The sequence below is a fragment of the Neofelis nebulosa genome, chromosome 6, assembly GCF_028018385.1.
Source record: "Neofelis nebulosa isolate mNeoNeb1 chromosome 6, mNeoNeb1.pri, whole genome shotgun sequence".
Classification (NCBI taxonomy): domain Eukaryota; kingdom Metazoa; phylum Chordata; class Mammalia; order Carnivora; family Felidae; genus Neofelis; species Neofelis nebulosa.
In genome coordinates, this window is record NC_080787.1 from 80,851,479 (window position 1) to 80,995,657 (window position 144,179).

The window sequence follows — 144,179 nt, forward strand, 5'->3', positions numbered from 1 at the left end:
GAATATACATGTGGCTGTGCAACATGTGTTTTTTAGGTAAATATTGATGTTGCCTTTAAATTTAAGTATAAATGTTATTATGCCTCTTATTGCTTTTTCACTTCTCATTTCATTGAATAGAACTTTCAGGAAAATGTTGATGAATTATGATATTCCTGAATCTAATGGTAACACCTACTTTATTTTACCATCAAGTATGATGTCAGCATGTTGATTTAAGATGCAGTTATTTAAGATGTAGTTATTACTTCAAGAAAATATTCGATTCAAGTTTTTTGAAGCCTTTGATTTTATTAAGAATTGGCCTTGGAAATATTACATAACACCGTTTTGGGAAAATGAAGTTGGATTATAATTAGTAAACCTAACATTAAACCATCTGTCAAAGGAGAAATGTCTATAGGGTCTGGCTCAAGTATCACAGAGCAGGACAAAGAAGAGTGGAATTACAGGGAACCAGGCAGAGTTGCAACTGTTTCAATCCACCCCCTTTGTTCCTGAGCACCATGTGCTTACTTCTACACATATTTGAACTTCCACACAACGCACATTTCCACCTTGCAAGATGCAGCCTTCCATCACATAAGAGGTTTTTCCCTCTTCTCAGAATAAGGTGTCACATTATCCCAGTAGTTACTGTGTTAATCAGTGGCTGTATCAATTACTCCATAATTTCAGTCCCAGTCTCACCTAAAGACTAAATTACAAAATTTTCCCCTCACAAACTTGTATAAATAAAAAGGAGAAGAAGTAGATAGAAGGAGAAAGTAGTTAGTACATATAAATAAATATATATGTATAACAGAAAGAGAAAATATGCAAAACTGTTATATATGTTGAAGTACTTATGAGTGGAATAAATTGATGTTTGTGACTATTTTTTAAGCGATTCAGCTACAAATATATAGATTAGAAATATATATATAATATAGAATATATTATAATATATATACTCTATAATATATATAATATATATTATAGAATATATATATTATATAGAATGTATAAATTAGAAAAGTATTATCAATTGCTGGTAATTGCTATATGATTTTTTTATTGTATTTCATTATTTAATGTATGTTTGAGACTTTCATCACAAACTTTAACATTTATATTTGTAGTAAAAATTAAATTGTTCTTATTAATTGATATATTTTGCTTTTTTTCTAATATCTTGAGGCATGCTTTCTGTTTCTCATGTCCTCTCATTTCCTTTGTATGCTCTCTTTTGCATTGTGTAATATGTTTTATCTTTTATCTAGTACCTCATCAGATTTATATCCAATGCCATCTTTTTAATATTTTAAACTATTTAATCTAGTATAAAATCATCAATTAACAAAGTCAAGAGTATTAAGGTATCCACTTAGCTGAACCATTGAATAGCATAGACATGTGGCTGTGCAAGGAGGAGTGGAGATAACGATAAGAGCTTGACTCCTCTAAGTACTGAAGTTCCTACTTACCTTTCCTTTCATTTAATGCTCACTGCATTTAAACATATATTAGGACACTTGCCATTGGTTAGAAATAACAATTTATAGGGGCGCCTGGGTGGCTCAGTCGGTTAAGCGTCCGATGTCGGCTCAGGTCGTGATCTCGCAGTTCGTGAGTTCGAGCCCTGGTCGGGCTCTGTGCTGACAGCTCGGAGCCTGGAGCCTGTTTCAGATTCTGTGTCTCCCTCTCTCTGACCCTCCCCCGTTCATGCTCTGTCTCTCTCTGTATCAAAAAAAAAAAAAAAAAAAAAAAAAGAAATAACGATTTATGTAAGACCCCACTTATTTTCTTTATGGAATTCATGTTACCCTCCTAACTCTATGTCCACTTTCTTCTTGAGGGTCCCTGAGTATTTCACATATAGTGTTAGGGTCTATTGTAGATTTCCTGTAGCAGTGACCATTATTACTGCTCCCAGTTTGCGAAAATATTAACCTGTACTAAATTTACCAATTTTGAGGTGCTCTTAAAGTTGAGGAAATATTTATTTCTAACTAATGTTATGATTTATTGAGCTTCTCCAATATACTTGAGTATTTCAGTTTTTATATTCCTTTTCCTTGAAGAAATTGAGATAAATTCTCAATTGTGGACATATGAAACATTCAATAGAGAACTCATAATACTTTTCCTAACCAACTATGAACCAGTGACCCAAGAAAAGGCCCAGGTGCATTGACTTTCTCTTAACTCAACTCAGGGACAGTTATCAATTATCCTCCTCCTTAAGAGGCTGGGAAACATCATTTCTTTCTTCCTTTCTTTCTTTCTTTCTTTCTTTCTTTCTTTCTTTCTTTCTTTCTTTCTTTCTTTCCTTCTCTTTCTTTCTTTCCTTTTCTTTCTTTCTTTCTTTCTTTCTTTCTTTCTTTCTTTCTTTCTTTCTTTCTTTCTTCCTTTCTTCTTTCTTTCCTTCTTCTTTCTTTCTTTCTTTCTTTTTAATGATTATTTATTTTGAGAGAGAGAGAGAGAGAGTGTGTATGTGTGTGTGTGTGTGTGTGTATGTGTGCATGCACACATACAGGGGTTGGGGCAGAGAGAGTGAGGGGGGGAAAGAATCCCAAGTAGGCTCTGCCCTGATAGTGCAGATGCAGGGCTCCATCTCATGAATGGTGAGATCATGACCTAAGCTGAAATCAAGAGTTGGATGCTCAACTGACTGAGCCACATCATTTCTTGTCTCTTTTTTGTGTGTTTTAACATCAGTTACCTAGTATTGACTCCTAGTCCCAAAACCTTCTTTACTCTTTCTCTGTTAAGACTTGATATGTTCTCGTGTAAATAGTAGGCCTAGATGCTTGCCATGATCCTTTGACACTTCCAAATTGTCACTCAGGTTAGATTACCCTCACTCAGATTGGATTAGATTGGTTTACTGCCTAACCCTACTCCCTCTTCCAACTGCCAAACGATCCCTTACTTCAGGCGGGTGATGTTACAGAGAATATTCTTACCACACTTACTGAGGAGTTGGATAGTTAACAAAAATACCCTCTGCATATTTATCTCAAACTTCTATTAGGATAGGAGATTCACTCTGGTAACTTTTCTCTTCTTTTAAAAATCCTTTTCTGTTGAAGATTTCTCTGCAGAGCAAAATAACATATAAGAATTTTCTGACTACTGAGCAGTTAATTATTTATCCAGTGGATACATAAAAAAAACAACCCACATCATTCCTATTAGTTGATATGTATCCAAGGAATCGAAACTAAGAACAGTAACTAAACAAGTAGTAATAGAAACTTGTTATTCTACTGAAAATTGTATGTGTTCTGCATTCAAATAGAAGTTGTTTTTATATTACCCCCGGTACCCATTCATTAGGTTATTTAGTTTAGTCAATAGTCAATGTCATAGTGAGCAAGAAATTTCTTAAAATTCTCATTTCAAGGTTCATTTTGGAGGATGAGAAAAAGGAAAGCCTAAAGCAGTTTGTATAGGGCTAATTCACAGAATGTTGATATGATCATTTCCCTTGAGAAGAGAAGTAAAGTTTGTGTTTAGGGTTAAATATTGAGCATGGTATGGTCACTGAAACCTGTCTGTAAGAACAAATTGATTGTTAAGTGTTATATTCTGAATCCCTAGGTAAGATAAAGAAATTGAGTCAGTTATAACCCTCACTTCCTGGACTAGGTCTCAGGCAGAAATAAGCCAAGGAAATATTAAATCTTTCTTTCTGATGAAACACTTTGAATTTGGAGAGCAAGTCTGGCCTCAATGAATAAGAGGAGAAAGGAAGTGGCATTGTAAAAGGGCAGAGTGCTAGCTGTAGGATAGGCTTTTACTGGGCATGTTTTGCTAGTTTATCTGATACCTTAAGACTGAATTCTCAAAGAAGACTAAGTGAAAAAACAGGATGCAGAGTAGCTCCAGTGCATCCATCTCATGGTCCAAAGAGATTGGGTCATTAATACTACATTTGTCATCAGCTCCAATTATCCTGGCAGAGAATGCCTGAAAAATGAAAATATACTGCCTGTCACGGAACAAGAGGAAGGAAAATGAGACAGGTGACCACTGCCATTTGTTTTCTTTTATAATGCATGGGATTCAGTTCCTCATTAAACAAGTTGATGGTCAAGCAAAGATTTACATTAAAATATTTCTTGATTCCTCAAGCTTGTCCAGGAGCCATTCTGCAAGCTATTGTCTCCCTGGGGTTTTATATTTAGCCCTCCTGTAAGACTGTAGACTCTGCGAGTACAGCCAGGTCTTGCTGAACTTCTCTAAATCTTCATATGATATATCTACTACATAAGCCAAGTAAAAGGACAACCAGATTTCCATGGTCTTATTTTCAAGTCAGGTGAAATTCGGTCTTATAAGAAACTTAAAGTCTATAGAAATAATCAAATAAACAAAATGTAAAACAAAGCTATTTATATTGATAAGCTTTCATATAACAAATGCAATAAACAGTGATCAATATGTGGTTTGGAGACCTAGAGCAATTGAATCAGTAAGTGGTTATTGCCATTTAGCAGGATGGAAATGTAATGTAAAAGAAATACACAAAGGAAAAAAAAGAAAAGAAAAAATAAAAAAATCCCTAAAACACAAACTCCAAAAAATCCCAAACAAACAAACAAATAAAAAAACAACAAAAAATCCAACAACAAACCAACAGACCACAAAACATCCTCTAAACAAATACATATAATGTAGTTTTGAGGTTGCTATTGGTTTTTTTTCCCTCCTTAACACTATGATAGTGGTAAATAGTTCTTAAAGTTCTGTTTGTGATAGTCTTTCTTTAGGGTTGGGATGAAAAAATTAAGACAGGATTCAGCTAATGTTTGGAGACTTCTCTCTGCAGAGGATTTAGCAACTGTTCAAAAGCAAAAACAAAGCAAATACTGGAAGTTTATTTTATTTTTTAAAGACAAAGACTAATTATTTAATAGTTATTTGTGTTTTTATTTTTTTATTTAACTTTTTAAGTGAATATTTATTGGGCATCCATGAGCCAGACACTGTTTCTTTTTTCTTTTCAAATTTTTATTTAAATTCTAGTTAGTTAACATACGATGTTAGGGGTTCAGACTGTAAGCATGCTTAAACATCAAACTTTGTATTATTCAGTCAGACCCAAGAGAAAAATATCCTGAATTATTAAAGTTGTTTGCCTTGATAGTTGAGTAATTATACTTAGAACTCCTTTTTCTCTGCATTAATTTTAGAAGAGGCAAATCAATGAGAATGATTCTCCTTTTATTATCCCCATCATTTTATTTAGGTAGTTTTAGGTGTGAAGACCTGTGAAAAACAGCTCAGTTTTAATGAACAAAAGTTGGGAGTTTTACTCCATAAGTTAGAAATCTTGACACAGACTAGGGCTACTGCTATGGTCCTTATATCCAGCCTGATGGAACTATACTCTGACTCAGCCTGCTATTTTAATTCTCACCAGGATGAGAAAAATGGGGAATTTTTCAGTTTAGCCATGGTTCAGCAGTAAACTTTAACATCATGCTCCAAGTGGAAATATGTCCAGACCTGTGACAATCTTCCATGAAGGTGGGAGGAGTAGGAATGGAGGTGGAGTTGCCATATTTTTGTTTTGTTTTGTTTTTTCTTTTGGCTTGGCACCCAATGGATGTATCTTCTTTATTTTTCAAATGCATGACATTAAAAAGTTTTGGCATCAGTTGAATCATGTGAACGGCTTAGGTATTGGAATAAGGCTATCAATTATTGGCATTAGAAATCATTGTAATGATTGTAATCATTGATTGTCTGTAGAAATCATTTTGCAAGAGTCAGTGTCAGTATATTACTGTGTACATACTCTTTGCAAGGAGATCAAGTGGTCAAATAGAAAGTCAACCAGACTTCGAGTCATGAAAAACAGATTTCAAAGGTTTTGTGGAAGGGTTTCTGATAAAAGAAAGTATTCGCCACCGCCCCCCCCCCCCCCCCCATGGAACTGTACCAACTGCTGTTCTTGGTCTTGTTAATACTGGGTTTGTAACATGGAAATTTTTTTTCTCTGACTGGAAGAATCATTTTTTACTTTATGATTAAGTTCCAGTTTTGTTCTTCTTTGTTTATTCAGATTTTACATATCTCTTAACATTTTTTTAAGGTTAGCTTTTATTTTAATCAAGTTTAAACAGGCTTATTGTCTAAAGAGTCAAGTATTCTGCAGTGCTTATGAAACAGAGCAGATCTCTGAATGCTTCACCTTCCTGACCCAAAGTTCTTCTTCCAGAGGCAACTACTTCAAACTCTTTTGGCTCATTGTTTTGGTACTATCCATAGCTGCAAAACACATACTCACACTATTGCTTCTTGAATTTTCCATTTCAGGCATTATTCATTGCTTACCTACCAAGAAAGATGAGGATTTAGTTCTTTTCTCTGCCCCAATGTTATCAAATACTCAAGAGAGTTCTGTCACTTGTCTTCCTGTATTAGGACTTACACCTTCCTTTCGATTGGCTAGCGTCTTCTGTAGCTTTGAAGTGTGTGGATGGTTAGTTTTTTGAAATCTTGTAGTTATAAAAATGTTCTATTCTATTCCCACAATAGAATTGTAAAATTGTAAAATATACAATTTTTATGGGTACATAATTTAATACTGAAGATAATCATTTCTCAAAATTTTCTTCAGCCTTTTTTTTTCTCATTCTATTGACTTGTCTTCAAGTTCATTGGTTCACTGGTTTTCTTTCAGTATTTAATTTGCTATTATCCTATAACTTAAAACATTTTGCATATTTTTAAATTAAATTTTAATTAAAAAAAACTCTACATTTATTTGAAATTATTCACTCATATACATTTTTTCTGTCAAATAAAAATATTTATAAAGTTACTTAAAAATCTTTGGCTGTCAGTTCCACTATCCAGGTTATCTAATCATCTCATTGTATTGACTGTGTTACATTGTCCTTCTACACATGTCTATTAATTTATTTTGTATATTGAATATTGTGGATGATAGTGTAGAAACTTGATTATCTCCTGAAGAAGGTTGGTTGATTACCCTGATCCTATAGAGCCTTGGTTCTAAATTTTGTTGGGTTGGCTTTATTTTGGTTTTGTCTTTTGTCTAAAGGTTCAGTCCTTAGTTCTGAGATATGGCCTTTAATTCTAAAGTGTAGATCCTCTGACGTTTTAGTAGGAATGCAGGACCTGATCTTAATTTCTGTGCCGATGCTACTAGGCAGCTGCTGAAGTCTCTACTCAGTTCTAATCCTTGCACAGCTGCTGCTTTCTGCTGAATTCCTTGGAGTCCTGTTCTTTGCATGTTACTTCAGATGTCAGTAACAACTTGAGGACATTGGAACTTTATCCTCTGTAAGTTTTTGTGACTCCTCTATAGCTCTCTTCTTTCTGGGATTCCTCGTCCACCCAATTTTCCACCACTCTGCTAGCCCCAGACATTGACCTCTGACTCCCTAGGGATCTCTCTTTTCTGTTTGGGCTCCATTCCTGTGCACCTGGGAAGTACTGTCAGTGGCAGTTAGAGAGCACTGTAAATAAAAGTCTGTTAAATGTAAGCAGAATTAGTGTTCTTCCCTCTTTCAAGGCTCACATCTCCTTATCTTGCCTGCTTTTCATTGCTCTCCAGTGGCTTCAGAAATTTCTTTCATATTTTGTCCGAAACAATTATGTTTTTATAATTGTTATTGGCAGGAATGTACATCAGACGTAAGCTACATTTTTATAACCTAAAGTTAATGAAGGTTTTGGAGTAATTGAATGGGACATATTCACAAAACAGAAACAACACTACATTGGGTATTAAATATTACTGTCACTAAAAGATCCTTGGCCAACTATGATGGATAGTTCTCACTTTTATTGGTTCTCTCCCACTTTCTCTCTGCAAATCTTACTCTTCTTCTCTGGTTCCAGGCAACCTAACCTCTGCCTCCCAGTTTTCCATGTGTAAATTAAAAATTCCCCCTACTTTACATTTAGCTATTGACTCTGTAGGCCAGGACACAGAACGTGGCCCCTTTACTGATTTCTAGATAAACTCCCAATTATGAGAAGCTTTTTGTGATTTTTTTTGGTTGAATATACTTTATTGAAATTTTTTGGGGGTTATGGGGAGCTGTTATATTCTTCTATGCACAGGATTTCCATTAAAATATCCTCATGTGAAGTTTTCATCTTCCAAAGTGCCTCCTCCCTGTTAGTAGGAATTCTCACTTTCTCTGAATACTCTGTCTTCAGGGCACCTGACTCTCCCTCTCTATTTTTCCTCTTTTCTCTTCTACGTTTATTTTTCATAGCAGATCAGGAAATTTTCTTTGATTGATTGAGGATTCCTCTGGCTTCTTACCCTCAGTACTCAGTGGCTCACCAAGGTATTTCTTCTGAACACATAGGTGCTTATCCTCAGAGATACGGTGAGCTCATATTTCCCTATCTTGTCACCCAGTAGTGTTTTGTTCTCTTTCTATCAATCTTTGCTTTCACAGATTATCCTGTGCCTTGTTTGTATTGTATTGTTGTGTAGTGTAGTGTATTTAATTATTTTTATATGTAAAAGTGTCCCATAACTTTTTCTAAACAAAAAGGTCATTTCTACTCTTTACAAGAGATTTGCAAATATATTTTTGTTGCTTTGGTGTTTGTGAATCAGTGAGTTGATTTTGGTGAATTATCACAGAGCCATTGATAACCCTAAGGTCCCTTTTAGCTCTGGATCATATTATTCTATGACTCACTAGTGTGAAATAGAAGTAAGTAGGCTTCACTTCTATTTTTGGCTATGTACCTGTTAAATAGCAGGTCACAAAATCATGTGCTTTCTAATGACTTATTGCTCATACCAGAGAATAATTATACCGACTTTTTTTTTTTTCATTCTGGTTTCTTGTTACATCGGTGGTTGGTGATTGTTCCATCTTTATGTTTAATAATAAGGCAGACTGTGTGAAACATGGGAGCAAAGAGTTCATGCATTGATGGGAAATCTTTGCCTTGGCTACCAGTAACTAGGAATAGGGGAGAGAACAACAGTCAGGTTGCCATGAGACCAATGGTTGCTTCTCCTGAGATTTAGGTTGTCACTATGGTTTTGTCAGAGTTGTTTAAGGCATTTCTCAATCACCATAAACTTAGACTGTTTTGTCTACTTTGTTAGAAAACAAACACACAATATGGGTTTGGTTGTTTTGTTTTCTTCTTTTGTTTTAGGAGGGAAGCAACCTATTCAGGGAGCTAAAATGTCCATATGGCAAAGAGATGCAACAAAGAGCAGTGCAAGGATGTAGAATGCATTTTGTTATTTCTAAACCTGGTTGGTCATCAGGAACAGTATGGAAGAACCTCTTTAAATTATTGTTGGTGGAGAAGTGGATAAAGTACACCAAAGATGGCTGATTGGACTAAAACAAACTCTGGTCTCTAGCTTAGAGACCCCTCCTCCGGTTTCTTCTTCCTTTGTTTGCTGTGCACACGAAAACCCCCACAGATATGGAGGCTGTTGGCTATAAATTACCCTCCCCACTTGCATTCTGGGCTCAGACCTTTGGAGAAACATTCTCCTCTGAGCCCACCAGTGTAAAATAAATCTCCAATCCACCAAGATCTCTGAGTGCCGCCTTGGTTTTTCTGCCAGCGTTCCAGCCTGGTTCCGTAACATTGTGAATAATGAAGATGAAGGGCATTTACACATTAATCATCTAAGAGATAAGACTTTTGGTTTGTTGGTCATCCAAGAATTAAACTAAAAGTTATTGTGTACTTACCATGTGCCAGTGCATAACGTGTTTTAGATCTCAATTCATTCTCACACTAACCAATGCAGTAAGTAGCTTTATTATCCTTAATTTACAGATGAGAGATAGGCTGAGGGATACATAAAGTGTTCAAAGTGACATGTTTCATAAGTGGTGACACTGGCATTCAAGTCCAGGTGGCTCTACTGTAGGACCTACATAGTAGAGTAAAACGGATACATGTTTAGTTAGTCACATATTAAAAAATGGGTGTGATCAGTTGATTTCTAGATTTCTGCTTCTAACCAAAGGTAATATCATCTAGCACCTTGTGGGCCCGTTTCTCAAGGCTACTTTTTCCAAGTCCAAAAGTCTTCACTGTTTTATATTACCCACAAAGTTCATCCAGACTGGTCTCTCCACCTCCATGCTTTTTGGAGTAGACATCCTATGTTCAGGACTATTTTATCAACTGTCATGGTTCCTTTCTCTCCTCTGTATAAAATATTTGAGATATGAGAAAACAAAGGAAGAATGAATTAGGCAGTGGAAGGAGGTTTAAGTGCAAAAGGGGTTGCTTTGTTTTTTTTTTTTTTTTTAACCTTGGCAAGAATCTTGGAGAAAAATGTAAGATAGACAGAAAGCAGCCAATTGCAACCAAGACCAAATATGTAGAATGACCTGTGATTTCCCAGGGGCTGGAAACATTTTAATTGGGAAGCTGACTCAATGCAAATGGCCTGCAGCACTTAGCTGTGCCTGCACCATTTTGATAAAAGCTTGATTTTGTCAGTTAATGCTTTGCTGTATGTGCAAAGAATTAGCTTTATTCATTACTCCTTTTAATGGCTTAAATTGCTAGAATTTATTATTTTCTATTGTCTTCATTTGTTCTTAACTGTATTTTGATTTAGCTTGGTTATAAGAGCCAAGGAAATATGCTACTCTGCATTTTTAATTAAGATTTAATATGTCCATATTATTTGGCCTATTATGTTTTTGTTTGTAGACTTCAGGTTAGGCTTCTCAGATGATTAACTTTTCTACTAGAAATCTAAAACATTTTTTATCTAGGAAACATGCTAATGAATACAGGAAATAATTGGAAATATCCATCTTTGTTGTCAGAACAGAAATCAACAATTGATGTTTACCATGAAGTTAATGTAGGATTAGTTATAATTCCATCAGGAATATAGGTGTTCCCAAAAGCAAATGACTACTTTGATTCTATCTAGTTTGCTATTCCTCTTAAATGGTAGCAGAAGGAGCAGTGGTGGCTTTGTAGATAAGCAGAGTAAAAAGAAAGTTTATGTACACTCAGTTCTAGTGAGACTGCCTTGGTTTGAAAGCCAGCTCTGGTATGCATTAACTGTACAATCCTGAGCAAGTTATTTAACCTTGATGCTCTCAGTTTCCTTATTTGTAAAATGAGGGTAATAAAAGCAATACGTCATAGGATTGTTGTGATACTTAATACTTAGATAATAAACAAGCATCGCTCTTAAAAGAGTGCTCAGCATATTGTATGCACACAAGAGCTTTTAGGGATATAGTAGTAATCTACAAGTGGAATAGATGAACTGGATTTGTATGTGCCACCTAGAGTGTAACTCTAGGTGGATGGATACATTAAAAAATAAGGATGATAAATTGAATATGCCTCCTTTATTGTGATAATATAAGCTCTAATAGTTAAATGTCTAGCTAACTCTTTGTTATCTGCAGAAAGTTCAGCTACTTGGATTATACTCAGCAAATACTCAGTTAGCAAGTAACTTTTAATTCCTGTTAATTTCTTCTTTAGGGCACTACTAAAGCCAATCATATAAAGTTAGTAAAAAATCTCCTCCTAAAAGGAATCATAATTTTATTGATTCTTAATTCTGGTTATGGATTTGAGATACCTGGGTAGCTTTTAAACATAGTCTCAGAAAATCTGATTTAATTGACCTGGGAATGACTTTAAAGTATGTCCAAGATTGGGAGTCAGTGATAGGATGCATTACAAAGACAAACTTATGTAACTCTCCAGTATTTGTTCATAGGTGAAGACAGCTGAGGGCTTTATCTTAAGGGCTTCTCTTGAGCATTCCTTTTGAGCAGTTTTTACTGAAGTTGGTACAGGTATCATATTAGTACATGGCAGAGATTTTTTAGTTTTCATAATTTTATTTTGTGTATAAAATATATACCATCAATTTTTCAGATATATGATTTAATGGCTATTAATGCTTAGGAGTTGACTTAAAGTGAGCTGATTAAAAAAAGTATTAAGTGACTAATGACATAGATGGTTGTACTGTGCTGGATAGTGTCCCCCAAATTCATGTCCTTCTCAGAATCTCAAAAATATGACTTCATTTGGAAATAGGGCTGTTGCATATGTTATTAGTTAAGATGAGGTCTTACTGGAGTAGGGTGAGCGTTTAATCCAATAAGACTTAATCCAATGTGTCCTTCTAAGAAGAGGTGAAGAGAAATAGATACACGGGAAGGATGCTATGTGATAATGGAGGCAGAGATTGGAATGATGCATCTACAAGCCCAGGAATGCCAGGAATTGACAGCAGCCACCAAATGCTAGGAATAGTCAAAGAAGGATCCTTCATGAGAACCTTCAGAGGGACCATAGCCCTGCCAACAACTTTCTGACTTGTAACCTCCAGAACTACAAGAGGATACATTTCTGTTGTTTTAAGCCACCCAGCTTGGTACTTTGTTAAGGCAGCTCTACAAAACAAATACAAGGACAAGGAAAAATAATGAATTGGGAATATAAATGACTGGAATTGGGGAAACACTGCCTTAGGATAAAGCTCGAAGTGTTCTGTGTGGCTTAAAAGCATCTCTGCCATCTGCTTGTGATGATTTTGAGCTATCCTCTTGCCATTTTCCCTTTTGCAAGTTATGTTTTAGCTGTACTGAGCTTCTCTCAGTTTCTGAGTTTCTTTTACTTCAAGGAGATGATAGGTGGCATTCCCTCTTCCTTTATTACCTACCAGCTCCTGTCATCTGTGTAACTCCTCCTTACCCTGCAGATCTCAACTATATATCCTTTCCCTCCCTGAAAGTCTTCCCCCAAACCTAAACAAGGTGAATTCTTCTGTTTTATTTGTCTATAGCTCTCTCTGCTTCTCCTTTCATTATATTCATTGCCCTTTTATTGTTGACTATTGTTGAATTGCCTATTTTCTTTGCTGGACATAGCTCATGTCTGTCGTAGGCACTATCATTTCTCCAAACCTAATACAGTGTCTGATATACAGGAGACACTCAATAAATATGTCAAATGAATACTTAATATCCCCTGTAAATCCTGGAGAAAGTTGTATTTCTGATTGCCTTCACAGTGTATTGTTTACACATATTTTATGTATAGACAAATCTGACATTGAAATGTTATTGCCATACTCTTTGCTGCTTATCTCTTCAGGTAGACCTGGGAGAGGGGGATGAAAAGAGGACTAGACTGAGTCAGACAATATGGTTCCTCTTTGTGGTTCTGCACTAATTAATTATCTGTGTGGTATTAAGCAGACTATCATGATCTCTGGTTCTCAGTTTGTTAACTGAAGGAGATGGACTGGTAGTTATTAAAATCCCTTCCAGATCTGAGACCATGTTTCAAGATGGGGCCTTATACCACCTGCCTTAGAATTCTAACAACTGTTTTGGCCAGAAAAGAGTCATTATGAATATGTAAAATTGGTGCTTAATAGCCATTCCACCCTCTTTCTGATGTGTCTCCTGACCAGCAGAGAGTGGAAAGCCAGAAGCTACATTACAGAGACTCTCTTGTACTTACTATAATGAATGTTATTTGGGTTTGGCTGGTTAGATGGGATTTGGATGGCAGAAGTGAGGTGGAAGCTCCATCTTCCCTTATGCTTTTAGTATTTCTACTGCCAGACTCAGTTATGAAGGATTATTCCCCCTCCAACCCCTGCCCCCCCACTCAAGGTAGTTTTAACAGAGGTCTCAGTGTCCAGCCACCAGCTGTGTGGGTGTCAAAACATAGGACATGGCATCCTTTGTGCATCTGTGGATCACAGTTAATTCAGGAACTGGCAGTAGTTGCAGTGAATCTTTTGATGACATGATTTTGTGATGATGGCAACTGGGATATGGTTTGGAGCCAGATGCTTCCTGACTATAGAAGAGGTAGCAGCTCTTTGGTGGACCTGTTCTATGGTGGGGCTTGAGGAGTGAATGTTCAATCTAAGGTCTGTTTCTTCAGCCTTCCCAGAGATATGTAAGCTGTTGATTGCTCAGTTTTGAATCCCTTTTTTCTTAAACTGACTTATGTGGATTTTTGTTTTTTGCAACTGAATCCTGATGTAAAGGTGGACACTTATGGAAATCAGTCAAGAACAGAGTAATTTTAATAAGGCTTTATAATTTAATTAGATTATTTTCCATTTTATTCCAACTCCACCATTAAGTTCAGGATAGAGACTTTGCCTGTAAATGGTTTCACCTTAGAGTCATTATGAAATAATTTCCAGTATCTAGCTCCCTCAAAGTGTTTTGCCTTATCACCATGGCACGAATACTCTCAAAGTGAGCTCATTCTTTGTTCTGTTTATATCATAGCTCACTTGACAGATTCAAACATGAATAAATCAAGGTCTGTTACCTGTGCTGAGAGAGACCTTGGGGAATTCTATCCTTACAAATTATAAGTAAGCAAAAAGTCATTTTTAATCTTCTTCCTGAGCTGAGGAAGTCAAGGCTATCAACCCCACTCTAAAGTATCTTTATCTACAGCACTGTCACTGTGTATTTACAGGCCTGAAAACATTGACGAGTTTAGCTTGAGGGTTTGACATACAGGGAAAAGGTCCAAATCTTGCATTTGGGTCAACCCTGGATGATTTCCCAGGTAAATCAGGAAATTATTTGTTAAGAGTTTCAGAGTATCAGGAGAAAAGCTCTTTGAAAATATAGAGAACAACTTGACAGTATGTTTTTGGTTAGAAATTAGGTTTTATAGAAGTTCTCCTGACCCAGCTAATGTGTCCCATTGCTGTGTTTTTGTTTTTATTTTTGTTTTTTGTTTTTGCTTGTTTTTTGTTTTCTCAGGATATGTGTTTGGTTCCAGAGAATAAAAATCCCAGCAAACTAACTATTGGTTCTTTATACAATATAAATATGAGATTAAGTCACTGGACTTTGAAAATACTGTGTTTATTACCCCTAGGTGTTGTTTCCTGATAAAGACAGGTGCTAAGGTTGGGGAATAACTTTGTTTAAAATATTTGGCTACTCTTGGGGTGCCTGGGTGGCTCAGTCAGTTGAGCATCTGACTTTGGCTCAGGTCATGATCTCATGGTTTGTGAGTTTGAGCCCTGCATCATCAGCCTTTCTGCTATTAGCCCAGAGCCTGCTTTGGATCCTTTGTCTCCCTTTCTCTCTGCACCTCCCCCACTCATGCTCTCTCTCTCAAAAATAAATAAACATTAATAAAACATTTAAAAATATTTGACTGCTCTCATACAGTGAGACTCCCCTATGTCTTCACATGGCCTTCCCTCTATGTATACCTATGTACTAATCTCTTTGTGTAAGGACATCAGTCATACTGGACTAGGCCCATTCCTATGACCTCACTTTACCTTAATTATCTCTTTAAAGACCCTATTTCCAAGTATAGTTACATACTGAGAAACGAGTTTAGGACTTAAACATATGAATTTTGAGGAGATACAGTTCAGACCATAGTAGTATGCATTCAGGCTAATGCATTGGGGTTAATATCATTTCCTCATAGATATGAATTGGTATACTTCTTTTCTGTTTTTTAACTTTGGCTTTATTACTAACATGGGAAAAACATGACCTAGGATTTTATTTTGGTTTATTATTTTAAGGCTCTAAATAAAGGTAACAGATTTACACATATGCAAATCTCTTAGAGAGCTGTAAGGTATAAATGGAAAAGGGAAGGCAAATGGTTGGGAAACCTTGGTGATGGACATGACACACCTACATATAACTAGATACTTGAACGTTTCATTATGTGGTAGGAATGAAGAAGTCATTACTTAAAGTGTCCACTTTAAGCCAACAGTGTTAAGGGATCTTCTTATAAAGTGTAAATTTATTTGTTTTTACAAAAAGTTTTATAGCACTTGCAATGTGCTATTCTAATCACTTGGTTCTGTTAGCTAATTTAATCTCTATAATAACTCTGTGCGGAAGGCACTACTATAATTAGCAACCTCATTTTAAATAAATGGAGCATCAGAGGCCACAGAGAGGGTAACTTTTTTATGTGTAGATACAATTGTGCTTACTTTCCCTCTTTTTAAGGGTTTCCTGACGATGGAGGTATGTATATTGGATTAGCAAGGGGTAGTGAGGTATATCGGGGTTTATCGAGAGTACTTGTCCATAGTTACACAAATAGTAGTACTCACATTCTGGATCTAGGGTCTGGGCTTTTGATGACTATGATGTGCTACTAGGAAAGTAGGGAAAATGAAGAGGGTTGTGGCACCAAACAGATGAGAAGAGTGCTGTTCAGGAAGGTCTACCAACGAAGCAGAGCAAAAGACAGAGCAAAACTACATGTTGGGACTGTGCCTTTTGGTCCTGGGTCAGAAGCCATTTGCTTTTTCCCTTCCAGCTCCATGACCTCTTACAGCTACTGGCCCATTTCTCTGTTCTGCTTCACAGCAAACCCACTGGGAAGACTTGTCAGTAGTCACGGTTTCCATGTCCTAACCTCCTATTCTCTCTTCTGCCTGCCCTAATCTCCTGTTCTCTCTTCTGCCTGCTATACTCTGATTTCCATCCCTCTGCCTGTTGAAGGGGATCTTGCCAACATCACCTTTATCTTGCCACATTCAGTGTTCATTTGTTGTTGTTCTTCTTATCCTGGAGCAAATTTTTTAGAAGCATGCCACACAGCACTTCTTTCTTTTCCCCGAACATTTTTTTGTTCTCTTGGTTTCTGTCTCATGACACTCTCCTTCTTGCCTCCTATCTCATCAGCTGTTGCTTCTCAATCTCTGTTTCTGGCTTCCTTTTACGATGTTGGAATGTCCTATAAGGGCTCATTTTGGGCCCTTGTCTCTATTCTACTCATATTCTTTTCTTAGGTGACTGCTATGGACTGAACTGTGTCCCTCCTAAAGTTCATATGTTGAAGTGGTCACAAACGTGGCTGTATCTGGAATAGGGACTTCGGTAGGTAATACTCTGTTTGGTTTCCTCCTTTCTGCACCTATAGGCCAGAAAATCCTCTAGACGAAGGGCGGAATTGTGGGGTATCTCATTTGTTCCCTTCTCTCAGACATCAAAGTCCTTTACTTCCCATTGCTACATTCTGAAGACATTTATTTCAGATAAACAACTTCATGTACAATTGAATGATTTTTATTAAATTTACAAAGTTGTGCAACCACCCCCATAATTCAGTTTTGGAACATTTTCCTCATTCCAGTAAGGTCCCTTATGCTCATTTACAGTTATTTCCCATTCCTGCCACCAACCCTAGGCAACTGTTAATAAATATGCTCTCTGCTTCTGTAGATCTGTGTTTTTTGACATTTTATATATGTGGAATCACATATATGGTCGTTGTGTCTGTCTTCTTTTACTGAGCATAATGCATTTGAGATTCATTCATGTTGCTGCAATACGGGTACTTCATTTTTATTGCTGTAGAGTATTCCTTTGTGTAGATATTCCAATTTTGTTTATCCATTCACTGGGTGAACATTTGAGTTGTTTCCACCTTTTGGCTATTGTGAATAAAGCTGCTATGAACAACAACAACAACAACAACAACAACAACAACAACAACAAAAAGATTCAATGAGGTTATAAGGATGGAGCCTAATCTGATAGGAATGTGGCCTCACGAAGATGAAGAGATTTTTCCCTCTCATTCTCTCTCTTATTCTACCATATGAGGACAGTGAGAAAGCAGCTGTCTGCAAGCCAGGAAGGGAGGCCTCACCAGAATCTGACTGCCAGTACTCTGATCTAGGAAATCCAGCCTTCAAAACTGTGAGAAAGTACATTCCTATTATTTAAGCCATTTAGCCTATGGTATTTTGTTATGGCAGTCTGAATTCACTAATACAATGATCCCATCAAGACTTTGGTTTTAAATGCCGCCTATATGCCAATGATATAAAAATTTATATCTTTAACTGTCTCCACTAAAATCTAAATTCACATATGAAACTGCTGATCTGACATTTCCATTTATTTGGCATGTAATAAAGATGCCAAAGTTAATATCAAGAACTCTTGATTTTTATCTGCAAATCTTCTTCTATCTTTTTCTAAGTAAATAACGTCATTGTCTATCCATTGGGCTGCTCTAACCAAAAATGTAGATGTTAGCCTTGAGTCTTCTTTCCCTCATCCTCTGTGTCTCTTTCATCAGCAATTCCTGTCAGCTCTGCTTTTAGAATATATCTCAAACCCATCTATTTGTCTCCATCTTTACTATACAACCTTAGCCAAAACTGATACAGTTTTTTGATGGATTACTGCATTTCTTCCTAGCTGGACACCCTTCTTCAAGGCTGTTCTTCAGACTTGAAAATCATCTCCTTGGAAAGTAATTTGGACCATGTCACTCACTCACTTAAAATCTTTCAATGACCTTCAGTCACCTTAGAATAAAATCCAAATTCTCTGCCAAAGTCTACAAGGTTCTACTTGTTTGTTATGTATCCCAGAATTTACAACAGTACCTAGCACATAATAGGTACTCAATGAATCATTGTTGGATAGATAATATGTTCTTCATTTGCATCTCTAACCTCATTTCATACTGTTTTCCCCCAACTCATGAACCTTCACCCATACTTGCCTTTTTTCTAGGAGAAATATTAAAACATTTGGAGAATATGAAATATTTCTGCTACAGGGCCTTGGCACTTGCTGTTTATTGCTAAGGAGAACCCTCTTCCCAGGATATTTTCATGGCTGACTCTTATCATTCAGTTTTCATTTTAAGTTCTGCCTTCTTAGAGGGGCCTACCCTGACCACCCTTTATTCATTTCACTCTATCATATTACTTCTACATTTATTTACATATACCCCAAATTAGTATACCTCTATCTCTCCTGGAGTAGACTGTAATTGAGGTAGACATTGTGTGGTATTAGAGACAGAAAGCCATTAAAGAATTTCAATCACCATTTGCCGACAAGTTTGGATTCTTTGATATTCTAGACAAACTATGTAGATTAGCATATTCCTAGGGTGGTTTGCATAGTGACAAATGTGGACACCAGGACACAACTCATATTCAAGGCTCTGTGGGGAAACTCAGCAATGTTCAAGGGAAGAAGGTGGATGTTCTGAGCTATAGGGGATGATGGGATATGTCACTCAGATCTGTCCTCCAATATTGAAGCTTCATTTCCCCAAAATCATGACCAATACTCAGATCCTTCTGTCCCAGGAGCATCCTACCTATGACACACCCTTTCATTTTTTATCCCAAGACAGAAGTTACAGGTCTGTGGGAACATCCAATTTCCACTTTCCTTTGCTTTGTTGGGGTTACTGAGATAAAAGTTTCCTTATAATTAGACATATATATCAAAAGAACAACAACAATAACAACAACAAAACAAGACTTTTGGATCTCCTTGGTGGCTCAGTCAGTAAAGCCTCTGACTCTTGATTTCAGCTCAGGTTATAATCTCATGGTTGTGGGATTGAGCCCCACATTGGGCTCTGTGCTGACATCGTGGAACCTGCTTGGGATTCTTTCCCTCTCTCTCTGCCCCCCCTCTTCCTCAAATAAATAAACATTTTAAAAAAGCAAAACTTCTAAACTAAAAAAGTATAGGCTGGGGCTTCCTTTGGGGGAAGATATGCAGCCTATTTTAGCCTTCTTTGTTTAAGAATAACAGAAAATAGTTTCAGTCTGTTAATCCCATCAATTTCCCAGGATTTACAAACAGATTAATACTGGCATGAAGATGTTAAGATTTTAGGCATGTATAGATAATTTGGTTCAGTTTTGGGGTTTATTTACCTTTCTCCTCTCACTAAAATATAAACTCCCTGAAAGCAGGGAGCATTTCTTTCTTGTCTCCTGCTATAGCCCCAGCTTACAGCTTCTTGCCCAGCATGCAGTAGGTCTTGCTAAATAACCGTTAAATGAATGCGGCTTGGTGCACTTTTTTCCTATTTTCTGGCATGTAGGTGGATAGTCAAGGGACTTTAGTGTGATATGGAAAGCCAGTGAGAACTCTGAGCCCAGCAGAGGCTGATTAAAGTAGAGACAGAGGCTAGTGCTAGTTCTCCTAAAGGTTTTTATAAATTGCCAGGAAGAGAGCTAGAACAGGCAAGATTTAGAGCTAATCTTGTGGGATGTTGCTAGACAAAGAAGTCAGGACAGGATGTGGATCACAACACCCAGAGGCAAATCCAGAAGCTAGAGGACAGGTCAGTATAGAATGTGCTTGTGAGGGTAGGCTTCTGAGCTGGGACTGAATCTCAACTCTGCCATGGACTGTGTGACCTTGGGCAAGTCACTCAGTGCACCTAAGAAGTCCAATAAGGTTATCTTATCTACCAAATAAAGTTAGTAATAACACCCACAAAGTCTAATTGTGAAGACTTAGCAAAGTAAATCTCCCACGTGGAACACACAATAAATGTTAGTTTTTAGTAGTAAGCCAGACAGTTGGTCAGAAGAGAAACAACAAGGCAGGACTAGTTGGAGAAGCAAATCTTGTGATTTGTGCACTTAAAGAATGAATAACCCAAAGCTATATCTCTCCTTGTTGATAGTTGCAGGCCTTGCCATTTTAACCTTGGCATAGAGTCTGAAACAAGGTAGGGTGAGGCAGACAGTCTTGCCACTGTGACAGGATCCTCTGAGCTTCACCTCTGAGCTCAGGGAAGTAAGAAAGTCTCACACAAGAGGAGTATACAACCCATGCTCACAAAGGGGAATAACTGAGAAGTTCAGGAGCAAAAAAGCAGAAGCCCAAGAAACAGCACTTCTCTGAGATCCCTTTAATTAGAGGGGAAGAAAGATTTTCAGGGCACAGAGCACAGTCTGTCCAATGGAGAGTGTATAATTTTCCTTCCACAGAGAGAGAGGTGGGCACTTTGTTTTAGGAATCTCTGGGATTTGGAGAAGCATTTATCCAGTACTGGGCTTCCAATATGGTAGACACCAGCTAGCTACATGTGGCTCTTGAGACCTACAGATGTAGCTGGTCCAAACTGAGATGTGATATAATTTTTTTTTAAATTTCTTAATGTTTATTCATTTTTGAGAGCAAGAGAGACAGAATGTGAGCAGGGAGAGGGACAGAGAGAGAGAGAGGGAGGAGACACAGAATCTGAAGCAGACTCCAGGCTCCAAGCCATCAGCACAGAGCCTGATGCGGGGCTTGAACCCATGAACTGTTGAGATCATGACCTAAACCGAAGTAGGATGCTTAACTGACTGAGCCACCCAGGCATCCCAAGATGTGATATAATTTTAAAATACACACCAGATTTTAAAAACTTAGTACAAAAAAGGATGTAATATGGCTCATTAATAATTTTTATATGGATAATACACTAAAATGATAATATTTTGGATATATTAGGTTAAATTAAATATATTGTTAGAATTAAGTTCATTTCTTTTTAAAAAATAATCTCTACACCCAATGTGGGGCTTGAATTTACAACGCTGAGATCAATGGAGCCGCTAGAAAATTTAATATTAAGTATGTGACTTGAATGTGTGACTCAGCACTATATTCCCATTGGACAAGGTTGGCCTAGCATCTCTGCCCTACAGAGTCAATCCAGTAGTCCACATATCTGAGAGATAAAAAGGCTCTCCTCTTCACCACTTAGTCTTCAGTACTGACTCTCCAGCTACGAGGCTCCTCTTAACAGATGAGGTCGGCTCTATACTGATAAGTTACAGGTTTGGATTTGTGAGCCTGCAACAAGCGCAGGTTGTTAAGTCCAATCTCTGACCATTTTATCTAAGAGTCTATTTAAGTAAATGTTAGCTGTTCTTTTCTCTAGAGCGAGCAAAAATTGATCCTGTTAAATTTAATGGCAATGCATTAAATCACTGAGTCATCATTCCACTGATGTGAGCCAACTGTAATATGTCACTAGACATTTCTAGTAGCATACATTCAGAACGGCAGAACTGGTCTCTAATGTCTAAAATATCTGTAGGGTTTGTGCCTATGGATTAAGGTGGTGGAATAGATTGAACAGCCTCGGAGGGGTGCTTAAGACTTAGAGGGATCACAATGCTCTTACTGGCGTTCCTTTCCTTTAGGAAAAGTTGCAAGTTTTTCCAAAATTTTAGAAATGTTCCTATAGGTTATATAATTAAAAGTAAATTAGGGATAGCAAAGTTTGCCTTGAAAGAGCTAGACAATCCCATAGAATAAAAGGGTGGTAATTGGAATGGAGTATGGAATCATCAATTGATGAAAACAAAAGAGGTTTTTAGATTTGGAGCCAGGTTATAAAACTTGGGTTCTAGTCACTGTTTTACTGATAACTGACCACCTAACTGTGAATAAATAATTCCTCCCTCCAGAGTGTTATTTTTCTGGAAAATTATAAACGGTTAGTACTAGAACTGACAATTGCCAATTTTGGATTTGAGATAGAAATTTGCAAGTTGGGAGTATGACAATGACATTTAAGCCTGTGGTAATTGATGTGCTCACCTAGGGAGAAAGCTTAGAGAACAAAAGGTGAAGTTCCAAAGGAGGAACTCCAGGCATATTTTAAATAATGGAACAGTGAGGAAGTGTATGTATCTTAACCTGTTATTATAGGATGTCAGCCATTTGGATGTTTGGTATATTTGCTAAAAGAATTCATCAACTTCCTTTCTCTATTGTTAAGCCTGGTGTTAATACAAATCCAGTTCTTTTAAAAAAATGTTTATTTATACACTTTGAAAGAGAGGGAGTCTGAATAGGGAAGGGGAAGGGAGAGAAGGAGAGAGAAAGAATCCCAAGCAGGCTTCACACTGCCAGCATCTGTGATGTGGGGCTTGAACTCATGAACCGTGAGATCGTGACCTGAGCTGAAACTGAGTCGAACACTTAACTGACTGAGACACCCAGGTGCTCCAGTACAAATCCAGTTCTTAATAATACTCTCATTCACATGGAATTAGGTGTGTTTGTGTAAAATGAAGGCAGACATGTTTTCTGTTGGATGCCTACAAGGGTCCATTCTCCTCTCCTCTATCATTACAGAACCCCATTCTTTGTTGTTCAAGTACTTATCCTTCTGCTTCAGGTAGTGATGCAACCTCTAGCTTAAGTTCTTGGCTTGATTAGTCTGAGTCACCTCATGTCCTTTGCCTGTGACTGGTTCAGGGATTGTTGTGTGACCAGTTCAGGCCAATGGAATAAATGGAGAGATTTTCTGGTATCGTTTTTCTGGCTCTTCTGGGAAAGTTTTGAGAAGTAGCCTCTTTTTCTCCAAAGCTGTTGTTCATGAATATGAGAACTAGAGGTGTGAGGGTAAAGTTCATTAGGAGGAGGACAAATCTCAGAAAATAGCAAGGAAAAAGGGAAGAGGACCCTGGATAAAGCAAATCCTGAAGATTACTTTGTGTCTAGACTTTTAGAACTGGTAGCCAGTAAATTTTCCTTTTAGTATAAGCAACTTTGAATTTTTAGGACTTGTGGTTGAAAGTAGCCTTCATGATACATAATCTTGCTACATTATAGTCTCCATAGCTAGAAGTTTGTAGTGCACAAAATGTTTGGCTCAGTATGTCTAGTTTCCAGACATTTCATTCATTTTAAAAATAAAAGTTGGATCTACTGCAGAAGTGAAGAGAAGACACTATCTTTTCAAGGATCTTATATTAAAAGTTCTCTCTTCTGTATTTAGCTGTCACTGGCAGACCTCTTTGATGGCTGAGACGTTCAGATTCAGTCTTCTTTGATCTCACTGGGAATGCTAACTCTGCCTGTCAGATCACAAGCCCTGAGCTAGAGGTGTGCTAGGAGGGAGGGGGTGGAGGTGAGAATGAGGAACAAGGATGAAGAGCACAGGTACTTGTGAGGGTCAACAACCCAGTGAAATGAATCCTGAGGAGTTTGCTCCTGTGAAAGAAATGAGAATAGGTTCATAGTTTTAATCTTCCTTATCAATAATGGTTGCAAAAAAAAAAGAAAGAAAAAGAAAAGGAAAAGGAAAGCAATATTTATTAAGTGGCTACTATTTTAAAGGCATTCTGCTGGGAACTAGGAGTTTTCATGCATATGGGGTGGAGAACGGTTAGTGAAGGAAGGAATAGCAACAGGGATAGGACACCCTCTCTTGCTGGCATGTTGGAAGGCATATGTGTATTATTTAATTCTCAGGTAAGTTCTTTGCAGTGTGATTATTCCTATTTTTATAGAATGAATAGAGGGACAGAGAAGTTGAGTAGCTGACTTAAATTCACACAGAATTGAATCAAATCAGATCTCTCACTTCTCAGCAGCCATTCTTCACTACATTATTCACACTTCTCCACCATTCTCTTCCTCACTCCTTCTCATTCCCACCCTTAACAGTTCTCCTTGGCAAAGTGTCCAAAGTCAGCCTGCTTCAAAATGAGGATAAGGAGTACTTCTGGGTTACACTGGGCAGGCCACAACAATAGGCACCAAATCTGGAAGCAGTGGTTAATAAATAATTTATTTTTCCAGATTCATTTGCCCAGCTTCACTGGTGGTCTTGCTCATCAATTCATTTCTCAGAAAATGTTTGTTATGTTTATTTGCTTCTAGTCTTACTCTTAGTTTATGTGTTTCCATTGTAGACGCGCTTGTAGACATGGATTTATAATAGAATCATTCTCAAACCCAAACAAATTTTATCAGTTCAGGCACAGGGGGGCCTCAGAGAAGTCCATGGCCATGGGGCACAGGGATGGCTGTAATTTGAATTGAAAAGTCTTGGGTCCCTTTGGGGTAAGATAATGAAGCCAACGCTTAAATACAAATATTTGGTATGGGAACATAATTGAATTATTGGATCCTTGCTAGAGGACTTGTCCCCGAGTCAAGGGGCACAGGGCCAGGAGTTAGGGATCAAAAAGCAATGAACAGGGGCTTCAAGGTGAAGAAAAGAGATGTGAGTCTGAGTAAATGGAAGTAAAAGGTTTCAAAGAAGGGCCCCTGATTGAGGGTAAGCTATTTAGTAGATCCCTAGTGGGATAATGTCTTGCTGTAATAAATTTTGCAGAGTGGTAACATTGGGTGAAGGTCTTTCTAGTATATAGAGAATAGGCAGGCTTTCAGACTAGAAACCTCATCTGAGACTTAAGTAGCCTTAGGCAGATAGTAGAGTAGTGTGATGGTTGATTTTATGTACCAACCTGACTTGGCCTTGGGGTACACACACATTTTGCCAAAAAATATTCTGGATATGTCTGTGAGGATGTTTCTGGATGAGATTAATTTTTTTTTTGAGTATAGTTGACACACAATGTTACATTAGTTTCAGGTGTACCACAGTGATTCAACAACTATAGATTATTCTGTGCTCACTACAAGTGTAGTATTATCACCATGAAATTCTATTATAACACCATTGACTATATCGCCTTTGCTGTACCTTTTATTCCCATGACTTATTCATTCCATAAGTAGAAGCCTGCATCTCTACTCCCCTTCACCCATTTTACCCAACCCCCCACTCCCTTCCCCTCTGGCAGCCATTAGTTTTTTCTTTTTATAGGTCTGATTCTGTTTTTTTTATTTTTTATTTTTTAATGTTTATTTATTTTTGAGAGAGAGACGGAGCATGAGCTGGGGAGGGGTAGAGAGAGCAGGAAGACATAGAATTTGAAGCAAGCTCCAGGCTCTGAGCTATCAGCACAGAACCTGATGCTGGGCTCAAACTGGTGAACTGTGAGATCATGACCTGAGCTGAAGTCAGACACTCAACCGACACAGCCACCCAGGCTTCCCTCATTTTAACCATGTTAAAGTGTACAATTCAGTAGCAGTAGGTACATTTACAATGTTGTGCAGCCATCACCACTCTGTATAGTTCCAGACCTTTTTCATTACCCCAGATGGAATCCCTGTATGTACTAAGCAACAGGAGGAAAAAGAATGAATCAACAGAATTTACAGCATCTGCAGCCTCACCTCTTTTGCCTGTGCAGAGAAAAATATCTTACCTGTTCCACATCACCCCAAGTGATGCTTAAAACTCCTTCAGCCCTCTGGGGCAAGAATTTCACTGATAATCTCAGATGATGTTTAGATGTATTCAGTTTCAGAGGGCTCTTTGAATCTGGAATCTCAAATGGAGGCATTTAAAAAAAATCACATTCCTTTCCCATAAACCCACAGTCAGTCCTGGAGCTGATAAATCTCTGGTTTCTTGACTAGGATCAGAGCACATCTGACATCATACCTATTTACACTGAGTATCCAACTAAAGGTCTGTTTGGCAGGAGGCAGGCCTTTACCAAGCACAATGGCTGCCTTCTCCTATACTAAGTCCTTGCTTTAAACCAGTGTCCATTATGTTGAAGGTGCAGCACTGCTGTGAGGCTACCCAGGGAGGTGATAACATTTTGGTGTTCACAAAAAGCTGCTGGACTTGGTTACTTTGAAATTAATTTTCCACGGCTGGGATTGGAAAGCTCCAGAAGAGAAATCCTTTAAAACTATTTGGAAGTACAGTGGTAAGCTTTTTGGACCTTTCCCTATAAAATGATAGAAATAAATTATTTACCCAGTATGGTGATTTCAATGTAATCAGGATTTAATTAAAACAAACAGAAAGGCAACATTAATATAAAAAGAAATGACTCACACTAACATCTTAAATGGAGAAAGAGGATATACAATGACTTGCTACAGGTTCTGCACCTGTTCCCAACGTTGTGTGTTGAGTGCTATACCCCATACCACCAGGCAATTCTTGGCTTTAGCTGGGTGTCTTACAAATCAGCTTTGTTCTGGCATCTACCTCCACAGACTGAGGGCTCAGTCCCACAAGACTGCCTCCTACTTCAGATGCCAATCACGAGCCCAAGTTGTTATCTCTGCTCCTGACAAACTGGCTGTAAATATGAGGTTCCCAGGACTGCTTCCTAGGGTTCCATTAGTTTGCTAGATTGGCTCACAGAACTCAGAAAACCAATTTACTCACTAGTTTACTATACTCCATGTCCTCTCTGAGCACACAACTCTCCTCGAATCTCCACATGGTCACCAACCTGGAAGATCTCCAGAGCTCCTTCTTTTGAGTTTTTACAGAGGCATGACTGATTAAATCATTGGCCATCAATGATTGAGCTCAATTTTCAGCCCCTCTCCACTCCCCAGAGGAGAGAACTGACAGTTGCAAACCTGTAGTCAGACAGTTGCTTTCTCTGGTGACCAGATCCCATCCTAAGGTGCTTTCTGGAAGTCGCCTCATTAACACAAACAAAAACACCTTTATTGCTATCCACACTTGTAAATTCCAAGGGTTTAGCTACTCTGTGCCATGTGTGGGCTCAAGACTAAAAATATATTTCTTAACTATAAATCACAATGGGCATTTTTCATATGCCTATGCATTAAAAATTTTTTTTAATGTTTATTTTTGAGAGAGAGAGAGAGACAGAGCATGAGCAGGGGAGGGGCAGAGAGAGAAGGAGGCACAGAATCTGAAGCAGGCTGCAGGCTCTGAGCTGTCATCACAGAGCCTGGCACGTGGCTTAAACCCACAAGCTGTGAGATCATGACCTGAGCCAGTCTGATGCTTAACCGACTGAGCCACCCAGGCACCCCTGCCTATGCACTTTTTAAGTAAAGTGTGATTTCTTTCTATAAATCTAATAATATTCTCATTTCCATCATGTTCAGGAAGTAAATTTCTAGAAACTAAAATTTTCTTTTAAGTACATAAACTTGCTTCCTAACTATTTTGTTGGATTGGTTTTTCCCTGCCTGCCAAAACACAGACTGTTAATGGATATGAGACATTCTCAGTGACTCAGTCCCACTTGATAAGAAGCTGCTCTTCAACGAAGCCCTTAGGAGATAATGGGATGTACAGGATTGTCCATGGTTACATGAAGCTGCTCACTGATATTCTGCTTTTAAAGTTCTAGATGCTTGTGCATGTCCCTCCCATCTTTTTTTTTGTCTCCCTTGTTATTATGTACTGAACACTTGTTATTATGTACTGAACACTTTCACACTTTTTGCCTTTGGGAGATCTGTCTCCAGCAAACTCCCCATTTCCTCCTTCCCTTTGCTGTTGCTATCAGAGAAGTATGCGTGTTAAGTCAAGATGCTGAATGTCAGTAGTCTACAAGCAAGGACCAAAGGTTCTTGCCTTTGGAATAATATGTATAAACTTCAGTGTATTTAGATTTTGTTTCCATTTCATTTTCAGATTCATACCTACCTGTGTGTTATGTGACTAAACCAAAGAGATATAGTACAGTGTAAAGCATCTAGGGGCGTCTAGGTGGCTCAGTTGGTGAAGAGTCTGATTTCAGCTAGGGTTATGATCTGGTGATTCATGAGTTTGAGCCTCACATCAGGCTCTGTGCTGACACTTCAGAGCCTGCTTGGGATTCTCTCTCTCTCTCTGCCCTTCTGTGCTCTCTCTCTCAAAAATAAATAAATAAGCTAAAAAAAATGTAAGTTCTAGAGTTTGACTGTCAAGGCTTAAATCCCAGTCTTGTCACTGAGCTGTGTGATCTTGGGCAAGTTACTCAATCTCCTGTGTGCAGTTTCCCTGTCTCTGAAAAGGGGATCTAATAGTAATGTTATGTCATGTTATGTTGTAATGTTATGGTGTGATTTCAATATGTTAAAACATATAAAGTACATAGAAGAGTGCCTGCAAATAGTAAGTCTTAAATCAAAATTAGCTTTTTAAATGAAATATGCTTTATATATAGATATGAGAAAAAGGTGAAATGTTTTTAAATAAAGTTCTCCCTGTTTTCAAAAATTTGATTCACACATATTTTTGAACACCAACTCTGTGTGATACATTGTTCTAGGTGCTTTAGAGCATGTATGCCCAGAACTATCTGTGGAGTTTCCTAAATAATGGTGTGGTTACCAATCTTAGGTGTAAAGGATATGAAAGCAAGCAAGTATAAGCATGCTTAGAAATGGGAAGAACATTCACAGAGACAGCGAGAAATACAGGAATCATGGTGGTTTAATTGTTCATGTTATTTAAATTTTGTGTCCCTGAGCAAGAGACTATAGCCAAACCTATAACAAGTATGTAGCCACTGTTCTGAGTAGGTCTTGGGAGGAAATAGGTCAATGCTGGCTAAGCTGTTGCTTTAGGCAGCCCATCCTTGGGATTTTGCAACAGTGGGGGTCCTGCTGTAAGGTCAGGAGGAAGAGAGGGATGAGTGGAGAGAGGAAGAGAGTGGGTGGGGGAGGAAATCATTACAGGGAGTGGATGGCTAAGGGTCATAACATACTTGCTCAGCTGATGCTATAAGACCCATATTGACTCTTTTGACTTTTTAAAAATAAACCACTTAAGAAAAGCACTCACAGTTCTCAAGTTAAAGAGGTATTACTAAAATCATAACCATTGCTAGCTACATCCATACCAAGGGAAAACACTGGGCACCTTAGGCAGGCTACCTCAGGACTAGGGTTGTTGAAACGGGTTGGGAGAGAAGATTGTGCCACTTCCTGCTTTGTTTTCCTTGTGTACTATGCCCAGGAAACAAGCCTCTTGTCAGTTTGTAGTGCATAGCGTTGAAATGGTCAATTTGATGACCTTACATAAATGAGTGAGAGTAGGATGAACCATTATTTCCATACTAATTATTCTAGCTAGCGAACAGAAGACATCTGCAAACAAAGTACACACATCTTATTTGATTACATAGAGTTATATATTATTTGTTTTTTGATTTTTGTTTGAATATAGATTACATTTATTCAGTGTATTAGTCTTCTCAGGCTGCTATAACGGAATACCACAGACTGGGTAGCTCAAACAACAGACATTTATTTTCTCAAAGTTCTGGAGGCTGGAAATTCAGGAATCAGGTGCCACCAGGTTGGTTTCTCCTGAGGCCTCTCTCCTTGGCTTACAGATGATTGCCTTGTTACTCTGTCCTCACATGGCCTTTTTTCTATGTGTATATACCCCCCAGTGTCTCTTTTTCTTCTTATATAAACACCAATTGTGTTGGATTAGGGCTCCACTCCAACAGTCTCATTTAACCTTAATTACCTCCTTGAAGGCCCTATCTGCAAATACAGTCACATTGGGGGTTAGGGCTCCAATGTACCAATTATAAAGAGAGGGGCATAATTCATTCCATATACTTGATAAGATTACAAACTGCATGAAAGAAGAGATCCTTCCTTTGCAACCACACCAGGAAAGCTGGTAGAATCTATAATAAAGAGTATTATCACTGAACACAACTTACTGGGGATGGGGGGTATTGGGGTTGGAAGATAGTATTGTTTCCTAAAGAGAAATAATTCTTGCCCCATATATTGAAATTCTTTGAGAGAATGAGCATATAGATAAAAATATGCATAAATAATAGAGCTTAGTGAGTATATAGATAAAAATATGCATAAAAAATAGAGCTGTAGGGTACCTTGGAGACCGTCTAGTTCAGTCCTCTTATTTTACCAGTGAGTAAATTGAGTGCCAGGAGGTCATGAGCTTTGCATGAGGTCACACAGGTAGTTAGTGGCAGAGCTGAGGGGACACTGCAACATTTTAGTTTTCTATAAAATGCTATCTCCAAATATATCTATGCATAAGGAGGACCAATGGATATAATATATTAAGTTACAAAAAGTTGGATAATTTTTAATCCTAAAGGTTGTAAAGCATAAAGCTTAAGGGAATTGGTCTTATTTTGGTATGAAACTGATTAAGTACAGGAAATAAAAGATCTGAAAGAGATGAGATTTGTCTTACTAGATATTCACATTACTCAGCAAACATTAAATACCCAGTAGGCCGTGCTGAAGCTTGGATTTTTTAATAGAGATATTTTTATAAATGATTTTGGAAGGACCATGATTTCACTAAGTCAGTATTTTCAAATAGGGAAGTATTAAGAGAAAAAGTTTGCAGGCATAAATATGTTTGGAAATAGTTAAAATGATTTCTTTTTTTTAAATTCTTTTTTTAATGTTTATTTATTATTTTGAGAAAGAGAGAGAGAGAGAGAGAGAGAGCAAGTGAGTGGGGGGAGGGGCAGAGAGAGAGGGAGACACAGAATGTGAAGCAGGCTCCAGGCTCTGAGCTGTCAGCACAGAGCCCAAAGCAGGGCTCAAACTCACAGACTGCAAGATCATGACCTGAGCTGAAGTCAGATGCTTAACTGACTGAGCTACTCAGGCACCCCAAAGGTGATTTCTTTAGTGTAGAACTTCTCTGGGCTATTGCTACAATAATTAATTGTGATGGGTCAGTATCTTCCAGGAACATAAACTTTTTTGACCAGAGAAGCTCCCTTTCACAGAATACCTTGTAGGAAATAAAGTGAAGTCTGCCAGGTAAAATACCATGTCAGTGAGGATAGGAAGGATCTGAGTGTCCAGGAACACTTATTATTTGCAGACTATACTTTAGCAAGCTACATAGTGTTATCTTCTTTTTCCTCATAAGTAATCTCACTTGTAATTTTCATATATATTAATTCCTGAGAAAGATATTTTCTAATTCTTTTGTATTATTTACAGTTCCTTGTTATAATGCTTTATGCATAATAGGTGCTTAGTAGATACTTGGTAATTGTCAGTTTGATTGTAGTAAATGAGTTGCAATGGTGAGGACTAAGAGGTAATGCAATTAGGGAAGAAAATGAAAACTATATATTGTAGGCACAACAATTATAAGCAAGAACTGTCACATTTGTAATTTTTCTTTATCTCAACAAAATTCTGACTGTACTCACATTTTTGTTATTAATGTGGCTTCCTTCCCCTTTGAGTATTGTACCAGAATTCCAAGACTCGCAAGTGTATGGGCATGGGCAAAGGGCCCTGAATCTCTAGTTCACCATGACAACTCTGATGCATTCATATACAAGCCTGGATTATCCAGATGGGCCCAGTGTAATCACAAGTGTCCTTACAAGAGGGAGGCAAGAGGATCAGAGTTAGAGGATAAGATGTTGACAAAGGAAACAGAAGTCAGAGAGGACCAAAGATGCTATGCAAAGCAAAGCATATGCTTTGCTATGCAAAGATGCTAACTTTGAAGACAGAAGAAGGGGCCATGAGCCTAAGAAAGAAGGTGGCCTTTGCAAGTTAGAAAAGGCAAGGAAATGGATTTTCTCTTAGAACCTCCAAAAAGAATGCAGCCTTTCCCTGTTGACACTTTGATTTCAGCCCAGTGAAATCCATCTGTAACTTCTGACCTCCAAAATTATAAGACAGTGATTTTGTGTTTTAGCCACCAAGTTTGTGGTAATTTGTTATAGCAGCAACAGAAAACTAATACAGATTTGTACTATCTTAAAGCTTTGGGTTCTTCCACTTTCTTACTAAAGAGGGCCTGGGGTGGGACTGTGGATGTGGGCTGGGGTTGTACCATGGTGACATTCCCCTATGCCACATTGCTGGTATTGCTTGGAGCAGGGGCTATTCTGTGGCTCTTTAACGATATTTTCCATTTTTTCCCTCTCCAATTCTATCTACTCCCTTAATTCCCATTCCAGGAGAAAATCTATTGAGCTCAAAGTTGTGAAAAGAGAGGACTTCTTGAATGGAATAAGGAAAATACTATGCAAACAAATCACATATTTATAGTTAAATAAATCATCTTACCAAATGTACTTATAGAATAACATTCTGAGCAGTGGGTTTTGATCCAGGCAAGGGTCTTAGATACCCCAACCTTTAAATCAATCTCTTTTCCTTGGCTCACTTGCCTTTCTTTTGCTCTCAGTGAACTAAAACTCCTCCTTCTCTTCTATGTTTTATATATGTGTGCATGTATATGTATATATACAGATATAAAATTACTACATATATCACTGTGTATAAAAATTTAAATACAACATTTTTATGCATAATCTTAGTTCATAAAAGGAATAAATAGTTAAAATTCTCTAATTTAGAATTATCTGGAAAAGACTAGTTAGAATTTTTTCTTTGATTGCTTTGTGAGAAGAGATGGAGAAAATGTTTAATAAAAAAGATGCCTGAGGGTTATTCTATGAATTTTTTTGGAAAAAGTAGGTTTATGTATTCTAAACATTATGACAGACAACAGAATTTCTATGCTTAATGTGCACCCTAATGAGACTCTTGGCTCCTTTCAAAGCCATTAATGTTATGCTGCTATTTTTCCTCTGACAATAGTTAATACATATATATTTTTTTCTTTTGGGCCATAGCTGATAAAATAAATAGTTGAAAATAGTAACTTGAATCAAACATTAAATTGAAATGAACCATACTAATTTGCTAAATCTTGAACTCAACCCAAATATTTCTTTTGTATTAAATCATAAATGTATCAGTTTTGGGTTTTTTTTCCCCATAAGTGAACTGGCTTGAAGCAGAACTGAGCCTGCATATTTTTTTCCCCCAAATCATTGCATTGGAAGAAAGCTGAAATGTCAGAATGTCTCCTGAACAAAATTTGAGCTAAACTATTTCATTTGGTTTGATTCCCTGATGAAAAAGGGAATTGTATCTCAATATGTTTGTTTTCATCTCTGTCTTTCCTTTACTTTTGGGTGCAACAAGCATGAAGAACTCTTGTTATGTTCCAGAAGCTTTGGCAACTATAATTAGTCATACCAAAAATGATGTTGAGAGGTCCAAGCAATATTATCAAAAGGACTCACTTTTATATGGGCACACATAGAAGCTGAGAAGTGGAGGCCTGGCTGTGACTGGAAAAGTATGTAGAAGTATTCGTAATACAAATTGGCCCTTCAGCATTTTTTTTTTCTTAAGAGAAATCCATTCATCTTGACTTTCTGCTGGTGTTCCATTGCATTGAGGCCCTTTTTCATAGACCTTTAAGATAATTTTGAATTGTTGCTGTCTTCTAACTATTTCTCTGAACTTAAAATAGACAGCATGACTCCAGGAGGCACAGTTTGGGAGAGGTGTCTCCATAGGGCATCACCATCACCAGGGCCAAAGCTTCTGTGGAGGCTTAGGTCTACATCCAGACAGATAGTAGGTCCTTGCATTCTTCCAAGTTGGAAACCTAAAAATTCAGAAAATGCTATGGGTTTTTGAATTAGAGACAGGAATAGGGGTGCAGATGGAGGTTGGCTTTGTAGATAACGACAGGGAACTTGTCAGTATTAGTTTTCTTCTGAATCAGCTCTTCTTCTAAGTCAGGCTCTGGACAGAACACATCTTTCTACATTATAAATTATGCTTTATTGTAAAATCTACAACAGAAAGTAAAGACTTAAAATCAGGTAATCTGCTCCTCTGATAGTGAAAGCTAGTTCTTCATAATGCTGTCTTTGGTATTTTGTAGAACCTTCAAAGATAAGAAACCCAATCCACTGGCATGTAGAGTAATTCTCAAGAGGGATTATTCTCTAACCCATAGACTTCCTAATCAAATAAGTTGCTACTATTAAGTTTCTTGATTCTACCCATTAGTGTGTTTGACCATTTTGCTAGGTTACCACCTTCCTTTTTTACCTTTGAACATTTATAGTCAAATATGTCTTTCCTCAGTCTTGTTATTTGCTTTACCAAGACCTCATTCTTTTTTTTAATTAAATTAAAAAAAAATTTAATATTTATTTATTTTTGAGAGAGAGAGACAGACAGACAGACAGAGCACAAGCAGGGGAGGGACACAGAGAAAGGAAGACACAGAATCTGAAGCAGGCTCCAGGCTCTGAGCTGTCAGCACAGAGCCTGATGTGGGGCTCAAACCCACGAACCCCGAGATCATGACCTGAGCCGAAGTAGGATGCTTAACCGACTGAGCCAACCAGGTGCCCCTTAATTAAAATTTTTAATGTTTATTTATTTTTGAGAGTGAAAGAGACAGAGTGTGAGCTGGGGCAGGAGGGGCAGAGAGAGAGGGGCACACAGAATCCAAAGCAGACTCCTGACCTGAGCTGAAGTCAGAAGCTTAACTGACTGAGCCACTCAGGTGGCCCCCAAGACCTCATCCTGAAATGAAATTTTTCAATATCAATTTATTACTCTTTAATTATCCTTAATAGCTTTTTTAAAAATTATAATAGCTGACTACATTTTGCATTTTGTAAATACCTTCCTAAAAGTATGTTTTGTATTTCTAATCCCCGATGATCATGCTGTTCTTGTAATTGCTGAAGTAAAGAAAACATTGGAAATTTAGTTTAGGTACATTCTTATAGCAAACAATAATTATGGAAACAGAGTAACAATCTATCAAATTATCTGTGTTCATATGTGCTCTCTGAGGAGCATATACGCTACAATAGATTTTAGTGGATATTTAAAGACTAAAGTAGAAGAATTATTACTGATCATTTGAAGATGATAATTTTCTCTTGCATATTGATTTTCAACTTGCAAATCACTTGTATACATAATATCACGCTGCCCTGATCACAGTCCTAGAAATGAGGCAGAGAAGGAATTTATGTGTAGATTTGGACAGGATAATTAGCTGTTCTAAGGACAAGAGCTCAGAGTGGACAAGTACAACTGGTTCTTATTTCTTTCAACAATTAGTCTCTGCTACTCATCACCCGTTGATGCTTCCTGAAGTTTTTGCAAACATTTTTTTATTTCATTTTTATTTAGTTTTTCAAAAGCTATATTTTTTCTTTGCTTTCATCTGAATGATCCTCTAGGTTCAAACAGTTTGAAAAAGTCTGAGAAACAGTATTCAGACCCAATTTATCTCATCTTTGGAGTAAAAATTATCTCCATTAGGATCATGTAAACCAACCTAATTCCCACTGAAATTCTGACCAAAGGATCTTATTTGTCTTCTAATTGAATGTCATTTTATTTCCTGTATCTACTAAAAGTTATACGTAAAAAGAATTTTAAAAGTCCTGTTTTTTTTTTTCCATTAGCCTATAGCAAGTTTACAACTTCAGGAAGAATTAAGGCAGAGAGGCATATCACAGATAGCCCTGGACTGAGTAGGAGGAGACCAGTGTTTTAGTCCTATACCAGTCACTGATCCTTATGCCCATCTGAGCCTCAGCTCATTATTAATTAGCTTATCATTAATCTGTGATATGAGATAGCTGAACTATCTGATTACTAACTATAAGATTAGTTTAGTTCTTCTGCTAACTATAAGATTTCAAGATCCTAGACTTAAAATTGTTGGTTTCCAATTATGTCAGATCTCCTAGCCTATCTTCTAAGATAATAAGATCTATATACTAATTATATGATAGGAGCAATATTAGAGTTGCCTGAGGCAAGAACTGCTACGTGTGTGCCAAAATTCATCTCCTCTAGCTTTTGGTACATAATAAATGACTGAGTTCCAGCATCTGGAATGTGGGTAGAATGTGAGCACATTTGAGTCTGATTGCAAAGCATTCCAGTACAACCATCTCTTTATCCCTTATCTCTGGCCAGAAGCTCAGGACTTTCTGGTCACAAGTGATAGTGGAGATACAAAATAGAAGGAGTCTGAGTCCTTGAATCTCTGCATGAAGGTTGCCTGTTCAACACATGATTATACCACATGTGAGTGAGAAATAAACTTTTATGGGTCCACTGAGATTATCTTTTCCTGCAGCTAATGCTAGAGTATGATGCTGATTAACACAACAAATTAAAATATCCATCATTGGTTTGAGGGTCAGTTGGTGGGAAGCAAAGAAGAGATATAGTTACTTGGAAGGCTGAGGAGCTCTTTTGTACCATGGCAAAATATTTTAGTAAAAATATCATCTGTGATGACTTGGAAGGTATAAATTTGCTTAAGACCCTGTAGCTCTGGGGCGCCTGGGTGGCTCAGTCGATTGAGCATCCGACTTCGGCTCAGGTCATGATCTCACGGTCTGTGAGTTCGAGCCCCGCGTCGGGCTCTGGGCTGATGGCTCAGAGCCTGGAGCCTGCTTCCAGTTCTGTGTCTCCCTCTCTCTGCCCCTCCCCCGTTCATGCTCTGTCTCTCTCTGTCTCAAAAATAAATAAACGTTAAAAAAAAATTAAAAAAAAAAAGACCCTGTAGCTCTATCACAAATGAGGGGTCTGTGATTGTATTAACTATTATTGACAGTTTTGAGAAAAGATGATAAGAAATAAAGCAAGTGTCAGCTAGTTCTCAAGCAGAGAATCAAGGGCCTTACAGGCTGGAAACACCAATTGCTTTTCATAACATTTAGGATTAAAAGGGCTTTAATTTTTTTTTAATTCAGGATCTTTTTTTTAATATATGAAATTTATTGTCAAGTTGGTTTCCATACAACACCCAGTGCTCATCCCAAAAGATGCCGTCTTCAATGCCCATCACCTCCCCTCCCTCCCCCCACCATCCATCAACCCTCAATTTGTTCTCAGTTTTTAAGAGTCTCTTATGCTTTGGCTCTAATTAAAAAGACCAGAAAGACTTCTCAGTTAAACACAATAACTCAGAGTAGTAGTGTTACCTTCCCACCAAACTGTATATTTTGGATAGCCTCAATGTAATTATCTTAAATTGTGTGTGTGTGTGTGTGTGTGTGTGTGTGTGTGTGTGATAGAGATAGAGATGGAGATAGAGATAGAGATAGAGATAGAGATAGAGATAGAGATAGAGATAGAAAGAGAGAGAACAGAGAAAGGGAAAAAGAAAGAAAGGCCTGGGTGAAGAAGGTAAGAAATCAGACAGGTGGGAGAATTATGTCTGAGAAAGAATTTTGAAATTTTTTTTTTTTCAACATTTTTTATTTATTTTTGGGACAGAGAGAGACAGAGCATGAACGGGGGAGGGGCAGAGAGAGAGGGAGACACAGAATCGGAAACAGGCTCCAGGCTCCGAGCCATCAGCCCAGAGCCTGACGCGGGGCTCGAACTCACGGACCGCGAGATCGTGACCTGGCTGAAGTCGGACGCTTAACCGACTGCGCCACCCAGGCGCCCCTGAGAAAGAATTTTGGATGTGATTATTTGGCATTCAGAACTGACTGGAAGTGGATTCTGGCCTATAATATTTTTTTGAGTATCTACTACCAAAGAAAGCATGAACCTGTTCTAAGTTTGGGACTGATTTGAGACCTTAACCTTGGGCAGGAAGTGGGCTGCAAAAGATGCACAGCTACAGATATCCATTTCATTTTTTTTTTCTAAGTGCAGTTTTTTTTTTTTAATGAAATTTATTGTCAAATTGGTTTCCATACAACACCCAGTGCTCATCCCAACAGGGGCCCTCCTCAATGCCCATCACCCACTTTCCCCTCCCTCCTACCCCCCATCAACCCTCAGTTTATTCTCAGTTTTTTTTATTTATTTTATTTTTTTATTTTTGGGACAGAGAGAGACAGAGCATGAACAGGGGAGGGGCAGAGAGAGAGGGAGACACAGAATCGGAAACAGGCTCCAGGCTCCGAGCCATCAGCCCAGAGCCTGTCGCGGGGCTCGAACTCACTGACCGGACCGCGAGATCGTGACCTGGCTGAAGTCGGACGCTTAACCGACTGCGCCACCCAGGCGCCCTATTCTCAGTTTTTAAGAGTCTCTTATGGTTTGGCTCCCTCCCTCTCTAACTTTTTTTTCTTCCCCTCCCCCATGGTCTTCTGTTAAGTTTCTCAGGATCCACATAAGAGTGAAAACATATGGTATACAGATATCCATTTCAGATATGGCCTTAGAGGTTAATAGACAAAGAGGAATTTGTAATGTCTGTGGCCATGAACTAATGAACAAAGGAGTACCTTCCAGAGAGCAGAAGTAAAGAAGGAAGGAACTTCCCTGAATTCCAGGGTTGAGGGCCTTCACTATGGCTGCCCAGCAGGATTTTTTTTTCCCACTCACCGGGAACTATGACACATATGTAAACTATGTGTCTTACATTCTTTCTTATTTTGAATGGGAGATTTTATTATAATTATTATGTCCCTATTTCACCATTGTAAATTGAATGTTTGTACAAAGAGTGGATAGAGAACTTGATATTTAGTTCTTAAATCACTATTTTTTGCTTAATGTCCTAGCTGCCAGGCTACAAGGAGCCACCTGATAGAGCTGACAGTGAGCTTGTGCATCAAAGTGAGAACCTACCTTCTGAACTGGCTACAATGACTGCATGTGGCTTTGGAGGTACCTTTTGAGGGGTGGTTTGGGAGTCTGGTAAATATGTTCTATAGATAGGAGAAACTGTAAAGTTAATATTTTGCAGTAAGAACACCCTGGCAGAATTCTGTGTGTTAGCAATGTCATTTTAAAAAAAATGTTTACTTATATTTTGAGAGAGAGAGACAGAGAGACAGAGAGATAGAGACAGGGCGCAAGCGCGGAAGGGACAGAGAGAGAGGGAGACACAGACTATGAAGCAAGACTCTCACTGTTTTCCAAGAGATATAAGAAATGACATTGTAGGGGCACCTGGGTGGCCCAGTCTGTTAAGCATCATAGTCTTGTTTTGTGTGATTCTATGATTGAGGTTTGGCCAATGCAATGCAAACTGAAGTTTTGTCTGCCTCTTTCAGGCCTGGTCCACCAAAACCTCTAGCACAATCACCTATGCTTTCTCTTTCTTTGTCAGCTGGCTAGAAGCAAAACACTGAAGTTCCAGGGCAGGGGTTGTAAAACTATAGCCTGGGGGTCAAATCCAATCCAACACCTATTTTTGTAAACTAAGTTTTACTGGAACATAGTGATGCTCATTTGTTTAGGTATTGTCTTTGGTTGTTTTCACACTACAACAGCAGACTTGAGTGATTGCAATAAAGACTAACTGTTTTGGCCCACAAAGGCTAAAATATTTACTAGCTCCTCTTTGCAGGAAGAGTTTGCTGACTCTTGTTTTAGGGAATGGTGGATGGAAAGATTCTGGATCACTATATTACTTAATGGGAGACTACTCACTACATAGACTATTAGATTTTACTAGAATAAATTCTTTTGTGTTTAGGAATTGAGATTTTTGGGATTACCTATGCAGCATCTAGAATTACTTTAGCTAATATGCTGACTGAGATTTAAATATGGAAGGACCTATTCTGCCTTATGACCAAGGTCTCAGTATGAGATTCATGTCTATAAACAGTAAAAATGGACCAAACTTTTCAAAAGGATACTTTGAAAGGAAATTAGGCTCTAATAAGGAAGACGGATTAATGCATTCTTCTGATAAAATTCTGCTTACACCTATATTTTTAAGGATGAACTTGTTAAAGGTGCAGAATGGCTTACATTAAGTTCATTTGTTGTCACAAGAAATTAATGCATGAAAGGCATTCTCCAGTTGTATTCTAAATGTTTGTTCTTACAGAGTGTATAGTTCCAGACTCTCAAGCTAAGGTTATTTTGCCATTAAATGGCCCCAGCAGAGCATCTGTGTGTCTGATAGCTTTTAATTGAGCTACCCTTGCTTTCTTCTGAAAGTGGGCATTAATAGAAAATGTTAAAAAATATAACCATGATCTCTAATAAATCAACTCTAAATTAATTGTTAGCCTTGGAAAAAATTCCAATAAAGTCAAATACCTAAAGCATATCTTTAAGAAGTTTTATATCAGGCCCCTCTCTCACCATGGCACATGCTGGCTCCAGTGGTCCCAGGTTCCCAATCAGTCTTTGCAAACCTAAGCTCCAGGCACTCATAAACCCAGGTTTTAAGATGCCAAAATTCTCAACAAAATACTAGCAAACCAAACTTAATTGCCTGTTAAAAGGATCATAAGCCATGATCAAGTGGGTTTCATCCCTGGGGTACAAGGATGTTTCAACATACATAAATCAATAAATGTGATATACCACCTTAACAGAATAAAAGATACAGATCATATAATCATCTCAATAGATGCAGAAAAAAGCATCTGACAAAATTAGGCATTCTTTCATAATTAAAACTTTCAATAAACTGGGTATAAAAGGAACATATCTCAACATAAATAAAGGCCATATATGACAAACCCACAGTTAACATCATACTCAGTGATGGAAGTTTGAAAGATTTCCACTAAGATCAGGAACAAGACAGGGAGCTTATTCTTACCATTCCTATTTAACATAATATTGGAAGTCCTAGCCAGAACAATTAGGCAATAAAAGGAAATAAAAGTTATCTGGATCAGAAAGAAAGAAGTACAATTTGTTTTGTTCATGTATTATATTATCTTATATATAGAAAATCCTAAAGACTTTACCAAAAAACTGTTAGAATTAGTAAATGAATTCAGTAAAGTTGCAGGATACAACAAAATCAATATACAAAAATCAATTAGATTTCTATACACTAACAGTGAACTATCTGAAAAAGAAATAAAGAAAAAAATCTCATTTGTGATAGAATTAAAAGTAATAAATATGAATAAACTTAACCAAGGAGCTGAACAACTTGCACACTGAAAATTATAAGATACTGATGAAAATACTTGACAAAGAAACAAATAAATAGATATCTTGTGTTCATGGTTTGGAAGAATTAATATTGTTAAAATGTCTATACTACCCCCAAATGTTAAATGTTAAAATATACACTACTGTAATCTTGCAGACATAATTAAATCATTATCAAAATGCAATGGCATTTTTCACAGGGATAAAAAATCCCACAGTTTGTATAGAACCACAAAAGACCCCAAATAGTCAAAGCAATCCTGAGAAAGAAGAATGAAGCTGGAGGCATCACACTTCCTCATTTCAAACTTAGTCACAAAGCCATAGTAGTCATATGGTACTGGCATAAAAACAGACACATAGACCAATGAAACAGAATAGAGATCCCAGAAATAAACCCACCTATGGTCAACTAATATTTGACAAGGGAGTCAAGAATACCCAATGAAGAAAGGATAGTCTTTTAAAAAATGGTTTTGGGAAAAGTAGATATTCACATGTAAAAGAATGAAATTACACCCTGATCTTACACTACTCACAAAAATTAACTTGAAATAGATTGCAGATTTAAATGTAAGAACTAAAAATGTACTTTACTAGAAGAAAACATTAGGGAAAAAGCTTTTTGACATTGGTTGAGGCAATGGTTTTTGTATATGACCGCAAAAATTTAAGCAACAAAACCAAAAATAAACAAATGGGACTACATCAAACTAAAGAACTTCTGTACAGCAAAAGAAACAATGAACAAAATGAAAAAGCAACCTACACATGGAGAAAATATTTGTAAATCTTATATCTGATAAGGGAGTAATATCCAAAATATGGATATAAGGATCTCCTGCAATGCAATAGAAACAAAACAAAACAAAACAAAACAAAATTCTGATTAACAAATGGGCAGAGGACTTGAATATGCTCTAATAAGGAAGAGGGATTAATTCATTCTTCTGATAAAATTCTGCTTACACCTATATTTTTAAGGATGAAACTTTTTTAAGGTGCAGAATAGCTTACATTAAGTTCATTGGTTGTCACAAGAAATTAATGCATAAAAGGCATATTCCAGTTATGTTTTAAGTGTTTATCCTTACAGAGTGCTTAGTTCCAGACTCTCAGGCTACCAAATGATTTTTCCAAATGATACCTAGAGATGGCCAGTGGCCTGAAAAAATGCTCAACATTGCTAATCATCAGGGAAATGTAAATCAAAATCACAATGAAATATTGCCTCAAACCTGTTAGAGTGACTACTATAAAAAAGACAAGAGATAAGTGTTGGTGAGATGGTGAAGAAAAGGGAACAATTGTGTACTGTTGGTAGGACTATTAATTGGTGCAGTCACAAATGGAAAACAGTATGGAAATTGTTCAAGAAATTAAAAACAGAGTTACAATATGAACCAGCAATCCCACTTCTGAGGATATATTTGGAGGAAATGAAATCCCTATCTGAAGGAGATATCTGTACACCAGTGTTCTTTGGGCATTATTTAAATAGCCAAAATGTAGAAATAACCTGAACATTCTTTGACAGATGAATAGATAAAGAACATGTTGTGCACACAAACAATAGAATATATACAATGGAATATTACTTAACCGTGTGAAAGAAGGGAATCCTGCCATTTGCAACAACATAGATAGACCTCAAGGGCATTATAGTAAGTGGAAAAGTCAGACAGTGTTAAATACTGTATGTCCTCACTTATATGTGGAATTTTTAAACAGCCAAGCTCAGAAATAGAGAGTAGAAAATGGTGGTTTCCTGAGGCTGAAGGATGGAAAAAATGGGGAGATAGTGGTCAAAGGGTAGAAACTTCTAGCTGTAAGATGAATAAGTTCAGGGATCAAATGTACAGCATGGCAACTATAATTAACAATATTGTATTATATACTTGAAAGTTTTTAAGAGTTTTAAATATTATCACCACATACACAAAATATATTTATGTGAGGATATGGGAGTGTTTAACTAACCTTACTGTGGTAATCATTTTGCAATATACACATGTATAAAACCATTACACTGTACACCTTAAACTTAGATATACTATATGTTAGTACTGTCTCAAGTTGAAAAAAAAAGGTTCATAACTCAAAAAAGGAACCTTATGCACTCTGACTCCTCTAGAAACCCCTGAGATTATTAGATAATATAATCAACAGAGGTTTGCTGGGGTTTTCGAAGCCCAGGGCTGGAAGTCAAGGAGTGAAGTTTCAAGCTGTTCCTAATTAGCAAGGTGAACTTTGACAGCCATTAACTTTTCTGTGCCCAGTTTCCTCATTGAAACATAGACACCAAAGTTCCTTTCACCTCTGTGTTGAGTGGAATCACTTGGATCTAGTGTCTTTGTTTCTTAGTGTTCCTAAACTTCCCAGCCTAAATCAAAAGTGAAATTCACTAAGAACCTTGATAAAACTATACTTTTTCAGTTGTGTCTTTAAACATGCTGTTCCTGCCATACCTGGAGATGAAAGGCAGCTGACTTCTACCTGTTTTCTCAAGTTTTTTGAACAGAGAAATAGAAAGTTGAGAATCCAGCCAATTTTACTTGCTTTTCCTGCACCTTGTTTTCTGGACCAATTAGGGAAGTTTTTAGAACTCTGTCTTTTCTGGCTGATAAATATTATTTCTTTTTTTTTCCTTTTTAATTTTTTTTAATTAATGTTTTTTATTTATTTTTGAAAAAGAGAGAGAGAGAGTGTGAGCGGAGGAAGGGCAGAGAGAGAGGGAGACACAGAATCTGAAGCAGGCTCCAGGCTCCAAGCTGACAGCACAGAGCCCCATGCGGGGGACTCGAACTCATGAACCATGAGATCATGACCTGAGCCAAAGTCGATGCTTAACCGACTGAGCCACCCAGGTGCTCCTGCTAAACATTATTTCTTAAGTCATGCTTCAGCTTATCAGAACTACTATAGGGCAAATGTCAGTTATTGTTTTTGCCAGTCCTGCCTTGAAAACAATAGGTTGGTGTCTGTTTATTGGCCCCTAGGTTGTTTTCTCACTGTAGGCTAAGACCTCTGAGCTCAAAAGCCCACCAGCACCAAATTTTTACACTTCCAATTATTTTAAAAATAGGTCAAAGAGGGGTTCCTGGGTGGCTCAGTAGGTTAAATGACTGACTCTTGGTTTCAGCTCAGGTCATGATCTTACATTTGGTGGGTTTGAGCCCTGTGTAGGGCTCTGCATTAACAGTACATATCCTGCTTGGGATTCTCTTTTTCCCTCTCTCTCTGCCCCTACCACACTCTCACTCTCATTCTCTCTGTGCTCTGCCCCCTCCCCCACCGCCCAAATAAATAAATAAACATTAAAAAAATGAGTGAAAGAAGCACACTTTGGCCATTTGAGACTGGTTGCTTTGCATACACTGTGAAATCTCATTCAGAGCTGTTATCAATTTATATGACAGGTGCTATGGGCCTTCAGAGCTGCCTGACCCAGAGACTCCCTGCCACGCTGAGTAACATCACCCAGATGCTAAACTCTCCTCCTTTTCTGACTAGCATCTCCTCTACCTGAACTATAGCCTCTGTACAGTTTCTTGCTGTCATGCAACCCTATCCAAGCACTGCTCAGTAAATCTTGTGTGCTCACTGCCCTTTGGGATCATGTCCTTTTTCTTGATCAGCACCAAATACCCTGGCGATTGGGTTTATCAATTATTGGTCTGCTGTGAAATGGCAGCCCTTTGGATTGACTGCCACCTCACTGGATTTTTATGCTCCTACATCCGTCTCAATTTCCCCTGACAAACTCATTCAAAGATAACACTCCAGTTGCTCTTTGCATAATCATTCTAGGTTTTCATCTTTGGTGTTAGTAATTATATTTATAAATTTGTGAATTTTCTCTCTGCCCCACTAGAATGTCAGCTCCATAAAGAAGGGAATTTACTTGTCTTTTGTCTCCAGAGTCAAGCACGGCTTTGACCTAGAACATGTCAGTTAAATGTGTGTTGAATGAATGAATGTATAAATGATTACCTCATGTGTTTCCCCCTGAAAGGTAGTGATAGTACCTAGCTAACACTTTTATGGGTGTGAATTTATAATCCAGAGTTTATAACCCAAACTAATAAATGATTATCTCAAAAGAATTATTGACCATGGACTTATTAATTGTTCTTTTTTGGGAAGTCTGTGTTAGATTTTAAAATATATACATATAAATAAGGAAAGCATAGTGTATTAGTAATATACTTTCAGCTACAACTAGTGGAATACCTGACTAAAAGTGCCTTACACAATTGAGGTTTTTTTTTCCCATAATAAGGAGCTAAGAGGCAGCCCATTTTAGGGCTAGATCGGTATTCAATATGGTTAGAACATTTGGATAAATTTTTGCCTTATGGTCATAAAATTGTGGCAGCAACATCAAACCTGGACTTAAAATGGCATCTTCCTAAGCAGGAAGGAAGTGAGAGAGCAGAGAACTTCTCAGTTTTCATTAACAGAGGACAGTCCTTTCCAGAAGCCCCCAGAAAACTTCATGTCAGATCCTGTTGGCCAGCATCGAGACACAAGCCTATCTATCCTTGAAACACTCACTGACAGAGGAGGATGCAGTTTCTGTGTCTGGATTAATATGATTTATCCTCTGCAATGAGACAGAATTCCTGAAGAGCAAAGGGTCTGTACCAAATCCTGAATTAACCTGGGATTTTTCAGTTAAGAAGAAGGGAGGATGCATTTGTGTGGACAATTGATATTACTGTATATAAGGCTTGTCTCCAGTTTCCCAATGTTTATTTTTTTCTCATTTTTCTTATCTTTCTTTACTCCTTAAAACTTTTGGGAAATCTAAGTTTAAAAAGCCTTAAATTTTAAAAGTATCTGAATATCAATTAATCAATTTTCAAGTATTTACTGAATACTTCAATGAGCTCTGCATTTTGCTAAATGCTGTTTCCTAATCTGATGAAGGAAATGGTAGAAAAACATAAAATAAGGAATAAAGAATGTAATTATGAAGATTCTGTTCCTTTCTCTCAGTTGAGAATTGCTTTGTTTTTCCTGAGACTGTGATTACTGCTTACTTAATTGCTCAAATAATGATTAGCTTTGTGTGCAAGGTGTCTCTATACCACAGAACCATACTTGTCAGGAGACTGTTTTCACACATGTTTGTGATTTGGGATTTATAAAAGGAAGGGAGGGATCCATATGTGACAGAAAGCTTGTCCTCCTTTTGTGCTTCTCTAGAATAATTGCATGTTCATTTACAGGAGCAACAAACAACTGTAGGAATCATGGAGCTGGGATAAGTCATGTGGCTGTGACCTAAAGAGATGACAGGTCTTTATTACCTTATGAACAGGCATAAAACTCTGTGACATGAAGTCTTTGGGGGAAAATGTACTCAATGGCCTGTTTTAGTTTTAGTTTTAGTTTTATAGTTTTAGTTTTAGTTTTAGTTTTAGTTTTAGTGGCATATAGGTCATCAATGACACTATTTTGCCCTGTCCACTGCTTGCATGAATCACTTTCCAGTGATACCTGACTGCCTTTATAAGTTTTAGTACTATTTTCAGAAGCCAGTACTCTGCATATTTACCTTTTGAGATGCTGAATATTTAAGGAGTTTGAAATAAACTCTTCTCTTTTCTCCTTAGTTAGCCAGTTTAAAAAGTCTAGTGCCTTGCTACTTGAATTGTCATCCATTGACCAGCAATGTTGGCATCATTTGGGAACTTGCTAGACATGTAAAACCTCAGGTCCCATCCCAGATGCACTGAGTCAGAATTTTCATTTTAACAGGATCCCTAGGTAATTCTTATGTGCATTCAAGTTTGAGAAGCACTGGTTTAGTAGATTTTGTCCATGATTATTGTTATCCTTGTCATCATGGCTGTCATAATCATTATCATCAATTGTGTAAGGTGACCAGTCACAGGGGGTATGGTTAACTAAAAACAGACAAACAGGCCACAATATGAATATGGAAACTTCTTTTGGGTATCTTACATATTTCCTAGCTGGACCTATCTGAGAAAATTCTACTGAGAACTTGAAGGAAGGGTCCTTTAATAGAAGGTCAGTGTGAAAAGGGTCTCAAAGAATCTGAACATGACTGCATCAGATAGAAGTGCCCAGGAGCTTTGTTCTACATCACACAGGTTTATGACCCCTGCCCTAAATCTCCTGTATCAGAATCTCTTCTGTAGGACTTTGGGATCTGGACTTTTCAGTAATTCTAGGAATTCTTGTGTAGCCATATTGGTACCAGTTAACATAATAACATTGGGAACAGCAGTTCTGGCCCCACTTCTTCCATTTGATGGTGGATTTTTCAATTCCATACTTATGACTCATTGTTAACTTCAGATGAAACATTTCTACTATTAGGAAAATTACTAGAAATACAAATATAACTTGGGTGTTCATGTGGCCTACTTAACTCTTATAACCCTGGCCAGGTCTGACATTCTTCTTTTTTCCCTTTTGTATCCTGTGTGGAATGGTGAGAAGAACCCCAGACAGGTCCTGCTTCCAGCTGTACCATTGTTTGAATTAATTTTGGGCCAAAAGTATTATTTCACAGATGAGATATAAGGTCAAAAAAGGTGCTGGTGATTGTGGGTAAGTTGCTACACCTTTCTGGTTTCCTCAACCAGAATAATATTACTGAACTTTAGTTCCCTGTCCTAAAACCCACTGTTTGATTCTAGGAAGACACAGGTCCATTTTCTTATCTTTCAACAATTTAATTGGCCTCTAAGTCCAGCACTGACATTACCGCTATATGAATAACCACATCAGCAAGCTGAAACAGATCTTTAGTGCCTCTGCAGAGACCCACGTACATTAATATTTACTTGGTAAGGATGACATTTAGAATGCATTTTGATTAATGTTCCTGAAAATAAACAAATTTCTTATACCAGCTGGGCTCTTGAAGCCTGCATTTGTTTGGGGATGTAAAAAGGCAAGACATGTAATTTTTCAGTCTTGTTACTGAGAAATAGTTTTCTTTCCAGGGTTTTCAAAATCTCTATTTATTTAGAAATTCCAACAAATTCCTTTAACATTTAGGAAACATCACCAATCATCATATAGGACATATTTTAGGAGTCGAAATGGTATTACTTTAGCTGTACATATTTTTAAAACTGAGAGAGCCCCTGTGAGATGTGAACATAACTTTTCAAGGAGGGACTTGAATCATCAAGAAAGTTCAAAATCCAAGTCATATGGACTCCACAGCTTGTATAGAAATGCCTAGGGGCACCTGACTGGCTCAGTCGGTAGAACATGTGACTATTGATCTTGAGATTGTGAGTTTGAGCTCCACATTGGGCATAGAGACTATTTAAAAAAGAAAAAGAAATAAATGCCAAGGGCCACTTGGAAGAGAGCCTTTGGCTAATATCAGGTCTAAACTACAAACTACATAGGAAGCCACAGTAGAGTGAGAAGGAAGACCAGGTATTGTCAGTTGCTAATGTGCCTTGGCTAAAGGAGACTAGGGTGGGAAAACTGCCAGGGAATGCCCATTCCCACAGATGTCACTCTTACTGTGCATGGTGTTTTCTTTCCCACTCCTTGAATCTTGCACAGCCATCTGGTTGGGCCTAGAAGTTTTATCATTTCACAGATAAGGTGGGAGGAACCAAAAAGGTGCTTGTGCCCCACAGTGAGGTCAGGACATAGATACACAGATGCCTAACTCTCACAAGAGAATATTCACAGAGAAGTGTTTATGGTTTGCCATAGTACTGTGTTTAAAAGACCAAGGATGAATTTTCCAATACTATGCTTTTCAGATCTTTTCGAAAATCATCAAAATATTTTTTATGTTTTTCTAGAAGGTTTTTTTATGGTGGAACCCCAATATGTACAACCGAGCTGCTCTGGGTGAATTAGGAAGGGATTCTACCTTTTTGGTCATCTCTTTTACTTCCTCCTCAAATCCTTATCAATTCATGTAGTTCCAGTGATACAAATACAACCTCTAAACCCCTGCTTTATTATATCATCTTTGGAAAATTTCTAGTTCTTATTCAAAGTCTGAACCCTCACCAATGTCTTTCATTAAAAATAAAAAAAAATTTTGTTTATTTCATATTCTAGTGAAAGCATATTCCTAGTTTTCAAAACTCAGCTCGTAATTCTTTTCTTGGGGAATAATTTGCTGGTTTTACAAGACTGATCTAAATGCTTACTTCTCTGTCCTCCTTTACATGAGCCTGACTGTGTCCTCATGTACCCACCTGATATTGGGAATTGTGTGGTTAGTCATTTCAGCCCCAAGTTCTTGTTTCCAGGGAGATGGTTAAGGCTATGCAATGAGAGATTGTTTTCAGATCAGATTCCAGGAAGAATGTGCCCTTTCCCAACAGAAAAGGGGTTTACACATTTCTTATCATTTCCACAGAAGAATAAAGCTTATTTTGGCAGAGACTCCTCACCTGCTAAATGGGAAGTCATGCTGAAAAGGCAGAGAGCTGCAGCATCATACAGCCAGTCTTGGGTTGCCAAGTAGAGAAGGCAGCTATGGGGAAAGAGAACTGAAATTTTTCAAAGGAGCAATTTGATAATAATTCAGTATTTAAAGATTATACTTAGGGAAAATTCATTAGCAAAGGCAGAGCTTTTTTTGGCATCCCCCCCTCCCCCCGCTCACTATTATGAAAAGAGGTTCTATTCTTAGCCCCAGCCCTCCTAAACTGATGTAACTTATAAATGTATCTGAACAATTGTTCTTATAGCATTATTTTCTGCCTCCTCATTGTCTTTAATGAATCATCAGATGTAAACCTATTGACTTAGGACACCTTTCTTATTTCTAGGTCTCTCTTTGGGAATGGCCATTTTTTGCCTTCAATGCAGGACAGGTAGAGAGGACAATTATGTAGACAGTACTAATGAAAATCATTTATTATTGACTATGTCAGGCATCCAACAAGAAAGGTATTAGAAGACTTATTTTGAAGATGAGGAAATGGAAAATTTAAGTTGGCCAGATTCACATATTCAGTGAGAGTTTGAACTGAAATTTGAACCTTGTTCTGAGCTATGTAAACCTTCTGTTTTTTCCACTCTGCCCAATGGAATGTTTCTGTAGGACCTTCGACTTTTCCAGGAAATGCCACATCCATGATTTCATTAAGTGCTCAGAAAACACTTTTGATGACCCATGAGTTACATGAGGAAGGACAACTGGAAAATGTTTTCTACCCATGTGAATGACTGGGTCAATGGAATTGCTTTGACCCATCTTAGAGCAGAGGCTCCATGCATGTGAAAGACAGTTTGTTGGAGAATTTCTCTGAGCATCATAACTACTGCTATGATGTCTTTCCTGTACTAAAAAAAAGGAATATCTTGTAATGGGTTTGCCTTTGATATAACCACAAAATCTTTATTACTCCTTTCTGCAGCAATCTGAAATTGCTGAAATATACACGTGATATGTAGGCGAGAAGGCATTTTAGGACCAGGCATCTGTGCCATATTGGATACAAGCTTGTGTTTGTGTTTGCTTTTAAATAGACTTCCTCATTAAATAGGGTTGTACCTTGCAAACCATGAATTCACAAGGTAGACCACTCACTGCAGTTGTTATTAAAATTTTGGGATTATTAACATTTTGGAGGGTCTAATTAACCTTATACTTTCTCTCTGGGAAATATGTAAACATATCAAATCTTCCTACATTTAGAAAGTGTTCTTTGACTCCAGTTAAGAACCTGGCTCTAAGAGGAGCAAGGGCTTCAGACTCTGGGTCTCCCTCTCTCTCTGCCTCTTCCCAGTTTTCTCTCTCTCTCACTCTCTCTCAAAAATAAATAAAGCATTAAAAAGTTTTTTAAGAGGATCACGGACTAGGGCATTTGAACTTGAAAGAAGTATTTAATCTTCTCTTCTCTCACTATCCCACCTCCACCCCCAAATATCCCACAATAAAGGTGCTTTATGAAAGAGTGTGGCAGGAGTCTCTTTGTAAAATCTTGCTCACAATCTTTAATTTAAAGGTAATGATTTCTACTATTTCATAGAGAAGTCAGTAAAATTATAAAAGCCATTGGTATTCTCAAATACTGTCAACCAGCTGAGTGCTGCATCATTCCAATGGTCATCTACCACATGTAGCTGGCACCATGTAGTCTGTCATGGTGCTCCAGCAGCTCCCAGTGATGCTGTGTCCAACTGATCTAGAAAGGCTGTGTCCAACTGATCTAGAGAGGCTGTGTCCAACTGATCTAGAGAGCACTCAAGGCAGTGAGTGCTTCTCTCTTGAAAATTCTATCACACATATGGCCCAAGGTGAATTAAACTTCCATGGTGTCAGATTTTTAAAAGGTGAATCTCAGTTTTCCTAGAATTATGAAACTTTCATGTGATTGCCAGCATTTCCTTAAAACTCTAGAGAGTATGTTTTTATTTTTACAAAATAAACTGGTTTAAAATTAATTTTATTCTGAAAATCTATGAGATTTTGAAAACATCTGTTTTGGTAATTAGAGACAACTGAGATATACTAAAACATGTTTCTGGTTTGCAGGACCAGTAAGAGTTCTGTTATATGTGGGAAAATACGGAGGCACCATTATGCAGAACCCTAGTGAGTTACTGCATCTATTCCATCAGGCAAATGTTTCAATGAATTAGATATTAGCATTAAGTTTGTAAATAGAGGGGCACCTGGGTGGCTCAGTTGGTTAAATGTCTGACTCTTGATTTCGGCTCAGGTCATGATCTCATGCTTTGTGAGATAGAGCCCCACGCTGGGTTCTGCACTACAGCGCAAAGCCTGCTTGGGATCCTCTCTTCCTCTCTCTCTGCCTCTCCCCTGCTCACTCCGTCCCTCTCAAGATAAATAAATAAACTTAGAAAAAAGTTTGTAAACAGAGCTTTTGGTGCACCAGGGGCCATTATAAACTACTGATTGTTTTAGCAGTGTAATTAAATAGATTGTTGATTCCCCTTTTGTAAAAGTGTCAAGGTCATCTACTAATTCACCTAGAAGTGTGATTTTTTTAAAAGAAAAACTTTCTTGGGGCGCCTGGGTGGCTCAGTCAGTTGAGCGTCCGACTTCAGCTCAGGTCATAATCTCACAGCTCGTGAGTTCAAGCCCCACGTCGGTCTCTGTGCTGAGAGCTTGGAGCCTGGAGCCTGCTTCCGATTTGGTCTCCCTCTCTCTCTGCTCCTAACCCACTCGCATTCTGTCTCTGTCTCAAAAATAAACATTAAAAAAATTTTTTTTAAGATTAAAAAAAAAAGAAAGGAAAACTTTCTTTAGTCATGGTCTGAAATGTTCTTCCTGAGGTTTTGGACAGTGTGATTGATACTATACTAAATTTATATTAACTTGTGTATTGAGTCAGAAGTTAAAATTTTGGAAAGCATTATTGCTTCAAGTGTTCTGCCTTCTTTTTTTGTTCCTAGTGTGTTCATCAGAGTCTTGATATACCCAGTCTGGATAGTTGCTTATCAAATCTTTCTGGCACGATTCTTTAGCATTTTGAAAACAATAGAAAAGATTTGTGAAGGATGACCATATCCTCAACAAGGACATTTTTTTTTTAATGTGACAAAGTTGACACATTACGTTTTCTAAATTTAAGGTGTGAAGCATATTACTTTGATATATTTATGTATTGTAATATGATTGCCATTGAAACAGTATTTATCACTTATCTTTATAGCACAATATTATTGTCTATATTCATTATTCTGTTCATTAAATCTCTGTGGCTTATTTACTACTTGTTACAAGTTTGTACCCTTACACACCATCGACCTTATCCCCATCCACTGGTAACCACCATTTTACTTTCTGCTGTCTTTTTTTTTCTTTAACAGATTTGACTTTTTTAGATTCCACATATAACTGATATCATACAGTACTTGTCATTCTCTGACTTCTCTTGCCTCGCATAATGTGCTCAAGGTCTATCCATTTTGTTGCAAGTGCCAGGATATCCTTTCTCATGGATAAATATATTCCATTGTGTATCTGTACCACATCATTTTTATCCAGTCATCCATCTATAGGCTTTTGGTTTGTTTACGGATTTTTGCTATTGAGAATAATAGTGTGATAAACATGGATGTGCATATATCTTGTCAAAATCCTGTTTTCATTTCCTTTGGTATATACTCAGAAGTGAAATTGCTGGATAGTATGGTAGATCTCTTTTTAATTTTTGAGGAAACTTCATAATGTTTTTTATACTGGTTAGACTAATTTACTTTCCCACCAAGAGTGTATAAAGATTCCCTCTTCACCACATCCTCGACAGCATCTTTTGCCTCTTCTTGATGATAGCCATTCTAACAGGTGTAAGGTGATATACTCATTGTAGTTTTTATTTGCATCTCCCTGATGATTAGTGATGTTGAACATGTTTTCATGTGCGTGGTAGCCATTGTGATGTCCTTTTGGGAAAAATGTCTACTTAGTTCTTTTGCCCATTTTTTCTTTTTTTTTTTTTCCTATTATGAAATTTATTGTCAAATTGGTTTCCATAGAACACCCAGTGCTCATCCCAACAGGTGCCCTACTCAATACCCATCACCCACCCTTCCTCCCCCCATAAACCTTCAGTTTGTTCTCAGTTTTTAGGAGTCTCTTATGCTTTGGCTCCCTCCCTCTCTAACCATTTTTTTTTCTTCCCCTCCCCCATGGTCTTCTGTTAAGTTTCTCAGGATCCACATAGGAGTGAAAACATATGGAATCTGTCCTTCTCTGTATGACTTATTTCACTTAGCATCACACTCTCCAGTTCCATCCATGTGGCCACAAAGGGCCATATTTCATTCTTTCTCATTGCCACGTAGTACTCCATTGTGTATATAAACCACAATTTCTTTATCCATTCGTCAGTTGATGGACATTTAGGCTCGTTCCATAATTTGGCTACTGTTGAGAGTGCTGCTATAAACATTGGGATACAAGTGCCCCTATGCATCAGTACTCCTATATCCCTTGGGTAAATTCCTAGCAGTGCTATTGCTGGGTCATAGGGTAGGTCTATTTTTAATTTTCTGAGGAACCTCCACACTGTTTTCCAGAGTGGCTGCACCAGTTTGCATTCCCACCAACAGTGCAAGAGGGTTCCCGTTTCTCCGCATCCTCTCCAGCATCTATAGTCACCTGTTTTGTTCATTGTGCCACTCTGACTGGCGTGAGGGGATATCTGAGTGTGGTTTTGATTTGTATTTCCCTGATGAGGAGTGACGTTGACCATCTTTTCATGTGCCTGTTGGCCATCTGGATGTCTTCTTTAGAGAAGTGTCTATTCATGTTTTCTACCCATTACTTCACTGTATTATTTGTTTTTCGGGTGTGGAGTTTGGTGAGCTCTTTATAGATTTTGGATACTAGCCCTTTGTCCAATATGTCATTTGCAAATATCTTTTCCCATTCCATTGGTTGCCTTTTAGTTTTGTTGGTTGTTTCCTTTGTGGTGCAGAACTTTTTATCTTCATAAGGTCCCAGTAGTTCATTTTTGCTTTTAATTCCCTTGCCTTTGGGGATGTGTCAAGGAAGAAATTGCTACGGCTGAGGTCAGAGAGGTTTTTCCCTTTGACCTCTAGGGTTTTGATGGTTTCCTGTCTCACATTCAGGCCCTTTATCCATTTTGAGTTTGTTTTTGTGAATGGTGTTAGAAAGTGGCCTAGTTTCATCCTTCTGCATGTTGCTGTCCAGATCTCCCAGCACCACTTGTTAAAGAGACTGTCTTTTTTCCATTGGATGTTCTTTCCTGCTTTGTCAAAAATTAGTTGGCCATACGTTTGTGGGTCTAGTTCTGGGGTTTCTAGTCTATTCCATCGGTCGATGTGTCTGTTTTTGTGCCAATACCATGCTGTCTTGATGATTACAGCTTTGTAGTAGAGGCTAAAGTCTGGGATTGTGATGCCTCCTGCTTTGGTCTTCTTCTTCAAAATTACTTTGGCTCTTTGGGGCCTTTTGTGGTTCCATACAAATTTTAGGATTGCTTGTTCTAGCTTCGAGAAGAATGCTGGTGCAACTTTGATTGGGATTTCATTGAATGGGTAGATAGCTTTGGGTAATACTGACATTTTAACAATATTTATTTTTCCAATCCATGAGCACGGAATGTTTTTCCATTTCTTTATATCTTCTTCAATTTCCTTCATAAGCTTTCTATAGTCTTCAGCATACAGATCTTTTACATCTTTGGTCAGGCTTATTCCTAGGTATTTTATGCTTCTTGGTGCAATTGTGAATGGGATCAGTTTCTTTATTTGTCTTTCTGTTGCTTCATTATTAGTGTATAAGAATGCAACTGATTTCTGTACATTGATTTTGTAGCCTGCGACTTTGCTGAATTCATGTATCAGTTCCAGCAGACTTTTGGTGGAGTCTATCGGGTTTTCCATGTATAATATCATGTCATCTGCAAAAAGTGACAGCTTGACTTCATCTTTGCCAATTTTGATGCCTTTGATTTCCTTTTGTTGTCCGATTGCTGATGCTAGAACTTCCAACACTATGTTAAACAATAGCGGTGAGAGTGGACTTCCCTGTTATGTTCCTGATCTCAGGGGGAAAGCTCTCAGTTTTTCCCCATTGAGGCTGATATTAGCTGTGGGCTTTTCCTAAGTGGCTTTTATGATGTTTAAGTATGTTTCTTCTATCCTGACTTTCTCGAGCGTTTTTATTAAGAAAGGATGCTGAATTTTGTCAAATGCTTTTTTCTGCATCGATTGACAGGATCATATGGTTCTTATCTTTTATTTTATTAATGTGATGTATCAAATTGATTGATTTGCAAATTTTGAACCAGCCCTGCATCCCAGGAATGAATCCTACTTGATCATGGTGAATAATTCTTTTTATATGCTTTTGAATTCGATTTGCTAGTATCTTAATGAGAATTTTTGCATCCATATTCATCAGGGATATTGGCCTGTAGTTCTCTTTTTTTACTGGGTCTCTGTCTGGTTTAGGAATCAAAGTAATACTGGCTTTATAGAATGAGTCTGGAAGTTTTCCTTCCCTTTCGATTTTTTGGAATAGCTTGAGAAAGACAGGTATTATCTCTGCTTTAAATGTCTGGTAGAATTCCCCAGGGAAGCCATCTGGTCCTGGACTCTTATTTTTTGGGAGATTTTTGATGACTGATTCAATTTATTTGCTGGTAATGGGTCTGTTAAAGCTTTCTATTTCTTGAGTTTTGGAAGTGTGTGGGTGTTTAGGAATTTGTCCATTTCTTCCAGGTTGTCCAGTTTGTTGGCATATAATTTTTCATAGTATTCCCTGATACTTGCTTGTATTTCTGAAGGATTGGTTGTAATAATTCCATTTTCATTCATCATTTTATCTATTTGGGTCATCTCTCTTTTCTTTTTGAGAAGCCTGGCTAGAGGTTTATCAATTTTGTTTATTTTTTCAAAAAACCAACTCTTGGTTTCATTGATCTGCTCTACACTTGTTTTAGATTCTATATTGTTTATTTCTGCTCTGATCTTTATTATTTCTCTTCTTCTGTTGGATTTGGGCTGTCTTTGCTGTTCTGCTTCTATTTCCTTTAGGTGTGTTGTTAGATTTTGTATTTTGGATTTTTCTTGTTTCTTGAGATAGGCCTGGATTGCAATGTGTTTTCCTCTCAGGACTGCCTTCGCTGCATCCCAAAGCATTTGGATTGTTGTATTTTCATTTTCATTCATTTCCATATATTTTTAAATTTCTTCTTTAATTGCCTGGTTGGCCCATTCATTCTTTAGTAGGGTGTTCTTTAATCTCCATGCTTTTGGAGGTTTTCCAGACTTTTTCTTGTGGTTGATTTCAAGCTTTATCGCATTGTGGTCTGAAAGTATGCATGGTATGATCTCAATTCTTGTATACTTATGAAAGGCTGTTTTGTGACCCAGTATGTGATCTATCTGGGAGAATGTTCCATGTGCACTTGATAAGAAAGTATATTCTGTTGCTTTGGGATACAGAGTTCTAAATATATCTATCAAGTCCATCTGATCCAGTGTATTATTCAGGGCCCTTGTTTCTTTATTGATCCTGTGTCTAGCTGATCTATCCAATGTTGTAAGTAGAGTATTAAAGTCCCCTGCAATTACCACATTCTTATCAATAAGGTTGCTTATGTTTGTGAGTAATTGTTTTATATATTTGGGGGCTCCAGTATTCGGCGCATAGACATTTATAATTGTTAGCTCTTCCTGATGGAGAGACCGTGTGATTATTATATAATGCCCTTCTTCATCTCTTGTTACAGCCTTTAATTTAAAGTCTAGTTTGTCTGATATAAGTGTGGCTACTCCAGTTTTCTTTTGACTTCCAGTAGCATGATAGATAGTTCTCCATCCCCTCACTTTCAATCTAAAGGTGTCCTCAGATCTAAAATGAGTCTCTTGTAGACAGCAAATAGATGGGTCTTGTGTTTTTATCCATTCTGATAGCCTATGTCTTTTGTTTGGAGCATTTAGTCCATTTACATTCAGTGTTATTATTGAAAGATACGGGTTTAGAGTCATTGTGATGTCTGTAGGTTTCATGCTTGCAGTGATGTCTCTGGAACTTTGTCTCACAGGATCCCCCTTAGAATCTCTTGTAGGGCTGGTTTAGTGGTGACGAATTCCTTCAGTTTTTGTTTGTTTGGGAACACCTTTATCTCTCCTTCTATTCTAAATGACAGACTTGCTGGATAAAGGATTCTTGGCTGCACATTTTTTCTGTTCATCACATTGAAGATTTCCTGCCATTCCTTTCTGGCCTGCCAAGTTTCAATAGACAGATACATCACCTGTCTTATCAGTCTCCCTTTATATGTTAGGGCATGTTTATCCCTAGCTGCTTTCAGAATTCTCTCTTTATCCTTGTATTTTGCCAGTTTCGCTATGATATGTCGTGCAGAAGATCGATTCAAGTTACGTCTGAAGGGAGTTCTCTGTGCCTCTTGGATTTCAATGCCTTTTTCCTTCCCCAGTTCAGGGAAGTTCTCAGCTATGTATTGTTCAAGTACACCTTCAGCACCTTTCCCTCTCTCTTCCTCCTCTGGAATCCCAATTATGCGTACATTATTTCGTTTAATTGTGTCAGTTAATTCTCTAATTCTCCCCTCGTACTCCTGGATTTTTTTTATCTCTCTTTTTCTCAGCTTCTTCTTTTTCCATAAGTTTATCTTCTAATTCACCTATTCTCTCCTCTGCCTCTTCAATCTGAGCTGTGGTCGCCTCCATTTTATTTTGCAGCTCATTTATAGCATTTTTAGCTCCTCTGGACTGTTTCTTAGTCCCTAGATTTCTGTAGTGATAGATTCTCTGCTGTCCTCTATTGTTTTTTCAAGACCAGCGATTAATTTTATGACTATTGTTTTAAATTCATTTTCTGCTATATTGCTTAAATCGTTTTTGATCAGTTCGTTAGCTGTCACTACTTCCTGGAGTTTCTTTTGAAGAGAATTCCTCCATTTCATCATTTTGAATAGTCCCTGGTTGGCGGGGAACTGCAGGGCTCTTCCTCTGTGCTGTCTGGCATAACTTGCGTTGGTGGGTGGGGCCACAGTCAGACCTGATGTCTGCCGCCAGCTCACTGCTGGAGCCACAGTTAGACTGGTGTGTACCTTATCTTCCCCTCTCCCAGGGGAAGGATTCACTGTGGAGTGGTGTGGCCTCTGTCTGGGCTACTTGCACACTGCCAGTCTTGTAGTATTGCTTCGATGGTATCTGGTGTATTAGTCGGGGTGGATCTGCAAGGTGCACATGGGTGGGAGGGGCAGGCTTAACTTTCTTTGCCTTTGGTGGTCCGCTTCGGGAGGGGCCCTGTGGCACTGGGAGGGAGGCAGACCCATCGGGCTGATGGATCCACAGAAGCACAGCATTGGGTGTTTGTGTGGTGCAAGTAAGTTCCGTGAGGGAACTGGCTCCATTTGGGATATTGGCTGGGAGATGGGCGAGGGAGACAGTGCTTCCCAGTGCCTTTGTTCCCCACCACACTGAGCTCTGTCCTCCAGGGCTCAACAACTCTCCCTCCCACTCTCTGAGCAGAGCTGTTGACTTCTAACATTCCAGATGTTAAGTCCTACTGGCTGTCAGAACACACTCTTTCTGGCCCCTCCGCTTTTGCAAGCCAGACTCGGGGGCTCTGCCTTGCTGGGTGGGCTGGCTGCCCCTCCACCACCCTGGCTCCCTCCTGCCAGTCCATGTAGCACGCACTGCCTCTGCCTCTCCGCCCTTCCTACCCTCTTCCGTGGACCTCTTGTCTATACTTGGCTCCAGAGAGTCTGTCTGCTAGTCTTCTGGTGGTTATCAGGGTAAATTAAGCAGATGTGGGTGGAATCTAAGTGATCAGCAGCATGCGGTGAGCTCAGTGTCCTCCTATGCTGCCATCTTCTCCGAATCTCCTCTGTTGCCCATTTTTTTAATAGAATTTTTTGTTGCTATTAAGTTGTGTTAGATCTTTATGTGTTATGGATATTGACCCCTTATCTGACAAATGGTCTGCAAAAGTTTTCTCTCATTCTGTAGGCTGACATTTCATTTTGTTAATTTTGACTTTTGCTATGCAGAATCTGTTGAGTTTGATATAGTCCCATTTTTTGATTTTTGCTTTTGTTGTTGGTGCTTTAGGTATCATGTCCAAAAAGTTGCCAGGAGAAATATTGAGTTTCTCTTCCCTATGTTTTATTTTAGGAGTTTTATGGTATCAGGCCTTAAGTTTAAGTCTTTAATTGATGTAGAGTTAATATTTGTGAGTAGTGTGAGGTAGGTGTCCAATTTCATTATTCTGCATGTGTTTCTCCAGTTTTCCTTGCACCATTTGTTGAAAAGACTATATTTCTCCTATTGGTGTTCTTGGCTCCCTTGTCAAATGTTAGTTGACCATATATAATGGGATTTAATTCTGGGCTGTTTATTCTGTTCCATTGGTCTATGTGTCTGTTTTTGTGCCAGTACCATACTGTTTTTATAAGTATGGTTTTGTAGTGTAGTTTGAAATCAGGAAATGTGCTATCTTTGGCTTTGTTCTTTTTTCCCCCCTCAGGATTGCTTTGGCTATTTGGGTTCTTTTGTGGTTCCACACAAATTTTAGGGTTGTTTCTTCTATTTCCATGAAGAATGGCTTTGGTATTTTGATGGGGATTATGTTGAATCTGTAGATGGCTTTGGGTGGTATTGCCATTTTAACAGTATTTGTTCTTCTCATCCATGAACATGACATGTCTTTCCATTTGTTTGAAGGACCAAAAGTTTTGTTTTAATAAAGCATTTGCTTCAGTAGACTTTAAATTCATCAGCCATCAGGGAGCCAGGGTGGCTAGGTTGGTTAAGCACTCAGCTTTGGCTCCAGTCATGATCTCATGGTTTGTGAGTTCAAGCCCTGTTTTGGGCTCTGTGCTGACAGCTCAGAGCCTGGATCATGCTTCAGATTCTGTGTCTCCCTCTCTCTCTGACTCTCCCCCTCTCATGCTCTGTCTCTGTCTGTCTCTCTCTCTCAAATATAAATAAATATTAAAACATTTTTAAAAATAAATTCATCAGCCATCATTAATTTCCAGTTTATCTCCACTGAAAAATTAGTGGAAACACTCATCTAGTTACCTCTGCACAACTTGGCATGTATATCTCTTGCTGTACAGGAGATCAGTACAGACTGCTGATTTTCTTCTTTACTCCCTATCATTCTTGTCACAGGCATTTGGGCAGGAATATTGCTTTTATATTTCATGTTCTTTCTACTAATGACCAATAATTTTGTCTCTAATCTGCAAATGTTCAAAGCTCATGTAATGAAAAATCAACATTCTGTATTGCCATTGAAAATTATTTTCTTCCATATTCTGTGTAAAATGTCTGCCACCAATTCTTTATTAATGGGAATGAAATCTCTCTCTGGCTGCCTTTAGAGTGGCTTTCTATCTCCTACTGGCTCTTAGGTGCAGCCTCTCCATTCTTTGTGCACAGGAGAGGGAAGAGTTAGAAAAGGCTGGATTTTATTACTTCCCAAGATAAATCTTGCTGTTAATGAAAGTTTTATTTATTAGAAACTTTAGCCTTACACTGGTCCCAGATCATCTTCTGGAACTTTCACTAGTCCCTGTTCTAACCTTTGAATCACTGACATCATCTAACTCCCACATAGCCCTATAGCTAGCTTACTGATGCAAATAATGACTGTGAAACATGAAGAAGTGTACCATGAAACATGAAAAAATAATGGTTGTGAAAAATTTCCTTTGAAGTTATTGTAAAATAAGTATACTTATTGTTTAACATTTGGAAAATATAGATATATAAATGAGAAACTAAAATAAATCTATTATTTTACCACCACAAAATATTCATTTTTGTTTAGTAGATTTTCACTTCTATGTCTATTTTCCAACATTGATTATATTTTATATATAGTTTTAAGTCATGTTTTCTAAATTGAAATGAGTTTACAAATTCAGTCTCTTCATTGAGAAAATCAGATGACACACCGATTCCACACCTTACTGATTAGTTAGTGATTACTGCCCACAATTGGAATGTTAAAATTTCCTCACCATGCCCCCATATCATATTCTTCCTGTAAACTACATAGTGGGGAATTTGAAGAATTATTTTGCTATAGAGCTCTGCTGAATGTTAGTCTGTCTTAGAATAAAACCTTGTGCTATGCTCCTCCTGAGATAGGCATGGAATTCTTGACATTGATTCTTCATGCTTGAATGGAGAGGCAAAATTGAGGAGTGATTATTCCCAAGCACAGAAAAGAAAATTTTCATTTATTTACTTTTCTCTTTTACAATAACGTATCTCTGAAAAATCCCAGGACCTCTCTCCCTGGCCAGTGCATGACCAGGCATGCCGATTCTGGATTAATTGTAGTTGGGGTTGTTTGCAGGTAGACATGGCCAAGGCTTTAAGTGACTGTTGTACCTTGGCCAGTATCTTCCTTGGCAGCAGTGGGTGAGGTCAGGTATTATTCTCTCCTCTCCATACTCATTTATAAAGGCTTTACTCAAACTAAGACCTCTGAGACTTTGAGCTCAACCCCAAATAATGTTTTGTGGGATTTCTATGCAAGCTTTAGGCCTTTCCTAATTGTCTATAGCTATTGGAAAGATTTGAGAGTATGGAGGAATGAAGTTAGTTGAACTTCAGATCAACTTTCAGTGCAGACTGAAAGCCCCATGTTATAGTTACAGAGCCCTCAAACATTAAGGAGTTGGCTAACTTTAGTTCCCAAGAAGATGCTGGGAAAAAAAACAGTAGATTTGCAATTACTCAGAGCAACTGTAATTTGAATTGCTCAGATTATGCTTAGAGAGCAGCATTCAATTTTTATTTCAACACTTGAAAAATGATGTGGAATAGGTCCAGAGAAGAAAAACCTGACATTTTCTGGCATTTTAAATTGTTACTTGTACTATTTCAGTTTTTAAAAAAAAATTCCCCCAAAGCAACTAACCAACAAAGAATGTGATTTTTTGTTCTGACACATTGCACTTTGAATATAAGCAGTGTCTCCTTTAGCTATTTGGTCTTAGGAATTAAAAAAATGCAGATACTAAATATGTTAGAATATTTACAGTTAACATATACAATGGCATAAAGTATAATATTAAAATAACATTTTTAGTGTACTGAGAACATTTTAATTTTGCCATAGGAGGGTTGGGCTTCAGATTACCTATCTGCTATCCTATCAAAAGTGGAAGTTGGGTTATAAAAAAATTATCTGAATTTCTTTTTTCGTATCTATAAAATAAGGATAATGATCCCCAATTCACAGGATTGTTGTGAAGGTTAGATGAGATAGACCATGTGAAAAAAACAAGTAGAACACCTGCTTAGGTGTGGTCCCATCCACTGCCTGAATTCTTACAGCTAGCACACCCTGGCCTCTGCCCAGCCAACTCCAGAACCAAAGCTCATCAAGAGCAGTGATAGAGCCTCTTGGTTACCAAAATTGATTTCAGGACAACCTTTGTCTCTTTTCTCCACTCTTACCTTCTTGAAGCCATTTTTTGTGCAAAGCTTCTTGCTTTTAGTTTTCCTCCTGTTCTGACCTGTCCTGCTCACTCTCCTCTCAAATTTCTCCTTTGACTATATCTTAAATGCCAATGTCTCTCCAGGCATCAGTCCTTAGCCCATTTTTTCTTTTCTCTATAGTCTTTCTGGATTATTTACTCACTCAATGTTTAAATTACGATTTTAGGCTAGTAATACAAATCTCTGGTGTCAGTCAACAGATATTTTTTGAGCTCCAAATTCATCAATCAATCCTACTGGTCTTTTCCACTTAAATAATCCACAACATCTTTAAAACAAAGTTGTCATCATGCATTAATTCCTTATATGTTGATTAGGTTTCTGCTATGTGCCAAGCCTTCTTATATCTCCAACCCCATGTCTAGTCTACTCCTCAGCTGGTACCTTGCCTCACAGTATATAGTAATATGGAATTCCTCAAATCTGTCATGCTGCCTTATGTCTCCACGTACAGGAAGGAGAGACAAGAGACTAAATAGTTTTGGAAAATAGAGAAAATTACCTAGGGTCCTGTTTTTACAGATCCTGATCCCAGTTCTTCTGGGACCCAGCTGTTCTGCCTACTCTTGAGTTCTGTGAAACAAATACCTCTGTTATTCTCCAATAAATTTCCCTTTAAGATTGGGTTAGTTTGGATGGATTTATTCTTTAAGATCAAGGAGATTTAAACAAAATAGGCCTTTGCATGGAAGGAGCTGTTGGAAATGTTGGGTTGCAATGAGCTAATATGCTTCCTTAGTAAACGAAACCAACAGCATGTGCAGACTGCTGTGGCTACAGACTGTTTTCCTTTAGGCTAATTAATTTTCTAAGTACAACTTATTTCTATTTCATTTTCCTAACAGGAACTAACACAAAACACAATATTTTCATTCATTATTAAGAAACTAGTAATGAAGATATACTGGGGATAAAAGGCAAGAGTACACACTAAATTTTACTTGAATACCCTTAAGAGATAATCTCTTCTCCTTCCAAATTTCTCTTTTTAGAGGCTAGCTACACAGACTCACCTCTCCAAATATTTCCTGTGTCCTTAACGTTTTCCATGTCCTCTCCCATTTTTCTGGGTCTCTCAGCCTCTTGCCCTTTTCTTAGGCAGGGTATTGTACCCTTTCCAAGGAGTAGAAAGACATGTTGAAATAACCAATGAGAATTTTCATGATTTTCCTTCCCTTCCCCCACCATTTGTGTGTGTGAGGGATGGGCTTGGGCTTTGCACACTTACTCAGGGTAGAGTTGGTATAGCAGGCATACAAGAGAAAAAGTACAACAGCTTTTTGAGTTTCTAAGTAGACTTTCGAACAACCCATCCCAGAAGTAGAAAGAAAATGTTTTAAGCTTCAAAAGTCAAAGTTTATGTTATAAACAATATATTTGGGAAGAATATATGATGATTTCAGAGCCAGTTTTGTGCTCTAAATTTGTTCAAGAGTTAGGGACTGCTGAAAAGGGAGAGATGAAGAAGAGATCAAGAAGTATGAACTGCGGGTGAATACTCTGTGCCTTCCCTTCCTCCCCCCCCCCCCCCCGCCCTGCCCTTCAGCCCTCAGCCAATCCTATGTAAGTTTGGTCATCTGAAATCAGAGGGAGCAGTATTTGATTTCTGGATGTGGCCCTGAAAAACAAAAGAGGTTCTAGAGATATCTTCATGATATCAGCAGAAAGAGGTGCTGCCTGGAGTGTCTAGACGCAGAGGGCCTGAGGCATCACCACTCTGCCATAGCTTCCAAATGGCTGGAAATCAGTTAAAAGGACACAGAAATGCATGAGCAAGGTCTGACAGAACTAAGATGACTTTGCAGTTCATGTGAGATAAAATGGATGGTGAGGAATAAAGACACAAACTGTGATCATTAGCCAGTGTGGAGGGGGTAGATGGCTGAGAACCAGGTGCTTCTCCTGTGCCATAAGATAGTACATGGCACTGGGGGAGAAGGAAAGGAGAGAATGAAAGACCTAAGTAGGAGGATGCTGGACTCTTGATGGTGATCCTTTCAAGTAGCAGTTATAAGATGCTTTTTTTGTTGTTGTTCTCCTGTAAGCCCAAATTATCATCAAAATTGTGTTGAAAATTTTGGGCGGAGAAAATAAAAACTGATGGAGGGCACCTAGGTGGCTCAGTCAGTTAAGTGTCTGACTCTTGATTTCAGCTCAGGTCATGATCTCATGGTAGTGAGATCAAGCCCCACAACTGGCTCCATGCTGAATGTGGAGGCTGCTTGAGATTCGCTCTTTCACTCTCTCTCTCCTCATCCCCTGCTTATGTGCACACGTGCATGAACACTTGCATGTGCTCTCTCTCTCTCCCTCTTACTCTCTCTCTCTCTCAAAAAGAAAAGAAAAGAAAATCTGAGGTCATGTTGGGAAAGGGGGATCTTTTGAAAACAATAGGAGTTACTTGGACAGGACCAAACTGTGAGTGACCTGTAGGAGGGGCAGGACAAGCAAATGGAACCAAATGCCTGGCTGAGGTGAAGAGGGAGTTGAGGAATGTATGAATAGGGAAGATGTTCACATTATCTGAGGATTTCCAGAAATATCAGGTTTGGTAAATTAAACTTCAGATTGCATAGGTCATCCAAAAATTACTAGAATTTGCATATTAAAGTAAGGTGACCTCCTCCTAACACTTAAAATGAAGGAATGAAATTAGCTTTTCTCTAAGTCCCCTTTCTATTCCTGAAACTCTGTGGTTTTACGATTACACTTGTTAGCCCCTCTCTATCACTTATTTTTTTAAATTTAAGTATAAACAATTGTGACCAATCAGGGTCTTATGAGATTGTTACTTTATTTATACCACAGGAATACGGTGGTTCCAAGTCTACCTACACAGATTAGTGCTGGGGGAGCTTACAAAAATACTAATGCCCTGGCCCCACTCCCAGAGATTTTTGATTCAGTTGGCTTGGGACATTGTTTTCAAAAACTCCCCAGGGGCGCCTGAGTGGCTCAGTCAGTTAAGTAGTTAAGCATCTGACTTCAGCTCAGGTCATGATCTCACAGCCCCGTGAGTTTGAGCCCTGAGTCAGGCTCTGTGCTGACAGTTCAGAGCCTGGAGGAGCCTGCATCAGATTCTGGGCTTCCCTCTCTCTCTGGCCCTCCCCCACTTGTGCTCTGTCTCTTTCTCTCAAAAATAAATAAACATTAAAAAAAAATCAAAAGCTCCCAGGTGATTCCAATGCATGATCAAGTCTCTGAACTTCTGAAGTGATGACTTTAAGTCATTATACATGTAGTTTTCAGGAAATTATCTTTTATAATATTTGTCTTTTTAAGTGGAGCAAAGTCTATTGAGCAAGATTCCAAAGTCATCAATAATCAAAGAAAGAGAAAAGGGGATGTAAGAGAATGCTAAGGTTGATCTGACCTCTCAGTCTCTCCTAAGTTTGATCATTCAGCTTGTGAATGACCCAAGCCCTTTCTTGTCTCTTTCCCATTGGTGATCTGCCTTCATTTTCTTCAGCTCCTTTAAGAGAAGATGAATGAAGAATCTATTTGCTGCTTGCATGGTTAAAAAATTTGGATGGACAAAAGTTGAAAACTACTGACTTACTTGAGATAAGGGATAGGGTATGAATTGTATTAATCTATACTATGAACAAACACGAAGGATATGAAAACTTGGTTATGCTTCCTTATTGTCCACATTTTCCAACGTAATTTAGAAATGGAGGCACAAAATGGCAATTCTTAGTCTTTTTAGAGTTAAAAATTCCCAATAAGTGCCTGGGTGGCTCAGTCAGTTAAGTGTCCAACTCTTGATTTCGGCTCAGGACATGATCTAATGGTCCGTGAGATTGAGCTCTGTGTCAGGCTTTGTGTTCCCCTACTCACACTCTCTCACTGTCAAAAATGAATATACATTTAATTTTTTTTTATTTTAAAAATGCCCACTAAATGTTCGTGTAAAATCATTACCTTTACTACCAGCCTTGGCCTCAAAGATACTGCATGGCATAGATTTTATTTAAGTTACATGATTTAAGAGAAGCTCTCTTTGAGAGGTCACTGAAAATTGTTTACATCAGTGGCTGAGACTTTTGGCTGTTGTTCATGTCTGGTACCATCTTCATTATTTGGGTAGGAAACTTGGGTCTGCTCTTTTTGATTTTTCCTTTAATATGCAGCTCTTTTCCACCTGACTACTTTGTGTAGAAAAAGTTCTGATGTTGTTTGAGTATTGTCATTGTGGGGAGGAGGATTTAGCAATGAGAAATACCCTAAAATTAAAGGCATTTTTATTACTCATTCATGGTAATTAACTTCCAACTAGGCTCAGGTCTTTCTTATGGAAAAAATTAGAAATTATCTATATTCCATTAGAGATAAAGAATAATGTGGCAATGTTCCTTAACTGTTTTCAGTTACTTCAGGTACTTCATATGTTATTGTGCAAAGCAGCAGAACTTCTTAATGGCCTTACAGATGTAACCTTGAAAGCATTATATTTGGGTCAAAGTAAATGTTACTGCACATAATCTTATGAGTATCCAATTGTATGAACCAATTTTTCATCAGGCTCCACTGCAGAAAAAAAAAATGGTAAGAGATTATAAAGCATTAGTGTTCATTGAGGGTAATATGGTCATTTTTCTTGGACCACTTGTTATTTTAAGTCGTAGATATATTTTTAATAGCTTTCCACCTGGAGAAGTTAGAATTATATTCGTAACAATGAATCACATTCAGATTTACTATTATTTGTATAATCTAATTTTAGCTTATTAAGATTAGCATTTTTACAAATGAAAACAAAATCTGAAGTTTGTGTTTTTTATATTCTTTTGGTTTTTCCATTCTACTCACAGGAAAATATAATATTATGGACTACCAAAGCTGGTGAGGGCAAGAAGCAGGTACAGGCACACTATGAAGGTGATAGTGTAACTTTGTATAAGTCTTTTAGAAAGCAATGTATTTTGATAAATTTAAGTTACTCATACTATTTGATGTAGGGATTCTACTTTTGAGAGTTTATATAAAAGAAATCACCCTAAGTAGTAATTTTTAAATGCTTCATGTGCAGTTATATTCATCATAATGCTATTTACAACATAAGAAAGTTACAAGCAACCTTAATATGGATCTATATGGAAAAGGATAAACCATAGGACAATACTGGATGAAGTATTATACTGTCCTTTAGAAGAGAATATAGAAATATAGAAAAATGTTTATGATGCTATATAAAAACACTCAACTCAAGTTGTATAAGATGTGCAAGCACAATTCAGTTAAAAAAATAAAACCAAAATACAAATCAAAGCCACACCGAGATACCACCTAACACTGGTCAGAGTGGCTAAAATGAACAAATCAGGAAACTACAAATACTGGTGAGGATGTGGAGAAACGGGAACCCTCTTGCACTGTTGGTGGGAATGCAAACTGGTGCAGCCACTCTGGAAAACAGTGTAGAGGTTCCTCAAGAAATTAAAAATAGAGCTACCCTATGACCCAGCAATAGCACTAGTAGGAATTTACCCACGGGATACAGGAGTACTGATGCATAGGGGCATGTGAACCCCAGTGTTTATAGCAGTGCTTTCAACAATAGCCAAATTATGGAAGAGCCTAAATGTCATCAACTGATGAATGGATAAAAAATATGTGGTTTATATATTCAATGGCTTACTACTTGGCAAAGAGAAAGAATGAAATCTGGCTTTGCAGCAATGTGGATGGAACTGGAAGGTATTATGCTGAGTGAAATAAGTCAGTCAGAGAAGGACAGATATCGTATGTTTTCACTCAAATGTGAATCTTGAGAAACTTAACAGAAGACCATGGGGGAAGGGAAGGAGAAAAAATAGTAAAAGAGAGGGAGGAAGGCAAACCACAAGAGACTCTTAAATACAGAGAACAAATTGAGGGTAGATGGGGGGGGGGGCTGAGGGAGAGGGGAAAATGGGTGATAGGCATTGAGGAGGGCACTTGTTGGGATGAGCACTGGGTGTTGTATGTAAGCCAATTTGACAATAAATTATATTCATAAAAAATAAGTAAATAAAATAAAACAAAAATTTATGCATAAATCCCTGTAAAAACTCATTACATTGGTCTGGATGGTGAGATCAGGAATGATCTTGTTTTTCTATTTTTATATATTTTCAAATATTCTAGGAAAAATATAAGTTTAAAATAGTAAATATAAATAAATAAAGTGAACTGCATTATGGAGTCTGGGCTTAACAATTACATAGGAATTGGGGAAGAAGGGAGCCATGCTTTCCTTAATGGGTAAAAGGCTGTCAGAAGACATCACCAGGATGAATGGATGGACTATTTTACAAATAATGATAAAGCCCCAGATATTTCTTGGGTTCTCAGTCTTTTCAAGTCATTGGATTATTCAATTGTGATTTTCAAATTTGTTTAACCAAAGAGTCTTATTGATTAGAAGAAATTTCTAATAAATGAGGGGCACCTAGGTGGCTCAGTCAGTTAAGCATCCAACATCGGCTCAGGTCATGATTTCACAGTTCATGGGTTCTAGCCCCGCATTGGGCCCTGCACTGACAGCTCAGAGACTGGAGCCTGCTTCAGATACTGTGTCTCCCTCTCTCTCTGCCCCAAGCCCACTTGTGCTCTGTCTCTCTCAAAAATAAATAAACATAAAAAATTTTTTTTAATTAAAAAAAATACCATACAGAAGCAGAATAGACAGAAGCAGAGCTGCTTTGATTTAACGTGGGAGCAGGAGGACTGGGCTGCTTATCCTACATCCTCTCCAGATCTCTTGCTGACTGGAGAGAGGAGCTCCTAAAAGTACTCACAGTATTTTGAAGAAACCATAATAAGTATTTTTGAGTGACTTTAAGTATAAACCTCTTATTTATGTTCTATTACTTACAAAAATACTATAAGTTAGGCATTATATACCTTAATACCTAAAATTTGAGCCAGTTCCTATCTGACTCCAAAACCTATGTTTTTCACCACCATGTCGTGTTGCCTCTCCTGGCTTATAAAACAATACAATCTACTCTGTTTTCACAATATAACCACCCTCATAAATAGCGGAAAACAGAAAGGAATTTGACAACTGACTAGATGTGCCTGATTTTCTTCCTTGTCTTCCTATTGCAACACTCTTGAAATGGGGAGAGAGATGGAAAAATCTAATTCTGGTTGAAACAGAGTATGTGATTGATAGTCTGTCAGGCTTTAAGAAGTATTTCTACCACTTGAAGCAGATGCAGAGTGGAGTAGAAGTCAGGAAGATGGCAGGGTGTTTTTGATATCTGTGCCTCAAAGATATAGTGTCTTTGTAAAGTTAATGGAAGGAAGTTACCCCTTCCTATAGAGGAAGTTACCCCTTAAGTTGCTTTTTAAGGTGGCCAGGACCATTCCACCTTTTGTTCTCCCTGCCTTCCTTGGTTCTTTATTTCTTTGGAGACATTAGTCTAATAATTCAGTATACTTAATGGGGAAGCAGAAAACATAGCAGTTGTGATGAAAGGCCAGAATCAGACAAAGACGAGGGGGATTCTTAATTGTCCTGCACTGTGTGTGCAAGAAGAAAATGAAAGGCTGCTTCTGGGATTCTACCAACAAGCCCATGACACAGGGCACCAAGAAGCTTCCTGCATCAGGCCTTGGTAGTTCTCTCCTTGTTTAAGGGTGAAAAAAACTACATCTCTCCTCACCCCCCACCACCTCCCCACAAAACCTAGTAGAAGTGAAAACAATATCATCTATATTTTAAATCACTTGAAGACAAAAAAATGAACAAAGAAATTGTGGTTCATATGGCAAAAGGCAATAAAAATAAGATCAGAAAACTAAGTTGGAAGACATGAAATAAGTCCATATAATTAATATCAGGTTATTAATTTTGGTTATTGATATGAATGAGTTAAAACCCCACAAATAATACAAAAGCTTTCAGATTTGGTCAAAATACAAAATTATACTCTGTGGAAATTTGAAAAGAAATTAAAGGTAGGGGCTTCCAAGAAGACCCTATTCATTGGGTTCTCAGAACACCTCAAACATGCAGGCTCAGAAACTCCCAGTTAGCTGTCTCCTGTATCCCAGCTATAATGACAAGAATCTACCTCTTGTGTTCATGCAGTTTGTTAATTTACAATGTGAAATATCAACCAAGTATCTGTCTGGACTTTATCATATAAGTCTAACCCACACCTCTCTCTTCAATAGCTAACATTTACTACTACTATGAGAGGCTACTATAGTCAGATTTTATATATATTTACTCCATTTGATCCTCAAACAACCCCATGAAGTTGGTCTGATAAGTATCTCTATTTTACAGATGGGGAACTGAAGGAATACAATGTTTATATGAGTTACCCAGAGTCACACAGTGAGCAGGTGGTGAGGCAGGTAGTTTGGTAATGACAGAATCAGAACAGGTGGAGTTTGTCAAATGGTCCCAACATTTAATGGCATGAAGCTCTCAAAGCCCAGTGTTGTCCATCTTCAAAGTAAACATTCTGTGATTGATCTGGCTGGATGTGATCTTCAATACTGTCTTACTTTTCCCCAATACACTTCTGACAGATATGTTCTTAAGATGAGTTGGTACCTTTGATCAGGTTTTGGGCACATCATATAGGCCCAGGTACATTCCTTCTTTTTAAGCTGATTTGGCTATCCCTACTTTGTTTGTAGGTGTTGATTTGTGATTTGACTCTCAAGGAGAAATCTCATTTCTCTCATTTCAGTCTGCTATTTAATGGGTCTACATTGACCAGGAGGAAGGTCTATCAAAATGTACGTGAGGGCTCTGTTTTTGACCAAATACTGGTGGAGTTTTTTATTAATGACTTGAATGAGAATGTAGAGTATATCGATCAGATTTGCAGATGACATAATTCAGAAGCCAAAGATAATACATTAGCGACTAAAACCAAAATCTAGGTAAAGACCTTAGTAGCCTGGAACATTGGGACAGATTTATTTATTTAAACACTTATTTGAAAAAAAATGTATTTGGTGCTTATTATATGCCAGAAATTAGGGTAATTCAGTAGTAAACCAGGTGAACAAGGACCCTGACTTTATGGAGGTATGGTATTTCAGAAAATATAAAATTTAATAGATAAATATAAAGGCTTTTACTTAGGTTTAAGAAAAAACAAAGTGAAATAAACCCATGCCTCACCTGTCTCCAGTAGCACAAAAGCATAATGGTGGAGCTGTGACTTAAAAGCAGTGCCTAGAAAAAGATTTTTAGTTGACTTTTAGTTTAAGCTTTATACAAGTCAATAGTGGGAAGGGGTATAAAAAAGCAAACATACTCTAGTTACATTAATAGAAATCTGATGTTTCAAACACAGGTTTTATTGTCATTGTAGCACATGATGACCAGATCATGCCTGAAGCATTGTCTTAACTTCCTTTGTAGCACACTTTGACACTGACAAATTTAATGAGGTCTTGAAGCCAGCTATAAAGAGGTGAAGGAAGACTTACAGAAAACTCTGAGAAAAGGTGAAAAGAAACTGGGATGTTCATCCAGAGGAGAGAAATTTACAGGTACACGATGGTGATTTTCAAATATGTGAAAGCCTGTAAAGAGAAAGTAGATTTCTCTGAATGACAGTCTGGTTCTCTGTGGAGAAGGATTAGGTTTCTGGGCCACCAAAGGCCAATATCTACACCACTGAACAGGGTAAAGACTAGGGAGTGACTGAATCCCTTCTCTTTTCATACTTGTATAGTGAAAAGAAATACAAACCTTATGAAACCATTATGTACTGGCATTTTTTGGAGGAGTACATCCAAGAGAATGGATTCAGTGTTCCATCTTACTTCTAGACTGACACATCACATACCATAGAGTTCAGGTTTACTGTGGAGCAGCTGGGTTCTTGCATGACAAACCACTATATAACATACAGATTTTCATTTTGGTTGGCTGACTTGAACAATTTACATTTCCCTCTGGGGTAATGACAAGTCAGGCTTCTTAACAATTCTCTTCACTCAGTATGTCACAAAAATTGGGCACTAGGTACTTTAATTTTGGCTTTCATAAGTGAGATTCACATTGTGGAAGAATGGCTTGAGAGAACATTTTGTGCTTTCAACTTAGAATTAAATGCCAATTAGGTTGATCTCAGAAGAACTACAATACTAACTGTGGAAGTAAAATGATCCTAAAGGAATAGAGTAATTAATTGTTCAACATTTGGCTCTATATGCTCGGCATTCTCTACCAAATCAGACTCTAATCTGGTAAAAATAAATACTATGAGTGACAGACAAAAACTGTCTCCCATTTTATCTTTCCTGTAAAATATTCTCTTAAGGCCAGGCTGTAGCTAGGAGAGACTACCTCTTACATAAAATAAACTTGAATATATGAAAAGACAATTATGCCATGCCCATCTTCTATATAGAAAGTCAGTTGTATGAACCCTAAGATATACTGGACTTTATAAAAACAATTTCTTTAAATGTCACACAGTTCTTCAATTGGGTAAGGTTTAAGAACTAAGAATTATAAATTAATTATTTAGAGTGTGTTGGCCAACATGAAACTTTTATAGGCTTACTGTTATTTTCATTTCTAATAATTAATATTTCTAGATGCAACAGTTACATTTTAGAAATGTGATCTGGCCAGGAGTGTTCTTAAATCTGGCAATACTGAATAATATTTTTAAAAATTCAATTGCAATAATAGCAATAACAATTATTAATGCTATTCAGGGCTAGGTAATGATGACTTATATTTATATGGTGCTCCTTACTTTCCAAAACTTATGATCTCATCTGATCCTATAAGGATTACCCCTTGAGATTTGTTTTTTATTATCATTATCTATGCTTTATTCATGAGAAAAGTAAGATTCAGCAAGATTATGCAATGTGTTCAAGGGGCACTTAGAAATCTGCACAGGTGGAATTTAATTCAGAACTCCAAATTCCAGATTCTATGTTTATTCTATTTTGTCAAGCCACAAGAGAACACATCTTGAAGGAGGAGTTCAGATTGTCGAGGCACCTAAGAGGAGCGTTGCCAGCATCAGCTCTCACTGGGACAAATTCCACCTAAAGCAAGCAAAGACACAAACTCTTTGCCCTGGAGTATAGAACCAGCTAACAATAGTGGTTTTTGTAAGAATTGGAAGAATTTGTTTTTATCACTAATGATGGAAGGAAGACTGCATTCTCTTGTTGTGAATATTATAAACTGTGCTTTTAAGGGAGGGTTTGAGATTACAGATCTTGAAACTATGAAAAATATTGGGATAGGAACTCAGTTATATTGTTGAATTCAGTATGACTCCAAACAATATAGGAGGGGGTGTGTCTTTAATTCCTGAGTTTGGAAGGAAAAACTGGATGAGTGCAATTCAACCTTCCTCTCTTTTCCTCATCTTGGGAGCTGGCCCTTGTCTTGGTCTGCTTCTCCAGACTGTAAGTTTTATAGATGTGGACACCAGGCATGGAGGTTTACAAATGCCTGCATTATACGTGGGCTTTACAGATGCAGGCTCTATGCATGAAGACTCCCAGGAACAGGTATTTAATCCTTTCTAATTCTGAGACTTGCCCTATGGATGGAAGCTACATTTTTCAATATCACCTATACCAATTAATAAAAGTAATACCTTTCCTCTGCTTCCATATGCCTTACAATTTCATTTTATATTTCAGTTGGTGAAAAACTTAGGGAATGGAGGTGATATGTATTGGGGTCCCTCAAATTCTAACACTTAGGTCAAATATTTGTGGGAGGGGGTCACTGAGCTTTGCTCTATTCTATATTATAGATGTTCTCAAACATAGCAATTATTTTATGCAATGCTATATTTTAGTGTTTAAAGCGTGGACTCTTGAGTCAAAGTACATATTTCCAATGATCTGTAACATGGAAATGATAAGAATGACTATTTCCTAGGGTCAAAATGTGAAACTTGGTGCATGTAAAGCACTTAAAACAACACCTGGAACATTGTAAGCACTGAAAAAAATGTTAATAGTCATTTGATAAATCCATAACAGTGCCAGGCAATAGACTGGATAGAAGTAATGGGATTGGATTTTTCATTCTTGAAGAAACACCCCAAATGGTAGAGCAATATTAGTGCCTTTGGATATAATAGGCAACTTATTATTTAATGCTGTGGTTAAGGGAAATCATGGTTCAAATCAATCTTTGTTATTCACATGGTTCATGTTCTTCAAAGTTTTTCTTTGCTTCTAAACCAAATATTTCTTACTTTCAAATATTAGCTCTATACATGCACAAATGCTATGTCTTGTTTTTTCAAAACACTTCTTTTCTAAATGTTTATTTATTTTGAGAGAGAAAGAGAGAGAGGGGGGAGAGAGAGAGAGAATGCACATGTAAGCAGGAGAAGAGCAGAGAGAGAGAGACAGAGGGAGAGAGAGAACCAACCCCAAGTAGGCTCTGCACTGTCAGCATAGAGCCCTACACAGGTCTTGATCTCAGGAACCATGAGATCATGGCCTGAGCTGAAATCAAGAATTGGATGCTTAACTGACTGAGCCACTCAGGTGCCCCTCAAAACACTTCTAACCACACCTCACATGTACTAGAAGGGTAACCTACATTCATCTGCAGATAAAGCTTCTTGTGGAATTATACGGGTAAAATGACAGATTAAGGAACTGTTCATATGCTGTTCAAGGGATTTAGGAAATTTTATTGACAGAAATTAAAGATTTTGAGGAAAAAGATGTTCATTATTATTATCCAGTTACAAAAGAATAATGGAATGAAAAACTGCATAATTTAACATAATTTAGGAGGACATTTTTTTTCCTCTTTAAAATACATGACAGCTGACAGGACACAAATCCTTTCTAAAATATCTAAAAGGAGAGAAACTAAGTAGTTAAATATGCTTCTTAAGGGCACATACAACCACAGTGGTGGAATATGGGATGACAAATTTCAGTGGGAACCTAGACCAGGCACTGACTCCAGAGAAAGAAAAAATTGTTTTCTTTAAGAAGTCAGACCTCAGATCATTCTCCAGAGTAGCTAATGAGTACAGCTGATATAGAAACTAAAAAGCTGCTATAGGAAACTTGAATTCTTCAGTGTTTCCTGCCTCACAAAAACAAATTGAAGAATTGGCAAACAGTATAATCATCCAAAGAGTGAAAGCAGTGTTTTGGCCTTACCTTTGACCTTGTCTGTTTGAAATTTCTCCCTTAAAGCAGAAACCGTCATATGGTCTAGAAAAACCTATAGGCAGCTCAAGTTAACTAACCTACCCACCATCACTCATTCCTAATCTTGAAGTTGAACCAGTAGCAAGAAGATAGTTCCTAGGAATTATGCCTGTTTCTTTTACCTGTCCCTGTTGATCCACATTCCATTCTTTTTTGTTGCATCTTCTATTCATAATAGAATCTATGTGAGTAGAATAAATTAAGACTGTTGAAAACTCACCAAATAGTTCAGCATACTGAAGAATTAAGTAGTCTAAATAGTTTGCATGACTGTATGAGGAGATCTATAGATCTGCTCTCCAGTGAAACTGGTGAAATGATTTTTAAAAACCTACCCATCTAAAGTCTATGTAAATGTCCTTAAGGGAATACAGCAAATATTTATTCAAGATATATTAAAACTTGGTAAGAATAGTGAAGGTCTATGGTACTTAAATGAAGACTTACACCCACATCCCCTCTTCTGCTCAGCAAGACAGAAACTACTCCTCAGACTGGTGCAGCCAAGAACACAGGGCCCCTTCCCCTTAACACCTGGTCAGAGGGCTATCTTCTTGGAGGGTAAGGATTTCATCGTTTCTCATCCTGCCCCTAGCTAACTATTGCTGAGACTAAGTTCTGGGTGAATATTGCTAAGATTGCCAAATCCTTTCTTCCCATCCCACTCATGAGATACAGGTTCTATTTTGAGCAAGACACTGTTAAGAAAAGTGGGGCTCTGATTGCGTTTGGTTAGACAGTTGTGGGGCACTTTATGCCCCAGGAAATTATTAAAACAACAGAGCTATAAACCAGCAATTAATAGAAAGAGACAGTCAAAGAGAGCCACACTGAAAGCAGTATTATCCCAGGGTGACTGAACATACCCAAGGCTGTCCCCTATTAGAATCAACATCAGAATTTTCATGCTGTGGGATGAAATGGACTTCACTAAAATAATCCAGCTAGTCACTAAACAGGCGAACAAGAAAATAACAATAAGTCTTGGAAGGCAGGGGCAGTACCCAGAGTTGCTATAATATATTATCTCAAATGACTGGTTTCCAACAAAAATCATGAGACATGCAAGGAAACTGGTAAGTCTGACCCATACTCTGAAAAAAAAAACAACAAGCAATAGAAACTGCTTGTGAAAGTGACCAGATATTGAATTTAATAAAGAATTCAAAGTAGCTGCTATAAATATGTTCCAGGAACATTAAAGGAAACCATAATTGAAGATGTAGAGGAAGGTAAGAAGATAGATCAATAACAGATACAATTAGAAGAAAGAGCCAAATGGAAAAGCTGCATTTAAAAAATACAACTAAAATGAGAAATTCATTAGAGGGGTCCAAAAGTAGATTTAAACTGGCAGAAGAAACTTTGCAAACTTGAAAACAGGTCAATCGAGATGATGCAGTCTGAAGAAGAGAGACAAAAAAGAATGAAGACAAACCAACAGAGCTTCAGAAATGTGGGACATCATTAAGTGCATCAATATACGTATAATGCCAGTACCAGGAGGAAAGGATTGAAAGGAACAGAAAAAATATTTGAGGAAACAATGGCTGAAAACCTCCAAAATTTATTAAAAAACATTAACCTACACATTTTGGAAGCTCAATGAACTCCAATGGAGACCAGAAGGCAGTGGAATAACATACTCAAAGTGCTCAAAAAATGAAACTGCTAACCAAGAATTCTATATCCAGTGAAGCTATCTTTCAAAAATGAAGGTGAAATAAAGACATGTAAATAGAGACAGGTGAGCAAAAACTGAGAGAATTTGTTGCTAGGAGACCCACCTTACAAAAAATGCTAAAGGATGTTATTCTTCAGGCTGAAAGCAAGTAACCCCAGATGGTAATTTGAATACATATAAAAAGACAATGAGCACTCACAAATGCAATTATGTAATTATGTAGCTAAAAGAGAATATAAATACATATTTATCATTTCTTCCCAACTAATTTAAAAAGCATTATATAAACAATATGTATATAATATATTGTTGGACCTGTAGCACATCGGAATGTAATATATTTGCCACTAATATTACAAAGAAGCTAGGTGGGAACAAAGCTGTACTGAGCTAAGGAAATAACCCCAGATGGTTATTTGAATCTACAAAAACAAAAGATGAGATACAGAAAAGATAAAGAAGAAGATTAATAGAACAAAATCTATAAGTATATACTTGCTCTCTTCTTTCTCTCAGATTATTTAGAATATTATACAAAACAATAATTAAGAATTTAGTTTTGGGCTTATAAAATTATAGATGTAATATTTATAACAGTAAAATTATAAGAGAAAGAAAAGACTATATATATATATATATATATATATATATATATATATACCCACCCCCACAAACACACATATATATAACTACCTGTATCTATCTATCTATCTATCTCACTGGAATTAAATTTGTGTAAATCTGATAAGTTAACATATAAGAGCAAACACTAGATATGACTAAAAAATACAGTAAAATCATTAAAATGATAAAATGATACACTAGAGGATATTTACTACTACAAAAATAAACATTAAAGAATGGACAACAAAATGAACAAATAAATATAACTAAGGAGGTACAAGACTTGTATATTGTTGCTGACATAAATAACAGAAAACCTGAATAAATGAAAAGATGTATCCCATGTTCATGGAATGGAAGACTTAATATTGTTAAGATGTCAGTACTACCCAAACTGATGCAGAGGTTCAGTTCATTTGTTTCAGAGGTTTGTTTGTTTGTTTCAAGTTTTTATTTAAATTACAGTTAGTTAACATACAGTGTAATATTTGTTCAGTGTGTTTCAGAGGTTTGTTTGATTCAAGTTTTAAATTACAGTGAGTTAACATACAGTGTAATATTTGTTTCAGGAGTTGAAATTAATGACTTATCATTTACATATAACACCCAGTGCTCATCCCAGCAAATGCCTTCTTTAATACTCATCACCAATTTAGCCCACCACCCCCTGCCCACTTCCCTTCCAGCAACCTTCAGTTTGTTCTGTATAGTTAGGGGTCTGTTTTATGGTTTTCTCTCCTTTATTTTCCTCCATATTCATGTATTTTGTTTGTTAAATTCCTCATATAAATGATATCATATGGTATTTCTCTTTCTGTAACTGACTTATTTCATTTAGCATGATATACTCTAGCTCCATCCATGTTGTTATAAATGGCAAGACTTCAATCTTTTTGATGGCTGAGTAATATTCTGTTGTATATATACAATACAATATATACATACATTGTATATACATAATACTATATCTATCTATATCTATATATCTATCTATATCTATCTATCTATATATATATCTATCTATATCTATATCTATATATCTATATCTATATCTATATATCTATATCTATCTATCTATCTATCTATATATATATATCTATATATATATATAGATAGATAGATAGATAGATAGATAGATAGATATATCTCCATTCATCAGTTGATGGACATTTGGGCTCTCTCCATAGTTTGGCTATTGTTGATAATGTTGCTATAAACTTTGGGAAGTGGAATTTTTCCTTCCAGTTCTATCTTTTGGAATAGTTTGAGAAGAATAGTCAATAACTGTTTTTTAGATGTTTGGTAGAATTTGCCTGGGAAGCCATCTGGCCTTGGATATTTGTTTGTTGAGAGGTTTTTGATTATTGATTCAATTTCTTTGCTGGTTATCAGTCTGTTTAAGTTTCTAATTCTTCCTGTTTCAGTTTTGGTAGTTTATATGTTTCTAGGAACTTGTCTGTTTCTTCCAGATTGCCCAATTTGTTGGCACACAATTTTTCATTATATTCTTTTATAATTGTTTGTATTTTTGAGGTGTTGGTTGTGATCTGTCTCCTCTTTCATTTTATTTATTTGGGTCTCTTTTCTTTTTGATAAGTCTGTCTAGGGATTTATCAAATTTATTAATTATTTCAAAGAAGCAGCTCTGAGTTTCATTGATCTGTTCTGTTTTTTTTTTGCTTCTTTGTTTTTTTAACATTTATTTCTTCTCTAGTATTTATTATTCCCTTTATTCTCCTGGCTTTAGGCTTCATTTGCTGTTCTTTTCCTACCTCCTTTAGGTGTAAGTTCAGGTTATTTATTTGAAATTTTTCTTGCTTCTTGAGGTAGGCCTATATTGCTATATACTTCCCTCTTATGACTGCTTTTGCTGCATACCAATGTTCTGGGCTGTCATCTTTTCATTTTCATTTGTGCCCCATGTATTTTTTAATTTCTTCTTTAATTCCCTGGATAGCCTGTTCATTCTTTAGTAGGATGTTGTTTAACCTCTATGTGTTTGTGGTCTTTCCAAATTTTTTCTTGTGCTTAACTTCTAGTTTCATAGCATTGTGATCTGAAATTTGCATGGTATGATATCAGTCTTTTTGTACTTAATGTGGTCTGATTTGTGACCCCGTATGTGATCAACTCTGGAGAATGTCCCATATGCACTCAAAAAGAATGTGTATGCTGCTGCTTTAGGGTGGAATGTTCGGGATGTTATGTGTTCAGTCCATCTGATCCAGTGTGTCATTTAAAGCCATTGTTTCCATGTTGGTTTTATGCTCGGTTGATCTGTCCATTGAGGTAAGTGAGGAATTAAAGTTCCCTACTATTATTGTATTGTATTATTTATTTATTTATTTATTTATTTATTTATTTATTCTTCTTTCTTTCTTTCTTTCTTTCTTTCTTTCTTTCTTTCTTTCTTTCTTTCTTTCTTTCTTTCTTTTTAATTTATATCGAAGTTAGTTAGCATATAGTGCAACAATGATTTCAGGAGTAGATCCCTTAGTGCCTCTTACCCATTTACACCATCGCTCCTCCCACAACCCCTCCCATAACCCTCAGTCTGTTCTCCATATTTATAAGTCTCCCCTGTTTTGTCCCCCTCCATGTTTTTATAATATCTTTGTTTCCCTTCCCTTATGTTCATCTGTTTTGTCTCTTAAAGACCTCATATGAGGGAAGTCATATGATTTTTGTCTTTCTCTGACTAACTAATTTCACTTAGCTTAATACCCTCCAGTTCCATCCATGTCATTGCAAATGGCAAGAATTCATTCTTTTTGATTGCTGAGTAATACTCCATTGTGTGTGTGTGTGTGTGTGTGTGTGTGTGTGTGTGTGTGTGTATATATATATATATATATATATATATATATATATATATATATACCACATCTTTATCCATTCATCCATCAATGGACATTTGGGCTCTTTCCATATTTTGGCTATTGTTGATAGTGCTGCTATAAACATGGGGGTGCATGTGTCCCTTCAAAACAGCACACCTGTATCCCTTGGATAAATGCCTAGTAGTGCAATTGCTGGGTAGTAGGTAGTTCTATTTTCAGTTTTTTGAGGAATCTCCATCTGTTCTCCAGAGTGGCTGCACCAGCTTGCATTGCCACCAACAATGCAAAAGAGATCCTCTTTCTCCACATCCTCGCCAACATCTGTTGTTGCCTGAGTTGTTAATGTTGGCCATTCCGACAGGTGTGAGGTGGTATCTCATTGTGGTTTTGATTTGTATTTCCCTGATGATGAGTGAAGTTGAGCATTTTTTCATGTGTCGGTTGGCCATCTGGATGTCTTCTTTGGAGAAGTGTCTATTCATGTCTTTTGCCCTTTTCTTCACTGGATTATTTGTTTTTCAGGTGTGGAGTTTGGTGAGTTCTTTATAGATTTTGGATACTAACCCTTTATCTGATATGTCATTTGCTAATATCTTCTCCCATTCTGTCTGGTGCCTTTTAGTTTTGCTGATTGTTTCCTTTGCTGTGCAGAAGCTTTTTATTTTAATGAGGTCCCAGTAGTTCATTTTTGCTTTTGTTTCCCTTGCCTCCGGAGATGTGTTGAGTAAGAAGTTGCTGTGGCCAAGATCAAAGAGGTTTTTGCCTGCTTTCTCCTTGAGGATTTTGATGGCTTCCTGTCTTACATTGAGGTCTTTCATCTATTTTGAGTTCATTTTTGTGTCTGGTGTAAGAAAGTGGTCCAGGTTCATTCTTCTGCATGTCACTGTCCAGTTTTCCCAGTACCACTTGCTGAAGAGACTGTCTTTATTCCATTGGATATTCTTTCCTGCTTTGTCAAAGATGAGTTGACCATACGTTTGTGGATCCATTTCTGGGTTCTCTATTCTGTTACATTGACCTGAGTGTCTGTTCTTGTGCCGTTACCATACTGTCTTGATGATTACAACTTTGTAGTATAGCTTGAAGTCTGGGATTGTGATGACTCCTGCTTTGGTTTTCTTTTTCAAGATCGCTTTGGCTATTTGGCGTCTTTTCTGGTCCCATACAAATTTTTTTTTTAATTTTTTTTTCAACGTTTTTAATTTATTTTTGGGACAGAGAGAGACAGAGCATGAACGGGGGAGGGGCAGAGAGAGAGAGAGAGAGGGAGACACAGAATCGGAAACAGGCTCCAGGCTCCGAGCCATCAGCCCAGAGCCTGATGCGGGGCTCGAACTCACGGACCACGAGATCGTGACCTGGCTGAAGTCGGACGCTTAACCGACTGCACCACCCAGGCGCCCCTGGTCCCATACAAATTTTAGGATTATTTGTTCCAGCTGCTGTGAAGCTGTGAAGACTGCTGGTGTTACTTTGATAGGGATTGCATTGAATATGTAGATTGCTTTGGGTAGTATCGACATTTTAACAATATTTGTTCTTCCTATCCAGGAGCCTGGAATCTTTTTCCATTTTTTTGTGTCTTCTTCAATTTCTTCAATAAGCTTTCTATAGTTTTCAGTGTACGTTTTTTCACCTCTTTGGTTAGATTTATTCTTAGGTATTTTATGATTTTTGGGGCAACTGTAAATGGGATCAATTCCTTGATTTCTCTTTCTGTCAGTTCATTGTTGGTGTATAGGAATGCAACCGATTTCTGTGCATTGATTTTATATCCTGAAACTTTGCTGAATTCATGAATCAATTCTAGCAGTTTTTTGGTGGAATATTTTAGGTTTTCCACATAGAGTATCATGTCATCTGCAAAGAGTGAAAGTTTGACCTCCCCCTGTCCGATTTGGATGCCTTTTATTTCTTTGTCTTGTCGGATTGTAGAGGCTAAGACTTCCAATACTATGTGGAATAACAGTGGTGAGAGTGGACATTCCTGTCTTGTTCCTGACCTTAGGGGGAAAGCTCTGTTTTTCCCCATTGAGGATGATATTAGTATTGGGTCGTTCATATATGGATTTTATGATCTCAAGGTATGCTCCTTCTATCCCTACTTTCCTGAGGCTTTTTATCATGAAAGGATGCTATATTTTGTCAAATGCTTTCTCTGCATCTATTGTGAGAATCATGTGGTTCTTGTCCTTTCTTTTACTGATGTGATATATCACGTTAATTGTTTTGTGGATATTAAAGCAGCCCTGTATCCCAGGTATAAATCCTGCTTGGTTGTGGTGAATAATTTTTTTAATGTGTTGTTGGATCCAGTTGGGTAATATCTTGTTCAGGATTTTTGCATCCATGTTCATCAGGGAAATTGGCCTATAGTTCTCCTTTTTAGTGTGGTCTCTGTCTAGTTTGGGAATCAAGGTAATGCTGGCTTCATAGAAAGAGTTTGGAAGTTTTTCTTCCATTTCTATTTTTTGGAACAACTTCAAGAGAATAGGTGTTAACTCTTCCTTAAATGTTTGGTAGAATTGCCCTGGAAAGCCATCTGGCCCTGGACTCTTGTTTTTTGGCAGATTTTTGATTACTAGTTCAATTTCCTTACCGATTGTGGGTCTATTCAAGTTTTCTATTTCTTCCTGTTTATGTTTTGGTAGTGTATGTGTTTCTAGGAATTTGTCCATTTCTTCCAGATTGCCCATTTTATTGGCATATAATTGCTCATAATATTCTCTTATTATTGTTTTTATTTCTTTTGTGTTGGTTGTGATCTCTCCTCTTTCATTCTTGATTTTATTTATTTGGGTCTTTGCCTTTTTCTTCTTGATCAAGCTGGCTAGTGGTTTATCATTTTGTTAATTCTTTCAAAGAAGAAGCTTCTGGTTTCATTGATCTGTTCTACTGTTTTTGTTTTTGTTTTTTTGGTTTCAATAGCATTAATTTCTGCTCTAATCTTTATTTTCCTGTCTTCTGCTGGTTTGGGTTTTTTTTTTTTTTTTCTGTTCTTTTTCCAGCTCCTTAAGGTATAAGGTTAGGTTGTGTATCTGAGATCTTTTTCCTTCTTTAGGAAGGCCTGGATTGCTATATACTTTCCTCTTACGACCGCCTTTGCTACATCCCAGAGGTTTTGGGTTGTGGTGCTATCATTTTCATTGGTTTCCATATACTTTTCAATTTCCTCTTTACCTTCTTGGTTAGCCTATTCATTCCTTAGTAGGATGTGCTTCAGTCTCCAAGTATTTGTTACCTTTCCAAATTTTTTCTTGTGGTTGATTTTGAGTTTCAAAGCAATGTGGTCTGAAAATATGCACGGTACAATCTTGATCTTTTTGTACTTATTTAGGGTTGATTTGTGTCCCAGTATATGGTCTATTCTGGAGAATGTTCCATGTGCACTGGAGAAGAATGTATATTATGGTGCTTTAGGATGAAATGTTCTGATATATCTGTTAAGTCCATCTGCTCCAGTGTGCCATTCAAAGCCATTGTTTCCTTGTTGATTTTTTGATTAGATGATCTGTCCATTGGTGTGAGTGGGGTGTTGAAGTCTCCTACTATTATGTATGGTATTACTATTGATGAGTTTCTTTATGTTTGTGATTGATTTATATATTTGGGTGCTTGCACATTTGGTGCATAAGTGTTTACAATTGTTAGGTGTTCTTGGTGGATAGACCCCTTGATTATGACATAATGCCCTTCTGCATCTCTTGCTGCAGTCTTTATTTTAAAGTCTAGATTGTCTAATATATGTATGGGTACTCTGGCTTTCTTTTGTTGACCATTAGCATGATAGATGGTTCTCTATCCCCTTATTTTCAATCTGAAGGTGTCTTTAGGTCTAAAGTGGGTCTCTTGTAAACAGCATATAGATGGATCTTGTTTTCTGATCCATTCTGTACCTATGTCTTTTGATTGGAGTATTGAGTTTATTGCCGTTTAGAATGAGTACTGAAAGATACGAATTTATTGCCATTATGATGCTTGTAGAGTTGGAGTTTCTGGTGGTGTTCTCTGGTCCTTTCTAATCTTTGTTGCTTTTGGTGTTTATATATATATATATATATATATATATATATATATATATATATATGTATTTTCTTTTCTTCCATCTTTAACCCCTCAGAGAGTCCCCCTTAAAAGTTCTTGCAGGGCTGATTTAGTGGTCACCAGCTCCTTTAATTTTTGTTTGGGAAACTTTTTATCTCTCCTTCTATTCTGAATGACAGCCTTGCTGGATAAAGAATTCTTGGCTGCATATTTTTCTGATTCAGCACACTGAATATACCCTGCCACTCCTTTCTGGCCTGCCCAGTTTCTGTGGATAGGTCTGCTGCAAACCTGATCTATCTTCCCTTGTAGGTTAGGAACTTTTTTCCCTTGCTGCTTTCATGATTCTCTCCTTGCCTGAGTATTTTGTGAACTTGAGTATGATATGCCTTGTTGATGGTAGGTTTTTGTTGAATCTAATGGGGGTCCTCTGTGCCTCCTGGATTTTGATATCTGTGTTTTTCCCCAGGTTAGGAAAGTTTTCTGCTGTGATTTGCTCACATAACCCTTCTACCCGTATTTCTCTCTCTTCCTCTTCTGAGACCGCTATGATTCTGATGTTGTTACTTTTTAATGAGTCAATGATTTCTGTAATTCTTAAATTGTGCTTTTTTACCTTAATCTCCCTCTTTTTTTCTGCTTCGTTATTCTCTATAAGTTTGTCCTTTATATCACTGATTCTCTGTTCTACCTCATCCCTCCTTGCTGCTGCTGCATCCATCTGTGATTGCAGCTCAACTATAGCATTTTTAATTTCATTCTGGCTAGTTTTTACTTCTTTCATCTCTGCAGAAAAGGATTCTCATCTATTTTCAACTCCAGCTAGTATTCTTATTATTGTGATTCTAAATTCTGGTTCAGACATTTTGCTTGTATTTGTGTTGATTAAATCCCTGGCTGTCATTTCTTCATGCTCTTTCTTTTGGGGTGAATTCCTTCATTTTGTCATTTTGAAGGGAAAAAGAAATTAATGAGGTAGAAAAATTAAAATTAAAATATATTAAAATTAAAAAAATAAACACACACACACAAATTGAATAGATGATGCTAGATCATAGGTGTGTTTTGGTCTGAGTGTTGAAAGTGATTTGACAGATTAGAGAACAAAAAGGTGGGGGGGGAGAAAAAAAAAGGAAATTGTTTGAGGATTTGAAAAAATGAATACACTGAATTAGACTAATATAAGATGATAGGAGTTAAACAGAGTTTGAAAAAATATACACAAATGTAAAGAATATAGTAAAAAAATAAAGAAAATATCTTTAATAAAAGTTGAAAATAAAAATGAAGTTTTTCTCTTTACACATTCAAGACAAAGAAAAGAAATGAAAAAGAAAAGAAAAAGAAAAAAAGGAAATCATTTGAAAATTTGAAAAGGTGAATACACTGAAGTAGACTAAAATAAAATGATGGAAGTAAAATAGAATTTGAAAAAATTTACATAAAATAAAAAATATAGTAAAAAATTAAAAAAATATTTTTAATAAAAATTGAAACTAAAAATGAATGTTTTCTCTTTCTGTATTCAAGAAGAAGAAATGAAGTGTAAAAGAGAAAAAGAAAAAAATAAAGAAAGAAGCAAAATTAAATAGATGAACTTGCTAACAGATTGAAGTAGGACTGAAATTACTTCTTTTTCCCCTAGAAGTCAGCCTATATTGTGCTTTACAGTGCATAAACTAAACCGGCGGTGAGACTTGTGTTCTTGAAGAGCAAATTTGCCCAGTTGGGTGGGGCTCAGTGTAACAGCTCCACTCTCCACTAGATGGCGCTGCTAGCCTACTGGGGTGGATTGTTGCAGGGCTCATAGGTGTGTGTGTGCATGTGCAGGAGCAGTGAAAATGGCGTCACCCAACTACCCAGTCTGTTCTCCCAGATCAGCAATTGCGCACCCGTCCTCTGTCTTTGGCGTCCATCCACTCCCTGCTTTTTCACTGTCTGTGACCAAGCCCCAGGCAGTACCTGTCTCCCGAGTTTTGTCTCAGATGTGGCTGTTTTCCCCAGCCCCTTTCTTCTGAAGGACTGTGGCTTTGACCTGTTCCACCCCTCTGCGGGAGGGTCTTACTGAGCAATGGCTGAATGAGCAATGGCCAAATGTCGGTTGCACCCAGGAACGCTTGCTCGACCCTGCTGCTGCTGGTGCCCCGAGACTGTGGCCAGGTGCCAGCCCACCTCACAAAAAGTTTGCGAGATAGTGTAGCAGTGGCAATTCAGGGATTATGGAAAATCACAGCACACATCTGGCACCAGTCTTCACCCTTAACGTCCTTGTTCCAGTACCAGCGAATGTAGCCGTTTTCTGGGGTCTGCTGGGACCAGGTGGCTTCAACAGTCTCTACCAAATGTCCTTCCAGCAGTGGAACTGCTTTTCCCCATATGGCCCGAGAACTTCCTGGACCCCACTCAGGTCCCAGGGATTCACCCTTCCCACCAGAGCACCTCCAGGTATTGAGCTGCAGAGTTGCAGACTTTGGGCTCCCCTTGTTTATAGTCTTAATGGAATTTAAACCCTATCCTTTATCCTTTCTCCCTTTTTAGTTTAGTCCCTGCAGCTGTTTCCAATTTTCAACTTTCTCTCCAGATGCTTTTGGGGAAGGGTGCTTTTCCTGTATTCTCCCCCCCTCCCCAGTCCTCTCTCTGCCCACAAAAGCAGTTCCCTACCCTCAGGGGCTTCTCGTTCCCCAAGTTCACCTCTCTGCAAGCATACCTGCTGAATTCTGTGGTTCAGGTTGTGCAGATTGTTGTGTTAATCCTCCAATCAGTTTTCTACGTGTGTAGGATGGTTTAGTGTTGGTCTGACTGTATTTCATGGATGCGAGATACACAAAAAACTTCCATGCTGTTATGCCATCTTGGCTTCTCCTATTATTGTATAATTATTAATGAATTCCTTGTTGTGTGTTATTAATTGATTTATATATTTGGGTGTATCAAGTTGGGGTCATAATAATTTACAAGTGTCAGGTCTTCTTGTTGGATAGTCCCCTTTATTATGATGTAGTGCCTTTCTTCATCTCTTGTTACAATCTTTGGTTTAAAATCTAGTTTTTCTGACATAAGTATAAGTATTCAAGCTTTCTTTTGACATCCACTAGCATCATAGATAGTTCTCCATCCCCACTTTCAACTTGCAGGTGTCTTTAGGTCTAAAATGAGTCATTTGTGGGCAGAATATCTTTTTTTTTTTTAAATACATTTGATACGCTATGTCTTTTGATTGAAATATTTAGTCCATTTATATTCAGAGTGATATTGATAGATAGATATGAATTTAGTGCCATTTTATTACTTGTTAAGTCATTGTCTCTGGAGATTTTCTCTGTTCTTTTCTAGGCTTTGTTGCTTTTGGTCTTTCTTTCCCACTCAAAGAGTCCCTCTTAATATTTTTTGCAGGGCTGGTTTAGTGGTCACAAACTCCTTTAGTTTTTGTCTGTGAAACTCTTTATCTCTCCTTCAGTTTTGAATGATAGCCTTTCTGGATGTAGAATTCTTGGCTGCATATTTTTCCCCTCAGCACATTGAATATATCATGGCACTCTCTTCTGGACTGCAAAGTTTCTGTGGAAAGGTCTGCTGTTAACCTTATTTGTCTTCCCTTTAAGTTCAGGATTTCTTTTTGCTTGCTGCTTTTAGGGTTGTTTTTTTTCCTTATCTCTATATTTTTGCTAATTTTACTACAGTATGTCTTGGTTTTGGCCTGTTTTTGTTGATTTTGATGGGAGGTCTCTGTGTCTCCTGGATTTGGATGTTTAGTTACTTCCCTAGGTTAGGGAAGTTTTCAGCTATAATTTCCTCAAATAAACCTCCTGTCCCCTTTTCCCTCTCTTCTTCTTCTGGACTCCTATGATATAAATGCTATTACATTTTATGGAGTTGCTGAGTTCCCTAAGTCTATATTTTTGAAATAATACTTTTCTTTCCCTCTTCTTTCAGCTTCGTTATTTCCCATAATTTTATCTTCTATATCACTTATTTATCCTTCTGCTTCTTCCACCCTTGTGGTCATTACATCCAGTCAGCCCTCACCTTCGGCAACTTCTTAACATGTCCCCAGAGGCAAGAGAAAGAAAAACAAACATGACTATTGGAACCTCATCAAGATAAGAAGCTTCTGCATGGAGAAGAAAACAATGGGAGAAGATATCTGCAAATGACATATCAAATAAAGGGTTAGTATCCAAAATCTATAAAGAACATATCAAACTCAACACCCAAATAACAAATAATCCAGTGAAGAAAATGACAAAAGACAGGAATAGACACTTCTTCAAAGAAGACATTCATATGACTAATAGACACATGAAAAGATGCTCAACATCACTCATCAGCAAGGAAATACAACTCAAAACCACAATGAGATACCATCTCATACCACTCGGAATGACTAAAATGAACAATTCAGGCAACCACAGATGTTGGTGAGGATGTGGAGAGAAAGGAACCCTTTTGCACTGCTGGTGTGAATGCAAACTGGTGCAGCCACCCCTGAAAACATTATGGAGGTTCCTCAAAAAATCTAAAATAGAACTACCCTACAACCCAGCAAGTGCACTACTATGTATTTATCCAAAGGATACAGATGTGGTCTTTCAAAGGGGCACATGCACCCCAATGTTTATAGCAGCACTATCGACAATAGCCAAAGTATGGAAAGAGCCCAAATGTCCATCAATGGATGAATGGATGAAGAAGATGTATATTTATATATGACAGACAAAATATATATTTATATACAATCTTCTTCATATATATATAGATGTGTATATATATGTATACACACACACGCACACACACACACACACACACACACACACACCATGCAGTATCACTCAGCAATAAAAAAAAATGAAATCTTGCCATTTGCAACAACGTGGATGGAACTAGAGCATATTATGCTAAGCAAAATTAGTCAGAGAAAGACAAATATCATATGACTTCACTCATATGTGGAATTTAACATACAAAACAAATGAACATATGGGAAGGGAAGCAAAAATAATATAATAACAAGGAGAGAGACAAAGCATAAGAGACTCTTAAATACAGAGAACAAACTGAGAGTTGCTGGAGGTGTTGTGGGTGGAGGGATGGGCTAAATGGGTAAAGGGCATTGAGGAGGACACTTACTGGGATGAGCACTGGGTATTATTATATGTAGGGAATGAATCATTGGATTCTACTCTTGAAATCATTATTGCACTATATGGTAACTAACTTGGAGGCAAATAAAAAAAAAGACATTTAAGAGATATAGTAACCAATCGACATTTGGTTAGTGGAAACAAGTTTTGTTTCCATCTTGATTCAAAGGAATTCTAAAGACAAAATCAAGAAGAAAAAAAACCCTATTAGAGACAACTGAGGGACTGTGAATAGTGACAAAATTTAATGATGTTAGGTATTTTTAATTTGGGCAATATGATGATGATGGTGGTTATGTGTAGTTGGGGTATACAAACTAAAGTACAGGTGAAATGATATAATGTCTAGAATTTGCTTCAAAATAATCTAAGTAGGGGAAGTTGGGGCATATGGAGAAAGAAGCACGATTGGTCATGGTTTGGTAATTATTGAAGCTGGGTGATGAGGTTTTGGAAGTTCACTGTACTATTCTCCCTACTTTTGTGTATTTGGTGTTTCCATAATAAAAATGTAGAAGAAAGCAGCATTCAATTTTTTGTTTTTAAGTTACACAGCTAGCTAAGGGCAGGAAAAAATGCTTTGTTAAAGTTTGGCATTCAGCATTTATTGATTATTCCAGGAATTTTCTAAGAGCCCCCAAATGCTAAACTTATGATTTCTTCTAGGTTTTAAAAATATTTTTATTAAAATGATGCAATCCCTATTTGTACCAATATCACAATGAAAATTTATTTTTGAATTTCTTATGTGAGCCTTTGGAATCATTAATCTACAGATTAACACACGAAAGGAAAATAAGGTATATTATTTCCATAAGTTTCTATATTTAGAAAATAATTTTAGTGAGAGAACCTTTCCAAAATATTTTGGACTGATTGTTGAACATGGAACGTCGTTTACCTTCTCCCAGAAAATCTGAGTCTTTCACATTATTTAGGTTCTTAATACCTATTTGTTAAAATGATTTGAACCCATATGCCTTGCATTCCCAACTGAATAGTAAATTCTTTGAAGACGGAGGTGGTTTTGTAGAAATTTTAATATAGTCCACTCTGATTTTGCCATTGTGGTTTGCAGATAACGAGAGATCAATGTGAATAATGAATTTATCCATTGTTTTGCTAATGCATACACTCTGATCACCAAAATTCATGTGTGTGACTTCTCTTAGAAAAACTTTGGCTTAGCAATGGTGATGCCTGCCTCAGATACAACTAACTGCAAACAATATTTTACCTGTGATTATGCCTATTGGTACCAGGCATTATTAACTAAACTACATGCCTGACAGATATCATATGTTCAATAACAGCTTAATCTGTTCCTTTCTCCTTCCCTCTTAATGAAGACTAAAAAGACACTAACAGCTTTTTTGCATAATCTTGAAAAATAGTCAACAAATAATATACACTTATTGTAGAAAAATCAGAAAAATGAGAGCTTTCAGATTTTGGTAAGGTGGGTTTCTGGCTCCCTTTCACCAAAATGTGTGCAAGAGAAATTATGGAAGTGAGAAGGAAGCTGAGATCAGTGGAGCTAAGCAGAACAGAGTGAAACCTTGTGCTGCAGAGTGGGGCCATTCTGGGGGTGAGGGCAGCTCAGCAATAGAGGGAGCAGGTGGAAGATACCTCATGCTTCTGCCAGGAGAGGGACCACATCGTCCCATTGCCACTGCAGCCAGAGTTGGCAGGAACAACCTAGGCCACTCAGTGACTATTGATAATCCAAGCACCAAAAGGACTTGCTAAGGGCAAGGAGATGATGGACATGGTGTGGGTATTTGACCATCCTGGGTATCAGTCTTTTACCCACTTGGCCTCCAAACCTGGTGGGAGGGCTGGTGGGTAATAGAATGAGAAGCCTATGTATGCTCTCCCAGTGGGGCTTCTTTCAGAAAATTAAGGTAAATTCCTGGCCTGAGGAGCTATCTGGGGGGGAAGGGATACAAGTAAGAGGCTCCACTCCTCCTTTGTCTTTTCACTTACCAGAAGGGACGAAACTAACACCTGGTCTTTGCCTCTCCCTAAATCTCATTATCAGAAGAGGTGATACCCTTCATGAACCAGAAGCTCACTAGTCAAAATAACTGAATTTGAGGAGTATGATCACATAAAAGTAAGACTACAAATAGATCAATCTATGCCTCATAGACATAGGGTCCAAACAATTAAAATAAGCCTAATATCCTCAAAGATATGGGACTATATTATTAATCCGAGATAGGATTCAGGAATAAGAAGTCATAGAAAAGGCCTAGTAGGTATGAAAAATAGAAGAGTTAAAATAAAGAACACATGAATGAGGTAAATAGCAGGATAGATATGAGAAAGGAATAAACCTGGAAGGTCAAATTGTAGAATTCATTCTAAATGAAGAAGGAAAAAATGAAGAGATAAAACATGATAAATATTAATAACAAGAGATATGTAGGAAAGCAATAGAAATGACGACATCTGGGAAATGGGAGTGTCAGAAGAAAAAATATATAGAAGAGAGAAAATATTTGAGGAAATATTGGCAATCAGCTTCCCCTAATTAAAGAAAAATACTTCAGATTGTAAATGCCTAAAGAATGAGCAACAGGATAGGTAAGGGAAAACCCATACCTAGATATGTTAAAGTGAAGTGAAGTCTAATAAAGTCTAATAAAGTCTAAACAGATTAAAGGAGAATTCTGTTTCCAGATAGAAAGAGCAGAGTAGCTATTCAGGAACAGATAAGACAATAACTGATCTCACAGAGAGAGAGAGAGGGAAATAAAGAAGTAACTGGTAGAGATAAAAGGGAATATATTCCAAGCTCTATGCTGTGTGAGGCTGGAGGTCCCATGCTGCAGCTACTGGGAATATTCTCAGGAATATCACAATTGATATTGGGCAATTTTATGCTTTGTTAGCCTGGGAATTGTACCTACCACTTACATAGCCCTTTAGAGTTTACAACGTACTTCTACATCCTTAATCACATGATGAGACTGGTCTACTTTAAGTACAACAAGGCACATGCAGCTGAAAAAACACCACACTCTTGTGCAGATATTATTACCTAATTTGTTTTAGGTTTCAATTACTTTTCCATTAAAAGAAATACACTGCTATACTTAATAAGAACTAAATTCTGGCATGTAAATTTCATACAGTTTATTTTTGTAGTTTAGGAAGTAGGTCACAGCAGATTATTGGAACACACAGAGCAATGCAGCGAATGTTGAAAATATATTAATTGCTGTTTTGGGCTGGCTTTCAGCATTTTATAAGCTTTAACTCCATTTCCCTAATCCCTTCTGCCTGGTTGAGAAAGACTAGATTATAGGCAAGTTTTCTTCTAACTAATTAAAAAAAATGTCCCCAAATGTAAACTTTTCTCAAGAAACTGGTACACTGTTTTCTAAAATGATTGTACCATTTTACATTTTACATAGTATATTAGTCTGAGTTCTCCAGAGAAACAGAACAGATAGGATGTACATACATGTAGGAAGAGACTTGTAAGTGATTGATTCACATGATTATGGAGGCTGAGAAGTCCCAAGATAGACAGTTGATGAGTTGGAGCCCCAGGAGAACAGTTGGTATAACTCTAGTCTGAAAGCCAGCAGGCTCGAGACACCAAAGAGTTTCAGTTTGAGTCTGAAGGTGGGAAAGACTTATCTCCCTGGTCAAAGGAGTCAGACAGGAGGAGTTCCCTCTTGCTCTCATAAAAGGTCAGCCTTTTTGTTCTACTTGGTCCTTCAGCTGGTGGACGAGACCCACTCACCTTAGGGAGGGCAATTTGTTTTACTCAGTCTACCTATTTAAATGTTAATTTCATCTAAAAATATCTTCAGGAATATATCCAGAATAATGTCTGACCAAATATCTAGGCATCCTGTGGCCCCAGTCAAGTTGATGCATAAAATTAACCATCACATATAGTATCAACAATATATGACCATTCCAGTTGCTTTACATTCTAACACTTGGTAACTTGGCAATGTCAAAGGTCTTATTTTTAACCATTCTGGTGGGTATATAGTAGTATCTCATCGTAGTTTTAATTTGCAGTTCCCTGGTGACAAATGATATTGAGCATCTTTTTCATGTACTTATTGGCTACTTATATGCTTTTGTGGAGAATCTGTTCAAATCTCTTGTCCATTTTTATTGGGCTGTTTTATTTTTATTGAGTTATAAGAGTTACATTCTGGATACAAGACTTTTGTCAAACATGTATATTTGAATATTTTTCCTAGTCTGTTACTTTCTATACCTATATATGTGTCTCTGGATTTATATACTTCTAAAATCAAATATATACATGTATCTGAATACATGTATACATGTGTATGTGTGTTTTACAGTTCTTTTACTATCATCTTAGTGGTATATTTTGTGGATGTGGCAGGGAATAAATGCATATGTTTAATTTGACATATTTTATTCAAGTCTATGTGTGAATTTTCATCCTTGCTTTCTAAATGCTTTTTACACCCTGTTTAGAGCAGATGTTACATTACTTTATTGTGATTTGTTAACACATTTGCTGGACTCTGGGCTGTTTGATAGTAAGATCATGTCTTCATCTGTATATTCCCAGTGACTAGCATGGACCTTGACAATTATCTTGCACTTCATTACATTGGGAAAGGGATACTACTTACGGTGGGAAAAGTTGAGGTTGTGATGGTTTTCTCCAGGATTCTTTTCTCTCTGTCATTGTGTTAGTGTGTGACTCTTGAAAACTTCAGCTGGAAGTGCAAAGTGTGGAAAGCAGTGTATTTTACAAAGTCTTCTCTAATTAAATTACAACGAACTTTAAACTAGAGTAGTAGTCTGCAAACTTTCTGTAAAGGGATGGAGAATAAATATTTTCAGCTTTGCAGACCATACATATGGTCTCTGTCACAACTCTGAAACTGAACTGTAGTGTGAAAGCAGCCGTACATAATAATAAATAGGTGTGCCTGTGTTCAAACAGAATGGTGTTTACAAAACAGGCAACATGCTGAATTTGGCTCACAGGCTGTAGTTTATTGACCCCTAAACCAGAGCACAGATGCTATTTTAAGCACAAATGCTATTTTAGATGTTTTTACCTCCAGCAGATACTGGTTTTAACTACTTCTGCAATACTATGTGCGGTCACAGGAATGTATTTTCCTATGTTCTTCAATGTTTCAGCTGTGTGGTGGTCATAAGAATGTGCCTTTCAGATCTCCAACTGCAGAAAGCATTACTGGCCAAGATGCTAGATGCTACACTGTGAAATCCACCCCCATATTGCTTTCAATGGGCTGATCCCAGACAGTGACAGAATGGCAGGAATGGCAAGGTGGGTCTATGCCTTAGAGATGTGGAACTCTACTGACTAGTGAGCTTGCCTTAAGAACCACCCCCTGCCCTGACAGCCTTGTTGAACTTATCTTACAACTGCACTGCATCCTAAGATGCTTCCACTCAAACTTTCTTCCTTCCATCTCTCCTTCACCTTCATTGCAGTTTGATGGCTCTCCCATACTCTCCAAGCTCCCACCCCATTTCTTTCATAGATATGTGTCTGAGCCTACTTTTTGGAGTGCCTAGACTAACATAAAATGATTATTTTGTGCATTGCAGACTCAATTGTTAAGGAATAGGTTGACACCTGCTATAATTTTGTAAACAGGATGTGAAGGAAAACAACAGATGAAATGTCTAAAAAGTTTCTGAAGATGAAAAGTAGACAGCAGGATAGCCATTTACTTGGTAGGGCAGAGGAGGTTTCCACCTGAATCTGCAAACAGGATTTATGAAGCAAGACATGGAACCTAGAAATGTGTGATAATCAGAGGTAAGCAAAAGACCAAGGTCAAAGTTCAAATCTGAGGAAGTAATATCCAAAAGTCTCTGGTTACGGGAAATTCCAGGTAGAGGGTTGGGGTGAAGTGATGGACTCAAGGGAATTAAGGGAGAATTTGCACACTGAATGATGAGACTTCTAGTCCCTGCTCTTTATTTTGCTCCCAGATTAGTGACTGCCAACCATCAACCTGAAGACTAGATAAAGCTAGAGAAGTGTGTTGGCCCTAAAGGGTTACTGATATTTGAGGCTTATTCAATTGAAATCTGGTTTTGTGCCATTAAATATGTAGATGTTCAAAAGCCCTACCCATGTACCTTGAGTTTCCAATCAGTTTTCCCATGTATAAATGAAATATAAATTGAAAATAAGACCTGACAGACAAATGTCATCCTACATTTTGGGAAAGCTTCCACATGAAAGTCAGACAAAAGCAACTAACCATATAACTAAACAAAGGAAATCATTGGTCATCAAAATGTTGGGAATCAGTATGGCACTGAATTTTGCAACAGCAACTCTGATGCTAGAAGACAATTGAGTAGTGTTCTATCAAGGCATCATGCCAACATAATCTTCCTAATACTTAAAATTGGTCATGACAGCCTTGCTTACAATTTTTTGGTCGTTTCCCATTATGTGAGGTTAAGGTCTAGGATCCTTGGAATGATGTATCAGATTATTCACAGACTGAATCAAGTATTTTTCTCATCACTTGTTGAACACATAAAAAACAGATTATTGTAGTAAGCAAGTTATTTGTCCAATGTTTCCCTGAACATCTTCTACAGGTCCATACCTTCATCCTTAAATTAATCCTGAGAGAAAGTCCCAGAGCCTTACAGACCTTTTCTCATTATGCAACGCCCACTTCAAATGTCACCTCTTCCTTGAAGTTTTCAAAGTTAGGAATGTTCCATGTTTAGTAAGAGAACAAGGATATAAGAATGAGATCAGTTAAACTGAAAACAGGGTCGGTTTGAGGAATTTGTGCTCTTCTCCCTATCCAAATCAGGCACAATTAATCACTCTGTCATGCCCCCATAATGTTAAAATAAAATAAGACAGTCTTTCCTATCTAATATCACCACATTACAATATAGTAACATGAACATGATTTTTATCCCCTTCTACAATTTTGAGCTCCTTGAGAATGTGGTTTGTGTTTGTCTTTTGTCATTATATCCCAGTACCTAGATTTGTGTTTGTACCCCCTTACCTGGATTTGTGCCCGTATAAATTGATACTAAGTATCTATTAAATGGAAAGGAATTAATAAACATTCTAAAGTAATAAAACAAAATAAAACCACTGCAGTAGGGCTTATAGGGAGTGTCTGATATCTTTCTCAGCCTGACCACTAGTGGTTGCTTGGTAGTTTGATATTAAAATTCAGGTTTTCTCTGCTCTGTGAACAGTATTATTTTTCCCTTATCCATTAGCCGGATGTGCTACATTAGCTAACTGGGATGAAGTGAAGTGTTGTACATCCCTTCTGATAGATGTACATGTATTCCCTTCAATATAGGGAGCCAGAGATGTGATCATATTCTCCCCTTGTGTTTCTTTTTTTTGAAAAAATTTTTATTGTCTAACTTTGAGAGACAGAGAGACAGAGCATGAGTGGGGGAGGAACAGAGAGAGAGGAAGACACAGAATCCAGAGCAAGTTCCAGGCTCTGAGCTGTCAGCACAGAGCCCAATGCAGGGCTTGAACCCATGAACCACAAGATCATGACCTGAACTGAAGTCGGTTCAGGTGCTCCGCCGACTGAGCCACCCAGGTGCCCCTCCCTTTGTGTTTCTTATTCTCCCAGGAAAGTTGCTGTAAGAAGGAAAAGAAAAGCATATAAGGATGAGGTTGCTTTGTGGAATTTTATAAAAATGATATATCTTTATAAAAACAATGTAATTTTCTTCTGCTTGGTATAGTTATAATTCTAACATCACAGGCATTATAGAATTTATAAAAGGACAGGTACATTTATTTTGGGGCAGTGCTCTGAAATTTCAAATGATAGGAAACATGCCAATTTCTAAAATGAATAACTTTTATAAAAATGCAAATGAAAAATGATTTCAGCTTCCTAAATCCAGAATAAAAAAAATAAGGGCTATTTTCTTCAAATGTTGAACAGCATCATGTTTGAGAGAAGACAGTTAATTTAAAACATTAAGGAAAAATTGATGGAGTTGTTAATGGAGAATGGAAGATTACAGCTTTTAGTGACATGTTAGACAAGCACATTTAAACAATTTAAAAGTACTTTCCCCCTTCAAGATCGTTTATGGCTTGTTTCTGAGTTGTCAGTGTCTTTAATTCTATCCAGATGCTTCTGATTAGTTCATCTTTTTGAAGCAATGTAGTTTTATTGCAATGAGTGAAATATATCTTTTCTAATGCACATGAAAAACAGCTCTCAGTATCACCCATAAAGAGTCCTTATGATGATGTCTACCCCATTTTATTAATCTAAGCTACATTTCAGATGATGAGTCTGACCAAGTAATGAGGACAACAGGGATGAGATTTTCAAATGACTAAGTGTGTGTGTGTGTGTGTGTGTGTGTGTGTGTGTGTGTGAAAGCAAGGAATATATGTGCCATATCCTGGTTTATACATGTCACCCCAAACAATGGAAGAATGGTGCCAAGAAGCTGGAATAGACCCACCCAAGGAGTGATGGTGGCAGCAATGCCTCCTCAGCTGGCACAAAACATGCTGGAGGCAGTGAGAATCTCACTCTCAAGTGTCCAAGTGTTGTAATGTGGGAGCTCTAGGACTAACTTTTACTGGGTGTTTATCACTATTGTCCTTATGGGACCCTTCCTGAAGGAAATATCAGGTGGCTTCCAGAAAATGATTGTATTCCTGCACAATCTGACCTGAAGTTTTGGACAAAAGTTGGATTACCTTTGAAGAAGAAATATATACATGAGTGATTGTTTTTAAATGTTTTTTCATCTTTATTTTTATTTTTTTAAATGTTTTTATTTATTTTTGAGACAGAGAGAGACAGAGCATGAGCAGGGGAGGGGCAGAGAGAGGGGGAGACACAGAATCTGAAGCAGGCTCCAGGCTCCGAGCTGTCAGCACAGAGCCCAACATGGGGCTTGAACTCACGGACCGTGAGATCATGACCTGAGCTGAAGTTGGACACTCAACCGACTGAGCCACCCAGGCGCCCCTATACATGAGTGATTTTTTTTTTTTTTTTTTTTTTTTTTTTAAATTTTTTTTTTTCAACGTTTTTTATTTATTTTTGGGACAGAGAGAGACAGAGCATGAACGGGGAGGGGCAGAGAGAGAGGGAGACACAGAATCAGAAACAGGCTCCAGGCTCCGAGCCATCAGCCCAGAGCCTGACGCGGGGCTCGAACTCACGGACCGCGAGATCGTGACCTGGCTGAAGTCGGACGCTTAACCGACTGCGCCACCCAGGCGCCCCTACATGAGTGATTTTTAAAGGCAGTAGGAGTACCAAAAGCAACAAAATATATCCAAATCATTGTCCTGTTCTGTCAATCTTTAGTGCTTCTATTGTACCTGAATAGAGGCAAACAATCTCTCAACATTTCAATACTTTTTTTCTTGCTTCCTTACAATCTACTCTTCCCATAGCAATCAGAGGGATATTCTTAAAAACAAAATTACATTACCTTCCTGCTTAAAATCCTTCATTGTCTTCTCATTTTACTTAGAATAAAACCCAAATTTCTTGTGATAGCCATTAAGGCCCCATGTGGCCTTACCCATACCTCTCCAACATCATCTGCTACAGTCTTCACTGGCCACATGACTTTCTTGTAGTTCCTGCCTAGGGCTTTAGAATTTTCTGTTACCTCTGCCTGAAACATGCTTCTTGCAATCTTTCCTGTATCTGAGTCCCTCCTCCTTCTTGTCATTTAGGTCTTAACTCAAATACCTTAAAGAAATCTAAATTACACATCCCCATTTCCTCAATCACATTATCCTCTTAATTCTTTTTCATAGTGTATATAATATTTGCTGTTATACTTATCTATGTATCTATCAGTCATCTATCTATGTATGACCTATCATTCTAGCATCTGTCTCCATCTGTAGTCTACTAGAATGTAAATTTTATTGAGTTGGTGGACTTGTCTGTCACTGTCCTTAGCTCCCAAACACTGCCAACTTCATAGTGACACTCAATAAAAATCATTAACTTGATTGTATGGGACAGTTTCATAGGATAATATATGTATCCTGTGGAGGCTTGTCCATTCCCAAAATACTTAACAGAAAAAAACTCCCAGAAAACAATCAACAAACAAACAAAAAAAGTACTTAACATCACTGTCTCTGTCTCTGTTTCTGTATCAGTCTGTTTCTAACTCTAACTCTCTTTCTTGTCTAAACTATGGTTATCACACCACCTACACTCTGTGAATGGAAATCCTGCTCTTCCTTTGATCCGATGAGGCTGACTCAATGCTTTTGGTGACCTAAAGCTACTAGACCAAGCCCACCTGTCTGTCCTCTGTCACACTAATGAATGATTCCTGCCCTCAATGAACTAGAGGAAAATGTGGACAAATGAATAGAAGGTTCAGGTAGAGGCAATTATAATCACTCCTGAGTCTCATAATCACTCCTGAGTGGAGTGAGCAAATGACCCAGGGAATGAAAGGAAGCCAGTAAAGAAAGCTGTCCTAACTAGGCTATTACTGTGGGCAACTGGGACTTAAGCCCAATGGGATTCTGGAAGACAGTGTAAAACAGGTCTCAGAGTTGTCTCCTGAGGGGTGAGGAAATAGGTATTTTTACGCCAACTCTCACTTGTCATTGCTTGAGGGCTATGCACAGGGTTTAACTGCCTGGTACCTGTGGCTACCAGGAGCCCTCAGGCAGCAGGGGGCAGATGCTAGCAGAAAGAAACTCTCATGCCAGGTGAGTAGAGAGATGAACCCTAAGGGCATCATTGACAGGATCTGAGGCACCAAACTTCTGTTGCCTGGCTTTTCTTCTTGCTTCCATTTTTCTCCCTCCCTGATACTGAAAATATGTTTGTTGCAACCAACACAGGAATCCATTTAACCACAAATGTCAGTGCAACTTAAGAGCTGAAGGCTTAATACCCAGATGCTACCTATGCAATGTCTCATGCATCCACACCCTTGTACCTTCCCTTCTCAATTCAAACCTCATGGCCTCTCACTGGACTATAGTAGCAGCCTCCTAATTATTCTCCCTGCTCCCAGTCTCTCTACTCCCAGTGCTCCACTTCCCTTACTTACTGTTGCCAGAGTAATGTTCCTAACACAGAGCTCACACTTGTGTTCACCTTGCACTCATTCACAAAACCTTTTGAAAGTATGGAATTGCTACTCAGTTTAGCATTTCAAATTCTTTAAAATACGGACCATATCTATATTTATAGCTTTGTTTTTCCACTGTTTCCCTAAAGGCTATACACATTCCCTACTAGTCCTAGTCCCTGAACTTGCCCTGTATTTCCTTATCTGCTTGTCTTTGTCCCATCTGAATTGCCAGCCTCACCTTACCCCTCCCACCATCTGTTTGTTGAAATTTTCACAATTTCTCTCAAACAGCAATTCTTCCATGAAGCTCTCTCTTCTTTGCCTCGGATGGTATTTTGTCTTCCCCCCCCATGGCCCTTGTCAAATTTTACCATGTATTATTGTCATTCCCCTGCTATGTGATAAGGCCCTAGTGGAAGAAAGAAACTAACACACAGCACTTTGCACATAGAACATATTTGTTGAATTGAATTATATACATAATAAAAATTTTTGCCAGAGGTGTATTTTCAAGTATATATTCGGCTTATCAGTAAATTTTTAAAAATATTTATTTATTTTTGAGAGAGAGAGAGAGTGAGCAAGTAAGTGGGGAGGGGCAGAGAGAGAGGGACAGGATCTGATGTGGACTCTGCACTGACAGCAGCAGGCCTCATGTGAGGTTCAAACTCACAAACTGTGTACTCAGATGTAAATGAGATGATCTGACTTGTCTCACTTAGGTGATAGACATTTACACAATGGTGTTATTGTAAAGCACTAAGCAGAAGTCATAACATCATTAAATATGCTACAGATTCCAGATGCTATTTCAAATGTGTCATAGAAATGATTAGCTCATGGATAGGTAAAGGCTAATTTACTTCTTCTGAATTTAATCACAGGAATTAAAATACAGAACATCAGCTACACACAAACCCTTCTCCCCTACTCAGAGTGACCACAACCTTTAGCTGCCAACTGTAATCATATCAAGAAAGAGCAATCTCTGCCTCAAAGGCCTAGCCAGGGACAACTCTGGATATGAGTAGGGCCTGTCTTGGGCACCTAAGACCACTCTTTCATTATCTTATTTTGGAGTCACCCTCTGCCTCCGTGCCTGGTTTCTGGTGTCCCATTGATTGGTGCTCTGTATCCCCCCAACAGTTTGACCACCCAGGTACTCATCACCCACAAGCCACCCTACCTCTATAGGAATGTTAAATCAAGAAGGTGTGTTGTTGCCATTTAGGAAAAACGAGGTACCTTCTGTCTAACATCCCTTGCATGGGAGTTTCTGAAAGTGTAGTGTGCACCAAAATAATTTTTTTTGTAGGAATACTCACAAAAAAATTCAGATTCTCAGCCTCTACTGACGACATGACTACAAAATCAAAATCTTTGATGGTAGAAGCCAGGGAATCTTTATTTGCAGAATATCCCTAGTGGTTTTTGCACACTAAAACTAGAAAACCACTTCTTTAAAGGTGTCTGACTTTGGGAATGAGACCACTATATATATATGTATATACATATGTATATATATATACACATATATATATGTATATGTATATATATATATACACACACACATATATGTGTACACATATATATGTATACATATATACGTGTGTGTGTATATATATATACATATACATATACATACATATACATATATAAGTATATGTATATATATATGTGTGTGTGTGTGTGTGTGTGTATATATATATATATATATATATATATATATATATATATATATTCTTACCTGACTGAGTTCCTACATATGACTATGAGCAAGGTCTGTAATAAGCATATTTTCATTTTAAGAAAATCTCACAAAAATCTTTAAAGGAGTTTTTTTTTATTATTGAAATCCAAGTTAGTTAACATACAGTGTAATAATGGAGCGCCTGGGTGGCTCAGTCGGTTAAGTGTCCCACTTGGGCTCAGGTCATGATCTCACAGTTGGTGAGTTCAAGCCCCATGTCGGGCTCTATGCTAACAGCTCAGAGCCTGGAGCTTGCTTCGGATTCTGTGTCTCCTCCTTTCTCTGCCCCTCCCATGCTCATGCTCTGTCTCTCCCTGTCTCTCAATAATAAATAAATGTTAAAAAAAAATTTAAACCATACAGTGTAATAATGATTTTAGTGTAGTGATTCATCATTTACATATAACACCCAGTGCTCGTCCCAACAAATGGCCTCCTTAATTCCCATCATTCATTTAGCCCAACCTCCCACCCAAAATCCCTCCATCAGCCCTCAGTTTGTTATATTTAAGAGTCTCTTATGGTTTGTCTCCCTCTCTGTTTTTATATGATTTTTACTTCCCTTCCCATATGTTCATCTGTTTTGTTTCTTAAATTCCATGTATGAGTGACATCATATTATATTTGTGTTTTTCTGACTAATTTCGTTTAGCATAATATACTCTAGTTCCATCCACTTTGTTGCAAATGGCAAAATTTCATCCTTTTTGATTGCCAAGTAATATTCCATTGTATATATATATATATATACCATGTCTTTTTCATCCATCCATCAGTCAATGACATTTGGGCTTTTTCTGTACTTTGGCAATTGTCAATCGTTGTTATAAACATTGCAGTACATGTGCCCCTTTGAATCAGCTTTTTTGTATCCTTTGGATGAATACCTAGTAGAACACTTGCTGGGTTGTAGGGTAGTTCTATTTTTAATTTTTTGAAGAACATTCGTACTATTTTCCAGAGTGGCTGCACCAGTTTGCATTCCCACCAGCAGTGCAAAAGAGATCCTCTTTCCCCACATCCTTGCCAACATCTGTGGTTGCTTGAGTTGTTCATTTTAGCCATTCTGACTGGTATGAGATGGTATCTCATTGTGGTTTTGATTTTTACTTCCTTGCTGATGAGTGATGTTGAGCATCTTTTCATGTGTCTATTAGTCATATGAATGTCTTCTTTATCCATTCATCAGTTGATAGACATTTGTGCTCTCTCCATAGTTTGGCTGTTGCTGATAATGCTGCTATAAACATTAGGGTGCATGTACCCCTTTGAATCTGTATTTTTTTATCCTTTGGGTAAATACCTAACAGTACAATTGCTGGATTGTAGAGTAATTCTATTTTTAGTTTCTTGAGGAATTACCATACTATTCTCCAGAGTGGCTGCACCAGTTTGCATTTCTATCAACAGTGCAAGATGGTTCCCCCGTCTCTGCATCCTCGCCAACATCTGTTGTTTATTGCATTGTTAATGTTAGCCATTCTGCCAAGTGTGAGGTGGTATCTAATTGTGGTTTGATTTGTATTTCCCTGATGAGGAGTGATGTTGAGCATCTTTTCATGTGTTAACCATCTGGATGTCTTCTTTGTAAAAGTGTCTATTCATGTCTTCTTCCCATTTCTTAACTGGGTTGTTTGTTTTTTGGGTGTTTAGTTTGATAAATTCTTTATAGATTTTGGATACTAACCCTTTATCAGATATGTGGTTTCTGAATCTCTTCTCCCATTCCATAGGATGCCTTTTAGTTTTGTTGATTATTTACTTTGCTATGCAGGAGCTTTTTATCTTGATGAAGTTCCAATAGTTTATGTTTGTTTAACAGGACACCTTTGTAAAAGAGAAAAGAAGGAAACCTGAGTGCTAGTTATGACCCTTTCTAACTAGCTGTGTGAACTTAACCTTTCTTTTCCTCAGTATTTCTTACCAGTAAGATTCTTTGATTTAATTGTGAGTTATCTATTGTTTCCAGTATTTCATGGTACAAAGATAGTCATTATATTTGCTACTCAATCCACCCAGCATATGGTAGGCACTTAGATATATGTCAAACACATGAATGAATGAATGAATGAATGCTATCAATGACATAGAAGGCATTTTTCCTTTGGGTACATAATTTAATTACGGGCAAACAGGTATCTGAAGGGTGAGATATAGTCATTATATAATTAAGATAGTGTCCTCAGATCTATGATAACCCTCATGCTTTCCTCCCTAACAGGAAGGATGGAATTGCTATGACTGAAAATGAAGTGCTGTTGGCTTTATTATTATTCTATTTTAAAATTTTCTCTTTAGTTCATATGTAGAAGTATAAATTCTACATAAATAGTAGTATAATTAGTATTTCTTATAAGGTATGTCTAGAGGTGATGAATTTCCTCAGTCTTTCTTGACCTCTGGTCTCTTGTCTAAAAAAATTAAGAAATGGATGAGTGAATAAGCTATTTTAAGATCTGGGTTGCAGCCAGGAATATATGGTTTCTGTTGAGAAGCAAAAACCACCAAACAGTAGTCACTGCTGCCTGTGATTTCAAAGCCTTCCGTCTCTGCCAGAGTGAAGCTGGTACAGCCCCTGCTGCTGTGGCTTCTGAATGCCAACTACCAGTAGAGCAAGTTTCAGTGTCCTTTGGAGCTGCTTAATGGTCTCCATATGTCTCCTTCTATTAACCCCTTCTTACTCTACTCCAGTAAATCTCTAGCAGGTCTTTCATTAGATCCTCCATAACTCAAAAAACCTAACTAAGACTTTCTTTTCAGGAAGGAAGAATCAAGCCTAGGATGTAACATTTTCTGAGCTGGGTTTAAACCAGGTTGGTAAATGAATTACAGAAAAGACTTCTGAGAAGCTAGTTATTCTCCAGGAAAGTAACCCCTTCTCTAAAGTAAACTCTTAAAAAAATCAATTAGAGAGACTGAATATAGTTCCTGTTTCTTAGGTGCCTTATGTTTTATAGGAGCAATGTCTTTTGTAGGTATCATTTTGTTTTCTTACATTATATTCTAGATAGAGCCGTCAGGACCAAAAAGACTTCAGTTGTTCAATAGAACAGTTTTTTCTCATCAACATCTTGCATCCACTTAGTATAAATGGAGGGAAAAGATAATTCATTAGATTCTTACTCTATGGCTTCAATGTATGATTCATAAAAGAGCTTGAAAATTATTACAGTTTTCATAGCTCAGGTCTGTCCGGAGGGATGTACAGGCTAAACAGTAGGCAGTTAGAATATAATCTCCAAGAGTTTTTGAGCTCTGACCTTGAAAGCATCTATGCTCTATGACACCTTAAGCTTTTTTGGGTGTTAGGTGTAGGAGAAACCTTCCCATGCTCAGACACACTTAGACACAAATCCACAGCACCAGTTTGTTTGGTTGCTAAAACACTTTTGGTTATGTAGGCAAAAAATGTAGAACATAAGATGCAGAAACCTGAGACTCTCAGAACACCAGATTTGATTCTTCTTTCCTTTTTGTTGGTGAGGAAAGTTTTAGAAGCTGGAGGGCATGGAGTCTCTGATGGGGAATGGGGCAGGGAGAGCAAAGGGATGCCCCTGTAAAAGAAAAGAGAAAAGTGGAGACCTCACAGTTCTGACTCTACCTGCTGGCTTATCCTCTGTGCCAAATGAGCTGCATAGCTGGAGAGGGGATAGATTGATTCCATCATTTAGGGCGTCTAAATGAGACTGGGCCTGGCTACAATTGGCTCTAAATGAGAGCCCTTAAAGTCCAGTTTTGTAGCCCTGTCCTTTACTAAGTTATTTCTGAGGTAGATTTGGAGCTTAAAGTTTCTGTCAGTTAAGCAATACATCAAGCACTTACTCCTTTTCTAAAATATTATTATACAAACTTTCAAACATATATCAACTTTGGAAGGACTTTAGAGTGAATATCACTATATCCATCTCCTGGATTTCACCATGAACACTTTGTACCATCTCGTTCTAACCCATAAGTGTTATTCCTGGTTGCTAGAACCTGAGACCTATTAGCCAACCAACCTTGTTTCCTTTCCTTTCTGCAGAGGTTTCTCTTCTCACATGTGTCTGAAAGTGTATAGGACATGCAGGGAATCAGAACACAGAGTGAGAGGGCGGACAGCTCACCAAGTTCACGCTACTGGAGCCCAACCTTAAAAAAGATAGAGATATTTGAACGCACAGAAAGGAGCCAGTCTGACTTTTATGAAGGCGAGAGCACTGTCCAGTTCCTCAACAGGAGGAAAAAGATGAGATGCAAAAAAAAGGTCTTCCTATATTTCAGAACCTTTTGGTTTTTCTAATTGAACCTGTTTAGCTCCTCAAGATAAAACCTTAATAAGAACTTGTTTTCAGAGGAAAAAGTGGGGTTTTTTTTAATGTTTATTTATTTTTGAGAGAGAGAGACAGACAGAGCACAAGCAGCAGAGAGGCAGAGAGAGAAGGAGACACAAAATCCAAAGCAGGCTCCAGGCTCCAAGCCATCAACACAGAGCTGTGAGTTCATGACCTGAGCTGAAGTCTGAGGCTTAACCGACTGAGCCACCCAGGCACCCCTCAGAGGAAAAAGTTTTAAAATTGGAATAAAAATCTAAAGCAAATTAGCTAGATATCTCAAGTAAAGCACTGCTTCCATTTCTTAGTTTGTATTAAGACAATTCAGAAGTAAAAAATTCTCACTGGAATGTAATCTTGCCTATAAATTACAGGAGGAGTTAGTGATGTGATATTTGCCATGTGTGCATGATCAGGTGTAACATCGCTACCTGTGTGAATGTTCTTTGCCCTTTGAGAGCCTGCCTGTTGAGTCAGCCACCTCCTGCACACATGGCTTAGGAAAGATCAGCACAGGACCCAATAGTGGTCCTTCCACAGTATGCCCAAGAATGTCCCAGTGTGCCAGAGTTTGGAGGAAAATGACAGAGGAAAGCGATGACCACTTCAGGGGTAACAAAGCATGTGCTGAGTTTATTTACTTGCTAGGTGAGGAAACAGAGTCCACTGAAACAATTCTCTGAGTTGTTCACTGAGTGGGAAAAAGTCAGGATGGTTTATGTGTTGGAAAATGATCGAAAAGTTTATACTCTGGAGAGGGCAGGATGGGTCCTAGAGTCTGTACATGGCTGATTCATCAAGTCCCATTGTACACTGGCTCTTCAGTTGGATCCAGGAGGATTCTGGCATATTCAGGGTATTATTTAAAGTCTTTAATCACTTGTCAACTTTGGTGGCTGGCTCAAATTTCATGGTGTTTAACAGCTTCAGTTGTGGTGAAACAAAGCATTCTGTTTTGTTACTGCCTAGATAACTGCTGTCATAAGTGCAATTTTTTCTTTCAAAGTGTAGGGATCTCCTAATTCAGAAGTTTTCTTTTTTTTATTTTTATTTTTAAAAATTTTAATGTTTATTTTATGCTTGAGACAGAGAGAGACAGATCATGAGCGGGGGAGGGGCAGAGAGAGAGGGAGACACAGAATCTGAAGCAGGCTCCAGGCTCCAAGCCGTCAGCACAGAGCCCGACACAGGGCTTGAATTCATGAGCTGTGAGTTCATGGCCCAAGCCGAAGTCCGACGCTTAACCCACTGAGCTACTCAGGTGCCGCGCCCCCCACTTATTTATTTATTTATTTATTTATTTATTTATTTATTTATTTTTTAGAAGTTTTCAAGCACTATATCTACTTTTCTTTCTTTCTTTTCTTCTTTCTCTTTCTTCTCTCTCTCTCTCTCTCTCTTTCTTTCTTAGCAGTGGAAACTTTTCTCCAAATATATTCTTACACAGAAGTCCAGCATATAAGACAGAAAACAAAGCTATCATGGTTGTGGTGTAGACAGAGGTTTCTAAATCCCCTCCACGCAGCATCCAGCCTGGTCCCCTGCCCCCGCACCTTGAAGGAGACTGCTGGGTTGCGTGTAGTAGTGGCAGAACTAAGGAAACCAAGAAGTTAACGGACTTGCTGCCAAAAAACCTTGCCATTTTTATCATCATCACCATCATCACCCTCAGAATCAAGTGGTTAAACAAGTTCAGGCTTAAAGGGAGCCTTGAAGGTTCTTTATTCTCTCTCCCTTCAACCTTCCAGCTGAGCACAGATACAGCCTCTGCTTACATTCCCAGTGACAGGGTCCCCTTCTCTGAGGGTCCCTTGTCCTCAGTCAGCTCCGAGCATTAGCACTGTGAACAGGCAGTGCGTGTCAGTGGCAGCAGATGTCACCTGTCCCCCCTCATATTTAGTTCTTAAGGATCACACAGAATGAAATTCATTCTGCTTCCGTAGGAAATCTTGGTATTATCGTTATCCTCCTCCTCCTCCTCCTCCTCCTCCTCATCATCATCATCATCATCGCCACCATCATCATTATCACCAGATATGTCCTGTGTCAGAATTTAGTGGAAAGAGATGTATTTTGCAGTGAGAGAAATCCTAGTTTTGAATTCTGGTTCTCCGCTTAGAAGCTGTGTGACCTGGGGTTAGGTACTTAAGTTTTCTACTCTTTGCTTTGTTTTCTATAAAACGGGTAAGAAAGCCTGTGTCAGAGGATTGTCAGAGGATTATATGAGATGACACTTATAAGGCATCAGCCACAGTGCCTACATGGAATGGACCCTTGGTCAGACGCAGCTGTTATTGGTTAAAGGGTTTAGACTGTGGTAGCTACACATCTGTGTCTAATTTGGTGACTATGTGCTGTCCCCAGGACTGAAGTGATTATGGTTTTCCTTTATTTTCACTGTGACATAATAAGGTATGAACATTAGAAATGATAATTCAATGGATTTTAGAAAACAAAGATATATACCTCTATGAAAATTTCCTTTTTCTTATCAGAGGGAATAGAATCTAAAATTTTAAATCTCTGGTTTTTCTCCTTTGGCTATGTTGTATGCACTGATAAGTCCTGCACTGAAGCAGTGTGCTGGAGTAGGAGCTTATGCTAGAGAAGCCAATGATAACAAAGGGGAGCCGCTTTTCAGTCTTGTCTGCATGCTAAGCATTGGGATTGAGGCTGCTTCTTCCCTGACTTTTCTGCAAATCAGTACCTCTGCCAGGAATTCACAAATACTAGGCACTGCTCACATTCTTAGCTGAACAGTTATAGGAAAGCCCTTTGAAAGTGTGGTCAGGACTTGCTGTGACACTTTAGCCCATAGTGGGGCAAACACTGATTCTATTTTGTATTATGCTGGGTGCTGGTTTCCCATTTGAACTACATGTTCCTTCTACTAGCACTCCTGAAACTCTGGTTAAATGATTATGTTTAATAATAATACAAATATGCATATTTACATGTATTTTTTGTGTATATATATGTATATATATATAATTATGTACTTTATGATTATACTTCACTTTGATGGTGAGATGTTATTATAACAATATTATTCCAATTTTTAATGATTCCATTCGCTCTTCTATTATTTAGGGATATATAGGCTTTTACACAGTTGCAATTAGAATGTTCGTGCAATTTTATGTGCTGATTTGCTTACATAAATATTTGCTATGTTGACTGTGTTGCTTTCATGATGGTACTTTTAATAGAAGCATAATTTTGCAACATCTTTTACTTAACATCTCTCCCACTGACATCTATTTAAGTTATTTTTTAATGCATTTCCTTTATAAAAATTCAAGCTTTAATAATTGGGGATCTGTGAGCTGTGATCGGCAGGAATTTTTCTTGAAATGGGTTGACTTCATGAATTGGATCCTGAGGCAATTCATGAAATTCAACAGGATTTTAGTAACCAAATCTTAAAAAAAGGACAAAGATGAGGCTGAGTTTTAGAACCATTGCAGGAGTTTGAGGTTTCTTTTCCCATTTCTGCATGTGCCTCTCTCTGTGCATCTGTCTAATTTTCCTCTCCTGCTTCAGCCAGATTTCCTAGTTGTTTTCAGCCAAATAACAGAGAACATGCCTGCCAACAAATTCCAGAATTTACACATTGCAGTTTGAGTCACTGACGAGAAACCACCTTTTTCTAGTTTTTAGTTGCAAACACCCAGTAAGGAAGGATGAAGGTGGCCATGGTGAAAGCACATATTTATCTTTGACGAACCCGTGTGAGCATAACCTGGTGTCTGGGTAAGGGTCAGGTACCCCCCTTGGCCATATTAGGGGCAGAGTCAGGTCTACATCTACACAAATATTGCTCCAATGGAAGGTTTATAAATGTGGGGGGGCAGCTCCCAGAAAGCAGAGGTATTGGAAAAGTAAATTTATATGCTTAATATAGCAACAAAAATCTTAGTATTTATATTTTTTATTCTTTTGGTTAATTCATTTAGCAAAATAGAAGTTAAAAATTAATGGACTGAAGAGTATGACCCATCCAATGATTCTTTTTTTTTAATTCTTTTTTTTTTAACATTTATTTGTTTTTTGAGAGACAGAGAGAGATAGAACATGAATGGGGGAGGAGGAGAGAGGGAGGGAGATACAGAATCTGGAGCAGGCTCCAGGCTCTGAGCTGTCAGCACAGAGCCCAACACCTGGCTCGAACCCGCGAACTGCGAGATCATGACCTGAGCTGAAGTTGGACGCTTAACTGAGTGAGCCCAGCCCTTCCAATGATTCTTGAAATGATTTACCAGTTTAGTTTCCCCAGACTCCCAATCAATCCAAGGGGTTCTTTCCTTTCAGTGCCACTCCTTCCCTGTCCTTCCTACTGACACAGAACACATGGGTGCAGCTAATGTTTTTTATGTTAGGAAGAGCAGTTAAGGTCAGAGTTTGAGTTTCTCTGTCCATTATTTGAGCCCAAATACAGTTTGTGTGTGACTATTTGGGAAATACACAAGGGCTGCCCCTCTTCCTCCGCCCAACCTGCTGCCGCCAACCTGCCTGCCTTCTTTTCTGCTGCCATTACCTCATTTTACTTTCCGAACTTCCTTCTCTATCCAGCCTTGATACAAAAGTGAACGCTTTTCACTCCTCCCTGCTGTTTCTGAAATAAGCAAAGAAATCTCACTTTGGCGATAAGCGTTCTTACTGCTGTGGTCACATCAAGGAAGCCAGCAGGGTTGGCCAAAATGACAAACACTGGTGAGGGCTTGGGAATAGTTTACAAATTCTGAAATTGTTTGAGGACTCCTCTGAAATGTTAAAGAACCTTAAAAGGAACAGTTTTATCCTCTTCCATAGATAATCTGATTCCCTTTCTTAGGTCACCTAACCAGTTCTATACTTTTAATTACATTTTAAAAGGCATTTAAAATATGCATGTATATGCTAATTGTAGAGAATTTAGAAAATATGAAAAGGAGTATAAAAATATCTCTATAACACCATTCAGAGTCTTTGCCTTGAAAATTAGCCCACTTGATCCTGTCTGGTGTATGCTGGTCTAAGGGACTGTCCTTAGACTGGGGTAGATTTGGTGCCGTAACCAAATCTTTCTCTGTGTGTGTATGTGGGTGTGTGTGCTGTGGATCGCTTTCAGAATCTACCTCCTAAGAGCCTGGAAAGACACCTTGACTATGAGAAGTGCTCATCTGCCTTCCCAGGGTCTTTTCCAGGCTGTCAGATCCCAGTATCCACCTCACAGTCCTCTGTGCACATTGTGGCTATTTTTGTCCATATGTCCCTCTTCCTCTGTTCCCATGAAGGGGACAGTACCTTCCGAGTTTCAGGCTGATCTGTAATGACCTAGCATTGCTTTCTTTCTCATTCCTAATGGTTTTCATGAGAAGTTGCTTGGTCCTTATTGCTAATTTATTGTTGACACTTTTTAAAAAGTTTTTATTTAAATTCCAGTTAGTTGACATATGGTGTAATATTAGTTCAAGTGTATGATTAGTGATTCAACACTTCCATACAACATCCTGTGCTCATCACAGCACATACACCCTTTAATACCCATCACTTATTTAACCCATCCCCCTGCCCACCTCCCCTCAAAACCTCAGTTCTCTATAGTTAAGAGTCTGTTTCTTGGTTTGTCTCCCTCTCTTTTTTCTTTCCCTTTGCTCTTTTGTTTTGTTTCTTAAATTGCACATATGAGTGAAATCATATGGTATTTGCCTTTCTCTGATTGATTTATTTCACTTAACATAATACTCTCATGTTCCATCCATGTCGTGGAAATGTCAAGATTTCATTCTTTTTTTATGGCTCAGCAATATTCCATAGTGTATATATACCACATCTTTATCCATTCATCAGTTGATGGACAGTTGGACTCTTTCCATAATTTGGCTATTGTTGATAATGCTGCTATAAAAATCGGAGTACATGTATCCCTTCAAATCAGTATTTTTGCATCGTTTGAGAAGATAACTAATCATGCAATTGTTGGATCATAGGGTAATTCTATTTTCAACTTGTTGAGGAACCTTCATATGGTTCTCCAGTGTGGCTGCATCAGTTTGCATTCCTACCAAAGGTGCAAGGTCCTTTTTCTCCACATCCTTTCCAACACCTGTTGTTTCCTGTGTTGTTAATTTTAGCCATTCTGAAAGGTGTGAGGTGATATCTCATTGTAGTTTTGATTTGTATTTCCCTGATGATGACTGATGTTAAGCATATTTTCATGTGTCTGTTATTAGCCATCTGTATGTCCTCTTTGGGAAAATGTCTATTTATGTCTTCCACCCAACTTTAAACTGCATTATTTGTTTTATTAGGTGTTGAATTTGATAAGTTCTTTACAGATTTTGGATACTAATCATTTACCAAATGTGTCACTTGCAAATATCTTCTCCTGTTCCATACGTTTCCTTTTACTTTTGTTGATTGTTTCCTTTGCTGTACAGAAGTTTTTATCTTGATGAGGTCCCAACAGTTTATTTTTGCTTTTGTTTCCCTTGCCTCAGTAGATATCTAGAAAGAAGTTACTATGGCTGATGTCAAAGTGGTTATTGTCTTTGCTCTCCTCTAGGATTCTGAAGGTTTCTTGTCTCACATTTAGGTCTTTCAACCATTTTGAGTTTATTTTTGTATGGTGTAAGAAAGTGATCCAGTTTCATTCTTCTGCATGCTGTTGTCTACTTTTCCCAACATCATTTATTTTATTTTATTTTTTTTTAATTTAGATCCAAATTAGTTAGCATATAGTGAAACAATGATTTCAGGAGTAGATTCCTTAATGCCCTTTACCCATTTAGCCCATACTCATTCCCATAACCGCCACCCCCCCCCCCCCCAACATCATGTGTTGGAGTGCCTGTCTTTTTCCCATGGGACAGTCTTTCTTGTTTGTCAAAGATTAATTGACCATATAGTTGTGGGTCCATTTCTGGGTTTTCTATTCTGTTCTTTTTATTTTATTTATTTATTTATTTATTATTTATTTATTTATTTATTTTGTTTAAGGTTTATTTATTTTTGAGACAGAGAGAGACAGAGCATGAATGGGGGAGGGTCAGAGAGAGAGGGAGACACAGAATCCGAGGCAGGCTGTAGGCTCTGAGCTGTCTGCACAGACGCAGTTCGACGCAGGGCTCGAACTCACAGACCATGAGATCATGACCTGAGCTGAAGTCGGACACTTAACCGAAGGAGCCACCCAGGCGCCCGTATTTATTTATTTTTTGAGAGCAGGGGATGGGCAGAGAGAGGGAGAGAGAAGATTCCCAAGAAGGCTCTGCACTATCAGCACAGAGCCCAACGTGAGGCTCGAACTCACTAACCATGATATCATGACCTGAGCAGAGATCAAGAATTGGACACTTAACTGACTGAGCCACCCAGGCACCCCTCTATTCTATTCTATTGATCTATGTGTCCATTTTTGTGCCAGTACCATACTGTTTTCATCACTATTGGTTTGTAATATAACTTGAAGTCTGGAATTATGATGCCTTCAACTTTGCTTTTCTTTTTCAAAGTTGCTTTGGTTATTCGTGATCTTTTGTGGTTCTATGAAAATTTTAGGATTGTTCTAGATCTGTTAAAAGTGCTGTTAGTATTTTGATAAGGATTGCATTAAGTGTATAGATTGCTTTGGTTAGTAGAGACATTTTAACAGTATTTGTTCTTCTGTTCTATGAGTATGGAATATTTTTCCATTTCTTTATTCATTTTTAATTTCTTTCATTAGTGGTTTATAGTTTTCAGAGTATAAGTCTTATACCTTTTTGTTTAGGTTTATTCCTAGGTATCTTATTGGTTTTGGTGCAATTGTAAATGGGGTTGATTCTTTATTTCTTTCTGCTGCTTTATTATTGGTATATAGAAATGCAACAGATTTTTGTATGTTGATTTTATATCTTTCAACTTTACTGAATTCGTTTATCAGTTCTAGCAATTTTTCAGTGGAGTCTTTTGGGTTTTCTATATTGAATATTATGTCATCTGTAAGTAGTGAAAGTTTTACTTCTTCCTTGCTGACTTGGATGCCCTTTATTTCTTTTTGTTGTCTGATTGCTGTTTTAAGACACCCAGTACTATGTTAAATACAGTGGTGAGAGTGAAAATCTCTGTCTTGTTTCTGACTGTAAAGAAAAAGTATCAGAGAAAATCTCCAGAAACAACAGCAAAACAAATACTAAAATGGCAATAAATTCATATCTATCAATAATTACTCTGAATGTAAATGGACTAAATGCTTCAATCAAAAGACATAGGGTGTCAGAATGGATTAAAAAACCCAAGACCCATCTATATGCTGTCTCCAAGAGACTCATTTCAGACCTAAAGACATCTGAAGATTGAGAGTGAGGAGGTAGAGAAATATATATCACACAGATGGATGTCAAAAAGAAAGCTGAAGTAGCAATACTTATAGTGGACAAAATAGACTTTAAAACCAAGACTGTAAAAAACAGGCAAAAAAAAGGCATTATATAATCATAAAGGGGACAATCCAACAAAAGATACAGTAATTGTAAATATTTATGAACATGAAAACACCCAAATATATAAAACAATTAATAACAAACATAAAGGAACTCATTGATAATAACCCAATAATAATAGGAGATTTTAACACCCCACTTACATCAATGGACAGATCATCTAAACTCAATAAGGAAACGATGGCTTTGAATGACACACTGGACGAGCTGGACTTAACATATATTCAGAATATTCTATCTTAAAATAGCAGAACACATTCTTTTCAAGTGCACATGGAACACTCTCCAGAATAGATCACATACAGGTCAGAAATCAGGTCTCAACAAATAGATTGAAATTATACCATGCATCTTTTTGGACCACAAGCTATGAAATTAGAACTACAAGAAATTCAACTAAAAGAAAAATTTGGAAAGACCACAAAGACGTGGAGGGTAAACAACATGCTACTAAACAATGAATGAGTCAACCAGGAAATCAAGGAAGAAGTAGAAAAATACATGAAAACAAATGAACATGAAAACACAACCATCCAAAACCTTTGGGATGCAGCAAAAGCAGTCATAAGAGGGAAGTATATAGCAATACAGGTCCATCTCAAGAAGTAAGAAAAATATCAAATACACAATCTAACTTTATACCTAAAGGAGCTAGAAAAAGAACTACAAATGATGCCTAAAGCCAACAGAAGGAAGGAAATAATAAACATTAGAGCAGAAATAAATGGTATATAAACTAAAAAAAAACAATAGAACAGATTAATGAAAGCAGAAGCTGGTTCTTTGAAAGAATTAATAAAATTGATAAACCCCTAGCCATACTTATCCAAAAAAAATAGTAAGGACCCAAATAAACAAAATCACAAATGAGAGAGGAAGAATAACAACCAATTCCACAGAATTACAATTATAAGGTAATATTATAAGAAACTATATGCCACCAAATTGGACAATCTAGAAGAAACGGATAAGTTCCTAGAAACATATAAACTACCAAAACTGAAACAGGAAGAAATAGAAAACTTGAACAGCTCAATAGCCAGCAGAGAAAATGAATCTCAATCAAAAGAACAAACAAAAGTCCAGGCCAAATAGCTTCCCAGGTGAATACTACCAAACATTTAAAGAGTTAATACCTATTCTTCTCAAACTATCTCAATAAATAGAAAAAGAAGGAAAACTTCCAAATTCATCCTGTGAGGCAAGCATTATGCTGATACCAAAACCAAAGACTCTACTAAAAAACAAACTACAGGCAAATATCCCTGATCAACATTAATGCAAAATCCTCAGTAAAATACCAGCAAACTGAATGCAACAGTACATTAAAAAAAAAACATTCACCACAATCAAATGGGATTATTTCTGGACTGCAAATGTGGTTCAGTATTCATGAATAAATCAATGTTATACACCACATTAGTAAAATAAAGGATAAGAACCATATATCCACAGCTAATATAAACCTGGGGGGAAAACTGAGAGCTTTTCCTCTGTGGTCAGGAACAAGACAGGAATGCCCATTCTTACCACTGTTATTTAACATAGTACTGGAAGTCCTAACCACAACAACCAGATAACAGAAATAAAAGGCATCTAAATGAGCGAGGAAGAAATAAAACTTTCACTACTTACAGATGACACGATGCTCTATATAGAAAACCCAAAAGCCTCCACTGAAAAATTTCTAGAACTGATAAACAAATGCAGTAAAGTCACAGGATATACAAAATCAACATACAAAAATCTGTTGCATTTCTATACACCAATAATAAAGCAGCAGAAAGATATAAGGAATCAGCCCCACTTACAATTGCACCAAAACCAATAAGATACCTAGGAATAAACCTGACCGAAGAGGTGAAAGACCTGTACTCTGAAAACTATAAAAAACTAATGAAATAAGTTGGAGGATATAAAGAAATGGAAAAACATTCCATGCTTATGGATTAGAAGAACAAATATTTTTGACTCCTCTTATTTACTGATAGCCAGGAGCCAATCATAAAGCAAGTTTTTTTCTTCTCTGACTTTGGTTTCTCTGCAAATTATTCTGGTGAATTTTTTATCTTCTTCTGATATGTTTCCACTTAACATCATTTTGGTGTCTGTCTTTCTGGAAGTGACTCTCTTATGCCTTCATCTAACCCCTTTCTCTGTTTTTTTTTTCCTTTCACTTCTATGAGATGCCCCACATGCTCTTGTACTCTCCTCTGCCACCCACCTGCAGAGGACCAGCAGTGAGCCCCTGAGACCCTATAGATGATCAAAGCCTCAGGATGGAAGGACCCTTGGGTCTCTATGTGATTGCACTGAGTGAGTTGTTTCCATCTTATCCCACCACTCACCCACAGTGCACTGTGATGTGAGAAATAAATGTTTATTTTGGAAACTACCGAGTTTTGTTACTGTTGTTATTGTTTAACAGTTAGACTGTCTAACTAATACTGATCTAGTAAGTCCAGGAAATTTCTACTTTTTTCCCTTGCTTCACAATAAATGCCCATTGCTGAGTCTGTTTTTGCTCTGAGTGACTGCTTTAGCTCTCTGTTCATTTTAGAGTTGAGGCAGTGGCCCACTGAGCTCAGTGATACCAACATGTGCCAGCCCTGCTCATTTCCCCCATCCTTTCTTCATTACCACCCCAGCTCTGCCTCCTATATCCACTTCCCAGGTCTCCATTCCATTGCAGCCATCCTTCATAAAGCCAAACTAATTTGATACCATAAGAAATACTAATGCTAGCGCCATCTCCCTCACCCATCCTCCAGCCAAAATCCCAAAGGGAACCGGTTCCTGCCAGGGAACTTGCTTGCACGGCGCAAACACCCAAAGCTGTGCTTCTGCGGATCCATCCCTCCGGCGGGTCTGACTCCCTCCCGGTGCCACAGGACCCCTCCTGAAGCGGATCTCCGAAGGAAAAAGGAGCTGAACCTACCCCTCCCGCCCCTGTGCACCTTGCCTATCCACCCCAGCTAATACGCCAGATCCCCAGCACCACAAGCCTGGCAGTGTGCAAGTAGCCCAGATGGGCCACACCACCCCACAGTGAATCCTGCCCCTAGGAGAGGGGGAGAGAAGGCACACACCAGTCTGACTGTGGCCCCAGCGGTGGGCTGGGGGCAGACATCAGGTCTGACTGCAGCCCTGCCCACCAACGCAAGTTATTCAAGACAGCACAGGGGAAGTGCCCCACAGTCCCACACCACTCCAGGGACTATCCAAAATGACGAAATGGAAGAATTCCTCTCAGAAAAATGTCCAAGAAATAACAACAGCTAACGAACTGATCAAAAATGATTTAAACAATATAACAGAAACCGAATTTAGAATAATAGTCATAAAATTAATTGCTGGGCTTGAAAACAGTATAAAGGACAGCAAAGAATCTCTTGCTACAGAGATCAAGGGACTAAGGAACAGCCAGGAGGAACTAAAAAAATGCTATCAATGAACTGCAAAATAAAATGGAGACAACTACGGCTCAGATTGAAGAGGCAGAGGAGAGAATAGGTGAACTAGAAGATAAAATTATGGAAAAAGAAGAAGCTGAGAAAAAGAGACATAAAAAAATCCAGGAGTATGAGGGGAAAATTAGAGAACTAAGTGATGCACTATATAGAAGTAATACACGTATAATTGGTATTCCAGAGGAGGAAGAGAGAGGGAAAGATGCTGAAAGTGTACTTGAAGAAATAATAACTGAGAACTTCCCGGATCTGGGGAAGGAAAAAGGCATTGAAATCCAAGAGGCACAGAGAACTCCCTTCAGACTAAACTTGAGTCAATCTTCTGCATGACATATCATAGTGAAACTGGCAAAATACAAGGATAAAGAGAAAATTCTGAAAGCAGCTAGAGATAAACGTGCTGTAACATATAAAGGGAGACTTATAAGAATCGTGACTGATCTCTCTACTGAAACTTGGCAGGCCAGAAAGGAATGGCAGGAGATCTTCCATGTGATGAACAGAAAAAAATATGCAGCTGAGAATCCTTTATCCAGCAAGTCTGTCATTTAGAATAGAAGGAGAGATAAAGGTCTTCCCAAACAAACAAAAACTGAAGGAATTCATCACCACTAAACCAGCCCTACAAGAGATCCTAAGGGGGATCCTGTGAGACAAAGTACCAGAGACATCGCTACAAGCATGAAACCTATGGACATCACAATGACTCTAAACCCATATCTTTCTAGAAAAACACTGAATGTAAATGGACTAAATGTGCCAACCAAAAGACATAGGGTATCAGAATGGATAAAAACACAAGACCCATTTATTTGCTGTCTACAAGAGACTCATTTTAGACCTGAGGACACCTTCAGATTGAGAGCGAGGGGATGGAGAACTATTTATCATGCCACTGGAAGTCAAAAGAAAGCTGGAGTAGCCATACTTATATCAGACAAACTAGACTTTAAATTAAAGGCTGTAACAAGAGATGAAGAAGGGCATTATATAATAATCACACGGTCTCTCCATCAGGAAGAGCTAACAATTATAAATGTCTATGCGCCAAATACAGGAGCCCCCAAATATATAAAACAATTACTCACAAACATAAGCAACCTTACTGATAAGAATGTGGTAATTGCAGGGGTCTTTAACACTCCACTTACAGAAAAGGATAGATCATCTAGACACACAGTCAATAATGAAACAAGGGCCCTGAATGATACATTGGATCAAGATGGACTTGACAGATATATTTAGAGCTCTGCATCCCAAAGCAACAGAATATACTTTCTTCTCGAGTGCACATGGAACATTCTCCAAGATAGATCATATACTGGGTCACAAAACAGCCTTTCATAAGTATACAAGAATTGAAATCATACCATGCATACTTTCAGACCACAATGTGATAAAGCTTGAAATCAACCACAGGAAAAAGTCTGGAAAACCTCCAAAAGTATGGAGGTTAAAGAACACCCTACTAAAGAATGAATGGGTCAACCAGGCAATTAGAGAAGAAATTAAAAAATATATGGAAACAAATGAAAATGATAATACAACAATCCAAATGCTTTGGGATGCAGCGAAGGCAGTCCTGAGAGGAAAATACATTGCAATCCAGGCCTATCTCAAGAAACAAGAAAAATCCCAAATACAAAATCTAACAGCACACCTAAAGGAAATAGAAGAAGAACAGCAAAGACACCCCAAATCCAGCAGAAGAAGAGAAATAATAAAGATCAGAGCAGAAATAAACAATATAGAATCTAAAAAAACTGTAAAGCAGATCAATGAAACCAAGAGTTGGTTTTTTGAAAAAATAAACAAAATTGACAAACCTCTAGCCAGGCTTCTCAAAAAGAAAAGGGAGATGACCCAAATAGATAAAATCATGAATGAAAATGGAATTATTACAACCAATCCCTCAGAGATACAAGCAAGTATCAGGGAATACTATGAAAAATTATATGCCAACAAACTGGACAACCTGGAAGAAATGGACAAATTCCTAAACACCCACACGCTTCCAAAACTCAATCAGGAGGAAACAGAAAGCTTGAACAGACCCATAACCAGCAAAGAAATTGAATCAGTCATCAAAAATCTCCCAACAAATAAGAGTCCTGGACCAGATGCCTTCCCAGGGGAGTTCTACCAGACGTTTAAAGCAGAGATAATACCTATCCTTCTCAAGCTATTCCAAGAAATAGAAAGGGAAGGAAAACTTCCAGACTCATTCTATGAAGCCAGTATTACTTTGATTCCTAAACCAGACAGAGACCCAGTAAAAAAAGAGAACTATGGGCTAATATCCCTGATGAATATGAATGCAAAAATTCTCAATAAGATACTAGCAAATCGAATTCAACAGCATATAAAAAGAATTATTCACCATGATCAAGTGGGATTCATTCCTGGGATGCAGGGCTGGTTCAACATTCACAAATCAATCAATGTGATACATCACATTACTAAAAGAAAAGATAAGAACCATATGATCCTGTCAATCAATGCAGAGAAGGCCTTTGACAAAATTCAGCAACCTTTCTTAATAAAAACCCTCGAGAAAGTCGGGATAGAAGGAACATATTTAAACATCATAAAAGCCATTTATGAAAAGCCCACAGCTAATATCATCCTCAATGGGGAAAAACTGAGAGCTTTTTCCCTGAGATCAGGAACACGACAGGGATGTCTAGTCTCACTGCTGTTGTTTAACATAGTGTTGGAAGATCTAGCATTAGCAATCAGACAACAAAAGGAAATTAAAGGCATCAAAAGCAGCAAAGATGAAGTTAAGCTTTCACTTTTTGCAGATGACATGATATTATACATGGAATATCTGATAGACTCCACCAGAAGTCTGCTAGAACTGATACATGAATTTAGCAAAGTTGCAGAATACAAAATCAATGTACAGAAATCAGTTGCATTCTTATACACTAATAATGAAGCAACAGAGAGACAAATAAAGAAACTGATCCCATTCACAATTGCACCAAGAAGCATAAAATACCTAGGAATAAATCTAACCAAAGATGTAAAAGATCTGTATGCTGAAGACTATAGAAAGTTTATGAAGGAAATTGAAGAAGATATAAAGAAATGGAAAAACATTCTGTGCTCATGGATTGGAAGAATAAATATTGTCAAAATGTCAATACTACCCAAAGCTATCTACCCATTCAATGCAATCCCAATCAAAATTGCACCAGCATTCTTTTCGAAACTAGAACAAGCAATCCTAAAATTCATATGGAACCACAAAAGGCCCCGAATAGCCAAAGTAATTTTTAAGAAGAAGACCAAAGCAGGAGGCATCACAATCCCAGTCTTTAGTCTCTACTACACAGCTGTAATCAAGACAGCATGGTATTGGCACAAAAACATACACATCGACCAATGGAATAGAATAGAAACCCCAGAACTAGACCCACAAACGTATGGCCAACTAATCTTTAACAAAGCAGGAAAGAACATCCAATGGAAAAAAGACTGTCTCTTTAACAAATGGTGCTGGGACAACTGGACAGCAACATGCAGAAGATTGAAACTAGACCACTTTCTCACACCATTCACAAAAATAAACTCAAAATGGATAAAGGACCTGAATGTGAGACAGGAAACCATCAAAACCCTCGAGGAGAAAGCAGGGAAAGACCTCTCTGACCTCAGCCATAGCAATTTCTTACTTGACACATCCCCAAGGGCAAGGGAATTAAAAGCAAAAATGAACTACTGGGACCTTATGAAGATAAAATCTTCTGCACAGCAAAGGAAACAACCAACAAACTAAAAGGCAAACAACGGAATGGGAAAAGATACTTGCAAATGACATATCGGACAAAGGGCTAGTATCCAAAATCTATAAAGAGCTCACCAAACTCCACACCCGAAAAACAAATAACCCAGTGAAGAAATGGGCAGAAAACATGAATAGACACTTCTCTAAAGAAGACATCCAGATGGCCAACAGGCACATGAAAAGATGCTCAACATCGCTCCTCATCAGGGAAATACAAATCAAAACCACACTCAGATATCCCCTCATGCCACTCAGAGTGGCCAAAATGAACAAATCAGGAGACTATAGATGCTGGCGAGGATGTGGAGAAATGGTAACCCTCTTGCACTGTTGGTGGGAATGCAAATTGGTGCAGCCACTCTGGAAAACAGTGTGGAGGTTCCTCAGAAAATTAAAAATAGACCTACCCTATGAACCAGCAATAGCACTGCTAGGAATTTACCCAAAGGATACAGGAGTACTGATGCATAGGGGCACTTGTACCCCAATGTTTATAGCAGCACTTTCAACAATAGCCAAATTATGGAAGAGCCTAAATGTCCATCAACTGATGAATGGATAAAGAAATTGTGGTTTATATACACAATGGAGTAGTATATGGCAATGAGAAAGAATGAAACATGGCCCTTTGTAGCAACGTGGATGGAACTGGAGAGTGTGATGCTAAGTGAAATAAGCCATACAGAGAAAGACAGATACCATGTTTTCACCCTTATGTGGATCCTGAGAAACTTAACAGAAACCCATGGGGTAGGGGAAGGAAAAAAAAGAGGTTAGAGTGGGAGAGAGCCAAAGCATGAGAGACTGTTAAAAACTGAGAACAAACTGAGGGTTGATGGGGGGTGGGAGGGAGGGGAGGGTGGGTGATGGGTATTGAGGAGGGCACCTTTTGGGATGAGCACTGGGTGTTGTATGGAAACCAATTTGACAATAAACTTCATATATTGAAAAAAATAATAATAAAAATTAAAAAAATAAAATAAAAAAAGAAATACTAATGCTATTACTTCTATATGGAGAGGCAGGCATTGTTTTTTAATCTTTTGTCTACACATAAGAAAATTTGCCTCTTTCCTGATCTTTTACTGTCAATACTTAAAAACCACATTCTTTGTCCTCCTTAACATCATAATGGTACCTTCAGCTCATTAAGTAACTTCCATGTGATAGGTGCTATTCTTGATAATACATTATCCCTGTTAATTCTCTCAATCATCCTGAAATGTCAATATTATTGTCCTCCTTTTACAAAGAGGTTAAGTAACTGCCTAAAGTCATACAGCAAGAGAGAGGACCAAAATTATAACCTGGCTGGATCCAGGTCTTTCATTCCACTGTTCAACCCTGTATTGTCCATTTTACCACTTGCTTCTGCAGATATAAGATGCTTTTTATTTGTGCAGGCTTCAACAAGGACTAGGGGGAAAAAAACTTAACATAAATGTAAAAAAATTGGTAGCAGGAACTGTCTATACAGTTGTTCTTCAATATATTTAAAGAGAAAAAATATGTTGTATATTTAGGCTAATCATTTCCAAGATAGAGTATATCTTACCCAATAAATACCTATATAACTTGCAACCATATTCCTCTTCAATTCTTTCTTATAAAAGTAGTGTGAAAGATCTGTCTAAAATTTTATTTTTAAGAAAAATCATTCTAGATTTATAAGCTGTTTGGTGAAATTTCAGTAGAGCTGTTTGTTGTCCTCATGAGTTGAAAAAGGGCACCATCTTATATCACTTTATGCATTACTGAAAGTTCTTCACAGTTTGGGGAGCAGCAGTGACCAGAATGTGAGCACACTTCAGCAAGGAAACTTCATTACTTCTAAAAATAACTGAACTCATTCTCTACCTTCTGACATCTTTAATCATTAGAAACCTAATTGGTTTGCCCACTATGTTCAATCTTCCTCTTTTAGGCATCCTTGGTTTTCAGCCTCATGCCAGACTGGATATTGGCTTTAGACTTACTAGTGACAGCTCAAATAAAGTGTCAGTATACACATTTCTTTAAAAAACACAGTCGACGCAAAGAGTGGCCTTTCGTCAGAGGGTGTCAGGCAATCAATCCAATTGTTCCACATGGTTGTGCAGGGCTGTGGTTGTGGTGCTAGATGTTTAATATCTGGCCAAAAGCTCTTTGAGGAATGTTGAGGAGAGTCCGGCAAAATTGTTACAGATCCCTGATGAAACTGTCTCCCATTCTACCTCTAATGAAATGGTAGTGCTGGGGGAAATTTCACAGAGCAATTTGATCATCAAGCATAACTTGCAGCTGATATTTTGGAGTGGGGGACCTCCAGATGAGTTTTGTACTAAGATGGCAGCCCAGTCTCCACAGAAAAGAGGAACTAGGTAAATTTGATGCTTTGTAAAAAGCTAGAGTTCCTTGAGTAGTTTCTTTACTCTGTGTTTTCTCTGAATCAAGTGTAAGACATCAGCAAATCTTGATTTTTACTCATCTATTGTGCAATTTAATCAAGCTGTAAAAACACAACAGAGAAGTTTTTTAAAAAAACTTTTTAAAGTGAAGCTTCCAAGCAGAGACAGTTCAAATAAACTTAGATTTCCGATAGGAAGTTGTTTAGGACATCAACTTCGATGCTACACTTCAAGTTTTGAGGATGAATATTTAAAGATGGTAGATGAACAAGGATGGCATTAACACCAGAGTAAGTTTTCATTATAACATGGTTCTTACCTTATAAATAGCTTGGGTACTGCCTATTTACCTGCAATGGATGGGGCACAAAAGTATTATTAATTTTTCTGTCTTTTGATATCATTCCAATCAATGTATAAATATACTCATTTTCCATTAGAAAAACAAATAGACATAGTTTTTCTCTACCTCATCCCTATCAACTTATTTCTCCATTTCTGCATTAGTAGCCAAATTTCTCTGATGAGTTGACTATTTGTACTATATCTACATCCTCCCTACCATTTATTTAGGATTTTTATGATTTGAAAAAATTATTCATGTGCATAATTTTACAACAACTTAAAATAGGACTTATGCTAATGCAAATCATCTTTATTTTGTCTTCCCGCTCTTCTCCTCCTCCACTCTTTTTAACTTATCCTACTTTGAATTATTTTGATGCTTATATTTATATCTGTAAATACTGACTTCCTGGAAGTATAGTTGATGATTTAGCTCATTTATATTATCACCCATCTTGTCTTCTCCCAATATAGTTGTTATTACTACTTTTAGTTACTTTATTACTTCCTTTTGTAACTTTGCATAATAAACATACACATTATATCTTGTTTCAGCAATTTTAAATAATTATAGACTGTCTTTTGACTTTACTTCCTAATAAGGGGTGTGTGGGAGTTAACTTTCTGTATCTTTGGATGTCTGGATATATCATTATTGTGTCTTCATATTTGATTATGCCTTTATTTTATTTCCACATTTGATTGATTTATAATTCTGCTGGAAATCAACTTTCAGGTTTCAAATCCTTTCTCTCAGACCCTTGTAGATATTGGTCTGTTGTCCTCTCTTTTTAAATGTTTATTTATTTTGAGAGAGAGGGAGAGAGATAGTGTGTGTGTATGTGAGAGGGGGAGAGGCAGAAAGAGAGAGGGAGAGAAAGAATCCTAAGCAGGCTCCATGCTCTTAGTGCAGAGCTCAACATGGGGCTCAATGCCAGGCTCAAACCCATGAACTTTGAGATCATGACCTAAGCTGAAATCGAGTGGGACACTCAACCAACTGAGCCACCCAGGCGCTCCTACTCTCTATTTTTAGTTAGAATTATATATTTAGAACTTCTAAATTATTAAATAACTTCACAAATTATAAATTTAATAGTTGCATAATATTCTATTATATCGATATATGATTTGACTCATCCCATATTATGGGAAATTAGGGAATATCTAGTTTTTTTACTATTAAGATAGTCTTCCAACAAAATTAAATATATATTGGTATTTGACTACATCCTGATTATATTTTTTAGGATAATTTTTAAGAACTTAATTTAGTTGGCCACGGGCTATGAACCTACATCAGGCCTTTAATGTGTACTGACAAGTTTTTCCAGAAACATTTCACAAAATTATGAGGATTCCTGACTTATTACACTCTTCCCAACTCTAATATTAATTTTTAAAACATTAATAATTTTTGAAACATAAACAGTTTTACATTCCACTTATAAGTATCCTCAATATTATAATGTCTCATAAGTAAAGTTGAATATATTTTTATTTTTAGTGAAGGAGCTAAATCTATTTTTTAAAATTGTAACACAAAAAAATAATAAAAATTGTCATACATTTAGTATTTCCTCATTGTTTTCTTCTGTTTTTTTTTGTTATGTTTTCTTTCTTGGAGATTTGAAAGGTCATCTACTTTTAACTCTATGACCAATTACCGTGAAAGTGTTTAAAATATATTTATCTACATCTTTAGTACTGTAAAAATGAAGGATAAATATTTGAACTCCTCTGTCACCCTTGGAGGATGAGGAAATTATTGTGTTTTTTTTCTTATCCCAACTTGTCCTTATCCTCCACATTCCAGCTTCTGTAAACGTCGTAGAATTTTTTCTTTTCATGTTTATTTATTTTTGAGACAGAGACAGAGTGTGAGTTGGGAGGGCCAGAGAGAGAGGGAGACACAATCCAAAACAGGCTTCAGGCCCTGAGCTGGACGCAGGGCTTGAACCCACAAAACGTGAGATTATGACCTGAGCTGAAGTCGGTCACCTAACCAACTGAGCCACCCAGACACCCCTAGAATTTTTCCTTAAAATGATAATTCAAAAATTACTGTTTTTATATTATTTATATGCTGTTTCAGGAATTATTTTAAGCTTTGAATTTAGTTTTTGTTGCAACTAACAAAACTAGTTAATTTTGTTAAACTAACAAATGTTATAATAAAATTATTATTTTATTATAGATTTAACTTTATGGTTTCAGTGTTCATTAGAAGGCTTATTAAAAGCATAATTTCATATTGAATTTTCATTAAATTAAATGATATTGAATTATATTGTAATTTTCATTCAAGTCTTAGCTGGAGAATAACTTCAATTTTTAAGAACTAAAAACCTATGAGTGGATTATATTCTTATACGTGACCATGCACATATAAGAATGCCTTTTTTTATTTCTTTACACATATGAATAACAAATTAATTGTGATTCAGGGCCCCTGGGTGGCTCAGTTGGATAAACTTCCGACTTCAGCCCAGGTCATGATCTCGCGGTTTGTGGGTTGGAGCCTGGCGTGGGGCTCTGTGCTGACAGCTCAGAGCCTGGAGCTTGCTTTTTATTCTGTCTCCCTCTCTCTCTGCCCCTCCCCTGCTCCCTTTGTATTCTCTGTCTCCCTCTCTCTCTGCCCCTCCCACGGTCTCTCTCTCTCAAAAATAAATAAACATTAAAAAGAAAAAGCACAAAGTAGTTGTGATTCAAATTCTTTAGTCAAGAAAACTTTTCTTCCTGAAGCCTCTGTTGATGTTACTTCACAGTTTTCTGATATTTCATAAAAAAGAGGACACTTTCATAGGATTTTTTCATAGGATTTTTTTACCAAGTCTTTATAATTCAACAGTACAGGAGATATCTTGTGTAGGTGTTTTATCATTACTTTGCCTGGTACTTTAAATACAAGTCTTTGTATATTATTTTTGTAGTGATTTCTTCTTTAGATATACCTATAATTCTCATGAGTGATTTATCTTCTCTTTTACTTCTTTATTCCAATTATTTGAATATCTTTGTCCTTTTCCTAATATTCTTGGAAAGCTTCTTAGGTTTGTCCTTCATAAGCAAAGATTGTGTTTTTAATCACAGCGCTAACCCTCTCTTTTTACTTTCAATGAAGATTTCAATTCTGCTATTGTCATTTGCTTCCTTGCAATCTTTATCTCACATAACGAGTTTCCATCTCATGATACTTTTTAATCTCATTATTTCATTTTTCTCTTTTCATAGAGGCATGTCTGCTCATTCATGTTTTCTGATCTCTGATGGATATGGAAGGGGCCCGGCACCAATGTAATTTCCAGGGACACCTTATTCTCAGGGGGCTAGCAGGGGCTTTCACAGGTGAGTCTTGGTTGCATGTTGTAACACCAAAGGTTTGAATATTTGATAACTTTGAATAGATATTATCTGTTTCTCAACCTTGACACTATTGACATTTAGGCCTCATAATTCTTTGTTGGAGGGGTTATACTGTGCATTGTGTGATGTTTAGCAGCACCCCTGGCCCAACCCCCAAGATGCCAGTAGCAGGCAGGCTGCATGCCCCACCCCACTCTTTAACCCCCATGTCTCCAGACATTGCCACCCGTCCCTTGGGAGCAAAACTGTACCTGGTTGAGAACTACTGCTCTAAAGGAACTTTGCAAAATTAACTCAATTTAAGAAAGAAAAAAGATTGTTAAATAGGATGGAGATCAAAGGAAGTAAAGAAATCATTAAAAGACATCCTTAAAAAGATTTTAAAGCAGAACTTCTGTTCACAGAAATAGTTTGGTGTTTCTAAGAATGGCAGTAAGCCCTGAATGCTCAAAGTGGTAGATAATTTTGTGAATAATGCAATTAGTCAGATAATTACATGACAGCTAAGACAGCAAAATCTGAGAAGTAACAGCCAGGTCGCTGTTCCTATCTTCGGTGTGGAACTGACATGGACCTAAAAACCAAAAGGACAGCAGTCCTATAGCTATATCAATATTCTGTCCCACGACATGAGTTCTAAGACCAAGACAGTACAGTACATTTCATTGTTTCCAGATAGTCTGAAATTTAGGGACTGAAAGAAAGAGGTGGGTGGAGGTGATTTTTAATGAGCAATGCAACATAATATGAGTCATTTATATCATTTGATGCAAGTTGGTGTTTTTTCTAATCAGAAGTTTTATGTCTTCATAGCAATGTAATCTGAAGCTCACCCTATTTGAAATAGCTTTCACCATCTAGAAAAATGTTTATTATTTAAATTCAACCAAACAATATGACAAAACTGCTATAATTACATAATTTTTGGCAAGTATTTTGCATTTTCTTCTTTTAAATTTAAAGGCAGTAATTGGCACAGAATTAATTATACTGTCATTTAAATAAATGTATATCTATATTGGAATAAGTTCAATATGCCACTATGAAATGCATTTTGCCATTGTCTTCTTTACTGTCCTTGTTCAGAAAGAAAATGACTAATGTCTTCTGGTAATAGCAATTGCAGGAAAAGATGATTCATGTAGCAACAGAATCCTTCATGCACAGAACTCAACTTTGTCTGGACAACCTTTTTTCCTTCCAAAGTCTGTTTTGCTTGAGTAGTTAATTGTGTGTAAAACGTTGTCCAAATTTTAGATTTGGGACAAATTAATCAAAATACCGCATACTGGTTGTTATGCCCATAATGAGTGCCTACGTATTTGTCATCAGCCAGAATGTACCTGGGAATGCAAAGAAACTATGAATCTTAAAACACTAAAAGGGAATTCAGACAAAATGTTATTTCCTATTTGAAACTGTGTTTTGAATAATGTAAATTGTCAGTTTTCTTACCATGAACAAAAGCCTTTGCATTTTTGGCAGGCTGTAAGAGTATAAGACAATGAACCTGAGGAAAAATTCTATGGCCTCCTTTATTCCCTCTTATTCCCATCAAGAAGCAAAGCCAGGTGGTGCAGGAGTCTGGGGCATCAACTGTGGAGGTGCTACTGGCTTCTGCTTGCCTGCGAAGTATTTTGGTCTTTGACCAAAGGGTGTATTAAATAGGCCTATTCTCCCCACCCCCATTCCCACCCCATATAGTATAGTTTCTCTTATAGCACCCCTTCCCCATTCCTCTGGGAGAAGTTTGCCAGAAAAAATACACTCTAAGTTTTGGAGTCAGTTTCTAGCCAAGTCCTTATTGAAGAGCCACATAGTACACTGTGCACCTGCAGAGAGATGAGGGTTAGAGACCTCTCTATTAAAAGCAAATGCAGTCTGTGATGTGTCTTTAGCTTTTCGAAGGCACTGTGATGACTGGACAGAGGCTGCATGATTGAAAAGGCATCTTTTTACCTTAAAATTGAAAGCTTCTTTTCTCAGAATTACTAGATTCTCATTGTAATGAAAGACTTTTCTTCCATTTTGGTTTTGACAATCGCCAAACATAAGAGTTATTCATAATGAATGAAATACAGTAATTCATGAAACCTCAAGAAGATTCTAGGAGAGAACAGTCCCTGGGAGGGGTGAACTTACATTCTTCCTGAGAGATTCCCACAGGCAGAAGTAAAACCCCAGATTAAAGGGTTTGGCTGAATCATGATGTTTAAGACTTTTCTGATAGTATTACTTATGAAAACACTATACTTATGAAAACTATACTTATGAAAATATTTTTATTGACTTTAGTCTTTAAATTTAAAAAAATTTAGTGTTTTTATTTATTTATCATGAGACAGAGACACAGAGAACATGAGTGGAGGAGGGACAGAATCTGAAGCAGACTTCAGGCTCTGAGCTGTCAGTACAGAGTCCAATGCGGGGCTTGAACTCACCAACTGTGAGGTCATGACCTGAGCCAAAGTCAGACACTTAACCTACTGAGCCACCCAGGAGCTCTGAGTCTTTAAAAAATTTTTTTTTAAATCAAAGAATATACTTTTTACTTTGCCAATCCTTATTATACCTTTTCTCTCTTTTTCATTCATTTCTACTTATCTTTATTAGTTCTTTCTATTTATTTAGGTTTAAATGTCTTTTTATCTCTATGAATAAGCTACACTAAATTTTAGGGGAGACTTAGGAAAAGTGTGTAAAGTATATGAATGTCTTATGAAAGGGGTTCTACTAAGTAGAAATGTTCCTATGTTTGGCTCTTCTCTTATACATTTGAGACTCAACATAAAAAGGGATGTTCCAAGAATTAATTATGACTTATGTACTTAATAAGGAAATTAGAATTAAGGATTATTATTAAACTATTATACATTAACATTTTCAGAAAGAAATACAATTAAATAAGCAGCATTAAAAACCTTTTTTTTCCTAAAGAAGAAAAATATGACCTAAGAATCTGTCAGAAGCTGAGAAATGCCTTCAGATGCTTTCAGTTAAGTACAGTTTCATACACATGCACATACTTCTGACTCCTCCATCCAGTTTCTCGTGTGTTAATTTCTAGGTGTGTTCAAAGAAATATATCCAAGTGGATGCATATCTAAACATATATCTATTATACTTGCTTGTTCTCTTTGGTTTATAACTCAACATTACCCCAGTCTTTAGCTTTCTGACTCTCCCTAGAGTTGTTCTTTGTGTCTCATTTTAAAAGATTAGTAACTTGTCCATCACCTTTTTAAAATGCCACCTTATAGATTCTGAAGGTCATTAGTGATCATGTGGAAGTCTAGTTTTAGTCAAATGTCCAGTATCTATTCTCATTCCTTCCTTTGGTTGTCTCAGTGCAAAGGGATGGGGAGACCAGAGTAGAAGCAGAATACTCCTGCCATTATTGTAATTCCCATCCCTCTTTCACTGGTGATTAAGTTTTCTTGCTTTTCAACCAAAGTCCTTTCCAGAAAACAATGCCAATGTGTAAAAATGAAAAAAAAAATCAAACATTGTACGTCCACAAACATGAAGATATTTTCTCAGACCATTACTACAATAGGGAAAAATGAATACAAGATACTTGATATGCAGGCCCAGTTTAACACCTTTAAGAACATAATTCAAGTTCTTAATTTACTACTTTAACAATTACTGACTGTTTGAACTCTTCACCTTATGCTCCAAAGACCTCCTGTTAAGGGAGAGCTAGCTATTCTATGAACTACTTTGCCCCTAACTACTGTTTATTTACATGGCATTTCTCTCAGTATGTTGTTATTAACATTAAAAGGGGACCCAATTCTGAGGTAACCTAGAGTGTGAATGCTCAGTTTAATCTCAGTGGTACCTTCTGCTGCATTTGGTTAAATTCTAAATGTGTTTTATTTTCATCTCACACCATTCTATGGACACTAATAAGGACATATATACTAGTTGAACTTTATGCTTTTCCCTAAAATTATTATAACCTCATTTTATTTCTATTAACTAGCCAATATATTTTCTCTTACAATAAATATAATACCATACCATACCATACCATACCATACCATACCATACCATACCATACCATACCATACCATACCATACAAATGTCTTTTAATCGATATTGCCCACTTAACAAATTGGGGAAGGTAAAGTTCTGGAAGAAGAAGGTTAAGGAAAAATAGTAATAAGAGTAGACGTATAAGGGTTAATCTTGAAAAGGAAGATGTTTGTCTTTCTCTGAGACTGGAAGAAAGCTTTCTGTGTTATTTTTGATGCTCTTGTTTGAGATAGCCTCATTAGACTACAACTGAATTGTGACTGTAGGCTCCATTCATTTTAACTGCTACCCAACACAGAGTGGAATCTGACCTGGTTAATTTTAGTAAAAATCTTTCTTTTCATGTTGTATTTTACCCAAATGACCCCACAGAATGCCCTTTGGGATACATTGTGACTATTGTCATGCCTTGAGCACAGACTCGCTATGTGATTAATTTAGCAACAACCCCTGACATCTTTGAAGACATCTAAACTTGTTAATATAAAAGCATCTGCATTTTAGGACTCTTTGGGGGGACTACACCATAAAACAAAGCACTCTACATGGATGTTCAATGACAGTGGTAAAATAATGAGTTTAAAAGCAATAATTCATCAGGAAGGTAATGAAGTTATTAAGCAAGTCAGAAGCATATCCTTTTCAATTGAAACATGATTGCTGTATCATTTTTAATCGGTAAAGAAGTTTTGGGCCACCTCCAAGTACAGTCATTGATTTCTTTCCTTGTGGAATTGTGTAAAGATTCTGTCCTTTTATTTTTTCCAGTTGGGGTAAGAGCTACCATTCTTTTAATACTCTCTTTCTTTTCTTTCCTGAAATCTGACACAACCAACTTTTCTAGATTCCTTACTAAAAGGGATTCCATTTACTCAATTTGTCCAACATGAAATTAGAATCAAGAGCTGTCTTAGCAATTACAAGGGTGTGATTTACTTATCAAAGGGTTTTTCCATTTGGGTTCCTTGAACCAGAAAAAAGGGATAAAACGTTTGCTGATTGGATTGAGATGCACTGCCTTCTTCGGCATCTGACTGGAATCCTCAAGGGGAAAGGCTGGGAGTTGCAAAACCAGGAAGGTTATAGTGATGCATGAAGGGAGCATGAAAGGCTGTGACATGGCTGACATTCTGAAATTTTTAGCAACTATTTCATAGACAAAGACAAACTCATCTTTATTCTCTCAAAATCTGCTCATGTTTCCATGACCTCATCTCCCTGTATGACTTCATTTTTCTCCCCATCACTCAGGCACAATGATGATGCTTACTAAGAGCTGTGGATTCCTCCTCTCTAATTCCTTCACTTCTCCTTTATTTCCATTAGTACTGCTCTAGAATTTCAAGGTTGCATAACCTCATCCTTGAACTATAGCTTCTAACTCTATGTCTCTCCATATTAATCACTCCCAACTGGTGTGTCTTTGGCCTGTCCTCATGCCAATATATCTTCCACACTGTCACCCTATATTTTTTCTTATTGCTTTTGTGCTCTTCTTGAAAACTCCCAGTGTCTCTCTGTTGCCAACAGAATAAAGTAAAAACCCCTTAGCAAGTACTCAAAGCCCTTTGTGATCTGACTTCAGTTTAACAGTGTTTTCATTTTTTATCTTTCAAACAAACAGTCCACTTTCTTGCACTAAACTATTGTCAATGCTTTAACATTTTTTTCTTCCACAAAGAAAAGTCTTGTCTTTCGGTTGTAATTATACACAGCTCATGAGTTTCAGCTCAAATGATATCTTCTCTATGAAACATTGTTTAATTCCCCTGGTTGAACTTGGTCTCCCTCTCCATGGTTCTCTGAGAGCTCTTCGAAGTGCCATTACAACAGCATTTCTTGGACTTTACTGTGTTAGGTCCCCTGGAATCTTGTTAAAATGCAAATTCAGATTCAGTAGTTCTGGAATGAATCTGAGATTCTGAATTTCTAATAAGCTCCCAGTGGATGCTTTGCTGTGGTCCTTGGACCTACTTTGAGGAACAGAATTTCAGTGTTTATAGAGGTGCAGTACCCGTCACCATTTTGCCTGTATTGGAGTCTGCTGGAAACAAAGCTTCCTTCCCATTAAGACTGTGCTCTTTCAAAGCAAGCTGTTGGTTTTCCTGTATCTTACACTCTTCCCTGCTGGCATTTCTGGTTTAAGATTCAGCCAATGAAGCAATTGAAACAAAATTCCAAATTAAAATCAATATTGTTGTTCATCTGAAAATTTATTTCCCATTATCTTCAATGGCAGGGAACATTCTAATAGTGCAGAAAGCATACACCTTGCTGAGTTGGCACTCTTATTCATCATCTGATTTCTTGCCCTATCATTCATGAGATATGCAAAGCAGCTCTTACAGTAGCATGATTTGATCTTCTGAGGGATATCATTTGCTGGCCTGATGTCCTTTGTTAATGTTTCTGTTTGTCTCAACACTGAATGCCTCAGGTAGGAATCCAATTGAAGGAATCTCTGCTATTTTTTCAATTGTTACCACCTCGCTCTGTACAGTATATTAGCTTTTAGCATCACCCTTCTCCCTATCATCTTTATTCTGTTACCTCTAATAACTTGAACCAAACTTTTCTTGGGAAACCCATCGAAGCCTGTAAAATAAGTTAGCATAATTTTTTTTAACATTTTTCAAGTTAATTTGACTTTTTCTATAGGTTTGAGGGCAACTCCATCTGTTTGTCAATAAGGGAAAAGCCTTTGGAACATCTGTCTCCTTTGCTGTTCCTTTTGTAGACCTTAGCTTTTAACACTATATCCCAAATGGCTGAATCTACTGGAATTCCAATGGCTAGATCTGTGCGTGTGGTAGGTGGGCTCTATAATGGTTCCTAATGACTCCCACCTTTTGCTTATTCATGTCCTGTATGATCCTCCCCCCTTGAGTATAGCTGGACTTAGTGACTTGCTTCTAACAAATAAAATATGACAAAAGTGAATGGGTGCCATTTCTGAGATTAGAAAAAGATTGTCGTTTCTATCTTGCTTGCATACTTTCTCTCTTTGACTTTTCTTACACACTTTGATGAAGTAACTTTCTGTGTTGGGGAAGGCTCATGATAAGGAACTGAGAGTGGTTTCTTGCTGCTATCCAGTCAAACTGAAGCCTTCCATCCAATAACCAGTGAAGTACTGAGTCCTGCCAACTGCAACATGAGTGAGTTTGGAAGTGGATCTGTACCTAGTCAAGTTATAAGATGAGGCAGCCCTGTTTGTCACCTTGACTGCAGCCTTGCCAGACACCCTGCATCTGACTAAGATGCATCTGGATTTTTGACCCAAGAAACTGTGAGATAATAAATATTTGTTGTTTTAAGCCACTAAGTTTTGAGGTGATTTGTTATGCAGCAATAATTAGTGAATATAGTGGTCTCATTCCTTACCCATTTGTAATAGATTGATCTCTTTATCAACATAATGTTCACTATGCTATTTTTAATGATATTAAAATTTTTACCTAGGAACCCATAATAATAATAAAATACATTTAAAAACTTGTCATGCTAAACATGATTGGTTGAAAGGTAAAAGGGACATACATACAGGCATACTTCAGATATATGGTAGTTTCAGTTCCAGACTACTGCAATAAAGTGAATATTGCAGAAAAAAAGCAAGCTAAATGAATTTTTTGGTTTCCCAGTGCATATAAAAGTTATGTTAACAGTATAATGTAGTCCATTAAATGTGCAATACCATTCTGTCTAAAAAACAATGTATATGCCTTAATTAAAAATATTTTATTGATAAAAATGCTATCATTTGAGCTTTCAGTAAGTTGGAATCTTTTTACTGGTGCAAGGTCTTGCCTCAGTGTTGATGGCTGCTGACTGATCAAGGTGGTGGTTGCTGAATGGCTGTGGCAATTTCTTAAAATAGGACAACAATAAAGTTTGCCACCTCAATTGACTCTTCCTTTCATGAACAATTTCTCTGATAGCATTTTGCCTACAGTAGAACTTCTTTCAAAATTAGAATCCATTGTCTCAAACCTTGCCACTGCTGTATCAGTTAGGTTTATGTAATATTCTAAGTCCTTTCCTGTCACCTCAACAATTTTTACATCATCTTCACCAGGAGTAGTTTCCTTTTCAAGAAACTACTTTCTTTGCTCATCCATGAGAAAGAAGCAACTCTTCATCTGTTAAAGTTTTATCAAGAGATTGCAGCAATTCAGTCACATCTTCAAGTTCCACTTCTAACTCTAATTCTCTTGCTGTTTCCACCATATCTTAGTTACTTCCTCCACCAAAGTCTTGAACCCCTCAAAGTCATCCATGACTGTTGGTATCAGTGTCTTCCAAACTATTATTAGTGTTGCTATTTTGACCTTTCCCCATGAATTGTGAATGTTCTCAATAGTATCTAGAATGGTAAATCCTTTTCTTATAGGTTTTTAATTTACTTTGCCAGATGCATTGGAGGAATCATTAATTATGGAAGCTATAGCCTTATGAAATGTATTTTTTTTAAATAAGAACACTTAAAAGTCAAAATGACTCTTTGGTTCATGGGCTTCAGAATGGATGTGCAGGCATGCAAATCATTAATGTCATTGCATATCTCCATCAGAGCTCTTGGGTGACCAGGTGCATTGTCACTGAGTAATATTTTGAAAGGACTATTTCTTTCTGAGAAGTAGGTCTCCACATTGGGCTTAAAATATTCAATAAACCATGCTGTATACAGATGTGCTACCATCCAGGTTTGCTGTTCCATTTATAGAGCACCAGCAAAGTAGAAACATAATTGTAACAAGAGAGTCAGCTTGCACTCTGAAGCCAGGCATTGACTTTTCCTCTATAGCTATGAAAGTCCTAGATGTCCATTTTCTTCCAATAGGAGACTGCTTCATCTACATTGAAAATACGTTGTTTAGTATAGCTAGCTTCATTATTTATCTTTGCTGGATCTTCTGGAGAACTTTCTGCAACTTCTACATCAGTACTTGCTGTTTCATCTTGCATTTTTATGCTATTAAGACAGCTTCTTTCCTTAAACCTCATGAACCAACCTCTGCTAGCCTCAAACTTTTCTGCTGCAGCTTTCTCACCTCTATCAGCCTTCTTAGATTGAAGGGAGTTAGGGTCTTGTTCTGGATTGGGCTTTGGTTTAAGTGAATGCTGTAGCTAGTTAGATCTTCTATCTAGACCACTAAAGCAATAAGGCTGTTTTCCTTTCTTATCATTCATGGAGTTCACTGGAGCAACACTTTAAATTTCCTTCAAGAACTTTCCCTTTGCATTCACAACTGGGCTGTTTGGTGCAAGAAACCTAGCTTTCTGCTGCTCCTGGCTATCTACATGCTTTCCTCACTAAGCTTAATAATTTTATTTAACATGAGAGACATGTGACTCTTCCTTTCACATGAGTATTTAGAGGCCATTGTAGGGCTAATAATTGGCTTAATTTCGGTACTGTTGTGTCTCAGGGAATAGGGAAGTCCAAGGAGAGGGGGAGAGATGGGGAGAAGACAGATGGTGGAGCAGTCAGAACGCATACATTTATTGATTAAGTTTGCTGCCTAAGGGCAAACTTGACCATTCATAGGATTTGTTATTTGATTTGGTGCAGTTCATGGCACTCCAAACCAATTACAATAGTAACATCCAAGACCACTGATTGCAGGTCACCATGTAATAATAATACAAATGTAATGATAATGAAAAAATTCAAAATATTGTAAGAATTACCAAAAAGTGACACAGACACAAACTGAGCAAATGCTGTTGGAAAACTGGTGCTGGTAGCTGTGCTTGATGCAAGATTGCTAAAATCTTCCAATTTGTAAAAAAAAAAAAAAAAAAAAAAGGAATATTTGCAAAGTGCAAAAATGCAAAGCACAATAAAACGTTATGCCAATAAAATGATAGTTGTGTGAATTAACTATCCAGAAAAATCCTGCTTTCTAGTCTCTGTTAAATCTGAAAATGCAGAAAAGAAAAATGGATGACTCTGTGGGGTTTTTGAATGGATATTTGTAGTGCACAAATAAAGAGACCCACAAATGTGAGAAGAGGGCTGGGTGCTTAAAGAAGACTAAAGGCTGAGACAAATGATACTTTCCATGAGACAGATTCATAGCAAGGTTGACATTTGAAATTGACATCTGAATCACTGAGTCTTATTTCCCTACCCAGAGTTATATTTTTTGTTAAATAAACTATTGCCTTTTGGAACTCTATGATGCCTCTTCAGTATAAGTGAGACCAAATTTCCTTGAAATTTCTATTAAAATGCAAACTATTGCTAATATAGCCAAGACCTCTAAACAATATTATTCAGCTGAAGTCTTTTCATATCAGATTCCAATCTAGTCAGAATACATTTGACTGCCAGCTATGTCTTATTCAAGTAAATATTGAATAAAAATAGAAGTCACTACCAAATCTGAACTAAATATACAGTAGATATCAGGAATGCTATATGCTGTCATTTTTGGTATTCTGGGACAATTTAAAAAGGTGACATGGTAGCATTTAAACAAATAATCGTCTTTATGCTGCAGTCCATGAGTCTTAAAACCGCTTAAGTGGTGTTAACCTTCTCTTGGATATGGAGAAAAAGGCAACTAGAGGTATTCTTAGGGTCACTTAGGTCAACTACAGAGTGATCCACTTGTTGACAAAAATCGGAAATCTGGTTTATGGACTGGTGTCTCAGGTCCTAAATTTGGTATACCTCAATTTGGTATAATGGGTCACATATAGGTCCTCAGTGTCTGCCTTTTTTACTTATCTGTTGACCATTCATAGGATTTGTTATTTGATTTGGACTTGCTTACAATATTTCTTGTATGCCTTGATTTAAGTGTCTCAGTTCTCACATCTTATAGCAAATATTTTTGTCTCACATTTTTATTTGGCTGAGAGAGACCATTATCAGATTCTTACATATGTGGGTTATGTCCAGCACTGATGTGTGCTTCTAATCATGGATTTTTGACATCTCTGACAATGGGAACCAAGCCTTGAAATAATTAAAATGTGTGTGGAAAATAGTACAGTTATGAGGTGTCTCACCAATCACAAGGCAAGGTCTAACTCTTGAAAGAAATCCAATGTTAGGGGTGGGCACCTGGGTGACTCAGTCAGTTAAGCATCTGACTTCGGCTCAGGTCATGGCTTCACAGTTTGTGAGTTTGAGCCCCGCGTTGTACTCTGTGCTGACAGTTCAGAGCTTGGAGCTTGCCTCAGATTCTCTCTCTCTCTCTCTCTCCTCCTCCTCCTCCTCCTCCTCTCTGGCTTGTGTATGTTCTCTCTCAAAAATAAATAAATAAATGTTTTTAAAAATTTTTTTGGGGTGCCTGGGTGGCGCAGTCGGTTGAGCGTCCGACTTCAGCCAGGTCACGATCTCGCGGCCCGTGAGTTCGAGCCCCGCGTCAGGCTCTGGGCTGATGGCTCGGAGCCTGGAGCCTGTTTCCGATTCTGTGTCTCCCTCTCTCTCTGCCCCTCCCCCGTTCATGCTCTGTCTCTCTCTGTCCCAGAGGTAAATAAAAAACGTTGAAAAAAAAAATTTTTTTTAAAAATACAGATGCTATAGTGAAATCAAGAGACCTTGCCCTCCCTCCTCTCTTACCCCTTATAAGCTTAGGGATAAACTAAGAACCCAATGCTTGTGTAAGTGATCTAAAAGCAGTACTTGTTGCACATTCTAATAAACCAATGCTGCGTGCCTTAAACATGGACTCGTTTTTCCTTCTTTTGGAAGTATGGAAATAGGAGTGCACCATAATAACAGAAGGTCAAATGTTCCACTCTATCTTTGCAATCTATTTTCTCACCACAACCCTGTAGATAAGATAGTGTACCAACTTAATCCTCAGTCTCACGAAGGACAAAACTAGTTGAAATCATATGAATATAATGACAATTGAAGCAAGCTGCTATCCAGCGCTCCTCACATTGTACCCCAGGCACTTTTAATAGGCTGTTCTAAAAAAATCTGCTATAGCCTTCTATGCATTAAAGTGGGAACTGAAAGATAAGAGGTCCAACCTTGTAAGGCTTCTTGCAGGATACTACAAAATCCAAATATACTTAAAGAATATCGAACTGAGTGTCAAGAGCACTGGATTTGTCCTGGCTTTATTGGAAGTTGCCTGCGTGGTCATTCAAATTCCGTGGGTCTGTAAAATAATTTGGATGACCTTAAAAGTTTTTCTCAGTTCTAAGGATCTTTAAATCTCTGAGGAGGTTTTAAAGAGTTTGTCTGCATCTTAAACAACATTAGCATTTCTGGAAAGTATTCTGGATAAATCATAAACATTTATCTTAGAGAAGAACTGATGGTTTTATTTTCTGAGAGCACAGGTCCTGGAGGAGACAACACACATTCAAAATGTCAGCAGATACCTGCACACAAACCCACTAACATCTGTGACATTCTTGTTGCCTTCTGGCATTGCAGCTGGCAGGGATGTTCCTCTGCACCAGAGAGAAATGGCCAGTATAGTCACAAATGATACTCCATGTTAATGCTTCTTTCCAAGAAACAGAATTAAATGAACCCTTATTGAAACCAAATTAGCTTCTGGAATTGATTACAAAATGGAAATGGTATTTACTGGTTTCTGGTTACATATACAAAATCAAGTGAGAAAAAAATCACTAGGCATGTAGGAGATACATTTTCAGGCTTTCCTTGCCTATAGAAAGTTGCAGGGAAGAACAAGCTAGTAACTTTTGTTTTTCAAGTTTGGGTACACACAGTGTGATGGCAAAATGCTTCATAGCTGTTCATAATGAAATGTGATTTATAAGTTGCAAATCAGATTCCTTCGTGTCTCAGGGTGGGCATTATTCTTACTTTTCTTAGATCTCTCTCCACAATTTAGTGAACTCTTGGCCAGTGGGGCTTAGTCAGGACCATTTAAGTGGGTGGAGGCTGAGGGAAATGTAAGTATTAAGTACTAAACAAATTAAAGGCCCAATAAACTGCTTCATGTACCCAGGGGAAGGCACCCTCTAGGGAATTCTAGAGGAATTGGGAGGGCTGGAGTCACAGAAATGATCTTTGGGTTACACTAAACACACCCGAATTTTTACCCTAACTGCTAAGGTTACATAAGCAAGGAACAGACAACCTTTATTCAAGTTTATGAATTGTTTCCTCTATGCTGCCATAATCCTGTTGCTTTTTTCAGCAAGCTAATAAAACAGTTTTAATGAAACCAATAAAAATGATTCCCCCTGCAAAAGGCTGGTAATTCTTAGCTTGCAACATAAGGCCCTGTGGTTCCAGACTACTGAGCAAGGGAATTAATTGGTGTTATGTTAGATGCAAGGGAGATTCCCTAGTGTTCTGTGATGGTGACAGAAGCATATTAAGAACCACAAATAAAAACAGCAGCATAATTAAAATATAATGTGAAAGCTAAGAAGTTCAAACCTCAGACTGTTCCATTGTCCATCCTCTGGCCCCTTGACAAGGAGAGTGTCAAAATTTTGCTTTTTGAAAAAAATTTCATTTTGATATTTTAAATTAAATGCAGATAATTTTTATGGAATTAGCACCACAACTTTGAGGTAGTAAGAATTATGCTACTTTGATTTGCTTCTTCCCTGAAAATTGATATGCATTATGTTACCGGCACCAGGTCATTTGCCTCGTGCTAGTGGCTTGTGGGGACTCTGGAGTGATTCAAAGGGACACAGAGACCTCAATGTGTATCATATTAGGTGCTTTTGTGAATGACATGACGGTAATGTAACTATTTTGTGGAATCCAGTCAGGACCCTGCTAAAACTTGACTTACAAATTTCACAGGATTTATTGGCCTCAATATTAGAATATCGTCTTTCATCTCTTCTCAGGTTGATCTACTTCTTCCCATGAGTGCCACACATACTGGGGAAGAGGAGGTTCCCCGATACTTACCTGGGTTAGGGGTCTTGCCTTGTTGTATGTGTCATGATTTACACCACCAGTAAGTTTAGCATTCTGCATTTCTCCCTATTTTTTTTAACTGAAGCATAAAATGCATACAGTGAGGTATATAAATGGAAGTGTACAGCTTAATGAATTTTTATATGTGTATGCACTTGTGTAACTACTACCCAGATTAAGATAAAAAAACATTTCCGGGAAGTTTTCTCATGCCACTTGCCAGTTAACACCACAGTCCCAGAGGTAACCATTATTCCTTGGTATCTGGCTTCTTTATTTCAGAATCACGTTTTGAGATTTAACCAAGTTGTTGCATGTATTAGTCATTTGATCTTTTTGTTGCAATGCTATATTTCACCACATGAATCCACCACATTTTGCTTATTAATTCTCCAGTTGATAGATTGTCTCTAGTTTATGACTTTTATGATTAACCTATTCTGAATGCATATCTTGTTGGTGGACATTCTCTTCTCTTTGGAACCTGGCTAACACTGGGATTGCTAGATCATAGGACAGGTAGGGGTTTAGTTTACTAGCTACTGAAAGTTTCAAAAGTGTTTGAAACTTTTAATTGATCCCTCTAATCAGCAACATTTAGTACTTTCCTTTTTTAATTTTTAATTTTAAAGTCATTATAGATTCA